General features: G+C 47.7%; 3 protein-coding genes, 1 long non-coding RNA gene and 1 pseudogene across 8 annotated transcripts; 2 read left to right on the forward strand and 3 right to left on the reverse strand.

Annotated features, from left to right (window-relative positions):
• Positions 1 to 2229: 2229 nt before the first annotated feature.
• Positions 2230 to 11686, reverse strand: LOC120102331 (uncharacterized). The gene is made up of 4 exons (XR_005503703.2): positions 11553 to 11686; positions 3924 to 4130; positions 3708 to 3805; positions 2230 to 2687 (listed from the first exon to the last, which is right to left on the reverse strand). It is a non-coding gene; the product is annotated as an uncharacterized LOC120102331 (long non-coding RNA).
• On the reverse strand, positions 7560 to 7910 carry LOC103692179 (60S ribosomal protein L34 pseudogene; annotated as a pseudogene).
• Positions 11627 to 37802, forward strand: Copg1 (COPI coat complex subunit gamma 1). 2 transcript variants are annotated; one of them, XM_008763066.4, is made up of 25 exons: positions 11627 to 12087; positions 13102 to 13154; positions 13492 to 13572; positions 13780 to 13851; positions 14004 to 14083; positions 16440 to 16515; positions 16695 to 16787; positions 17108 to 17194; positions 18268 to 18425; positions 18512 to 18645; positions 20411 to 20478; positions 20642 to 20830; positions 22959 to 23054; positions 27146 to 27389; positions 28354 to 28429; positions 28997 to 29100; positions 29745 to 29870; positions 30141 to 30209; positions 32009 to 32151; positions 32410 to 32581; positions 33152 to 33249; positions 34293 to 34431; positions 34694 to 34792; positions 35808 to 35848; positions 36358 to 36714. In XM_008763066.4, exons 1-25 carry the CDS (start codon positions 12051 to 12053, stop codon positions 36418 to 36420), a joined length of 2598 nt encoding a protein of 865 aa, XP_008761288.2. In that variant the 5' UTR covers positions 11627 to 12050; the 3' UTR covers positions 36421 to 36714. The 2 variants fall into 2 exon arrangements, with proteins under 2 accessions (XP_008761288.2, NP_001026992.1); NM_001031822.4 differs by lacking the exon at positions 35808 to 35848 and having other exon boundaries at positions 11945 to 12087; positions 36358 to 37802.
• A 309-nt stretch (positions 37803 to 38111) lies between these two features.
• On the forward strand, positions 38112 to 60920 carry Hmces (5-hydroxymethylcytosine binding, ES cell specific). 4 transcript variants are annotated; one of them, XM_006236851.5, is made up of 7 exons: positions 38112 to 38228; positions 38823 to 39027; positions 42065 to 42208; positions 46104 to 46229; positions 50320 to 50498; positions 57456 to 57648; positions 60322 to 60920. In XM_006236851.5, the coding sequence occupies exons 2-7, from the start codon at positions 38845 to 38847 to the stop codon at positions 60556 to 60558; spliced, it is 1062 nt and encodes a 353-aa protein (XP_006236913.1). In that variant the 5' UTR covers positions 38112 to 38228; positions 38823 to 38844; the 3' UTR covers positions 60559 to 60920. The 4 variants fall into 4 exon arrangements, with proteins under 4 accessions (XP_006236913.1, XP_038964093.1, XP_063142607.1 ...); XM_039108165.2 differs by lacking the exon at positions 57456 to 57648 and having other exon boundaries at positions 38116 to 38228; NM_001025047.2 differs by lacking the exon at positions 38112 to 38228.
• A 24896-nt stretch (positions 60921 to 85816) lies between these two features.
• Positions 85817 to 86880, reverse strand: H1f10 (H1.10 linker histone). The gene has a single exon (NM_001399079.1). It carries the CDS (start codon positions 86748 to 86750, stop codon positions 86172 to 86174), a length of 579 nt encoding a protein of 192 aa, NP_001386008.1. The 5' UTR covers positions 86751 to 86880; the 3' UTR covers positions 85817 to 86171.
• Positions 86881 to 104904: the final 18024 nt, after the last annotated feature.

Below are 104904 nucleotides of genomic sequence, written 5' to 3' on the forward strand. Positions count from 1 at the left end.
CTCTGGCCAGAAACCAATAGGTCTCCAGCCTTTCAGAAGCCTATGTAGCAAAGGCTCAAGGCAGAGCCCAGCTGGCTGGATGTGTCTATATAAATCAAGTAGAGAACAAGCACCAATCAAGAGAGAGCCGTCAAACCTGCAGGGGTGAGGATGACTCAAGCCTGCTGAATGGTTCCCAACCAGGCCCTGGATTCTGTTCCCCTTCCTTCCAAGGCAGTGATGGAGAAAAAGATACTCAGTTCTCAAACCACCACAGCCTGCACTGGGCATCTGCACCACGACTGCTGGGGTGATCTTGGCTTGGGAATCTGCACCAGAACTACTGGATGATCTTGACTTCGAGTCATCCTGCTGCCATGGTGTTTCCAATAGACAATTGTCTTAAGTGGGCTGTCCAAGATCATGGTTGTGTGCAGTCAAGCGCAGTCTGTTTCTGTCTCCAATTGCAGCTGGGAGTTTTTCCTTTTTTTTATTCTTTGTTTCTGCATCCATGACGTGGGAACCCCTCCCATCCCATCATCAACCATGTGTCTTGGCATAGCCTAAAGTCTCTACACTCTACCATATCAGCTGCTGTATTTTAAAATATTAATCTCACTTCATTTTCTCTTCTTTCTCTTTTCTTCCTTCCTTCCTTTCTCTCTCTTTATTTATTTCTTGAGACAGGACCCCGCTATTTATCTTTGGGTAGCCTGGCGCTTGCAGTGTAGACCAGACTGGTCTTGAATTCACAAAGATCTGCTTTCCTCCACCTCTCAGCTCCTGGGATTAAAGTGTGTGCTCCCCCACCCCACAGCTTATCTTTTTAGTCTAATCAATCTATCGATCTATCCATCTAGTCTTCTTCCCTTTTCTAAAATGATGCTTATGTGTGTGGGTTTATGCACCTGAGTTCAGAGGCCCATAGAGACCAAGAGAGGACATCTGATCCTCTGCACCTGGAGTCCCATGGCTGTGAGCTGCCTGATACTGGTGCTGGGAACTGAGCTCAGGCCTCTGTAAGAGCAGCACTTTGCCTCTAACTCCTGAGGCATCTCTCCAGCTCACAACTCCTTTCCTAACTCTCCTGCGATCGAAGTTTAGCTGGGCATGGAATACCCCTCCAGCATAATTCTCTCAGTAATGTCTGTCCTTCACTCTCTTCCAGACCCTGGTATCCATGGAGACCCTAGCCAGTAGTAACCAAGTATCCTAATAGCTCATATAAGCTAGGCTATCAGGGACTGGTTTCCCTTGCATTGTCTCACATCATAAAACCCTAGAGAAGGCAGGACACAAGGAGGGGAGGGAGAAGAAGAGGGGAGGGGCAGGGGGAGGGAGATCACTAAAAGGTTCACAAATGCATCCCAGAAGCTCCAACCCCACGGGGTGAGGAATCTCCTCTTTTACTGCATTGTAGTCTTAAGGAAGGACCTAGTAAATTTGTAAATTAAAGGACCTAGTAAAATTACACACCTGTGTATTTGTGCACTAGCTGGCACACAAGCCATGGCTCATGTGTGGAGGTCAGAGGCCAACTTTCGAGAATCTGTTTTCTCTTTCTACCACACGGGTTCCAGAGTTCAAACTCAGGTCATCAGGTTTGACCTGTGGTCTCCAGTCTGGGGGAATGCTCATTTTTTTTGGTAGGCAAAGAGTGACAGAAAGGGACACCCAGTATCTTCTCCTGTTTCTGTGCATGCACAGATGTGTGCACACCCACACAGACATACCCCCACACCCCCACACACATACACACACATGTGGTACACTCACAAAGACACAAACATATACATACAAACACACAAATCTGCTACTGGGTAGCTATTCTTCTGAGTTAAGACAGTCTTTGCCTAAGCAAGGAAGGAGGCTCCAGTAGCTAATGTAAGCAGCCAGGGCTTACAAGTCTCAGGAGGCTCGGAACGTTACAGGGTTCCGGCTGGTGAGGGGCTCAATAGGTAAAGGCACTGGCCACCACATCTGGGGGCCTGCGAGTTGTCCTCTGCCCTCCACATATACCACCTTTGCTTGCTTAGTCTTTGAAGAAGAATCTCCCTAAACCTTAGCATTTTCTTGGCCAGGCTGAAGAGCAGGAAGGCCCAGTGTTTCCCTGTTTCTGCCTTCTTTGGAGCTGGGATCACTGCGTGAACAAGATGCCTGGCTTTACATGGGGATATTGGGAGTTCAACCCACACACCATAAACAAGCAGCCAGTGCTCTTAACTATCTCTCCAGCCTCTTGGTTTGCAGTTTACACAGCTATGCTCAAGGCGACTTTTACTTATTATGTCGTGAATAATGTCTAACTTCATTTGCTGTGTTCCAAGGAGAGAGTAGTTGTTGGTTTCAAATGCTGCTGAAAGGTAGAGCAAGAGAACTGACAAGAGTCCCACAGAATCTCCAGAGCCCATGACCTGTGGCAGAAGTGTCCCAGTGGAGAAGAGAGACAGGCACTGACAGAAGAGGAAGAGGCAGGGGCAGGGGATGAGGACCCCTTCTGAGGAGGGGACGCTACGTCATCTTCAAGGACTGTCTTAGGTTTGTTTGTTTTGTTCTTTTCCAAAACAGGGTTTTTCTGTGTAGCCCTGTCCGTCCTGGAACTCTGTAGAGCACACTGGCCTTGAACTCAGAGTTCTGCTTTCCTCTGCCTCCCAAGTGCTGGGATTAAAGGTGTGTGCCACCACTGTCAGGCTTGTCTTAGATTCTTCCTGTGAAAAGAGATACAAAGAATTAGGAGGTTCCTTTAAGCCGGTGTTGCAGACTAGCACAGACAAGATAGCAAGACCCCAACTCTTTGTTTGGTTTCAATTTTTTGAGACACAGTTTCTTTGTGTAACAGTCCTGGTTGTTCTGTAATTCACACTGTAGACCAGGGTGCACTTGAACTCATAGAGATCTGCCCGAGTCTGTCTCCGGAGTGCTGGGATTAAAGGCATGTGCCACAGCCCCTGGCACTCCCTACTCCTAAGAGAACAGAGACGAATATTGAAACCGCTCGTTCCTGTTTTGAATCCTGTAATGTTTCTGTACTGTCCACCTCAGAGAGAAGTGGGCACACAGAAGGATGAACAAACCAGGAAGAGTTATTCACATGGAGGTGACTGCTCACCAGGGAAGTGGAAGCTTTGAACTCTGTAGATGGTCTGAGGTAGGTGTTCCAGCTCTAAACTCACTGTGTGGACCCCCAAAGTTGAGAGTCTGTGAACATCAGGTTGCCAATGAAAGTGAAGGCAGTGGATGAGGCAGGGATCGGCTTCCTCACTATAAGCAGCAGGTGTCAGGCTGAGGTAGGGGTAACTTGCTCCTCCTCAGAATCTGTGGAAACTGACCACTCTGACTGGGGAGAGGCTGCACACCAGTTTATACAGACTTTCCTAGGTGAGCCCTGATTGGCTGCCTGCATTCAAGTACAGATGTGAAGAATAAGGACCAGTTGATAAAGAAAATGGCAAAACTAGGTGGGGGGGGTGTCCCCCTGTATAAATGAGCAAAGCCACATCAAGGACACTAATGCCTTGGACTCATGGCAATGGCAAGGTATGTTGACGAATGGTTGGCTTTTAAATAAAACCAGTATATGAAGAATGTACCAGCTCAGCATCCTCATCCCCATGACGACAGCCCGAGAATGCTCCTACAGAGATGAATCAACCCACCTCCTCGTTTCTATGTATATGAGAAACTTGCTGAGTTTCTGGGCTGGTGTCTCCCACCTGATCCAAGCTTACTTGGGTCTGTCATTGAGTCCAAAGGCCCTGCAGGTTGTGGCAGGGAACGTTCCCAGTCAGGGCTGCTCTTCTGTCCTCTCATCTCCCCTCCTTTGATGCTGGAAGAAAGTCAGGAACAAACCTTAAAGTTTCTCACCTTCGTTTCCAGCCAATCCATGTTCCCTGCTGCCACTCTGGTTTTGGGAGACCTCTCCCACCCCTCCCAAACATACATACCTGTTAGGGTTTCCTGGCTGTGAAGAGACACCATGACCAAGGCAACTTTTATAAGGGCAAATATTTAACTGGGGCTGGCTTACAGGTTCAGAGGTTCAGTCCATTATCATCGTGGAAGGAAGCATGGCAGCATCCAGGCAAACATGGTGCAAGAGGAGTTGAGAGTTCTACATTTTGATCCAAAGGTAGCCAGGAGGAAACTGTCTTCTGCAAGCAACCAGGAGAAGGGTATTCTCCACACTGGGCAGGACTTGAGCATAGGAACTCAAAGCGTACCCCAACACTGATGCACTTTCTCCAATAATGCCACACCTATTCCAACAAGGCCATATCTCCTAATAGTGTCACTTCCCATAGGTCTATTTAAACCAACACAATACCAGATATTGAGTTCCTCCATTCTTTGCAAAACAGGGCCTCACTGAGGCCAAGCTGGCCTCAGCCTCCTGAGCCTTGAAATCACAGGAATGTACCAGAAGGCCTAGTTTCATTATTTTATTTTCCTTTTCTTGATGATTTTTTTTAAAGATTTATTTATTTAATGTAAGTACACTGTAGCTGTCTTCAGACACACCAGAAGAGGGCATCAGATCTCATTACAGATGGTTGTGAGCCACCATGTGGTTGCTGGGAATTGAACTCAGGACCTCTGGAAGAGCAGTCCGTGCTCTTAACCACTGAGCCATCTCTCCAGCCCTTGATGATTATTTTTATGAGGGGTAAATAGTACTTATTTTTTCCCAATATATTCCCTCTTCCCTACGCCTTCTCTCCCTCTCTTCTAGTGCCCAGTTTGGCTCATATACAAACATACTTAGATTTTTGTCTCCTAGGCAGTTAGTGTCTCTCCGACCAACCCCATCAATTTATTTGGCTGTCTTTAGAACCAAGAATATCATGTAGGAGGCCTCTGATGGTGCTGGTGGTTGTAGTGATGTGCATGCGTGTGTGTATGTTTTGCCTGACTACATTTATGTGCACTATTTCTGTGCCCAGTGTCCTTGGAGGTCAGAGCATCCGCTGGAGCTGGAGTTACTGACAGCCGTGAGCTGCCATGTGGGTGTTGAGAATGGAGGTCCTTTGGAGAGCAGTAAATGCTCTTAACTGCTAAGCCGCTGCTTCAGCCTCTACCATCAGCACCCCTGAATATTCTTTTACTCAGAAAATAAAATTGCCTCAGAGACTGACCTTTTACAGTATGTCCCAGCCCAAGGCCCAGCACAAACATCAGTGCCTCCTCCCGGGGAGTTCATGGAACTGAGTCCTTTAAAATGAAAACGTGCTCTAGTTCTGTTCACATATTTCTGTGTAGAGCCCAGAGTATTGTGTGGGGTTTTTTTTTTGTTTTCCTTCTCTCTCTTTCTCTCTCTCTCTCTCTCTCTCTCTCTCTCTCTCTCTCTCTCTCTCTCTCTCTTTCTCTCTCTCTCTCTCTCTCTCTCTCTCCTCTTTTTTTTTTTCTTTTTAAGGTTGGGGACTATGGACTATGAAGGAAAAGACAGACTTGTTCCTGGGGTCTTTTAAGTATAAAACCCATAGGCTCAGGCACACCCCAGTGTTGAAAGTCCTCATGCATGGTGACCTTGTTGGGAGCCTGGCAGACATGGTTACTGCACAGTCTTTAGCTTTCTTGCACGTCCTTCTCGTTGCTGTGGGTGGAGATGTTCCAACCCTTTCTACTTCAATGTCACCAGCTCCTGGTGAATCACTAGGAGCCCTTCCTACACCACCCCTCCTGCAGGGTGGAGGGAGGAATCTTGCAGATGCTGCTTCTCCTCTGGTGGGTGCCATAGCAACAGGAAAGCAGCTCCCAGGAGCCTGCTCTGCTAACCAGAATATAGAGGATGATGGGGGTGAACTCAACTGCTGAAGATCTGCAAGCCCACAAAACAACCAATTCAGACCTTTTTTGATTTTACCACATGAAAGGAAATGCACCATTATAAAGACATTAATTTGATTTCTATGCATTTTCCCTCCATGAAACTTTAAGTGGCCAATGTGAGGGGATTTTTCTGCTCCTTTTCCTTTCTCCCCTCCCTCTCCTCCCTCTCGCCCCACTCCCTCCAGTCTTCCCCTCTCTCCTTCCTTCCTCCCTCTCCTTTTCTTCTTCCCTTCCCTTCTTTTTCCCTTTTCTTCTTCCAGAGCTCCATCCCCAGCCAGAAAGCAGGTCTTACTCATTTGCTTTCTTGCAGGGTTGTGATCAAACCCAGGGTTTTGCACATGCTAGGCAAACTCCCTACTGAGCTATCCCTCCAACCCGAAGGGATGTCTTGTTGCAAAAATAAATGGATATATAAACCCGGAGTTGTTCAGACCAGTGCTAGGATCTGGGTCTGTTATTTAACTACTATTTTTGGAACACTTACTTTTGTGCCAGGTACTAGATACAGCAAACACTCTGAGGGTGGAGAGATGATGGCTCGTGATCTTGGATGTCAACTTACCTCAAGTGCCAGATCTCTGGGCAAACATGATTGTGGGTGTTTCTGTCACAGTGGTTTGGGATGAGGTTGTTATTAACTCAGGATTCTGAGGAAAATGGGTTGGGCTTTCCCCAGTGTAAGTTGGCTTCATCTCATTAGTTCAGGGAAGTACCCTGGTTGCCCAACACACAGATGATTGATTTTTCACTCAGACTCCACTGCGATACTGTGTGTGTGTGTGTGTGTGTGTGTGTGTGTGTGTGTGTGTGTGTGTGTGTGTGCGCACGCGCGCGTGCATGGTTTTTGTTTTGTTTGAGAGTTTCATGTGTCCTATACTGGTTTTAAACTCACTACATGGCCAATGACGTCCTTGACCTCCCAGCCCTGCCGTTGCCTCCTGAGTACTGAGTTACAGTACGTGTCTTCATACACAGTTTATGTAATAATGGGGACCATTGCATGCTGAACAAGCATTGTCTTATGAGGCCGCTGCTCCTGAAGCAAGGGTGGCCCTGCGCCTCCTCATTACATTGAGTAGAATTCAGGCTCTTTCTGGGTCATTTCGGTGGACTGTTAGGGCCTAGTTTCCTATCTCATGTTCTGACTTCTGAAAAACAAAACTGAAAGAATTGGTGACACCAGAGGGAGACCTGAAATCCTACAAGACACTGTACATTTTCTTTTTAAGTTGGTGTTTATGGTGATAAAATAGTAAAACAATATCATCACTTTTTCAGATTTTATTTTTTATTTTGTGTCTGTCTATGTACATGTATGCGCATAAGTGTGTGTGTGGGTGCAATGGAGGGCAGAAGAGAGCGTTATATCCCCTGGAGCTAGAGTTACCACTGGTTGTAAGCCAAATGGTGCTGGTCTTCTGGAAGAGCAGCAAGTGCTTGCTCTTGACCACTGAGCCATCTCTACAGCCCCTCGTTTTTGGATTTTTTGACAATTTCATCCATGTATGCAATACTCCCCTCCCACTTCTCCCTGACTGCTCTTTCCAAAGTCCTGAGTTCAATTCCCAGCAACCACATGGTGGCTCACAACCATCTGTAATGGGATCTGATGCCCTCTTCTGGTGTGTCTGAAGACAGCGACAGTGTACTCAGATACATTAAATAAATGAATAAATAAATAAATGAATAACTAAATACATCTCTTTTTTTCGTAGACCAAGTCTTGATTTTTATTACTTAAAAAAGTTGCACATTTATTTTGCTTTCTGACTCTGTGCTTGTGCCTTCAACACTTACACAATGATTTCCTGCTCCTCAATAAGGAAAGCCCGCTTGATCCTGTCACACACACACACACTTGGCACACACGGAGCCACCATAGGCCTGTGCTTCTTTGCCTTAGACAATCTCGTAAGGACTTTGGGTCTCACAGCACGAACCCCTTGCAGTCTGCCTGGGCATACACCACATGAGGATTTAGATGCTTTCCCACCCTTCTTGGTGTAAAGGTGAACAATCCTGTTGCCAGGGGTTCGAGACAGCCTAGCTTTGTTAGAGGCTGTATTGTAGGAAAGCCTACGACGGTATGTCAATCACTGGACCATCCTGAGTGCCTCTAAGCACCGCCCAGAAGAGCATAAATAAATCTTTTTAAAAAATTAGTATTGGGGTTGGGGATTTAGCTCAGTGGTAGAGCGCTTGCCTAGGAAGCGCAAGGCCCTGGGTTTGGTCCCCAGCTCCGAAAAAAAGAACCAAAAAAAAAAAAAAATTAGTATTATGGCCTACTTAGCCACAAAAGATGTTAAAAAAATAATCAAAATGAATCAAAGTACTAGATGTAAGAGTCAAAAGTATGACTCTCTCTGGAGAGAAAGGGGTGAGAATGATCTTGGCTTAAGCCATGATTCTCAGAGATGACACCACGCACTCTGCAAGGAAAGAAGATAGAGAGCTCACAAGTTTCCTAACTTAAAACTTCTTTTTTGAGCTGGAGAGTTGGCTCAGCGGTTAAGAGCACTGACTGCTGCTCTTCCAGAGGTCCTGAGTTCAATTTCCAACAATTCATATACAATCAATCAATCAATAAATAAATAAATCTTTTTTAAAAAACCTTCTTTTTCAAGTTTAAACTTTATTAGAACTTTTAAAAAAAGATTTATTTCATGTATGTGAGTACCACTGTAGCTGTCAGTCACACCAGAAGAGGGCATCGGATTCCATTACAGATGGTTGTGAGTCACCATGTGGTTGCTGGGTTGAGAGAGAGATTCATTTCCTAAGTTCTGTGACTCTAGAGAACCCTGACTAATGTACTACTGTACAACCAAATGGCTGTTTTCACGGTTATGGACTCAGCAGGCAACTTTCCAGTTTCATCTGTATAGTTCTACCATATTAGCACTGGGAAACCTCACTAGGTGGTACAGCCATGCCCAGGACTGCTTTACACAGTTCCAGGAGAGCCACGCCGACTGCTGCGATCGCTGTCCTTCTATCTCTAACTTTTGGGTTTGGGTTTCTGCCTGTTGCATTCCTGGGGACTGTCGGCGTTGCGATTCATTTTATGTCTTTTCCCTAGAAAAATATGTCTAACTCTTTTAAGGAAAATCCTAAAATTAACTTTATTCGGAAGTCTTCATTATGCCCTGGAGACGATTAACCACAGATAAGTACATAGCTAGATGAGGCCATTACTCCAGGAGTCTGCTTGGGATAGCTGCCCCTGAGCAAACTCAAACAGTGTACTTCATGTAGGGCAAACAGAGACAATTGATGAGCTCTGGCCAGAACAGGTTACAGATTCCAGGTCTCTTTTTTATTATAGGCTTAGAGCTCTCTGAAAATGTAGTTTAAACAGAGCGGGTCAAACAGGGTATAATCCTTGGAGGAATAAACTCAGTAAACAATTTAGATTGTGTAAAATAAACTGTTCCTACTCTGTAGCATACATGACAAAACATATAATAAAAGAAGTTAGGTATTAGTCTTTGCAGCTTATAAGACCGGTTCAGATATTTCCTATTTGTCTGGAGTGCTTTAGAACTGCGGGCACTGCCAGCCTGAAGTGGGCTGCCATGTAGTAAGTGTGTTTATTTTGGAGGAGACACTCTTTAGATTCCTTACAGTGGTGTTATAGGGCTGATAATAAGAATAGACCTGTTCTGTTTATCTGATCTTGTAACCCTGGACATATAATGGTAAGTCAGACACATTCTGTACTACTTGGCTAATCATTAGTCTGTCTTTGTTCTGTGAAACTTGTATAACTAAAGAAGCACCTGGTTGTTAAGCAGTCAGAGCAGCAGAAGCCGCCTGATCCCTAATAAGTCAGAGTCACAGAAGCGGCCTGATTGCTAGCAAGTCAGAGCTGCTAAATTTCCCTCACTATGTGGCCTGGCCTGGCTCACCCTCTCCCCTAGCCTAATCCTTATCTCCTCTGTGAACCAACCAGTTAGCAAGGACTCTAGGCCTGGGACACAACACCCCACCCCTCTGAGCCCCACCCAGCCCCCTCACCAGGGCAGCTAGGCATTTGTGGGCTCAGATCCCCCCTCACCCACCCACCCCACCCTACCCAGCCCCACCTCCACCCCTCACACCCCCAGCCTCCCTCCACTAGCAACTAGGCATTTGCAGGTTCAGATCCCCCCTCCCCCTCCCCCACCTCCCCCACCTGCCACCAGCAACAGGGCATTTGTAGGCTCAGATCCCCATGTATGTGTATCACCCCCACTCTTTACAATGGTTTTATTTCAGGCATGGTGGCACACACCTCTAATCCAAGCACTCAGGAGGCAGCAGCAGAGGATCTTTATGAATTTGAGGCTAGAATGGTCTACAAAGTGAGCCCCAGGACAGGCAGGACTACAAAAAGAAGCCCTAAGTTTTTATTATTAAAAAGAATTCTTTTTTTTTTTAAACACAGGTTTTCTATGTGCAATCCTGGCTGGTGTGGAACTTGCTCTACAGACCAAGTTAGCTTCAAACTGAGAGACCTACCTGCCTCTGCCTGCCAAGTGCTGGGAGTAAAGTCATATGCCACCATGCCTGACTAAATAACCTTTTTCTTTACACACACACACACACACACACACACACACACACACACACACACACGCACACTCACACTAGGCACATGTATGGAGATCACTTGTGGAATCAGCTGTAAAGCAGGTTGTCTCCTACCTTTATGTGAGTTTGTTAGAAGTTAGGGGTTGCAGAGAGAGGAAAGAGGGGTGGGGGAGAAAGAAGGGGGAAGGTGGAGACCACCCCTCCTATTGTAGTATCCTCCCAGGCAAACATGACTTTTGATTAATAGGGTGTGCTTCCAAGAAGAAGCACGCAGACATGGGAACCACATTTTTATTCTAACTCAGGTGGTGACATTGTCTTTTAGTTTTAAAAGAATCCCAGTGGGGTTGGGGATTTAGCTCAGTGGTAGAGCACTTGCCTAGCAAGCGCAAGGCGCAAGGCGCAAGGCCCTGGGTTCGGTCCCCAGCTCCGAAAAAAAGAAAAAAGAAAAAAGGGAAAAAAAAAAAAAACCCAGCAAAGGAATTTAAAGGGGAAAAGGTCAGTCACATTAATCTGAGAGTAGCATGGCCTTTTTACAAAGTTAACAAAATTTTTACTGGGTGTGGGTATTTAAAATTTTGTATTAAAAGTCTTACAAGGCGGAGGAAGATAAACAATATTTGGATTCCTTGTCAAAACACAAGTTTTACAGTATTTAGTAGAAAAGACTCATTTCATAATTTTCACAATTGAACCAGGTCCTCAGGTTTGGCAGCAAGCACCTTTATTTACCAGCTGAGCCACCTCATTGGCTCTATTTTTTGAGGTGGAAGTCATGTAGCTTTGGTTGGTGCCGGAAGATGGCCTTGAACTCATCCTTTCTCTGCCTCATGAGTGCGGAAATTACAATGTCCAGTTATATCTCAATTTTTTTTTTTCCGGAGCTGGGGACCGAACCCAGGGCCTTGCGCTTGCTAGGCAAGCGCTCTACCACTGAGCTAAATCCCCAACCCCGTATATCTCAATTTTTAAAGCACAAGTGTACATAACTCTAATATTCATTGGCTTACAAAACTAGACTTTGATGGAATCGGTTCCTTGGCTAGCAACGGGTGCCCTTTTCCCCCTTCGCGCCCCGTCTCCCGCCTACGACGACCCCCCTGGCACAATCCTTGGGGACAGTGAACTTGTCCGAGAGCAGCTTCCCAATAAATTTGCCTTTAAAATATTCTAACCTGGCTTGTTGGCTCATTTCACCGGCGGCGTAAAAATAACCTATCAGTGAGACTTCCGGAAAATGACAATAAAGAGTAACAGAGAACGTTTATGGGGTCAGCGTGCTGCAACTCTCCCAATCAGAACGCCCTTTAAATTCAGCCGGCAGCAACTGCAAAGACATCAGCCACCGGAACACACGGGGGCGCAGAGGCGGAGCACCCGCAACAGCAGGTCTAAGGCCCCGCCCCATTGCTCAGCCACGCCCATTTTCCTGAGTCTCATTCCTAGCCTTCCGCTCTCCTCCACTCAGCTAGATTTTGACTGTCTCCGGGCAGGCAATGAAGGTGTAACGTGGAAGCAGTTGTGCGCAGGCGCAGACGATAGAGTGCGCAGGCGCAGTCCAAAGAGCAGTGCTCAGGGCGACGTGGCGGGCGGGAGTACGGAAGCCGCTGGGAGAAATTGATCTCACCGCTACCCTGAGCATCTTTCTATTGCGTGGAGCTACCGCTGGCACCATGTTGAAGAAATTCGACAAGAAGGACGAGGAGTCTGGTGAGGGACCCTTGAAAGTGTTGGGAAGGCCAGATCCACGCGGGGATTCACGCGACCTTTCTAGGCTTCCTTCTTCCGGGCCTCTGTCAGAACAAGATTCGAGGCCAGAGAGGGGCAGGGGCTTGTGCGCAGGTCCATAGCAATTCTTGGAGAAGACGTGCTGTTTGCACTCTCCAGTTCTGGTCAGAATTGATGCGTGACCTTGTGCGGGTCACGCACCTCTCTGGACCTCAGTTTCCCCATCTTGTCAGAGGAGGTTCCAAGGATGGGTGCTCCCTTGTATTCCACCCGACCTCTTGGTATTTGCCAAAGCTGCGTTGGTTCTTTGCCTATCTGGGTGCAACCAGTCCAGCAGTTAATAACCCTGACTGTTTCTTTCACTCATTCAATAAACTACATCAGGAACCTCACTGATCCTGATATTGCAGTACCTAAGGCAAGTGCGACACTAGATGCCTGCAATAGGAATGTTAGGATGGTCACATAATGGAGGAGCCAGACAGTAACCAGATAATCACATGCATAATTACTTAATGTAATATCTGCTGTCATCTCAGTCACAGGTCAGTTAGTGTTGGTTGTCCCTGGCACATAGACTCACTTAAGTTCTGGTTGTACGAGTCAATGCTAAATGTTATACCTTGAGAGTCACAGAAAGAATGCTAGGTGACTGTGAGAGGACCTTGACTGCCTCTGGAAGATGATATAGACTTCCTTCCCGTCCCCGTGTTTGGCAGAATCTTGAAATTTAGGGTCCCAGTTTGGGGCTGTAACAGTTGGTAGAGTGCTTGCCTAGCATGCATGAAGCCTTGTGTTTGATCCACAGCACTGCGTAAACCAGGAAGTAGAGGTAGGAAGATCGTCCTCTGCTAAAATTTGAGTTCAAGGCTAGCATGGAATACGTGAGACGCTGTCTCAAAAAAAAAAAAAAAAAAAAAAAAAAAGAAAAGAAAAAGAAGGAAAGAAATCTATCCAAGATCACAACCTGTAATCAGTCTTCTCTGTTCACTGTAGGTGGAGGTTCCAACCCCCTCCAGCACCTGGAGAAGAGTGCAGTACTCCAAGAGGCAAGTTCCATCATACCTGTGTCTGGTCAGGGATGCCTGCCAGCCCTGCTGTCAGACACTAACATACATAGAGTGCTGGTTTACAGAGCCTGGGCCCAGGAAGGTGGGACCTACTAATTATATTGCTAAGTGTGACTAGTACGAGGGCAGCACAAGCAGAGACTTGGGGTATTACCTAGTCATAACGTAGATCAGTTAAGAGAAATAGGCTCTCCCCACTTGAGAATACATTTGTGTGGACTGACACACCCCGTGGTTCTCTAGGCCCTTCATGAACTGAGGGGCAGCTGTGGAATGGAAGTGTACTAGGCTAGAGGTAATGGTTGCTTCTTCACAGGCTCGGGTCTTTAACGAAACTCCTATCAACCCCCGGAAATGTGCCCACATCCTCACCAAGATCCTTTACCTCATAAACCAGGTAACAAGATGGGGCTTGGCAGGGAGTACAAGGGGGACTGTGTAAGTGGGGATGTACCCTTAAGCTTTCGATTGACAGCTCTGTGATTGGAACCAACAGTCTAGCCCTGGGTCCTCTTAAGTTTCCAGCTCTCATTTGTTGCTTGTGCTCCAAAGGTCTAGCCTGCTGACCTCCTGTCCAAACCTGCGTCTTTTCTGATTACCACAGGGGGAGCACCTGGGGACCACAGAAGCAACTGAGGCTTTCTTTGCCATGACCAAGCTCTTTCAGTCCAATGATGTAAGTACGTCAATCTGCATGTCTGCAGATGTGACGCCTGTGACAGGGTAGCTGGCAGGAGGACAACTGCCTTCCACACAGTCAGGCTCCTCTTGAGTCAGGTCCTCTCCCACTGAGCAGGACTGATAGGGTCTTCTCCATGTCTTTTCCAGCCCACACTCCGCCGAATGTGCTACTTGACCATCAAGGAGATGTCCTGCATCGCTGAGGATGTCATCATTGTGACGAGCAGGCATGTCTTGGGCAGGGGTGGCTCCTCTGGTGGGACCCATTGACAGAGACAACTCGTACAGCCAAGGGACTCCTGACATCTGGCCTGTGCCCTGTCCTCCTAGGCCCACCCCCTGCCAGCCTCTAGAGTGGTCTGCTTCTTTCTCACTTCTCTGGCCTTGCTTCTCTTCCTCCTCCTTAGACGGCACAACCAGTGTGGAGCTTTCAGAGAGTCTTTAGTCAGTGCTAAGGAAAAGAAAAACAGATGCAAGAAATCCTTCAGAACTGGGAGTCAAAACTGGACATGGTGCTATACACTTGTACTTACAGCGTTTGGTAAAAACAGGAGGATAGCTGCCAGTTTGAACCTGCTTGGGCTACATAAGAAGATGTCACCAAGAAATAAAATAAAACAACACCCCCCCCCCCACACACACACACCTAGTTCTTTTATTTCTTATTGACATTGCTAGCCAAGGAGAGGGTCCATACAGCCAGTTTCAGGTACATTGATACTTACTGGGGCTGGAGAGATGGCTCAGTGGTTAGAGCACCAGTTGCTTTCCTAGAACCCACATCAGGAGGCTTAAGAGCATCTGTTACTCCAGCTACAAAGGACTCTGATGTGTCAGAGGGCACCATACTCAGGTATACATACTCACATGCAGACAGATACTTACATTGCTAAAAATAATAAAAATAAATTTAAAAATTTTTTGGAAAGATGATACTGAATGGTCTTATCAGTCCATTGAATGGTTTTGGGAGTATATGAGCAAACAAGAAAGCCATGGTGTTGCGTGACAAAACTCTTCCTGGGGAGACAAAACACATACATTTACTCACCCCAAATAGGGAACCCGTGACAGACCAAAGTACGGGTACCACTGCGGTCTAGTTTGGTGAACCATGACTCTTTTTTTTTTTTTTTTTTTGGTTCTTTTTTTTTTTTGGAGCTGGGGACCGAACCCAGGGCCTTGCGCTTCCTAGGCAAGCGCTCTGCCACGAACCATGACTCTTGTTGGGGTTACTTACAGAAGTACGGGTGATGATTTACTTGTAGGAGCAGAAGTGACAAAGACAGCTGCATCATCAAAGCCCACCCTTAGTGTGGTGACAGCTCACCAAGCTGGGAACCTGGAGCACACTGCCCAGCCTGCAGGCAGATAGATCAGCAGGGTCCTTTCCAAGTGCCTCAGTTGATCCCAACCTCTTCCTGGCAGCTTGGCAGATTTCTCCTTCCAGGCACCTGGTCTGCTCTGAGATTCTCTGTGCAGCTTAGCTCTTGGTCTGAGAGAGACTCTCGGGTTTGTAGCTTACTCTGGTTAGAGCTGGTCAGTTTCAGGGACCCCTGGAATCTGTTTTTGAATTGTTCACCTTCCAGCTTAAGGCGCTTCCCCGCAGGGTGGAATGCTTCAGTCCTGGAGCAAACTGTTAGACAACTCCTAGCCTCTGCAGCCTCAGGATTTACCAGCAAACAACCAGGCAGCCGGGCTCTACCATGGCTTATAGCACTGTAATAGACTGAACGCAGAACAGAAGGACCCCTGGGACCTAATTCTGAGCTTGGGAATTTATTTGCCCCAGAGGCACAGAGGAGAGGGAATAAGAGGATGAGGGGGAAGGGGCAGGGCTAGTTGTCCTGGAATGGGACAAAGGACTGCCTCTGGATAGAGAGGGGGCAGACATGGCCCATAGGCAAATGGTAGTTTATAAATATAAAAGCAGAAACAGTGTTAGAATGAGGCATTTAACTTTAATTGGGAGTGTTAACTAGGTGATTGCTAGACTTTAACACTTTGATAGCTGGACCTCAGTAGTCAGCCTCATGAGGAGGAAGTGGCCAAATAAGGGAATGGGCCTTGGGGGCCAGCTTTAGGAATGTAATCAAATGGTTTTTAGCAAGGCAGAGGGAATTGGGGAGAAGGGCTGGGCCTGTCAGAGCTCACTATGCTTAGGCTGGTCAGAGTTCCTTCAGACAACAGCTTGACTTTGAACCAGAAAAGATCTCCAGAATGGTCTGGATTCAGAAGGAAAGGCCCAGGCTGAGCAATGGCAAGGGAAAAGGACAGCAGAGGAAAGCACAGCTCACCGAGAAGCTGCTCTCTTTGATGCTTACGAAGCCTTGAGCTCATGGTGATCCTCCTGCCTCTGCCTCTGCCTCCTGAGTGCTGGGACTGCAAGCGTGTGCCTCTATGCCTGGCTCTGTTTGGAGTTCTGTAAAACTCCTTGGAGCTGCTGTTTGGCTTGGAGGGATGAGCATAGAAGGGAGCAGTAGTTAGCAGACTGGTGTGGTAATCCAGGCAGGTTGTGTGGACTAGAGAAGAGGGGTGGCCTGTGACCCCTGCATGTCAACAGTACCTCCTTTTCCCCGACAGCCTGACAAAAGACATGACTGGGAAAGAGGATAATTACCGTGGTCCTGCTGTCCGTGCCCTCTGCCAGATCACTGATGTGAGTTCTTCCTCCCTCTGCCTGCTTCCCAAGCTCTCAAGCATACTCTAGGTTGTCTGCAGCTGTCTGAATCAAGTGGAGGAGCAGGGTGGGACTGTCTCAGTAGGAGCTTCTGAAAATGTTTGCTTTGCTCTGCACCCCATTGCTTCCACGTCTGAGCCTGCGTTCTCCCACCACAGAGCACCATGCTGCAGGCCGTTGAGCGCTACATGAAACAAGCGATTGTGGACAAGGTGCCCAGTGTCTCCAGCTCCGCCCTCGTGTCTTCCCTGGTACGTAGCTGGGCTGCGGCCTGTAAGGCTGGAGTAAAGGTAGAATAGAATGTCTGAGGGCATTGTCAGAGGGGAACCGGACACTCTGGGTCCATTGGGAAGAGCTGGGGTGAATGGCTTTGACCCACCCATTACACGGCAGATTGTCAGGACTAGCATCAGGCAGGATGTCTGCCAGGTGGGGAGAATGAGGGTGACAGCTGTGCTGTCTGTCCTTCCATGGTCTTGGTCTCAGGACAGTGAGGAGGGCCTGGCTGTATGTGAGAGACAGGGATGGGATAAGAAGGGCACCTTTCCTTAACAAGTTCCACTGCCCGCAGCACCTGCTGAAATGCAGCTTCGATGTGGTCAAGCGCTGGGTGAACGAGGCCCAGGAAGCGGCATCCAGTGATAACATCATGGTGCAGGTGAGAGGGATACTGAAAACAAGCACATTGTCATTGTCCACCCTCCACAAGTTCTCCTGGCCTCTGGCCAGGACAGGCTCTTATTCTTTGGTCACTGGGTGTTGGGGATGGGAACTAAGAAACAGCCAGGACAGCGCATGGGTGTTTAGGAAAGATTTTCTCACTGGGTGCTGCTGATATAACCAAGTATGTTGAAGGGTTGGGGAGAATATTTTGGAATAAGGCTGTTCTAACCCACCTGGCCCAGATAGGCCGGTGGCCATCACAGTCCAAATCATAGCTGAGCTGGTTTGAGAGATGTGGGGTTTTCATCTGAGAAACTTTCCTCTGTAACCTGAACCTGGTATACCTCCCTCTGAGCCTCACTTTCTTTGGAAAGTTGGGAGAGCAAGGGTTAAATGAGAAGACATACACCATGACGGATGGGAAAGGGAGTCTGTCCCTTTCCCTCAGTGATTGTTGTTCTCCTCACTCAGTGTGGATCATGCCTTTGGGGTCAGCAATTATGCTCTAGAATACACCTCTATGGGGCAGAGACACTTACACATGGAAAGAACATACACCTGCTGTACCTTGGCCCTCGCATGCCTTGACTAAGAATGAACAGAATGAATGGGAAGAGACCTTATAACTTATATTTCCAAAAGTGGTCTCCCTGGGCTTCTAGACCTCCAAAGCCAGCTTTGTCACAGTGGGACAAGCAGGCCAAGTCCTCTGGGTTGGAAGGGTTTGTGTCCTCTGTCCACAGGACCATGTTCAGATCTTGCTCTAGGTGTCTGCTGTAGCTCTTTCTGTTCTGGTGTCTTCTCCCACATAGTCAGGATACCTGCAGGGTCCTTGCCAAAACTCTGGTGCAAGCAAGAGCATCATGTGTGTGGCGTATTAAGCACTCCATTGGAGCTGGTTACACAGAGTGCTTGGGGAACTTGATTCAGCCCCTCTGCGTGGTGTGAGTGCTATGCTTTCCTTAAACAAGAAGGGCAAAGCTAGAGAGACAAGGTGCCCTTCCCCGGGCTGCACAGCCGCAGACCTGGCCCTATGTGTCTGTTTCCCATGCTGCCTCTGTCCTGTAGTACCATGCCCTGGGACTTCTGTACCATGTGCGGAAGAATGACCGCCTGGCTGTGAGTAAGATGATCAGTAAGTTCACCCGGCACGGCCTGAAGTCCCCCTTCGCCTACTGCATGATGATCCGAGTGGCCAGCAAGCAACTAGAAGAAGAAGACGGAAGGTGAGAATGCTGGTCTCTTCCCAGCTAGTGGTGCCTTCTGCATTGCTGGACTATCCCCAGCGTCTTGTTGCTATGTTCTTTTGTAGCCGTGACAGCCCGCTGTTTGACTTCATTGAGAGCTGCCTGCGTAACAAGCATGAGATGGTGGTGTATGAAGCTGCCTCAGCCATTGTCAACCTGCCAGGCTGCAGTGCCAAAGAGCTGGCTCCTGCCGTGTCAGGTCTCCACAACATCCCTTTCCCTGCTGCATAGTTTGCCTGCTGGGCACAGGCCCTGAGCCAGAGGTCTTCAGCTAGGCCGTGATGTAGGGCTGTCACAGGTGTTGCTCTTAAGGAGGGCTGCTTTTAGTTGCATCTCTGCTGGTGAGGCAGGAGTGTGGTCCATACTAACACTGCTAGGTCAGTTGGCTCCAGAGGAGTGGTGGGGTGGGGCCCATGACCTGTGAAGCTCAGTGTGCTTGCTCATGGGATGGCACTGGAGCTAACAGCTGGACTCACCGGAAATGCTCTGAGCAGGCAGGAAAGCCCCTGTCCTCTGACCTCCCTCTCCAGGCCTCACCTCCCTTCTGAAACACGAAGGACCCTCTTGGCTGTAGGTGGTAAAGGTGAGATCTGCACAAGCTACTCAGCCCAGAGTGACACACAAGTATGGATGCAGTCCATGTGTCACTAAAGAGAACCCAACAATTTTTCAGGTCTAGCCGTCAGTGCAGTGCCCTGTTTCCCTGCTGGCGTTGGGATAAGAGTAGAGAATATGCACCTGGGGGTTGAAAGGCTGAGGAGCTGGTGCAGAGCAGTAACTGTTGAAAGTTCGAAAAGGGTCTACATGGGGTTCCAAGAGTAAGAGAGAGGGATGAATATCTAACTCAGGACCAGCCCAGGGGCAAAGGAGATGAGCGAAGAGTTGTAATGATTGGACTGTTTTTCTAGAGGTCCCTACAAGTGGTGATACCAAACTGGTAGACAGATGGGTTCCATTGTGGAAGTAGTTTCCCTTCCTCCTTGGGGCTAAACAGTCCTGTGCATTCACTCACTGACTAGGGACTAACGTACTCCAGTGATAGCCCCTTATCTCCAGAAAATGAAAGACATGATGAAGTAGAAGCTTTAAAAGATACATCATCCTATTTTAAGAAAATGTTAGTTCCAGTAAATAAATAACAAGAGAGTAAAAGCCAAGCGATAAGGAAAGGGATTCAGATATTCCAGAATACAGTCCCATTCAAGATATACTTGACATAGACTTGAGCTGGGAGCTTAGTGAGGCAGCCTGAGGGAATAGTGTGGTCCCTGATATAGGCGTCATCTCTCTTTTTTTTTTTTTTTTTTTTTTTTTACGATTTTTTATATATACAGTGTTCTGCCTGCATGCTAGAAGAGGGCATCAGATCCCATTACAGATGGTTGTGAGCCACCATGTGGTTGCTGGGAATTGAACTCGACCTCTGGAAGAGCAGTCAGTGCTCTTAACCACTGAGCCATCTCTCCAGCCTAGAACACTGTTGCAGAGAGAAATAGACGTGCTCCGTGAGGAAAGACTTAGCTCCCTAGCCTGGTGCTGAGGTACGTTCCTGTGAACACGGAATGAGAGGTGGCTGAGTGTCTGGGCTGCAGATGTGGACAACCGTGGCTTAACCCTGCTTCTGTTGGGCAGCTGCCATTGGAAGTCACTTGAGGTACTTGAAAGTCACCTCAAGGTTCCTTAGGAGTTCAGAGAATCAGACAGGCAGGCAGGGCACCCACGCAGTGAGGGCCTAGCACGTGAGAGGTGCTTACTATATGACACCCATTGATGGGGCCCTCAGTGACAAGATTTGGGACAAGGCAGTACTGCTGGCCTCTACAAAGCAAAAGGCTCATGTGTGACTAGCCTGAGAGTTTATTCACCTTTGGTCCCATGCTGTTCCCTGGGGACCCCAGGTATTCCACTCACATTCCATTGCCTGCATCAGGGGCAGCCTGACACATGTGTCTGCCTCCCTGCAGTGCTCCAGCTTTTCTGTAGCTCTCCCAAGGCTGCTCTTCGCTATGCTGCTGTGCGCACTCTCAATAAGGTAAGAGTTGAGGGGAGGGGAGGGAGGTGGGCTGGTCTAGCTCCTGTCTCCTTCCTCCGAATGGACTGGGAAGTGGGTGGACATGGTCCTCAAAGGACCTCTGGCCAGGCCTACCCCATAGGTGAAATGACAGAATTGGGTACTATCTGTCCTTCCTCTGCAGGTGGCCATGAAGCACCCATCAGCCGTGACTGCCTGCAATCTAGATCTGGAAAACCTGGTCACAGACTCGAACCGTAGCATCGCCACTTTGGCCATCACCACACTCCTCAAGACAGGGAGCGAGAGCAGCATTGACCGCCTTATGAAGCAGATTTCTTCCTTCATGTCGGAGATCTCAGATGAGTTCAAGGTACCCAGTTACCCTCACAGCCTGAGACCCCAAGACGAGGGAGATGATGTGAGCTCGTTGTCCATGCTGTGGAGCGTCCAGTCCTGCCTCCTGGTCTTTGACCCTCTGTCCCTTTGAACCTTGAGAACAGTACCTTTTAGGCCAGGGGGAGGGTTGATGGTTATTATTTATTCGTTCTTGCAGTTTTTATTGAGTTCTTGCTGTCCCTTCTACAGTTTCAGAAGGGGGCAGCAGTGGATGGGCAGACAGACGCCTTCTGTTGGGAGAGTAAGCTTTAGCAAATGAGCAGACACGCAAGCGAGCAGGAGCCTGAGATGCAGGGGGGAGCTGGCCCTGCAGTAGCAGCTGCTGCGGGGGAAGGCAGTGTGAGCCAGGGAGAGAGGGCTGGAGCAGGGATTGGGAAAGTACCAAGGAGACGGCCAGCTGGGCATCGGGTGCTTCAGGGAAAGTAAACGTGATGGCGTCAGAACCGGCTGGGGCTGTTTGCTGACTTACAACTCATGATAAAGTTTACTTGTAAAAAAGTCGTTTGGAAAGGCAGCGGTTTGGAACTTATTTTTTTCTGTTTTTCAAATCAAGACAGGATCTCCCTATGTAGCTCATGCTGAACTTGAACTCAACATTCTCCTGCTTCAGCTCCTTCACTGCTAACTGGGATTACTGATGTGTATTGCCCTGCCTGGCTTTTGTTGTCCTTTTTCTTGTTTTGGTTTTTCTAAATTGGCCGACTTAGAACTCAACAGAATACAGAATAGAGTCAACCCCTTGGAGCAATCCGCCTCCTGTCTCCCAAAGGCCAGGATTATAGATGCGCGCCCCTGTATTTGGCTTGTTCTTTCTTTCTTTCTTTTTCTTTTTTTTAATGACAGGGTTACACTTTGTAGCCCTGACTGTCCTGGAACTCACTCTGTTGACTAGGCTGGTCTCAAAATCACAGAGATCCACAAGCCTCTGCCTCCTGAGTGCTGGGATTAAAGGTGTATACCACCACAACCCGACATACTTTTTAAACCTTTTTTTTTCTTTTCTTTTTTTCGGAGCTGGGGACTGAACCCAGGGCCTTGTGCTTGCTAGGCAAGCGCTCTACCACTGTGCTAATCCCCAACCCCACTTTTTAAATTTTACTTTAAAATAATTCACAGGAGCTTGCAAATACATATATACATACATACATACATACATACATACATACATACATACATACATACATACAATGGTCCTGGGCATTTCTCTCAACTCCAGTGCCCACATCCTGCATAGTTATAGTATAGTGTAAATGAAGAACCAGCGATTGTACAATCAAGAGAGCTTACTTTGATTTCATTGGTTACGAGATGCATGTGTGATGCCTTTCAGAATTGCTGCCACAGTCAGCCTTAGTGTCACTAGACAGCACTCAAGCACTCCCTTCCCAGCCCCTCACCCCTGGTTCTTGGCAGTCGCCAATCTACTCTTATTTGCATAGTAGATTACTTCATTATTATATAAATGGGGTCATAAAACGTGTCTGCAGAGTTTCTGTCAGAGCAGATAATGGTAGGAACAATTTTTAGTTCAGCAGGATAAATAGTAGAGTATGGATTGTACAAACTGGGCAGAAATGCACTCTGCCTGTGTTATATGAATTCATATGTTATATGAATGGTGACGTGGTAAGATTTGCATATGAGAATAACCCTCTGGGCAGTGGGGGACGAGTCTGAAAAGACTTGGATCTCAGAAGATGAACTGGCTTAGGAGCCTGCAAGAGGGGTGATGTGAGAGCCACAGGAGGACTTGAACCAGTTAAAGATAAGAGAGGATAGGGCAGAGGGAAGAAGTAAGAATGCTTAAGAGACTTCAGGAAGAGAGCGGAATGGAATGTCAGGTGAAAACAGGAAAGGCAGGGGAGAAGCAGGCCAGACAGAGCTTGGAGACGGAGACACTTGTGCTACTGAGACTGCCATGTTTCCCCTGCCTTAGGTGGGCTCAGGACCTGTGCTCCAGTATGGAGAAGTGTTCCTCCTAGCTTCATCCTCTTACGTTGGGTCCAGGGCATGTCTTGCCTAAGGAGGGACTCTGTGGCATTTAGGGAGCAAGTTCCCAGGACTGTCAGGGACTGCCACTCATGCAGGTCTCTCTCTCTCAGGTGGTGGTTGTCCAGGCCATCAGCGCCCTGTGCCAGAAGTATCCCCGAAAGCATGCTGTGCTCATGAACTTCCTGTTCACCATGCTACGGGAAGAGGTAAGGGCAGGCCCACTGGGATCCTGCAAATTCTGTTGGTGCAGAGTGACCTGTCTGCCAAAAACTGTCTTGTGGAGCTAAGCTCAGAACACTGTTAAACGGCCTGAGGCACTTTAGACTCCGCGCATGGATGAGGCAACAGCAGCAGCCGTCATAATTGCAGTGGTGATGTGTGACTCATCAGCATGGCAACAGGTCCAGCAGGTGCCCTGAGGCAGTGCCTATGCAGAATGAGGGGCGTGGCTTCTATTAGGAAGTCTGGCATAGGAGGCTGCAGTGCCAGTCAGGAACTCTTGGAAAATGAACTGAAAATACACATGGGTTCTAGGTTTTGTTGATTTTTTTTTTGTTTTGTTTTGTGGCAGGGTCTCTATGTAGATCTGGCTGTCCAGGAACTTACTATATAGACCAGGCTAGCCTTGAACTGGCAGAGATCCACTTGCCTCTGCCTCCAGAATTCATATCCATCAATAAGAAATAAACTTCTACTGGGCATAGCAGTGCCTGCCTTTAGTCCCAGCACTCTGGAGGATTACTAAACAAACCTAATAACTTGATTTTAATCTCTGGATTCCGTGGTGGAAGGAGAGAATCAACTACTAAAAGTTGACCTCCTCTCCATGCTTGTGACATGAGATGTATAGCCCTGTATTCACACACATTTATTAAACATACACACAAAATGATAATAAGTGTGTGAGTTTTTGTGTGTGTTATTTTTTTTTTTCTTAAAGGACTGGAGAAAGAGTTTAGGGGTACATACTATTCTTACAAAGAACCAAACTTTGGATTCATATTTAGTAGTGAATAACTCGAGCTTCAGGGAATTCGATACTGTTTCCTGGCCTCTCTGAGTACCTGTACTTAGGTGTACTTATGTGCACATAGTCACACACACACACACACACACACACACACACACACACACACACATTTAAAAAAAGAGCGAAAGGGGCTGGAGAGATGGCTCAGCGGTTAAGAGCACCCGACTGCTCTTCCAGAGGTCATGAGTTCAATTCCCAGCAACCACATGGTGGCTCACAACCATCTGTAAAGAGATCCGATACCCTTTTCTGGTGTATCTGAAGACAGCTACAGTGTACTTATATATATAATAAATAAATAAATCTTTAAAAAAAAAAAAAGAGCGAAAGGAAAAAGGATTCTGGGAGCCTTAGGTGTAGCTCAGTTGGTCGAATGCTTCCGGCACTGTATAAGCTGATACATACCTTACATACCTGCACTTCCTGTGCCTGTATTGTACATCCTCAATTGAGAAGTAGAAACAAGGTTCAGAGCTCAAGGTTATCCTCGGCTACATAGTGATTTTAAGGTTAGCCTGGGATATGCTAGACCCATCTTAAGAAAACAAACTGGAGCATGAGGCTTAGTGTGACTCGAGTGAGTGACCTGCCTCCCGGGTTATTCTGAACAAGCAGAACACTGTGGTGTCTGCGCTCAGGCGCCTCTGGCCCTAAAGCACATGTTCCTCTCACTGAAAAAGCCCAAGCTTTGTCTCACTGAGGGGCTCCGGCACTCAGACTTGAGAACTTGCCTTGCCCTGCCGACATCTGTCATGCAGTCAGGATGTGGCTGTCTCTAGCATTTGAGGGTTTGTAGCCTGGGACCTTATTCATTGCGGTCACACACCAAACACACAGCACCTTTTTCTCTTCCCTTGAGATTAGTTCTCCCTATGAGCTCCTGGCTGGCCTTGAATTTAGGATTGCCCTGCCTCTGTATCTTCAGTGCTGGAATTACAGGCATGCGCCATGCCTGGCCCAGATCCTACCTTATTTGTTCTTCAGAATAGCCTGTAAGGCAGGCACATGAATTATGAGTCCCTTAAAGGTGAAGTGCAGGGCCAGAGAGATGGTAAAAAGGAACTTGCCACCAGGGCCCCTGGTCCCTGAATCTGCAAGCAGAAAGAGGAGAGAGCTGACTGACGAGTCGTGCTCTGGCATCACATGCTCTGGTGCATGGTCATGAGCACCCGTGGGCTGGATGCCGTCCTCAGCAGCAGCCCAGCCAGCCCACTCCTGTGCTGTCACAGTCTAAAATCAAAGTTGGATGGAAAGAATGCCAGGGGTCAAATCCGGGCCTGTTCCACAGACCTGTACTCTACTGTAATCTGGGACCTTTTTCTTTTAAGATTTAATTTTCTTTCTATATGGGGATGTGGGGGTGTATGCGTGTGAGATGAAATTACAGGTGTGCCAGCTATGTCTAGCTCATCAAAACTTTCTAGTTTTTAAGGTTTTTGAGGTTTTTTTTATTTAAGTATGTGAGTACACTGGTACACTGTAGCTGTCTTCAGACACCAGAAGAGGGCATCGGATCCCATTACAGGTGGTTGTGAGCCACCATGTGGTTGCTGGGAATTGAACTCAGGACCTTTGGAAGAGCAGTCTGTATGTTTAACTCTTGAGCCATCTCTCCAGCCCTCACTTTTTAAGTTTTTAAAAAATTTTTATTTTGTGTTTTGATGTGTGCGCGCGCGTGTGTGTGTGTGTGTGTGTGTGTGTGTGTGTGTGTGCAGTGTCTGTGCAGGGTAGAGTGGGTGTTAGGTCCACTGGAGCTAGAGTCACTGGCATCTGTGAGTTGCCAGATGGAGGTGCTGGAGACTGAACTGCAGTCCTCTGGAAGAATGGCTGGTGCTCTTAACCACTAACTTGTCTCTCCAGCCCCCTTAAATGTTTTTCATTTGGATTTGTTTATTATATTTTATGTGTGAATGTTTTGGCTGCGTGTATGTGCACCATTTGCATACTTAGTGCCCTCAGAGGTCAGAGGGTGTGAGATCCCATGGAGCTGGAGTTATGGATAGTTGTGAGTCAGCCTGTGGGTGTTGGGAATCAAACCAGAGTCCTCTTTAGAACAAGAGCTTTTAACCACCAAGCCTCTCCTCCCCAACCTTTTAGTTTTTAGCAAAGACTCTGTACCTGTTACACACTGTCTCCCCATCTGCCTCTCCAGCCTCTCGCCCACAGTTCTACTCTATGTTTATGATCTGACTGCTGCAGTTACCTCAGTTGAGGAGAATCACGAGGTGTTCTTCTTTTTCTGTCTCCTCTATTTTGCTTATATCCTCAGGTTTCCTCTGTATCATAGCTTGTATCAGAATTTTCTGCTTTTTCAATGTTGAATAAATATTCCTTTAAAGAACAGACTACATTTGGGGACCAAGGTGCTGTCAGTCTTGTGACGGGTGCTTCTGCAATCTGTTCTGTTGCTGAAACCCAGAAATGGAGTTACTGGATCAGATAATTCTGTCCTTGGTGTTGTGAGGAACCACCATATTGTTTTCCCAGCCTTGCGTGCCACTCATCCTAGTTTTTCATGTCTCGGTGTCTGTGTGGAGAAAGATCTCACATAACCGGACTCTCTGTTTTGAGTGAGTGAGTCTGTTAGGTACATAGCAAACAGGAGTGATGGAAGACAGCAGTAGAACCTAAGAGCACACACAGCATCCCACAGGAGTGAGCGGGAAGCCTGGGGGAGAAGGAGACCCTTGTTGACAGACTGCTAGGTGAGACTTCCATTGGCCATTCCCACCACGTGTGCTTTTACACTGTGAGATAAGCTTTGGGAAGGTTCCTGGGAGTGATTTGCTTAGCTGTCTTCAGGGATACAGTGTTATTACTTATGTGATTTACTCTTCGGGCCCCAAAGGCGCCGTTTGCACTCTTGGACTGTATTGCTGTTGCTCTTATCAAGGGCAAATGACAAGCATCCCTGGACAAGGGGTCTTAGAAGATAAAACATGCTTGGGTCTGAGGCCAGGGTTAAGGAGCAGCCCTTCCCCCAGAGCCACCTTGCAAGGCACATGACAGTTCACTATGTAAAGTACCTTGCACTAGGCAGAAGAAATGGGATCTAAAATGTTTGCATTAATCTTTCTCCTTTTAGCATTAGGAGGCCCCAGTGAGCTGCCGGGCCACGCCTGTTGGTTTTATCCTACAAAGAGACAGAACCCTCGGCTCCTGCTTCCAGACTGTCCGTGGAGCATTGTCTCTGGGCCTGGCTAGATTCAGGAACTCAGCTGGTCTCCAGAGACCATGAGCTCTGCTCAGCTAGACCTTTCTCTCCAGGGTGGCTTTGAGTACAAGCGTGCCATCGTGGACTGCATCATCAGCATCATTGAGGAGAACTCAGAGAGCAAGGAGACAGGGTTGTCACACCTGTGCGAGTTCATCGAGGACTGCGAGTTCACTGTGCTGGCCACCCGCATCCTGCACCTGTTGGGCCAGGAGGGGCCCAAGACCAACAACCCCTCCAAGTACATTCGCTTTATCTACAACCGTGTGGTCTTGGAGCACGAAGAGGTTCGGGCAGGTAGGTTCGAGCTGGGGTGATCCTGGCCTCTTAGTTTCTTTTTGCAGTGAATTTGCCAGTGAAGGGACTGAAGCTCCCAGGAGGACGAGCATCCTGGGGACATGGCCTCATGAGCTGTTCTTTACATTGTCAGGAGTTTAGATGCCAACTGGATAAAAGATTTTCTACAATTTACTTTTTAAAAATTTCACTGTATATTTGTACATAGAGTTGTTTTTTGTTTTATGATTTATGAGATAGGGTCTCGTTCTTTCTATAGCCAAGCTGACTCACACTTGAACTCCTACTACTTCAGCCTTCTATGTACTGGGATCCTAAGTACCATTGTTCCTGGCCCTTTTTTAAAAAACTGGAGAGAGAACACACACCACAAAGTTAATCTTTTTTTATAAGTCCGTGATCTATCAGTCTACCATCTTGTTTTTAATTTCATCCTATTTTTCCTTTTTCCTTCTATGCCCCTTCTAGGCAATTTTTTTTCCTTTTGGCAGTTAATCAGTAAGTGATGGTTGACTCTCCCATGTTTTACTCTCAGGCTTAGCTACAAATGGAGCTGCTCAGAAGTAGCTGACAGGGGTTGGGGATTTAGCTCAGTGGTAGAGCGCTTGCCTAGGAAGCACAAGGCCCTGGGTTCGGTCCCCAGCTCCGAAAAAAAGAACCAAAAAAAAAAAGAAAGTAGCTGACAGCGTTGATCACGTTTTTTAGCCTTAATCATTAGAAAGTAGCCCCTAGTGCCTTAGAACAGGAGCCGCTAGTGTGTTACCCCTTTCTCCAGTGACTGGAAGAGGAACGTGAGGCCCGGGTAGCACCAAGATCCACTAGAGTTGCACAGAATCTGCTCTGTGATTGTATTAGCGGTGCCACCCACTTCTGCATGGTTCCCACCCCGAGCACTGGTGGGCGCCCTCAGCACTCTGGCGGGCGGCCGAGGGCGGCGGGTGAGGCATCTTTACCTTGGAACTAGGTGCAGTGAGTGCTCTGGCCAAGTTTGGAGCCCAGAACGAAGAGATGCTGCCCAGCATCTTGGTGTTGCTGAAGAGGTGAGTGTCAGCCCAGACGCCCCAGTGTGTAGCAGCGCTCCCCTGGGTCCAGTCCAGCTTTTATTCAAATGTATTCATTGAGGCAGGATTTCTCTATATCGCCCTGGCCTTCTGGAACTTGCTATGTAGACCATGATGGCCTCAGACTCACAGAGTTCCACCTACCTCTGACTCCCAAATGCTGGAATCAAAGGTGTGAGCCACCACATCCAACAAAGATTTAATTACGTGTATCTTATTTGTGTGGGTGTGGTGCCTGCATGTGTATTTGTGTACTGTGTGGTGCGTAGTACCTGCTGAGTCCAGAAGTTATCTCCTCTGAGCTCAAGGGTCCCTCTGTATTTTGTGGTTTGGTTTGCCTTATGGTGCTGAGTGAGATCTTTACCAGGGAGCTGTCTACCGCTGAACTGCGTCAGCCCTTGTGTTTTATACTGTCATTCAAGACCCATCACCCTTGCACTGAGCTTTAAGAGCTCTGCATTGCCCTGCCATCCCCATGCAGTCCTGCACGGTCCCTCTGACACCCTGGCTCGGCTCAGTCAGGAGTACCTTGTGTCCCGGCTGCAGGTGTGTGATGGACGACGACAATGAAGTGAGAGACAGAGCCACCTTCTATCTGAACGTTCTAGAGCAGAAGCAGAAGGCTCTCAATGCAGGTTACATCCTAAACGGTAAGTCCCTGGCCACCAGGACCTTCCTGGGGCTTTTGGCCCTTCCTGTGGCCTTAGAGTAGGTGTGCCGTCCCTGGGCCAAGATACCCCCAAGACTACTCATGATTCTCTGGACTAATATAGTAGTCTCTTGGATTGATATAACCTCAGAAGACCCAGGGTCACATGGCTTAAACCAGTCAATGGAAGTAGCCAAGTAAACTAAAGTGCTCCCTGTTACTCCAGTTTGAACCCAGGACTAGCACATGCTTGGCAACTCTCCACCACCATGCTGTATCCTCAGTCCAAGACTTCCGTTGTTGTTTTGAGGTGGTATCTCATTAATATAGCTTAAGCTTACCTGGAATTTATGACCATTCGCTCAGCTTAATATCCAGAGTGCAAAACACTCAGTAATAAAAACCTTTAAGCTTGGTATGTTGGCTTATGCCTTCGTACCAGCCTTAAACTTACTTCGTGTCTACTTACCTGCCAACCCTGTGGAAGGGAAGAAGAGGATAGGGAGTAAAGCCCAGAGGTTCCATGACTGTGTCAGCATCAGCGCATCTCACAGTCACAGTAGGGGTCCCCAGCCTCTGTCCTCCCTATGCATGCCATGCCTCTCTGTCGTGCCAGCTAGGCAGAATGTCTCTTACTGTCTTTAGGTCTGACCGTGTCCATCCCTGGACTGGAGAAAGCCCTACAGCAGTATACACTAGAACCATCAGAAAAGCCATTTGACCTCAAGTCTGTGCCTCTGGCCACCACACCTATGACAGAGCAGAGACCAGGTAAGGCCCTGCTTATTCCCAAGGCCCATCTGTTTCCCTTGACTGTAGAGTGGACAAGGACAGGCTGGTGAACTGCAAAGAGGGAGTAGCCCTTGCCACCTTGCCTCAGGCAGCAGGGACAGCCATGCTGACAGCTTGCTCTTTTCCTTGCATGCTTCTCTCTCAGGAGAGTTGGCATTTACAACATCTAAGTAATAAGACGGGCTCAGCAGCACCATGCTGCCTGTGACTGACTGAGGGTTACCACACCAGGTATGTTTGCTCTTGCAGAAAGCACCTCCACTGCAGCAGTCAAACAGCCAGAGAAGGTGGCAGCCACACGGCAGGAGATATTCCAGGGTGAGTAATGTCGGTATGGTCAGTAGTCGTGTGGCTTCAGAGCCTGCCAACTGCTGATCACGCATGCCTCAGTGGTAGATGCTGGCGTGCATGCTTGACGCCCTGCATTTCAGCCTAGCACCAAGGAGGTTTAAAAGGAGCAGGGACTTTAGGTTCCTCCTGAGCCAGGTGGTAGAGAACACCAGGGCTTCTTCACGTTTGACTCTGAGTGCTCATGGCCTGGGTTCAGAATGTCTGATGGAGCTTAGCTGGCATCAGAGACACTGTGCTGTGCTTTTGGTTCTCGTGTGTCCAGTCTGTGTTGCCTTCTAAGCTTTGTCTGCATTAAAACACTATATTTGAAACTTAAAGACTAGTGCCGAGGAGCTTGAGCTCAGCCCGTCTCTAAGCCTTGTTTTATATCTGTTCCTATTGCTGCTGTGACAGTTCCTCAGGCCGTGACTAACATAGCTGGCCAGTGACCACCAGGGAGAAATCTTGCCTAAATCAGGAAAGAGAGCATTGTCTGAAGCTGTTAGAGGCGGACATCTTTTACAGACACCTGACTTGTGGCTCTTCAACTGTATTCTGCTTTTGGCCTTTAGAATACCAGAGTTAGCCTGGTTCAGTCATGGTGACCCTGGGCTAGGACCTGGCATCATGCATAGTAAGGAGTCTTATCCACAGGCCACACTAAAGTTTTCCAAAAAAGACTTATTATTTATTTATTTACTTACTTATTTTTTGGTGCTACAATTTAACCTGGGGCCTCAGGCAGTGCAAGTCCTCCAGCACTGAGCTATAGCCCTTGTTGTTTTCGTTATGCTGAGACATCTGGTGTAGCTGTCTTCAGACACATCAGAAGAGGTCAGAAGAGGGCATCAGATCCCATTACAGATGGTTGTGAGCCACCATGTGGTTGCTGGGATTTGAACTCGGGACCTCTGGAAGAGCAGTCAGTGCTCTTAACCACTGAGCCATCTTTCCAGCCCATGCTGGGAGGACATCTTAATGAAGCACACAAGTAGCCTTGAATTGACTTTGTACCTTGAATTGGATCCTCTTGCTGTGGCCTCCTGAGTAGCTGGGGTTAAAAGTCTGCGCCACCATGTCTGGTGTTTCTGCACATTCCAAAGTAGCTCTTCATTGTGCATAATAGCACTCACTCGTGATCTCAAGACTCAGCAAGCTGAGGCAGAAGGATCACAAGATGGAGGGTAGCCTGGATGACAGAGTTAGGCCCTCCAGAGAAGAACAAGTAGCTCATCGTTCAGCTCTCTTCACTGGCCAGTGCACAGGGTGGATTTGTTCTTCCCCCGAGGCTGTGTTTCAAAGGCAGTACCTCACCCGTGCAGTCTTTTCTTAATTTCCACCGTCTTTTAAGAAACCTTGCTAGGGCAGCTCAGTGCACATGCTGCTCCTTCAAAGGACCCATACTCAGCTTCTAATACCTGTGCCAGACGGCTGACAGCCGTCCCCTCCAGTCTTGACAGAGGAGACAGACAGATAGACAGATAGATAGAGAGATAGAGAGAGTCAGTAATGAACTAAAGGTGAGGCTCTTCAGATGGATTAGGCCGTCCATCTGGTTTCCCACTTGGTGAATTGCTTCAGACGTCTTGCATAAGACACTGTGGGATGTACAGCTTGAACCGGAGCCTCGTGAGATGTATCGTGCTGATGGAGAGTGAGCAGCCAGTTGGACATGCTCATGTCTTCCTCTTGGGGAGGGTATGGGACCTGAGGGTTTTTTTACTAGTAACCAACACAAATTGGTTTGGAGATCCAGAAACCAAGTAAATATGGCCTGTGGCTTTCAGAGCAGTTAGCAGCGGTGCCAGAGTTCCAGGGGCTAGGGCCCCTCTTCAAGTCCTCTCCTGAGCCGGTGGCCCTCACCGAGTCAGAGACCGAGTATGTCATCCGTTGCACCAAACACACCTTCTCTGACCACTTGGTGTTCCAGGTAAGCAGAGCAGCCTGAAAGCCAACGGGTGCCCATGCCCAGGAGCAATCCCAGGTCTGATGAGCCCTGTAGGGCTTGCCATAGCGTTGGCTGGGGCCATAACTCGATATGTGTCTCACCCCTCCTCGTCCAGAACTTCTGTAGCCTATGAATGTTCAACCAGATAGAGGCCTGGGGTGGGGGCCTGGGGTGGGGGTTACGGGGATATCCTGACTCTTCCCATATAGCAGCATCTGAACCCTACTCCACCTTCTCCAGTTTGACTGCACAAACACCCTCAATGACCAGACTCTGGAGAATGTCACAGTGCAAATGGAACCCACTGAGGCATATGAAGTGCTCTCTTATGTGCCTGTGCGAAGCTTGCCCTACAACCAGCCTGGGACCTGCTACACACTAGTGGCTCTGCCCAAGGAAGACCCCACAGCTGGTGAGCTCTCTGTAGATACCATTCATCCTTCATGGGAATCCATGCATTAAAGATTGCACAGAAACTCTTTGATTTAGGGATAAGAATTCCAAGTTCTTTTCATATATGATCTTCTTTCTCACAGCAACTCTATGAGGATAAGTACTCCCTATTCGTGTTCATAGTTGAGGAAGCTGAGGCTCAGTTAGGTGGGCTGTGTTTAGAATCAAGGTCTGTTTGGTCTGCAGACAAGTAAGTACTATTTTACTATAGCATAGCATTCTTCAAAGACAGGCACAACCAACCAGACAGCTCAGATTCTCCAGTGATATGTCACCTGCTTTCGTTTTCCACCATGGACCGTGTCCTGCAGCTGTGGCATGCTTGGTCTCAGCCACACTGCATTGTCTGTTTCGTTGGTCCTTCCTTTGGGTCTGTGACTTGACCTTCCTGTTCAATAAGATGGTGCCTTCTTTGCCCAGCATGCTGGGGTCGATAGCATGTTAGGCATGATTAATGCTCCCTGAAGGGCAGGTCATGGTCACCTGACCAGGAAGGAGCTTGTCCTCATCCACCCCTTCTTCCCCACAGTGGCATGCACATTCAGCTGTGTGATGAAGTTCACTGTTAAGGACTGTGACCCCAACACTGGAGAAATCGATGAAGAAGGCTATGAGGATGAGTATGTGGTAAGAGGATTGTGTCTGGGACTGAGGCTATGGTTCAGCGGTTAAGGGGACGCAAGTTCAATTCCTAGCACCCACATACTAATGAACTGTCTGGAACTTCAGTTTTAGGGGATCTGATGCCCTTTTCAGGTCTCTGCAAGCACTGTATGATTGTGGCTCACAGACATGTACAGTTTTTTTTTTTTTTTTTTTTTTTTTTTGTGGACTGGGGAGGTTTTGAGACAGGATTTTTCTGTGTAACAGAACCCTGGCTGTCCTGGACTCACTTTGAAGACCTGGCTGGCCCTAAACTCACAGATCTGCCTGCCTTTGCCTCCCATGTTCTGGTATTAAAGGCATGTACTACCATGCCCAGCACATTTCTGACTATTTTCTTAGGATAATTCCTAAGGAAAGTAAGATTTTAAGACTTGAATTGCTCTTGTAATGTTGCTTTCTAGGTAACTGGGCCTCTTTGCTGTGCTGGGCCACAGTTCCTTAGTCACTAGCATGCATCGGACATTCACACTTGTGTAGTATAAGGACCAAAGGAGAAAATGGCCGTTCCAGAGCTGGAAAGAGCAGGGTTGGGAACTGCCGTAAGACCTCTCCTCCTGGGACCTATAGCTGGGGTGCTCCTTTCACTGCAGAGGTGGCTGTATGCACTGCAAAGTCCTGCAAGAACAGGTTTCTGTGAAGAACTGTTGGAAGAATGAACAAAGGAGCTGTTGTGTGGACACTGTCTTTCCAGGCAGAGTGGGAGGTTTATGTCAAGTTCACAGCTGAGATGACAATAGGATTCCGTCTATGTTGGGCCTAGAGGACACAGCTGAAGTACAGAATCTGCTGGAGAAATGATTGTTGCCAGTTGAGCCAGTGCCACTTTCATTGAGTGCTGTGGGCTTGCTCTGTGTCCTGAAGGCCACCATGTCCCCCATGGTGGCAGATACCTGCTAAGTGACCTGCAGGAAGGAAGGGCTAAGGAGATGAGTTCAGAGCAGAGGCCTGGGAATGTGGGACAGGAAGTCCCTCCCTAAAGTCTGACTGTACCTCCATTTCTCCAGCTGGAGGATCTAGAAGTTACTGTAGCTGATCACATCCAGAAAGTCATGAAAGTGAACTTTGAAGCAGCCTGGGATGAGGTGGGAGATGAGTTTGAGAAGGAGGAAACATTCACCCTGTCTACTATCAAAACACTTGAAGGTAAAATGCTGGTGACATCATCTATGGCTATACCTTAGCTGGCCAGTGTACCTCCCCGTTTTCCACCAAGATTCCAGGGCCATAAGGAATACCTAGGTTTGCACTGACTGGTTCTGTGTCGGGTGTGTGTGTGTGTGTGTGTGTGTGTGTGTGTGTGTGTGTGTATTTAATGTGTTAGGCCCAGACTTTGACTAGCACCCTACAAACACGCACAAATAATCATACACCTATGACTTAATATGGCCGGGATTTCTCCCTGCAGAGGCTGTGGGCAATATTGTGAAGTTTTTGGGAATGCATCCTTGTGAAAGGTCAGACAAAGTGCCAGAAAACAAGAACACTCACACGCTGCTGCTAGCTGGTAAGAAACGTCTGTGGCTGGAGGAACTTTACGGTGGGAATGCCACTGGGTTCCCCCACAGGAACGCCTGAGTGTTCTAATAGTCCTGGCAAGCCCTTGTCCTTTATCCTATGGGATTGGCTGCCGAGGGTGTGGCATGATGGCTCAGCATTCCTCTGTGGTGCTGGTCATCTGAAAGCAGCAGGTCTGTGATCGAATGCTGGGGATCCAAGTACCATTTCCCGAGTCCCCGATACAGTTTTAATGTAGTTTTTCCCGTTTCGAATGAAGTTAAGTGTCTTCTCTTCATATTTCTTTTTCAGTGACTTGTCCGATATTCCTTTAAGTATCGACTTTATTGGCTTTGTTGTTTTTGTTTGTTTGTTTTCTTAGTAAGAAGAGTGGGTGTGGGGCCTGGCCTGTAACTCACTCTGTAATTTCAGCGTTTGAGAGACAGAGACAGGAACTTCTGTGTAAGTTAAAGCCAAAGGCTACATATTGAGTCTCCAAAAAAAAAACCTAAGCAAAGCCAAATGAAATTCTCAGCACCGACATGACAGTTGACAACTGTCTGTAATTCCAGTTGCCCCAGATCCGACACTTTCATACGCACATATATGCATGCAAAACACCAACACACAAAACTTTTCAAAAAAAAAAAGTTAAAAAAAGGAAGGAATGGCTGTCCACATTTCATATTGGAACCTTCCCAACACACACAACATTAAATGGTGCATATAATGAACACTAACTGCTCTCCTCCTCACTGTCGGAGCACCTGCACCCACTCTCTTCCCTAGAGTATTTTCATGCCACTTACTTTGTAATTCATATGTAAATACTTGCTATCCTGTGTCTAGCTCCAGAATGGCCTTAGCCTAGACATTTGTGGAAATGGAGCTGAGAGTGAAACTCAGTGATTGAGGCTAGGCAGATTTCTGCAGCAGAATCTTCAAGTATATCCCAAGATTCCTTGAACTTGTAATTCTCCTGCCTCAGCCTTCTGTAAGCCACCACACCTTTTATCCTTCTCCAGTGCTGATGATCAGACCCGGGGCCTCTTTCCTCCCAGGCAAGGCAAGCAAGCAATCTATCATTGAGACACACCCAACCTTGAATGGGTTTTTGTGTGTGTGTGGGTGGTGGTGGTAGTTATTTTGGGGGTTGGGGGCAGGGTGTGTTTACAAACAGGGTTGGGAAGGTGTTCTGCTTCAGTGGGTGCCCACAGCTCACCATCACCAGGCTCACTTCTCTGGCCTTGATGAAGCAACTCAGTCCCTCGGGCCTGGCAAACACCTGCTTTGTGGTTTTCTTATTAGGGCCTGCCCCTCATCAGCACTCTCGGGTTCAGCCACTGTGAGCCTCTACTGTGAGGTATAAGCCTTACATACCGAGCGTTCAATGAGCCTGGCAGGGGCTCAGGTGATCTAAGTTACTGATATATACAGTGATTCCTAGTTGCTGTGCCACTCGGTCTGCAAGGGTTCCAGAGCTCAGCAGGGAGGCCTTGATCAGTTGCTGCACGTGTCGCTCTCTGCATAGCTTCCTTCAGCCTCCCAAAGCTCTGTCTGCCTCCTCTCTTCTAGGAGTGTTCCGGGGTGGTCATGACATCCTTGTGCGTTCCCGGCTTCTGCTTTTGGACACAGTGACAATGCAGGTGACAGCCAGAAGCTCAGAGGAGCTGCCAGTAGATATCATCTTGGCGTCTGTGGGCTAAAGTTCCGGCCTAAGCCCTACTGTCTTGCCCAACACTACGCTGATGCCACTTCTTCCCTGTGAAGCCGGTGGAAACCCTTCCCCAGACCTCTGTTTGGAAACAATCAAGAATCAATACAGATTTTTTTTTAAATTCCATCCTATCATTCAGGAATGCTAGGGTAGATTTTGTCACCTTGCCTTCAAGGAGACGTCACAAATGAATAAAATGTTCAGATTTTCTCGAATACTGATACCCAAAGAAGCCGTCTCATCCGTATAGTAAGACAGCATGTATTTCTCGAGTAATAGCTGCTTCTGCAGGCTCGCGCTTAGGGCCGTCACTTTTCCTGGAGGCCTCCTTCACCAAATGGAGTAGTGCAGTTCTCCTGGGGACTGTGTCAGTGCCAAGCTTAGGATGGGTCTAAAGGCTAGCCGAGTGACAATAGCTGGCAGGTCTGATAAGCCATTCATCCTCGGGCATTTATAGATGGATGGGTCTCCAAAGGGCTAAGGTCCTTCACCTGGGTGTTACCTGATCAGCTCTGGATTAGAGGGTGTCATGGCTTTCTGCTCTGGGTCTGTGAGTGGGAAGAACAGTATCTGCATTCCCTTTGGGAATCCTATGGTATGTCTCAGTGCTTGGGCTTTAAACTCAAATCAGGTGGTTTTAAACTGTTGGAAACACCTCAAGGACTGGACCCCTGATGGGGCTTCTGAGATGGGTCAGCAGGTAAAGGTACCTACCAAGATGGACTACCCACTCGGTAGGAGAGAACCGGTTTTCAGTAGTTGCCCCCTGACCTCGTGCACACCTGTATACTGTATGCCCATGCACATACACAGGTACGCGTTAGAACAGGGGACTGACCCCGGAGGCCGATTCCCATAACCTGAAGAGATGAGGCTACGCTTGAGCATAGTTAAGCTGTCTTTGCTAAGGCCCATTTCATGATTTATGGTCCTGGCTCCTCCATGTGCTTGGTCATGCCTGCTGTGTTGAACTAAGTCACGTGATATTAAATTTCCTAACAGGATATAAAGAGTCAGATTTTTCATTTGGGGAGTTTTCTCAGGTAGGTGACCTGAAGGCTGCTCCCTAAAGACATTTCTCTGCCCCCCACCTTCCATCCCTCTCCTGGGGTTTGGAACAGCTGCTCTTGCCTGGCCTCTCTCCCTCGTTCCTCTTTACAGGAAAAAGCCTGTCTGTCCTTCAAGGCCACATCCTGCTTAGACCTTCATGATTGTATTCTTTCTGCCTAATACCCCCCACTCTACTCCCAGGCCTGGTCATAGCCTGGAAGCCATTCCATTCAAATAAACTTCACTAAAAAAACTGAGTGTCAACCTCCTTTTGTGAAGATTACTGCCAGCTCTTGTTTTCTTTAAGGGTGTATGTACACCCCACACACAGATGTTAAAGAGGAAACAAGGTGGGGCTTCCTGACCCTTAGAGGGTTCTTGGTGGATAGCTAGAAAGTCTCAATTCTGGTGGCCTTACACATTTCCTGGTTTCAGAGACTGGCCTGAGGAGGAGGCCTGGAGTGCTTGTCTCAGGTGAGTGTATTTTGTCTTGCTTTAAGGTGGTGAATCAACGGAACTTGGTTTCCAGCTTGCTCCTCACCTAGCCACACCCCCACCTGTGGGGAGGAAACCCCATGGCGTCACGTCACGTCGGGGGCGGGGCGGGATTACCGAAGGGCGGGGCTAGTGCTCTTTAGGTCGACGCTTGAGCGCGGAGAGTGGACTGGACTATCTGGTGGTGAGGAGACGCGGACGCCTGGGGGACCGGCTCGCCGAGGGGCGTGGGGAGGGCCTCGCCCAGAGGACGCGGGCGGGCGGACGGGCGGAGAAGGGGGCTGCGCTAAGGGGACCCGGGCCGTCGGAGGATCCGGCTCCCCTGAGGGGGAAGGGAGCGGGCGGAAGAGAGGACCCAGGGGAGGGGGACGCAGACGGGCGGGCTGAAGAGAGGGCCCCGCCGAGGGGGATGCGGACAGGCGGGCTGAGGAGAGGGACGCGGCGGGCAGAGGACCGCCCACGTTCTTAGAGGGAGACTCCGCGCCGACCAGGCCCCGCCCCGGAGCAGAGCACGTCCACGCAGGGCAGTAGTACGGTCTCCGCGATCCTCGAGTGTTGTTGGTGTGAACGCAGAGAGCTCTCACCTTTCTCTGCTGAGTCCACCGAAGCCAACCTCGGAGGACCGGCCTTCTCGCCTAACGCCTGATGAAGGCCTGCTTCTGGACTGTGGGCCCCGCAGTGGCCAGGACCTAATGGAGCCTCCGTGGAAGATGTGGCTTCTCAGGGAGGATGCTGTGACCTAGGCGGTAAAACCTTACGGTTTTGTGACTTTTTGTAGGTCTGAGAGGCATTGCTGAAGTATGTGCGGGCGAACGTCCTGTCACTTGCCTAGAGATGCTCTCACTAGAGCCTGTGCCTATCTGGATCGGCAGGGCAGGCGTCAGCTCCCGCAGTGGAGGGACCCTGATAAGTACTGCCCCTCCTACAACAAGAGCCCGCAGTCTAGCAGCCCAGTGCTTCTCTCCAGACTGCACTTTGAAAAGGTAAGGAGTGTGGCGGCATCCTATGAGCTTCTGGCCCAGCATCCTAATGGCATCGACTCCTGATTCCTGTGATGTCTGCCCAGCCTCCGAAATGACCTTGAAAGCAGCCCTTACAGATACATTAAGGCCCTAGTCACCCTGGGCCTCAGCAAGGAATGAGTCCATATTCTTCAGGGTCAATTAAACTGTTTCAACGCATGCCCAAGCTATGTGAATCTCATATTTGAATACATTTAAAAATATTTTGAGATAGACTCTTAACTATGAATGTAACTCTAGCTGTCCTGGAACTCACCATATAGGCCAAGCTGAACTCAAATTTGCAGCAAACCTGCCTCTGTCTCCATACACACCTCTGTGTCACAGGTGTGTATGCTCTTGACAAGCTTGAATCTTTTTTTTTTTTTCTTTTTTCTTTTTTTCAGAGCTGGGGACCGAACCTAGGGCCTTGCGCTCGCTAGGCAAGCGCTCTACTGCTGAGCTAAATCCCCAACCCCGAATCTTTTTTTTTTTTTAAAGATACCTTTCAAATATTACTGACATGTCAGTGTCATTCATATATATGTGTGTGTGTGTGTGTGTGTGTGTGTGTGTGTATAATATATATATATATCTCACAAAAACCCAAGTGGGGTGGCACACACCTTTAATCCTAGCCAGGGGAAGGCAGATCTCTGAGTTGGAGGCCAGTCAAGGCTGTATAGTAAAACTGTGTCTCAAAAAACAAAACAGAACAAAAACTGATTGTGGAGCTTGCAGCATGGCTCTCTGGGAAAGAACACTTCCTGCAAAGTAGGAGAGAACCAGCTCCTGCAAGTTGTCCTCAGATTCCACACCCACTCTGTGTCATGCACGCAAGATAGTGGACACAAACACAGAATAAATGTAAAGAAAAATTAGTGTGATTGGAGCTGGTGATAATACTCAGAGATATAGAACATATTTCATATGCTCCCAGTCTTGGGTTCAGTCCTAGCACACAAAATATTTTTTATTTTTTTTTGTAAAAAATTTAAACAATTTTTATGTATACTAACGTTTTACCTGCATGTATGGATGTATGTATGTGTACCAGGTATTTGCCTGGTACCCTTGGAAGTCAGAGCTTCAGATCCTCTAGAACTGAAGTTACCAAAGGTACAATGTGAGTGCTTGGAATTGAACCCAGGTCCTCTGCAAGCGCAAAAAGTATCCTTAACCATTGAACAGACCATGGTCCCTATTTCAGTGGATGGATCTTGGGGAGCGGGAATGGGAAGGTGGAGTCCCTAGCAAGCATAGCCCTCCTTTGGGTCATTTGGGTCATTTGGGTTTGCCCATGTAGTGTTTGACTGCACATCGGTAATATGATTTGTTTAGATTGCTAGGGTTTCTTAATTCGGTAAATATTTGATACTTTATTTTTTCAAACCTACAAATTCTAACACAAAATTAGGAACATTTCAGTGGTTCAACTGCCAGCATGTAATTATAGCAATATTTGTATTTGAAACCGCTGATTTGCAAAGTACTTCCTCTTTTTTCCCCCCATCTACCACAGTGCCACCAGCTGTTCTATTGCAAAGTCAGACCCCGTGGAGGAAAAGATGACTCGTACTGAGCAATACTTTCAGTATCCTGGCTTCCCAGCCACTTCGTATGCATTGTCCTCGAGTTTGGGGACGCTTCGTGCAGGGATGAAAACACTCAAAAGTGACCAGTAGTAAGAACAGGATTTCTCAACCAAGATGTCACTGAAGTTTAAAAATATTTTCTATTTCTCTTTATGCGCATAGGTGTTTTGCCTGAATGAATGTCTCTGCACCGCATGTACACATGTACAGTGTCTGTAGATGCCAAAAGAAGGCACCATTGAGGTGCTTCCCCCACAACCTTACCTGCCTACAGCTTGCCTGGGAGGGCTGGGGTTTCGTGAGCTCTCTTCTGCCTGTGGTGGGAGCTGAATGTTGATGTGCCCATTCTTGAGTAGATCTTGTACACTATGCCCAGCTTAGTCTTCCACTTTTATATCCTTTTATTTAATTGTTGACAATGTCATGCATGGATCTAATGTACTGTGATCAGTCTAACAACACCCATTACTTCTCAGCCCCGTCTGCTGCTCTCTTCAACCTTCTACTACTTTCTTCCCTTTTCCAATGGTTACCTTTTTTTAATTCTGTCTTCCATGATGCTCCCTGTGCCTCACAGGGATGATATAGGTGTCCATTTGGAGCTGAACACTTCTTCTCATTCTTCTCAGTACTTTGACCAGCTGTGAGTCTCTGCAGTAATCTTTACCCTCTACATTCAGGAACTTCTCTGACCAGGGCAGAGAGCAGCACTGAACTCTGGGTATACTTGTAAATATTTAGCTTCACACCATATCCATTTATCAGAAAAGACGACTAATAGTATCATTCCTTGGGCCTATGACCTACTTTAGACAGTAAATCAGGTTAGTCTGAAATTCACAATACACCTGTATCATCTCCCAAGTATTGGGATTATGAATGTTTTCTACCCACTACTCTTGGTCGGCATCCTTACCCCCCCCCTTTTTTTTTTTGAGGCAGGCTGGCCTTGAATTCACAGAGACCCACCCACCTCATAGATGCTAGGTTTAAAATTAAAAGCATATACTACCATGCCCAGCTAATTTTTTCCCTCTTAATAACCTTGTATTCTTTGTATATAGTAATTATGGTCTTCCTGCTGTATCTGAGCCTGTTTAATTATATTTTTGTGTATTGTTCAGCCTTTCTTATTTTTAAATTTATATGTGTGCTCATGCACCTGTTTGGGTGTATGCCAGTGGGAACAGTTAGGTTGTAGCTATCAACATAGGTTCTAAGAACCTAACTCAGGTCCTCTACAAAAACAGTAAGTGTTCCTAAACACTATGTCTCTATGTAGTCTACGCTTGCCTGGACTTTCTATATAGCCCAAACTGGCCTTAAAGTAGCAGGAATCCTCCTGCCTCAGCCTTTTGAGTGCTAGGATTACAAGTGTATACCACCAATCCAGGTGCTAAACTTTAATCTTTTTTCTCTGGCAGGATGCAGATTCATCAGATCGGATAATTTTTCCCATGCGATGGGGCTTAGTCCCATCTTGGTTCAAAGAAAGTGATCCTTCCAAGCTGCAGTTCAACACTTCCAACTGCCGTAGTGATACCATAATGGAGAAGCAGTCGTTCAAGGTAAGTAGCATGTTAGGATACCTGAGAAACGTATTCCAAAGCATATTTCCAGTTCGTTATTTTTGTTTTGTTTTCTCAAGACAGGGTTTCTCTGTGTAGCCCAGGCTGTCCTCAAACTGAGAGATCTGTCTGCCTGTACCTCCCAAATTACAGGTGTGTACCACTACCACCCGGCCAGGATAGTCCCAGTTGTTAATATTGGGTCCTGTTCTGTTTATTGCTGTGTTCTAGACTAGCAATGGGCAAACTTATTGGTTATGGTGGTTTGAATGAGAATGGCTCCCGTAGGCTCATAATACTTGGTCCCCAGTTGGTGAAACTGTGTGAGAAGGATTAGGAAGTATTGCATTGTTGGAGGAAGTGTGTCGCTGTGGAGATAGCTTTCAAAACCCATGATACTCCTAGTTACCTCTCTCATTCTCTCTGATTGGTGATTCTGCCTCAAAATATACCAATCTCACAGCTACTACTCTATCACCCTGCCTGCCTACCTGCTGCCATGCTCCCTGCCGTAATGGTTTAAGACTCACCCTCTGAAACTGTAAGTTCCAATAACACTCTTCAAGTCGCTTGGGCCACGATGTCTTATCATAGTAATTGGAACGTAACAAAGACAGTTTTTAAAAGAAAACAGTTAACCCAGTGTGGTAGCACACACTTTTAATCCCAGCACTTGGGAGGCTGAGGCCAACAGATCTATGAGTTCAAGGTCAACTCGGTCTACAGAATGAGTTCCAGACCAAGCAGAGATATTCAGTGAGACCTCGATCTCAAGATGGGGGTAGAGGGAGCAGACGGTTTTCTAGGTAAAGTGCCTGCTGCCAAGGCTAATGCCTGACACTGACCCCAGGACACATACGTGGTAGAAAGAGGGCTCCAGCTCCTATTGCAGGTTGTCTTGCCCGCAGTGGCTTGATCAGATACTCCCCCCCCCCAAATGTAAATAAATAACAAAACTTTAAAGGCGAAAAAATTACCTCTCATATACTGTGGACTAAATGTGCTGCTCAGTGAGGCAGTTTTTACTGGGAATGTTTGCAGTTCTTACCTGGCAAAGGATAGATGTCTGTGGTAGTTGTGCTGATTAGTTTTTTGTCAAGTTGACACGGGCTGGGATCAGCTGGAAAGAAGGTACCTTAGTTGAGGAAAAACTCCCATCAGATTAGCCTGTGGGTTTGTGTATAGGGCATTTTCTTGATCAATGATTGGAAAGAGGACCCAGGTCGCTGGTCCTCGGTCAATGGGTACCACCCCTAGACAGGTGGTCCTGGGTTACATGGAAACAGAGCAAAACTGAGCAAGCCATGTAAAGAGGCCAGTGAAGAACATGGCCTCTGTTTCCATTCTTGTTGCTGCTGCTGTTGAGGCAGGGTCTGTAACGTGGCTTTCTAGGCCTGCCAGCTCCCACATAATGACATGGAGCCTTTTATATTACTTGTGAACGCTTTAGGCCTTAGCTTGTTCCGTTCCCAACTAGCTCTTATAAACTAATTCGCCCCTTTATTTTAATCTATGTTCTGCCACATGCCTTGATATCTCTACTCAGTTTCATACTGAATCTTGCTGACAAATCTGTCTCTCTCTGACAAATCTACCACCTCAGACTCTCCCAGAGTCCTACCTCTCCTGGAAGTCCCACCTATTCTTTCCTGCCTCGCTATAGGCTGTTCTGCAGTTTATTATAACAATCAGGAAGTAATGGAGAAGACATTTATAAAACACTAGCAGGCGGGGTTGGGGATTTAGCTCAGTGGTAGAGCGCTTGCCTAGCAAGCGCAAGGCCCTGGGTTCGGTCCTCAGCTCCAGAAAACAAAACAAAACAAAACACTAGCAGGCAACCTTTTCACACAGCACAAGAAGACCACCCCAACAAGGATCTCTATGTAGTCTTGGTTGTTCTGGAACTCGTTCTGTAAACCAGACTCCGAGAGTCTCAAACCCACAGAGATTCACCTGCCTCTGCCTCCCGAGAGCTGGAATTAAAGTCTACCACACTGGTCTCATCCACTTTAATTCTTGCCTTGAGTTTCTGTTCTGACTTCCCTTCATGATAAGTTATTAACAGAGATAAAACCCTTTCTCCCATGTTGCTTTTGGTCTTGGTATTTTCCTATAGCAACAGAAAGCAAACTAAGGGGGTTGGGGATTTAGCTCAGTGGTAGAGCGCTTGCCTAGGAAGCGCAAGGCCCTGGGTTCAGTCCCCAGCTCCGAAAAAAAGAACCAAAAAAAAAAAAAAAAAAGAAAGCAAACTAAGATGGCTTCTTTATGCATGGCTGATACTATAGCTGGTATGGCTAGAACTAGAAGCCTTTCTATGTTCCTAGCATGAGTGTATGTTAGCCAAACTTCTGATGTGGCACCTCATTTACTGCAGTGCTCATGATCCAGAACAGAAACTACATGAGTTCTGTGACCTTGTCTTGTCAGTCATACAGCATTGCTTATGCTGCGTTCTATTCAGAGCCAGCCTAATTAAGTCCGGGAAAGGATGGGATGGTGTGTGAGATAATGTGTGGTCCCCTTGGAGCAAACTGGAGACTAGCTGTTGTTGGCAAACTTTAACCGGGGAGATGCAATACATATATCCTGAAAGGAAAGGCCAATGTGGTGAACCAGAGAGTTTTTACTGGGTTTACTAAGAGGAGTATGGGTATGGGTTCACTTATAGAGCAGGGATGGCTTAAAAAGCAACTTCATCACTGAAGTCCACTCCAGCACTCAGAGGCTGCCACTCAGTTTTCTTCCCTAGGTGAGCAGTTGTTCATGCCTTTAAAGCTGGGGCAGGGCCTTCTAGAACCTTCTACTTCTCAGGCATGTTTTAATTACCTCCTGAGTTCCCCCTTCTTTCCTAGAGAAAACTGCCAAATAACACTATCTGCCACCAGTGGGAAAGTTTGGCCTTTTTGTATGTTTGTATGTTTGATTTTCAACATCTGTTTAGTTGAGTGGTGACTTTATAAGAAAAGCGATGTGGTGGTCTACTGGATGGCTCAGTAGGTAAAGGTTCTTGCATCAAACATGAAGATCGGAGTTTGATCTCTGGGACCCACATGGTGGAAGTAGAAAAGTGACTCCCACAAATTGCCCTTTTACTACAAACATGTACTGTCGCACATAGAAATAATTTAAAAAGCTAGGCAGCGGTGACAAATGCCTTTAATCCCAGCACTTGGGAGTCAGAAACAGGTGCAGCTCTGAATTCGAGGCCAGCCTGATCTACAGCCGAGATCCAGGTCAGCCAGGGCTACACAGAGAAACCCTGTCTCGAAAATGTCTAAAGCCAGGTATAATAGTGCATGTCTTTAATCCCAGCATTGGGGAGGCAGCTGTGGGCAGATCTCTGTGAGTTCAAGGCCAACCTGGCCTACAGACCTTGTCTTTTTAAATGAAAAAAAAAAAATGTCTAGGGGCTGGGGATTTAGCTCAGTGGTAGAGTGTTTACCTAGGAAGCTCAAGGCCCTGGGTTCGGTCCCCAGCTCCGAAAAAAAGAACCAAGAAAAAAAAAATGTCTTAAGATATTTGAAGTGCAGAAAAATGAACTCCTGGGTAGCTCAATGGTAAAATACTTCCCTGAGATCAGTTCTCATCCGGCACTTTAAAAAAGATAAAGGTGAACTTCTCCAGGGCCACATACATGTCTGAATGTTTTGGTGTCTCTCTCTCTCTCTCTCTCTCTCTCTCTCTCTCTCTCTCTCCCTCCCTCCCTCCCTCCCTCCCTCCCTCCCTCTCTCTCTCTCTCTCTCTCTCTCTCTCTCTCTCTCTCTCTCTGTGTGTGTGTGTGTGTGCGCGTGTGCGTGCGTTCGTGTGTGCACGCGCGTGCTAGGCAAGCCCTCTGCCACTACAGTACAGTGTTGAACACGAGAGTCACTATAGCCATATCTTCATTCTCTCTCAGGCTCCTCTGGGGAAAGGACGGCGGTGTGTTGTCTTAGCAGATGGATTCTACGAGTGGCAGCGATGTCAGGGAACAAACCAGAGGCAGCCGTACTTCATCTATTTTCCTCAAAGCAAAACAGAGAAGGTATGGCAGTTGTGTACACAGTATGTTTGGAAAAGACAGAGAAACAAATCAAGGTCATATAGCAATATTTCTGTAGACATTATAGGACACATATAATGTCAGTTCTACTTATTGATGTATAATCTAGAGTATGTTAAGCATACTCTCTGCTGTTAATACAACAGAACTGCTTAGTGTCACATTTCCCAGAAGTATCTCATCATTAATACAGATCTACAATTTATTTTTGAGATTATAATATGATTGCAATGTTTCTCCCTTTCTTCCCTCTAAACTCTCCCATATATCCCTTGATGCCCATGGCCTCTTCCTAAGTGTAACCTGCTCAGTCTGTATACTTTTGCTTATCTGTATGTTTTCAGTGCTGACCACCTGGCACCGGACACAAGCTGGTGTGCTCTTCCCTGGGAAGGTTATTTCTCCCACTGCTGGTATTCCTCAGTTGCTGTAGTGGTTTTGCAGGGTTGAGGCCTTGTGGGCCTTTCCCCCATCTACTTTGGCATGTCCATTGGTGTCCTTGTTCAGGTCACATTTGGGCATTCATGATGGTTATGAATTAGCTTCTGATATTATTAGGAAATACAATCTCACACAAGCTCCCTGATGCTCTGGCTCGTACAGCCTTCCCACCCTCTTTCTCAGTGTTCTCTGAGCCTCAGGTGCCGGAGTGTTTTATAGATATAGCCATTGAGATGGGCTTCACAACTCTTTGTCTTAATTGGCTATGGCTTTCTGTAATGGTCTCTGTTGCAAAGAGAAGTTTCTTTATGAGGGTGAGGATGTCTGTGCTATGCAGACAAATGCTTAGATTGTCGTTAGGGACTATGCTGGTTTAGTAAAGTAGTGGGAGCAGTGGTAGATCCTCCTGCACTTCACAAGCACTGAGTGACTGGCTTTAGTAATTAGTAAGCATTCCAGTAGCACGCACGGCTTCCCTCTTATCGAGTGGATCTTGAGTCCAATTAGTTATCACCATGAGATGTGAGTCATTACTGATTATAACTAGGTAGACCGTTGGTTGTCCCCCTCCTTTGGAAACTTGCATAATATGTTTGGTCCCATAAAAGCTAACCCTAAGGGAATGGGCATTTGAGTCTGTTCCAATTTAGGGATATTTGAGTCTTTTTTCTGAAGTGCATGGTGTCTTCAGCAATAGGGGATTTACTTTCTACCTTTGTCTCATTTTGTGACTCTGCCTGGACTGGAATTCAGCATGATGACCAGGCTTGCCTCAAACTCACAGAGATCTACTCACCTCTAGCTCTTAAGTGCTGGGGTTAATGTATGTACCAGCTAGACATGGTAGTGAATACCTTTAATCCCAGCACTTGGGAGGCAGAGAAGGGCAAATCTCAGCTGAAGGCCAGTCTGGCTTACAGAGCAAGTCCCAGGGCAGCTGATGCCATACAAAGAAATGCTGTCGTGAAAAAGAAAATACAAACACACCAGCCAAAGAAGTCACGTATCATCATGTCAGGCCAGTTGCTTTGTTTTAAAACCACCAAGTTTCCACCTCTTGTTGGACCGATGCTGCTGTGAACACCCACATGCGGGGAGGGCTTTGGGTGGGTGTATATTTACCACAATTGCTAAATCACATGGTAATTCTCTATATTTAATGTTTCTCTCATTGAGCTTGCATTGTAAGATACACAATATGATAGCTCACATCTTAACATTAGAAAGTTGAAAAAAGGGGTTGGGGATTTAGCTCAGTGGTAGAGCGCTTGCCTAGGAAGCGCAAGGCCCTGGGTTCGATCCCCAGCTCCGAAAAAAAGAACCAAAAAAAAAAAAAAAAGAAAGTTGAAAAAAGACATGTTAACATTATGTTCTCTTCTTAGTTAGATTTAGTGGTTTGCAACAGGTAAAATCTGTTTTACTAGGTAAATTCTAGAAGGCAAAAAAGGGCTAAAAAGCAAGAATGGGGAGAGTGCTGTTGGGTTCTAAGATAATGAGTGTTGATTGTTTACTTTTTTTGGAGCAGGGTTTCTTTCTGTAGTTCTGGTTATCATGGAATTCAGTATGGAGACGACCAGGCTGGGCTGGTCATGAACTCGCAGAGATTCAGCTGCCTTTGCCTCCTCTTCCTCAGCCTCAGTGCTGGGATTGAAGATGTTGGCCAGCACACCTAGCAAGGTAGTGTTAGCAGGTCAAAACGGAAGATTGGTTTTAGGGAGAGATTAGGATGCCTGGTAGATGGCTTTGTTTGTTTAATATAAACAAAGCTTTAACTATTTACTCCCTAGATATTTAGCCAGTTATTTCAAAACTAAATTGAACTGAATGCTTTCTCTTTCTTTCCTTCAAGTTTTTCTCTGCCACCAGTCGTACTATTTTTCTTTTTTCTTTGTTTGGGTTTTTTTTTTTTTAATTAAGCCTCTTTATTTATCTAGTCACTGATAAGCTTGAGTTTTTCTTTGTGAGTGTGTAATACTGCATTCTTCAATGTGTGCACATCTACTTGGGGTTCTTCAGTGGTGGCAAACTATCAAGCTATGAAAGGTAGAGCCATTTTCAGTTCTAGCATCCAGTCAGTTCCTTAGCCACATGTTGTTCCTCTTCCAAGGAAAGGAAAAAGGCTCCTCTATATCAAATAAGCCTCTACCGATGGAGACCTGAGATGCCGTTACACAGCTCCCCCTTGGCAGACAGGTCACCTCCTCCAAAGCTACTTCCTGCTTTCTTCCTCTTTTTTTTTTTTTTTTTTTTTTTTTTGAGACAGGGTTTCTCTCTGGAGCCCTGGCTGTCCTGAAAACTTGTTCTCAGACCAAGGTGGCCTCGAACTCAGCGATCCCGTGCCACTGTCTCCCAAGTGCTGGGATTAAAGGTGTGCTTCACCACTGCCCAGCAATTCTTGCTCTCTTAAGGGGCCACTAATGCAAGGTTTGCTCCTGGCATCCAGGTACACATGGCCATGTGTGCTCATGCAGGAGGAGGCCAGAGTTCGATGTTGCATGTCTTCCCAGTTGTCCTTCCCCTTATTTTTTTGAGACAGGGTCTCTTGTTGAACTGGAAGCTCACTGATTTGCCATGGTCAGCTGTCTAGCAAGCTCCCGAATGGTAGCAGGCACAGGCCACTATGTCCAACTTTTTATGTGGGTACTGGATATGAGAACTCAGGTCTTCATGTTTGTGTGGGAAGTGCTTTACTGACTTGAACCATCTCCATAGCTGCTTTTGAATTGATGGGGCTTTTAGTTTTTTTAGTTTTTCGGGGGGGTTCTTTTTTTTAATTTTTTTTCTTTTTCTTTTTTTTAAGATTTTGTTTATTTTATGTATATGAATACACTGCAGCTGTCTTCAGACACACCAGAAGAGGGCATCGGATCTCTGTTACAGATGGTTGTGAGCCACCATGTGGTTGCTAGGATTTGAACTCAGGACCTCTGGAAGAGCAGTCAGTGCTCTTAACTGCTGAGGCATCTCTACAGCCCTAAAGAGGAGTCTTTAACTAAGTCATCTGGGAAATGAAATCACGTCTTCAGTCTGGTTCCGATTTTTCTTGGCAGTAGAATCTTTATTTTTTTTCCTTTTTTTCTTTCTTTTTGTTTGGGGGGTGTGTGTGTGTGAGAGAGAGAGAGTGTGAGAGTGTGTTTCTTACAGTTTTGGTTGTTGTTAGATACAATATGTAGGGAAGAGACCAAAATAATAATTTCTGGGAATTTTTCTATTATGCTTTTAAATATGAGATCATTCACTCTCACAGGAATGGGAGTTTGCTGTTTTCAGCTTTGTTTTTTCGTTTTTTTTACACAGGCTTTTTTTCCCCTCTAGTATCTCCTTGTACTTTAGGTAAGCAGTGACATACCGGAGGGTTTCCTAGTTGCCAGGCTCGCTTTGAACCTTCCTGAGCTGATTTCAGAGTTGAAAGTCAAGTGAAGGCATTAAATTCTGAAAGTATTAAGAAGCCAGCATCTGGGGCTGGGGATTTAGCTCAGTGGTAGAGCGCTTACCTAGGAAGCGCAAGGCCCTGGGTTCGGTCCCCAGCTCCGAAAAAAAAGAACCAAAAAAAAAAAAAAAAAAAGAAGCCAGCATCTGCTGCTTCAGTGGACATTTGCCATGAAGCCTCTAATCAGCCTGCTGTTTCCAGTCAGGTGAGAACAGTGGTTCAGACAGCCTTAACAACAAGGAAGAGGTCTGGGACAACTGGAGGCTGCTGACAATGGCAGGGATCTTTGACTGTTGGGAACCCCCAAAGGGAGAGCGCCTGTATTCCTACAGCATCATCACTGTGGATTCCTGCAGAGGTCTGAGTGACATCCACAGCAGGCAAGTCACTGCTTTTTCCTGGGGAGAGTTTGCTCTGATTTTAGAGGATAGGAAACTAACTTACGCAAATTATAACCAGTTTTCCCGAAACATGATGTACATTCCCCAAAAGGTTACCAACATGCTTGCAAAATTATACAGTGAAATCCTTACGGAATAATTTTGATTTCCCAGACTTTAAAACTATTTTTAGGGACTGGTGGTATAGCTCATGGTTGAATGTGTCCCTTGCGTGACTATGGACTTACTAGGCCAGTGATTTATCATTGAGATTTACTCCCAACTCATTGGCTCAGTGGATAAGAGCTCTTGCTGCTCTTCCAAAGGACCAGGTTTGATTTCTCGGTAGCTCACAACTGTCTATACTTGTATTTCCTGGCAATCCATTCTCCTTTGGCTGCTACAGACACCTGCAGCCATGTGGATATTCCCACATGCGCGCGCGCGCACACACACACACACACACACACACACACACACACACAACTATAACTACAAATAAGAGAAATAAATCTTACAAAAAAAGTACATTGATTTGTTGAAGTCAAAGTTTTTGCCCTTTAGTATAAATGTTTGTATATTTGTAAAATCAGCTTTGCTAAACAACCAGTAAAGTGTGAGTTCGGGCTGTACAACTGTAAACTAAGGTCCTACTTTGCTTCCTATTGCTATGACAGACACCAAATAAAAGCCGAGGTGGAGAGGGTCTGTTTAATATTCATCCTAACCTCAGTCCATCATGAAGGTGAGCCAGGGAAAGAGCTCAAGCAGAGGCCATGGACACATACTGCTTACTGGTGGCCACCTGCTCAGGGGCAGTACTACTCACAGAGAGCTAGGCCTTTCCCATCAACCAGTAATCAAGAGAATGCCCCACAGATATGCCTACAGTCCAGTCTGATACAGGCGTTTTCTCAGTTTGCCTTTCATCTTCCCTAATGGCTCTAGCTTGTGTCGACTGGACAAAAAAATAACTAGCACAGGGGAAGTAAGGCTGAGAAGACAACACTGTCTGCCAGTTGTGGTGACACAGGCCTAAAATGTAATGCAACACTGGGAGGCAAAGGCAGGAAACCTCTCACAAGTTTAAGACCAACTAGTACTGCATAGCAAGACACGGTCTCAAGTAAGACACTGTCAGTGAAACATTGAAGAAAAACAGCATCTGGTGCTGGGCATAAGTAGAACATTTTATCAACTGACTCGTCACTGTGTCACTGCTACAACTCCTAGAGTGCCATATTCACCTGCATTTGTGGCTTTTTCATACTGCAGAAAGCTTTGGGAAATGTAGCTGTATTGAAACCACCAAACCAGTCAATACTAGCAGCAAAAGGAGCCGATTTCATGGTATTGAAGCTTGTTACATTAAATAAGTAAATTGTGCTTTCTCTTTGAGAAAATTTATAGCATTTTGTGACATTGCTCAGATAAGGAGTTTTATTTTTGCAGCATTGTCACCAGTGAGGTTTACTTCATTCTGTTGTCTTGGAGATAATCATGTTCTTTTTATTTCGAAATGCTTAACATTTCTAGTTTCTCAATATTTAAACTAGTTAGTTTCATTTGTATTCACAATCTAGCATGTTTGAGCCAGGAAACCTAGATATGTTTGAGATGTTAGATGAGTTTTTTCTTTATATATATTATACACACACATATATATATATCTTTTTAAAAGCATATTTACATTTTTAAATTTTTTTTGTGCATCAGTGTTTTGCTTTCATGTATGCCTGGGACTGGAGTTACAGACAGTTGTGAGCTTCCATATAAGTACTGGAAATTAAACTCAGGTCTTTTGGAAGAGTAGCCAGTGCTCAGAACTACTGAGCCATCTCTTGTGTCCCTGAATATTTCCAACTATATAAAAATTAAGAAATGCAAAACAGTAGCAGAAGACAGCTTGAATATGTGTCAGCCAAGATAACTGTGGGTGTCTGAGGTGGGCTATGTGCATGTTTCATATATTCCTGCAAGCTCAGCTACACTGTAGTTAGTTTTCTGTGTTTACCTGCTTTTCTTAGTTTTCTTTTTTGTGTTTTTTTATTTTAATGCATATATGAATTTTTTAAAGTCTCAAACACATTTTTATTAATCATATAGAAACCATTACAGTCAAAAAATTTTTGTCAATAAGAAATAAATGTGTGTATTTCTATAGTATAAAACTAAGCTTCAAGGCTTGACACACTTAGCATTTTCTGCATCTCTGATGTGGTAGTATTTTCCCTGCTAATGGTATGGTTATCAAGACACGTAGAGGTTGGTAAGAGATCAGGTGAGTAGATGGATAAGGCAGAACTTCCCAGCCTGTTTGTTTAGGCCCTGGTTAAAAAGCACTGGTTGTGGGCTGTTGTCATGGAGAAGCCTCTGTTTGCCGGTGCTGCCTTTTGGCTCTGTAGTTTCGGTGCATCTCAGCTGGCTGAGCACACCTCTCAGATGTAACTCTTTCTGTGATTCAGAAAGCCGTGGTAGAGGTTCTAAGTAGCAAACACCAGACAGTAACCAGGACCTTTTTTAAAATGCAAGTTTAGCTTCGGAAAGTGCTTTGGCGCTTCTCAGGCCAGCCATTGAGCTGGTCATAGCTGTCATATACAGCCGACTTTTTGTTCCATGTGACAACTCAGTCAAGAAGTGGCTGCTGTGCATGATAAAAGGCAGGGACTGTTCAGACAGATTTTTTTCCAGTTTTTAGTTATCTGATAGGATCTTCACTTACCAAACGTTTCTCGTTTTTACACTGTTACAAATGCCCATTGACACTTGAATAGTTCATGTTGAATTCTTGGCAACTTCTTGTGAAGTTGTAAGAGGATTAGCTTTGGTGATCAGCCATTGTTGACTTCTGATGGCTGACATTATGCTCATCTTCAAAGACCCTCTTGACCCATCTCTGCCTTCCTGGGTCAACACCTATTTAATGTTGTCATTTGTCAGTACTGCTTCATTACTTTATTAAAATTATAAATTCATTATTTTAATAAAGTGATAAAGCCATAGACTAGAGCCATATCAGTGGTGGCAATATCACCAAATAGAATGTAAGGCCAGCCTCCAAGCAAATGTGTGATAAGTCTTTCCTTCTAAATTAGCAAGCTATACACTGTGTGAGCTTTGTGATAATCTGATACATTCATTCCCTGCTCTAATTTGGCTCAGGATAATCACCTGGCTTCCATTGTGGGTCATTTTTACTTTTGTCACAAGGAACATCTCAGATAGACATTCTTGACATTGACATCTATGTTGTCCCCAGGAAGAACATCATTCAAAGCCTCAGGTGCATTTCAGTAGACTTTATACTTCAGTTGTGACATTGACTGTTAACAGCAAAGTTAACCTCCAAGTCATTCTCCACTTGGCCCACAACAATAGTACCAATGCCACCAAATTTAGAGACATAAAGGAGAGGCAAGTGGAAAGGCTGGACATTTGGACAAGTTGGTGATAGGGTACAGTGCACAGCTGCTAGCAGTGTGGTCCACTGGTGCTGCCGTCTCCATGAGTGACCCGAGCGATGTGAGCACTTGGCCTCAGCATATTTTCACCATTCCAGACAAATTACCACAAATGCATAGCAGGTTCATGGCCAGTTTCCTTAAAAAGTGTTTTTATATTTTGTGGATATTGGTGTTTGGGGTTCATGCATGTCTATGTACCATGTGCATGCCTGTTGCCCACGAAGGCCAGAAGGGAGCATTGGATTCCCTGGAACTGGAGTTAAGCACAGTTGTAAGCCACAATTTGGGTGCTAGGGATTGAACCCAAGTCCTTTGCAAGAGCAGTCAGTGCTTACTGTTGAGCATCTCCAGACTATCAGAGCCAATTTTCTTAACATGGATGATTTCCTTAACAGTTTCCTCATATCTCTTCTGGCTATAGGGTAGCTCCGGGGAATCCATTTTGTTGATACTTAGAATTAGCTGTTTTATAACTCATGTTTAAGCAAAAGGTCTGCTCATGGTTCTGCCATCTGCATTCTTCGGGAAGACATCTTCAAATTGAGCCACACCCACAGCAGCCATCAGGACAGCATGGTCAGCCCCAGATATACCTGTAAAGATCCTGTGTCCTGGGGCATTGCTAATAGGCATATGACAATTCCCTGGTCTCCAAGTCACAGTAATGGTGCTGTTCTGGGTTTTCAATTTGTCCAAAACCCATAATCTTAATGTGGAAGGACTCATTCCCATCTCAGCAACTGCCTTCTTGAATTTTTTCTTTTCTTTTTTTTTTAATTTATTTTATGTATGTGAGTACACTGTAGCTGTCCTCAGACACACCAGAAGAGGGCATCTGATCCCATTATGGATGGTTGTGAGCCACCATGTGGTTGCTGGGATTTGAACTCAGGATCTCTGGAAGAGCAGTCAGTGCTCATAACCTCTGAGCCATCGCTCCAGCCCTTGAATTTTTTCAATGACTCTTTTGTCTTTCTCACTACATTTATAGATCAGATGGCCAGTAGAGGTGGCCCTGCTCAGTACCTCTTCAGTAGCAATGATGATCATTCCCTTGCCAGTTTTGTCTTCAGTTCAGTGCTGGTTTTCATAGCACAGTGTCAGAGAGTTAGAGTTCATGGTAGTCAGACAAAGGCGTGGTGGCAGGGACACTGAGAGGTCACATTTTAATCTGAAAGTAGGGGGCAGAGAAAGTACTTATGAGCGTTTTGTCTTCGTGTGTGTTTGTGTACTACATGCATGCCATTTGTGTGTCTGCATGTGTGTCTGTGTACTACATGCATGTCATTTCCCTGCTGAAGTCAAAGGAAGTTGTCAAATCCCCTGGGACTGGAGTTGCAGAGCCAATATGTGGGTATTGTGAATCAGAGCTGGGTTCTCAGTAAAGTCAATAACCAATGAACTAACTCTCCAGTCCGCCCTGTATTTCTTTCATTTTATGGGTATGGGATGGGGTGGAGGTTGAAATAAAGTCTCTTTTATAGTCCTGACTGTCTTATAGCTCACCATGTAGACAAGACTTGCCTCAATCTCACAGAGACCCACCTGCCTCTGCTTCCAAGTGGACATCACCATGCCTCTTTCCATCCAGTATTTCTTGCAGATAAGATTTTGCATAAGCAAATGTAAATCTGATACATCAGATGCACTGGGAATGGATTTGCAATTTTAAAACAAGCACCAAGGTGAGCCAGATAGCTCAAGCTGTTACTCCTGCCATTAGAAAGGTAAAGCAGGAGGATCTTGAGTTCAAGTCTACCTTAGGCAACTTAACAAAACCTTGCATTAAGAAGAAAAATGAGGGGCTGGGGATTTAGCTCAGTGGTAGAGCGCTTACCTAGGAAGCACAAGGCCCTGGGTTCGGTCCCCAGCTCCGAAAAAAAAAAGAACCAAAAAAAAAAAAAGAAGAAAAATGAACTAAGTATTGTGGCTCACACCTTTTATCCAAGCACTCTAGAGGCACAGAAAGGCAGATCTCTTGAGTTTGAGGACAGTGAAGGTTTACAAATCAAGCTCCAGGATGGCCAGGGCTACACAGAGTAATAACCCTTTCTCAAAAATTTAAAAAAAAAAAAGAAAAAAGAAAAAAAAAGGTGGGATGTAGCTCAGTGGGAAACTACTTGTTTAGCATGCAAAAATCCCTAGGTTTAATAACCTAATTCTATAAAAATAAATTTAAAAATGAGCTAGTCATAGTGACATACCGGTAAGATATGCTGAAGAGGCAACAGCACGAGGCACACCTACACACAAATAAATAAATCAGTAGGGCTGGAGAGATGGCTCAGTGGTTGAGAAACTGATTGCTCTCCGAGGACTTAGGTTCAGTCTCCAGCACCTATTCTCTGTATGTAACTAGTCCCTGGGGAATCCAACACTGGGTGAGCCTCCTAAGGCACACAGGATGTGCCCAGGTGGACATGCAGGAAAATACCCACATGTGTGAAGTTCTAAAAATGTGTGTGTGTATATAGTGGAAAGAGTCACTGGCAGAAAAATGGTGTCTTTGCGTTACACCTCACAGTTACTGATTGCTCTGAGCACTCCAGGACGCAGTGCTACAGTGTTACTGGGGTCGCCTGCTGTTAGCCTTGTCCTAAGCTATATGTGTGCATGTACTTACATGTGGGAGATTAGTTCTGTTTTTTTGCCAAATCTTAAACTAAATTTGTATATTTCATCTAATCTATATTGTTTAAGGAAGTAATGTCTGTTATTTACAACTAAGATATAATACAGCACAAGAACCTTGAATGCATCCAGATTTCAGAGATTTTAAGGGTCTTTCGTTCTCTCTCAGTCACTCTTGTTTTTTGAGGCAAAGTCTCTCCACTGTGTAAATGCAGGCTGGCCTGAAACTCTTGGTAATCCTCCTGCCCCATTCTCCTGAGGGCAGGGATTACATATATGTTGCTACCTTGACTTTTTTTTTTTTTTTTAAGAGAAATGACTCACCTGGTGTCATAACACTCAGGGAGTAAAAGGAAAGGCAAGAGAATCAGGAGTTCAAGGCCAGATTAGGCTACAGCAAGAATTTGTCTAAAAATTAAAACAAAAGATTAGGTCTTGCTGTGTTGCCTCAATTAGCTTGAAATTCTGGGATCAAATAATCCACTCACCTCAGCATCCTGTGTAGCCGTGACTGCAGGCTCGCTTCAGTGTCTGGCCAGCCCTTTCTTACTGGAGGTCTCCACAGATGATGTGGGAAGGTGGTTAACAGACTTTTCCAGGATCTTATTCCTTTTTTAACTCTAGTCCAGGGCGCCCAGGGAAATTCACCAACTTTCTAGGGGGTGCGCTGGCACACACTGGATTCAGTCTTAGTGCCCTTGACTCCCTGTGCCATGAAATTCCACAGGTTAATGAGTGCCGACTCCAGCGCACTGTCAGATTGTTTCAGTAACTTGGGGCCACGTCCATGTGTGAAAGTGAGGACCAGCACTTTCTTTCCTTTCTCTACCCTCATCTATCTGTCCATCTGACCCCTGGCCAGGATGCCTGCCATACTGGATGGAGAAGAGGCGGTCTCCAAATGGCTTGACTTTGGTGAGGTCTCTACTCAGGAAGCTCTGAAGCTAATCCACCCCATAGATAACATCACCTTCCATCCAGTTTCTCCAGTGGTGAACAATTCCCGAAACAACACTCCTGAGTGTCTGGCTCCTGCTGACTTGCTGGTTAAGAAGGTAGGGACTGACTTGTCTATTCTGAGACCACTGTTGTTGAGAATATGCCCTTGTGCCATCAGAACTTTAATGTTTGTTTCATGTGATCTGAATTTTAGACTGGGTCTCACTATGCCTCCCTGGCTGTCCTAGAATTAGCTGTGTAAACCAGGCTGGCCTCAGATTCATAGAGCTCCATCTGCCATAGCCTCCTTATTGCTGGCATTAAAGGTATACATCACCATGCTTGGGGTTTTATTTTTTTTCTAAGATTTTTTTTTTAAGATTTATACATGAGTGCAATGGCTGCAAAATCTAGAAAAGGTCATCTGACCTCCTGGAGCTGGAGTTGCAGGTAGCTGTGAGCTGCCCAGTATGTGTGCCTAGAAATAAACCTGGATCTTCTTCGAGAACAGCAAAGTGTTCATAACCACTGAGCCAACTCTCTAACACCCACAGCTAGATTTTTGTTTTGTTTTGTTTTTTGTTTTGTTTTGTTTTGTTTTGAGACAGAGTCTCACTATGTGGCCTTGGCTGGACTAGAACATGCCAGGTAGCCTCAGGGATCTGCCTGCCTCTGCCACCCAAGTGCTGGGATTAAAGGCATACACCACCATGCCTGGGCAGAATTTTAATTCATTTTAAACTATCAAGAGCTCTCATACTCTTTGGAAGGTAAGCATAACAGTAATGTTCAGATCCTACTCTAACTTGACCCCTAACAGAAAACTCTTTCATAGTGATTGCTGGGCTGCGGTGCCACTCAGTGGTGGGTGCTTACTTGTCTACCATGTTAAGAGGCCCTGGGTTAAAGGATAAGAAGAGTTTCAGACAATTAAATGCTGGACCCTGTTCAAATATGTACAGTGAATATTCAATCAAAATTTGGCTTTCTGTGTCCTTAAGAATCTCTTTGATGGGGCCGGAGAGATGCTCAGTGGTTAAGAGCACTGACTGCTCTTCCAGAGGTCCTGAGTTCAAATCCCAGCAACCACATGGTGGCTCACAACCATCTGTAATGAGATCTGATGCCCTCTTCTGGTGTGTCTGAAGACAGCTACAGTGTACTCATATATAATAAATAAATAAATCTTAAAAAAAAATCTCTTTGATGAGTCTAGGATCCAATATATAGAGTAAATGTGAGAACGTTTTAAGTCTGTTTCCAGCTATGATTTTTTTTTATTTTGTGTGTTCATATCTTTTTGTGTACAGTGCTTATGTATATACACACTCATATGCACATGTAAGGTCAGAGGACAACCTCAGATACCATCTTCAGAACACTGAGTCCACTGGCCTGAAGCTTACCACTTAGGCTAGACTAACAGCTAGAGAGCCTTAGGGATCCTTGAATCCTCAGCTCTGGATTACAAGCGTGTGCCACATGCTGAGCATATTGATGCAGGTGCTAGGGACTGGACTCAGGTCCTCACACTTGCTTTGCAAGTGTTTTACTGACTGAGCTGTCTTTCCACCACCCAAACATGATTTTTTGATGTACTATTTTTACAAGTTGGAGGATCTCTAGTCCTCATTCTCTTTCAGAGCACTTGAGAGCATTATTGAAGTGCTCTGTAACTTCTCAGCGTTTAGCCAGGATCCAGGTGATTTGTTTTGAAAGAGCTTAAGTGGACAGATGCCTGCGGTGGGAAGGGAACCTCCACATCAGAAAACTGGCCCCGCTGACATACGGAAACAGCTCTCATCTCTCTGTGGCATGGAGGGACCGAGAGCAACATACTCTGTGGTACAGGACACTCAGAATGCTGGAGCAGGTGTCAGGACTGGAGGAACAGCTGGCCTCCTACGTTTCCCCTGAAGGTTCTTGTTTTCCTAACTGATGGTCACCCTCATTGCTTCTCTTTTTGTCTAATTTCTCTGAAATACTTTGCAATCCTGACACTGAATTTTTTTTCCTCTAAAAATCTCATTCTGGGGCCATCAAGAGAGCTCATCAGGTAAAGGCACTTGTCAAGCCTGAGTTCTGTCTGCAGAACCATATTTGATTCTCAATCCACTCCTGCAAGTTATCCTGTGGTCTCCATATGCAAACTACATACATAATAAATGTAAATGTAAAAAGTTTTAAATATAATTACATAATCTACTTTGGACTGGACAGCTACTCTTTTGTTTGTTTTTTAAGACAGGGTTTCTCTGTTGTATCTCTGGCTGTCTTAGAACTGGATTTGTAAAGTGGGCTAGCCTTGAACTCAGAGATCCACCTGCCTCTGACTCCTGAGTGCTGGGATTAATGCTACCACTACCCAGCGACAGTAATCTTTTACTATCATGGTCTGTACTCTTCGATGTTCCCTCCTAGAGAACTTCTCATTTCAGGATTAGGTGTGGCACACAGGCAGCAGAGGGAGTAGTAACAGTCCAGACATACTAAGCAGGGGGACCCATTGACTGGTGGCATCCTCCCATCAGCCATTTAGTCACTGAATTTCCCAGAAGACACTTCATTCTCTGCATTTTTGGAAGACTCTCCAGCCCCACACTGACTCTTGTCCTCTGATCTTTAAGTGTTTCTCCTACCCTGGGCTCTCAAAGCCATCGTTTATTTGTCCCCTTAGAAACGCTGTGCTAGCATAGACTTGGAGTGGGCCTGGCACATGCTTCTTCCTTCAGATTGGTACTCCCTCTGAAAATCAAACCTGGATGCTATGAGAATATTCTCTCTTCTAGGAGCCCAAGGCAAGTGGCAGTAGTCAAAGGATGATGCAATGGCTGGCTACAAAGTCACCCAAAAAGGAAGTCCCTGACTCACCCAAAAAGGATGCATCAGGTCTACCCCAGTGGTCCAGCCAGTTTCTACAGAAGAGCCCATTGCCGACTAAAAGAGGTGCCAGCAGCAGCCTCCTGGATCGATGGCTGAAGCAGGAGAAGGAGGATGAGCCTGTGGCCAAGAGGCCAAACAGCTAGTGACAGAGTCCTCCATACCAGGCCTCAGCCTGATACAGTATTACTGATGCCACCAGCTGCCCGGAATTGTATCCATTTACTTGGGAAGGTGGTGATTCTGTCAGCTGACCTTTATGGACCTAGAAGAACAAGTCTACTGTGAGACAGCCTAAGAGGGCTAGCTACCATGGCTCCCTATGGGCCCTGCTATCCCTGGCTCCTTGCTAGAAGCTTTCCTGTCCCTCCTGTTCCACAAAGGAGGCTCTTCAAAATCTCTGGGCTCTCCTTTAGAGTTAAGCTTTTTAAATGTATTTGTTCTAAATAAATTGCTTTTGATAAACCTTGGCTGGCAAGAGTTCTGGCTCTTGCCCAGTCCTCCCTGATACTTGTTTTAAAGTGTGGATTTTACCACAAAGGAGTGGGCTTCCTGTACCTTCAAACAGTTTGGTGGCTGCAGGCCCCTGTACTGCCTTCACTCTTAACACTTCAGAGCCCTCTGGGTTTAGTTTAAAACCAACTTGAGTGAAGTGGCGGCTGTACTCGTGAGTGATTTGGGGAAGAGTTGGGTACAGAGCTCTTCAAGACTCTTAGCACGGAGAGCGAAGGACCTAGGTGAGAAGGCCTGTAAAGCTGCAGCAACTCAGAGCGCTGGAGAAGTGGCGCCCACCTACCTCAGCCCTGAGTCAGAGCCCTTTGCTGTGGAGCCCCTTGCCTTTCCTTGGCACCAAATCCCTTCTTAATGAGTTGTTTGGGATGCTGTTTTCCTTGGCAGGGACTTTTTTCCACGTTTTCTCCTGTTAACAAAAAGTCAAAGTATTTGACCAGGTGCTGTTCGTTTAGTCATGTTAGTCCATTTTTAGCATAATTGCTGCGTGAGCGAGTGCAGGGGCAAGTATTTGTTGCATGCGATCCTGTGTACCTCCACACCAGCACACCATAAAATAAGTACGAGGGACAGGTGCTCCGAGGGCTGCCTCTGCTAAAAGGGCTGGTCGTCTCTGCGAGGCCTCTCGGCAAACCCCTTAGTGCAAAGAGATCAGGGCAGCTGGCGGGCATGGCTCCCAGGACCTCTCAGGTATGTATGGGGACATGAAAACCAGGGAACGGCCTCTTCTCGCAGAGGAAGCTGCAGCTGGGTGGGGTCCTGCGGTGCGGGCGAGCCAGCCTCGGGTTTATGCAAATTAGGGGTCGGGGTTTCCACCAATCCTGCACGGATCCCTTGTTGTGTGCGTGCGCCAGCAGCGTCCACCCAGTGCGGGCGGGTCCTTGGGGCGGAGCCAGGTGCGTGCAGGCCCACCACCCTGGCCTGCCCAGGCTGCCTCCTCTCAGGCTTTTTTTTTTGAACTTGCGCTGCCAAGGCGGTGGATTGACCCTTGCAAGTCAGGGTCCAGGCACCCTGTGCTTCTGCTGTGGCCTCTGGTTTAGGGAGTAATTTCATTTCTATGAGGTTTTTGTTTTGTTTTAAATTCAGATAACTTACTAGAACATTCACAGATTTACATATTGATATTTACATCGTGTAATGAATTTCCTTTGTTTTTATTACTCTCTCCCCACCTATATGGTTAAATTCCTCAGCAGGGTTTTTATATTTTAACATGAATACAGTGCATGGGTAACTTTTCATTCAAGTAGCACTTTCTTGTAAATAACACGCTATCCTGGTAGTACCCACTTGTTACCCCAGCACAGGGAAGATGGAGGCCGGGGTATAGGGAGTTCAAAGCCAACCTACATAAGACCCTAAATTTTATATCTGAGAACATAGTTTCATTGCTCGACATGTAAATGTGTTTGCCTCAGGGGGTTTTATTTAGCCTCCAGTTTTACTGCATTTGCTAAGTGCTTGTCATTTTTTTCACTTATTTCAGAGAACTATGACCTGATTTTCCCGCCTTCTTGATGTTTTTGATCCTGTCTATAGAACTCTGGAGCATCCTCTAGTGTGTGTGTGTGTGTGTGTGTGTGTGTGTGTGTGTGTGTGTGTGTGCGCGCGCGCGCGCGCGCTGAATCATGTGGATTCAGCTCAGTGGTAGGGCACTTGCCTAGCAAGTGTAAGACCCTGGGTTCAGTCCTCAGTTCCAGAAAAAGAGAGACAAAACAAAAATAACAAACTCATGTGTCACACAGCACACGTGGAAGGAGGTCAGAGGAAAGCTGCAGTCAGTTGGTTCCCTCATCTTCCTGGGTTTTAGGGGTGGAGTCTGGCTAGTAAAACGTCTGCAGCACACTCTACCCACTGAGCCATCTCAATAGCTAGGGAAATCTTCTGTTTTCCTTTGTGTTTTTTTCAAAAATTGAAAGCCCTTACTGATCCAGTTACAGGGGTGGGAATCAGAGTATCAGCCAAGAGATTCTGTCTAGAGAGAATTCCTTTCCCCAGCTCTTCCTTCCCCTGACTTCTGTTTTAGACCCAAAATCACAGATGAAGGCCATTTTACTAGTTACCTAGCTCTTTAAAAGATTAGAAGACAAGAAACGCCCAAGTGTTTAGTCAGCAATTGCTGTAACTGCCCAGAGCTTCACATCTATTTCTTTCTCAGATTTATTCCATTTTACAAAGAGAATCCAGGCCTGTTTGATCTGGCCTTCAAGTTCTATAGCAGACACAGGGAGGCCAGCTGTGATATGCCCTCCCTTCTGTAGCACCACCAAAGCCAGTTCTGAGATCCAATGGGAAACCTCAACCAAGCAGGGCAGGGTGGTCTGCCAGTCTGAGTGTGGTATGTGGCATTCTCCAGAGCAGGTAGGCACCAGTAGGATCTGGCTATCTGGGCCCACTGCTGGCCTCCCAGATTGTGCCCAACACACAAGCAACAACTAGGGGATGACAGCTTATCCTTAGGGGATTCCTTCCTTCACTCTAGCCTTGGGGGAAGCAGACTGCACAGGATGTCTGGGTTGTGACAGACACTGCGCCTCTGTCCTCTTTGCAGTCCATCTTGATTCAGTGTCTAAGGCAAAACTGCTTTGCATTAAGGCAAAAGTAGACTAAAGCAAGAAACATAGTCCCTAGCGCATGACTTAGCACAGGTAGACTGAGGAACAATCAGTGGGGCTCCTAGTGTGGGAGGAATGTTTCATCCTGGGGAACATGGAGATTTTGCTTATAGGTGGGAAGGTCGGGAAGGCAGGTGCTACGATGAGAACTGAACTCTCAGGCTTCTGACAGGCCTGAAAACGTTCAAGATAGGCCATTTCAAAGCGTATACTGTATAGCTCATAGGAAGTCCAAACTGTCAGAAAAGATGTCATCTGTCCCTTCCTACATGCAGAAAGAAAGGTTCTCTTAGGGGTATGTGCCCAGGCCTTGGTCACCAGAGCCTGAGGACTGGGGCTATAATGGCCTTGAATAAACACGTTTGTAAAGTAACCCTTGTCTCCTATGAATTTTGCACCTCTCCAACAGGTCTCTCTAGAATATCCCTGTAACTGACCTCTGCAGTCAAGGAGTCACAGGCTGCTGACAGTCACAGGCTCAGGCTGTGGTCTTCCGGAAAGGTGTAATACAAAAGTATGACAGCATCATACTTATGGTCAGACGTTACTGTTATAAAGGTCACTCTACATGTGCGAATGACTCAAATTAGGCTTTATTCTCCTTTTGTTGGGTTGGTTTTGTTGTCATGTTTTTGAGACTAGCTCTGGATGTCCTGAAACTCCATGTACAGCAATCTGGCTTGGGACACCTCACAGTGACCAGCTTCCTTCTGCCTCCGGCGTGCTGGGATGAAGAGTGGAGGCCACCAGCTGCTTGTCTCTCAACAGCTCTTACGCTGGGTTCCTCGATCCTGCCAAAAGGCTCGAGTTGTCAGGGATTGCTCTCTCCCCTCCAGCTTGCACATCCTCTCCTAATTCAGAGGATGAAGCAAAAGATGGAAATTCCCTGAACAATAACAACTTGGCCAGCACGCGTAGATAGCCTCTGCCAAGTCCTTTGCCCTCTAAGGACAAAGTTAGACCCCAGGAGCCATGGGAGAGTGGGGGGTACTCACAGCCAAAGCCTCAACACCCAAGAAGAGCAGGAGCCAGCTCCTGAGGTTCAGGACCTACCTTCAGAACGGCATGCCTGTTAGGAAGATGACCGAGGACTTCTTGCAGGCAGCAGAGAGGTAGGCCATGCTGCAGGCTGTGTGGACAATGCCCTCAGCAGGCAGCGGAAGCTGAAGGGCTGTTTGGAGGACCAAAAAGTGGGCCCTTAAACTGCAGAACAGGTCAGAAGTGCAGGGCAGTCCTGACAGGGCTGAAGTAAGCAGGAGTGTCTGGACTCATTCCTGCAGCATACTCTTGGGTCCTCAGGAGCATCCTATGAGGAGAAAGTATCATTGCATGACAAGTATCCAAGACCATAGCCTGAGTCCTCAGTGACTGTCAACAGCCCATGACACCCTCAGGACATCCCCGTGGGGCCTTCTTGGTTTAATTTTGAAATTGTGTATGTACATGAGCACGTGTGCACTCTGAGACATACCACAGGAGGCATGTGAACGAGGACAACCCAGGGAACTGCTTTATTCCTTCCATGATGCAGGACCTTACTCAGGTCATCCAGCTTTGCAACAAATACTTTACCCACTGAGCCACCCCACTGGTTTTGGAGAGGCCGGAAGAGAAAATCATAGATCAAGTTGAGAGACCTAGGAGTTTGAGAACTGCAGCTAGGTGAGTGGTCAAGACTTTAATCCCAGCACTCAGAAGGCAGAAAAACCAGCAAAACCCTGTCTTGAAAAACCAGAGAGAGAGGGAGAGGGAGAGAGGGAGAGAGAGAGGGAGAGAGAGAGAGAGGGAGAGAGAGAGAGAGAGAGAGAGAGAGAGAGAGAGAGAGAGAATCGAGAACTCCAAGACACATTCAGCTCACACTATATAACTATATACTTGGCCCACAGTGATTAATCTGTATGGATATTTTGCCTTCAAGTATGTGTGTCATGTGCATGCCTGGTGCCTGTAGAGACCAGAAAATGGCATTAGATTCCCTGGAACTGGAGTTCTAGGTGGTGGCCGGCTGCCCTCTTTGCTGGGAATCAAACCTGAGTCATCTAGAGCAGCAGCGGTGGTCTCAAGCTCTGAGCCATCTTTTCAGCTCCATAGTCTTTTTAGGTTGTGGTAAAATGCTGTGTCCTGCTTTTGCTTTCAGTTGCTGTGATAAATATAACCAAAAGCAACTTGGAGAGGAACGGGTTTATTTGGTTCACACTTCCACATCACAGTCCATCACTGAAGGAACCGGGACAGGAACTCAAGTAGGAAACTAAAGGCAGGAACTGAAGTAAAGATTATGGAGGAACACTTGTTAGCTCTCTCCCCTGGCTTACTCAATGCTCTGGCTAGTTTAATGGTAACTTGACACAAGCTACAGTCAACAGAGAAAGGCAACCTGCCTTCTTAAGATTGGTCTGTGGGCAAGACTGTAGGGCATTTAATTCGTGCTTAATGTGGGAGGGCCCAGGCCATCCTGGGACGTAGCACCCCTGTGCTGGTGGTCCTAGGCAGAAATCCCTGAAGGCCATCAAGGAGTAAGCCCTGTCCCCAGATTACTCTGGTACCCAAGTCCCTCCAATCCTAGACCACACTGGAAAGCTCCATCCCCCTCCCCCAGCCCCCAGCCTGCCTCCTGCTCAGTTCCCTGATGCTTCCCCCCTGGGCAGAGACAGCCATCCTCGTGTGCTTTTCCCTTCCAATAAATCTCATGTGAGATTTGTACAGTGTGACTTTGGCATTCCTTGGCTGCTGATGGCCAGGATATCTTTCCCCGCTGAGTTGTAATACTTTCATTGGTGCCAGGACTGGGATAGGCTCTCCTGGTGCCTTTGCTACCCCTCCCCCTCACCTCCAGCCCACCCACAACAGACTCACCTTTTACTCACCTATCACTCAGCACCCCACTCACTAGTGACAATTAGGTAAGTTTCTCCTTTGGTCGGTATAAATATTTCCCCAAGTCTGACCAAGTGACCACTGGGTGTCTGGCACCCCTCTGGTACTCTTGAAGGCAGAGGTGACCCCAGCCATGGTCTTTGAGGCTGTGGTTGGCCCTTCACCTGCTGCCACCCCACCACCCTTAGGTTGCAATCCTGTAGCTTCTTTAGGCCCCACCAGCCTGTTGTAGCCCTTCCTGCTCTCTTCTCCCGCCCTGACTTCAGAGCTGCCCTCTGCTCCTCTAGGCCCATGTAGCCTTTGAAACCTTATTCCCAACAGTGGCAGGCTATTTGATCACACTGTGAGCCCTCAAGATTGTGTTGCTTAGTGAAAAGCCCGTTTCTAGCTGTGGTGGGCCTCTCAGCCTTGGCACACAGCTCTAATCCCTCTGGTTAGAACAGTTAATCCCAAATAGCGAAGATAAAGTTAGCTTGTAGAGGAAGCAGCCATGTTTGGAAGCGATGATTGAATGGTAGACAAAGTGACGAATAGAGGAAGATTTTACAGAATAGGATATGTCCGCCTTTCACCAGAAGAGAAAAGAGAAACTACATGAGAGAGAGAGAAGGGTGGGGGTGGGGTTTACTGGAAGAGTTTTACAGAGGAAGAACTGTAGCAGTACCCAATTAAATACTTAAATTGATTCCAGTGATGGCAGCATTCCTCGATACCCACCTCAATGTCTCGGCTCTTGAATGAAAGACAGACACAAACACACATACCTTTATATTTTGATGTGCCTAAATGGCTGGGTTACTTCTTAACCTCCACATAGCCAATCTACCTCTCTCTGATATTCCCAAGTTATTACATACTAAAATCTTTTATCTTTGTTGTCCTGGACCCAGTGGTACTGTTTGGATTCTTCTCAACTAGATTCCAGTCACCTGGGAAAGAGATCATGGACCAGATCTGAATGGCGGCATCATATGACCAAATGACATGTGTGCTGATTAAGCAATACTTGGGACAGTGCGTGGATAGAACAATTGCCTTACCACAAGTTGCTTTTGAAATACTAACCTTCTTGACTGTGGAGAAGAGTCTCAAAAAAGCACACAGGTGACTGGTTTGAGTTTATGGGCACTCTTTGACATAATGATACCATCAAGCTTGCTCCAAGAGCTTTCCCAAGTCTGTCATCAGCAGCGCTTTTCTGGAGTAAGCATGAGAGTGCAACGATGATGGCATTCAAGGCACCTGTGGTCAAGCCTGGTTCAACCTTGACAGAGCCTTTGCTATGCCAGGCTTAAGAATATCAAATAATAAGATCAGGAATAGGCTGAGAAATGAGTCCTGAGCCAGACTGTTCTCAAGGTTGTTGGTGTTACTGGATTTGCCATGGAAAAGTGAGCCAGTGCTATTGGGGGGAGGGGGGAGGAAGGAAGGAAGGAGGGAAGGAAGGAAGGAAGGAAGAAGAAAGGACATTGGGCTGCTGATTGCACCTGTGGCCCCTCACAGCATGAGACATCAAAGCCAGGTCACCCTCAAACCAATATCCTAGGTCTGACCATGGAAAACTGAGAGGGCCTGGGCTCCCTTGGCTCAAGCATTGCCATCTTCAACAGGGAGGCTTGGGTAGTCATTACAGTCAGTGTCAGGGTGACCTGTCTTTCTTCTGGATACTGGGGCTACCTACTTAGTCCTAGAGTTTTGGGGACCTATCTTTCCTTGTTCCCTTATTGTCAGGATAAAGGGACAACCTTACCAGCCTTATTGAACCCCACCACTTATTAGGGGTGTTTACCTTACCTATTCCTTCCTATTGGTACCAACCTGTCCTGTCCCCTTGCTGGGAAGGGACCTCTTAGCCAAAGTGAGAGCCTCTACTTCTTTTGTCCCTCCCCCACTTGATTCCAGCCCCACCCTTGAATCCAGGCTCTCTGACCATTCCCTTCCTCCTCCTCCAGCAGAGAATGGTCTTCATCTCTTTCTCACTGAGGAATGTTGCTTCTATGTTAACCGATTGGGTATAGTAAAAGATAAGATCCAACAACTTCACACAGAGCTTCAAAAACATAAGAAACAGCTCGGATCATTAACAGTCCAGTACGAAATCGATACGACCCTTCCCAACCCCTTTCTCCTTTTCTTAATCCTACTAATTGCACCCTGTGTCATAAACTTTTTGTCTAGATTTCTTCAACAACAGATCCAACGACTGGCTCCTACCTATGGGAGCCAGAGGCCTGCAATTTACACTAGTGTAGAGGAATTTTAATCCAGCAACGTGGCTTTCTGATCACCTCGAAAGACCTTCCATGTCTGTGTGATCTGTCTGGAATGTAGACACAGCCTTAGTATTCACCTTTACTCCCTCTGGCTGGAAACCTTTAGTGTACGCCTCTAATTCCAAATAATGATGTCTAATTGAGGGGCAGACAAGGTGAAGAATCAGAGAAAGATCTGACAGAATGAGTCAGAGATAGGATACACCCAACTCTCAGGAGAACAGCTATTTAAGAGCAGTGAAGAGAGAGTTTAGTTGAGTCAGTGGGGAGGCAGTGCGGTGAGTGCAGGTCAGTGCAGGGCAACAGAAGCAGCTGAAGCCAGGAAATAAGAAGGAACCAGAGGTAGTTTGAGGCCAATCAGAGCAATTCAGTGAGAAGCTGAGAGAAGCTAGATTGAATCAGCCAGTTTGAAGAGGTATTTGAACTGAGTTGAACCCGATGACCAGAATTCAGAAAAAAATTCGAACGGCTCATTCAGAAGTAAGCCTCTGAGATGACAATTACATCTATCAAATAAAAGTTACTTTTGGGGGTCGGGGATTTAGCTCAGTGGTAGAGCGCTTGCCTAGCAAACGCAAGGCCCTGGGTTCGATCCCCAGCTCTGGAAAAAAAAAAAGTTACTTTTGCACACTAAGTTCCATAAGAAAGCAAGTTAAGCAAGCTATGAAGAACAAGAGAGCAAGTCAGTAAGCAGCACTCCTCCATGGCCTCTGCATCAGTCCATGCTTTCAAGTTTCTTCTTGACCTGACTTCCTCCAATGATGATGAGCAGTGATCCACAAGCACAAGGGAGGCAGTGCTAACTGGGAAACTGTGTGGGATTTTGAAACCTCAGAGCACACCCTCAGTGATACACCACTTTCAACTAGGCCAAACCCCTAATCCTTCCCAAATAAGAGTTCAGACATATGAACCTATGGTGGCCATTCAAACCACCTCAGGTGGCACTACCAGGTACATTTGGACTATAAGAAGAACTATCAAGAACCAGGGCCTAAGTCTTTATAGGCAAGGGCCTTCTCACAGGTAGAAAGAGAAAGAAATCAGGAAACTTTGGTAGCCAGGCCATTGTTCTTGACTTATCCTCTCCCTGGGACAGACTACACTACACTAACTGTTCCCCGTCATAGGCTGGAGCTGCTCCCCTACATAGGCTAGAAAGTTCTTAGTCATTGTTTTGTGGCTATGAAAAGACACTGAACCCAAGCATAACCAAGGGAGCGATGCAATAGCAAGAGGTTTAATGATCCACGTAGTGGGGTCGCTCATCCTCACAGGGAGAGGCGACCCCGAACCCAAAAAGCACACATCTTTTATTCTCTACAGAGGGCAGACTTCAGCAACAGGGTTAGCTGGCCTATTCTCACTGGTGGAACACAGGACAAAAGATCTGGTCAGGTATTGGCCGGCCTGCTCAAAGGCCTGTTCTTGGCTCAGTTGGTCACTTTCCACATCCAGCCCTGCATCTGGCCTTGGGGAATCACTGGGAAAGGGCTAAGTTGGCACTTCCCTTAGAAGGGGGGTGGGGGGGAAGGGATGGGTGGTCTGGCAGGGTCAGGATGACATCTTGTGGTTGTTCTCAGGATTTACCACAGGGAGGAGTAGGGGTTTTTTCTTTGCTTTGTCTTAGCTTAGCTTGCTCTTGGTCAGTGAGGCCTGGTCATTCTGATTACTAAAACTTTGTCATAACATTAGGCAACCTGACATTAGATGTATTTCTCAAAACCTTGTTTTTACAACTTTGTTTTTCACATCTATGAAACTTTAATTTCTTCACTTACAGTTTCAGAGGGTTAGCCCATGATCAAGGACGGAAGCAGGCAGGTATGGCACTGGAGCATCAACCAAAAAATAATACATCCTGATCTTCAGATGGCAGAGGAGGGAGGAAGGGAGGGAGAGAGAGAGAGGGAGGGAGAGAGAGAGAGAGAGAGAGAGAGAGAGAGAGAGAAAGAGAGAGAGAGAGAGAGAGAGAGACTAGGAAGTGTTTGAGCTTTTGAATCCTCAAAGCCCACTTCCAGTGACACATCTCCAATAAAGCCACACTTCTAAATCTTTTCAGAATAGCCCACCAACTGGGGGGGGGGGCAAGCATTTGCATATATGAGCCTATAGGGGTCATTCTCAATCAGGAATGCAGGTGAGAGAAGAGCAGCCCCCACCTAACATCTTTCCTTCATCTCCTTGCAGAACCCAACCAATTCCCACTGCAGTCATTACACTCATTCAGTTGCCTCCTGGGCAGGACTAGACCCACAAAGCCTTTTTTTTTTAATGGGACAGTGTTTCACTGTGTCGCCATAGCTGTCCTGGAACTCACTAAGTGGATTGGCTTTGAATCCAAAGATCTACCTGCCTTTGCCTGCAGAGTGCTGGGATTAAATGTATACACCACCATTGCCCAGTTGACCCCTAACTGTATGTGATCTTTTTCAGGCAAGAAGCTGGGTCTCAGTATTCCATGAAGGAGAGTGAGGATGGCCTCCCAGTAGGACCTCAATGATATGTTTTGCAACTAGATCTATTTTGCAAAATGAGAAGAAAAACAGTTAAAGGTGCGACATGCATAATTTTTCTCTCTGGGACTACCCTCAATTACTCAGGGAAGGCAACAGATGCATGTTATGCTGGATGTTGTCAGCAGGGCAAATCTCTTTTTCTTAAAGGTTAGGCATTCCTTCTCACCCTACCTATCTTTATTTCTCTTGTACTTCTGACTCCCTCCCTTATTCCAGAAGTCCCAAGATTCTATATCATACCTGGTTTCTTTGGAAAATCAGTTGTGTTGGATGGTGTTTTACTGGGGCAGATACATGAAGGAGCCTTTTCCTGAAGTAGACAGAGGTAAAAGGATGTTTTGTGTTAAATCAAACCTGTGAAAGGACTCGTGATGTTAAGGACCCCACAGTGGATGGATGACCCCAGATGGTACTGATATGCCTGCCATTGTTTGCCATAACTTCATAGAAAGAAACATACCAGACAACTCCTGGTGGTGTTCTGGCAGCTTCTTGCTGCTTCCAAGGACTTGGGCTGGTTCACAAAGAGTGTCAGCTGACACAGACTCACGTGGAGTTTTGATAAGACAAACTGGTGGTGTTTTGCTGAGGCAAGACCCATGTGACACGTGATGTTTGGAGGGAGTATAAACAGGACTCAACTGACATTGACAGTGGGCTTGCATAGAATAGCTAACTTTGCAGTGCACTGTTGGTCTCTCGTCTTTGCCGATCTTCACTTTGTTGAGAGGGGCATGGCAGATAACTTCTGGTGTCTGTTCTGGTCCCGGTCCCTCCTGTTGACTCCTGTCGATTATTAAAAAAAAATCTAAGCCTACAAAACTCTATTCATAGTACGTGTGTTAGGGTCCAAGAATCACTGAAGGAAGACACAAGACTCAAATAGTGTGCAAGGGCAAAGAATGTTTACTCTGCAGAAACGACCAATAAGCAGGGGTCAACCATTCTTCAAAATGGTGACCACCAGAGGAACTCACAGGCCCCCTTTAATGCAGGGTTAGAGGAATTTTCCAGAACTATGGGACCTCTAATATGATTGGAAGGCGGCAAAGCAGTGACAGTGCAGTTTTGATTGGCTGCTCCATGAGTTTCATTATACTCAGTGAGATCTTGAAGTTCAGAAACCAGATCAATTCTGACCTCATCTCCTCTGGCCAGGTGACCTAGGAGCGACTAAGCTCCAGAATGATCCTCCCTAAGTCAGGGCCATCACTCATCAAGGACCCACATCAGTGGCTTTCTCTGAGGAGCCCAAATTGCCTCTCAGAGAATTGAAGTTTTTTCCCCAAGGTTTTTATTTCTTAGTGGCCCTCTCATATGTAACCTTGAAGCTGGGTTCTGTGGTGTAAGGGCTTAGGATTCGATGTAGTCTCTGACTGACAGAGCATCGAGATCTGTAGCTTTAATTTTTTCTCAACCCTATTTTTTTTTTTCGTTTTTCTTTTCTTTTTTTTTTTTTTTTTTTGGAGCTGGGGACCGAACTCCGAACTCAGGGTCTTGCGCTTCCTAGGCAAACGCTCTACCACCGAGCTAAATCCCCAACCCCAGCCCTAATTTCTTAAAATGCTTTAACCGCCCTTCTAGCCCACCACCCACCAGAGGCAGTGGAACAGAAAGGTTATTAGGATACGGGAGAAGTGGACATACTTAGAAATTGTTCTCTGGAGCAACTCCCATCTGCATTGTCAGGAAATCAGCAAAGCATGATTCAGTTCACAGAAGTCAGCAGCAGCAGCAGCTCAATCCACTCACAAATACTTCACGAATTTACCAGCAACCTTGTTCAGTAGTGTCAGGCTAGCAATCACACACCAGAAGTGGTGGCACAACCTAACAGAAATGACCAGGCCAGAGCCGAATCAGCATGAGTCATTAGGAGGGATTAGGCCAGGAGAAGTTCTTTGCTGTGCTTCTCTCATGGAAGTGAAGATCATCGAAGACTCAAGACCAAGGAAGCACTGCAAGGCTAGCTATGCAAGCGAGCCTCCATGACTGTCGAGCCCTAGTTACACTCCCTCCAAACACCACATGCCCTCCAAGGGTCTTGCCTGTACATGTCTTGCCTCGGCATGTGAGTCCGTCTTAGCAAAACTCCTATGAGTCTATCAGCTGACACCATTCTTCCCAGTTGGCCTGAGTCCACAGAAGCAGCAAGAAGCCACAAGAACCTCATGAGAACAGTTTTGGTGCATTTCTTGTTGGGAATTAGTTCTAATGCTTTGTCTTAATTCGGCTCCCAAAGCAGCCCTTCCAGACCTGTGGGTCCCTTCCCCTAGCTGGCTTTGATTGATAATAAAGAACTGCAGTATGGCCCAGTCAATGGCTGAGCAGGGAAACAGAGGAGACTTTTAGATTTTTTTGAGTAAGGGATAGATGGAGAGAGGAAGGACAGGGAGAATCACCATGATGGGGGAGCAAGGAGAACAGACTTAAAAGGCCCACTGCCACATAAGAATCCAGGAAGGCGGCCCTAGGGGCCACTCCCCCAATTGTGTCTAGGGTAACAGAAATGAAAATATAGATTTTAAAAGATATTAACTTAAGAATACCGGAGGTGGGCATGTGCTAGCTGCTAGGAGGTTTAGAAGTGCCCAACCATTGAGCTAGTCAACACATATCAAAATTAGCTGGCATGCACATGTGTATGTGTGTGTCTGCATGTGCGTGCGTGCATTTTTTTTTCTTTCATTTATGAATCCAGAGAGCTCTTGGGCAGGTATAACACATGAAACCCACAGGGAGACAAATCTGTTTAACTAATTCACCACTACAGGTTCTCCCTATAGGATCACAGCAAAAGGAGCTCAACCACACAGTGTAAGGCGAATCAATACATGTGTTAGTGAAGAATCCTTCATGCATCCTTCATGTGCTTGCTTTAGCAAAACATCTTTTCACATGTGTATACTTCAGTGAAACATTCCTTAACATGTCTGCTTTAGTATCCTTTTACCTGTGTCTACTTCAGGAGAACACCTTTCACATGTTTGCCCCAGCAAAACATCATCTGTCTTTCCAGAAAAAACCCCAGAAGTTTCCACTTCAGAAGTCAGCAGGCTATAAAGTACATGAGAAATCTCCACCCAAGGATGGGTTCTGTTGACTGAGAATCAAAGTTAATGATAAAGGTCTAGGGAGGAAGAATCTGGGACAAACATTCTAGGGAATTTGGCTGAGGTCTGGCTCTACAGAGAGCAAAGGTCATCAGGTCATTAACAACATCCACTCCCACCCTTCTGGGTGGAAAACAGGTATTCATTTCCTCCTTTGAAGAACAACCCTGTGTGACTACACTTCTGCTTTCCCTGGTGATCTGTGAGTACAAGGATCTTTGTGCTCCCAGGAGAGAGGCAGAGGCCACATATCTCTAAGTTCAAGGCCAGCATGATCTGTATAGAGCTCCAGGCTAGCCAGGGCTACATGGAAGAGATCTGCTAACTAGTTTATGGCAACTTGACATGGGCTATAGTGATTTGAGAGATGGAAACTTCAATTAACAAAATGCTCTTGGGTTGTAGGAAACCTGTGTGGCATTTTCTTAATTAGTGGTTAATGTGGGAGGGCCCGGCCCATTCTGGCATGTGCTCCTAGATTCTATAAGAAAGCAGTTGAACAATCTATGAGAAGCAAGCCAGTAGACAGCACTCCTTCATGACCTCTGCATCAGTTCCTGCCTAAACTTCCTGCCTTGTTTGAGTTCCTGCACACACACACCCCACCCCCTGCCAATGGACACACATACACACACACAAACATGGTCAGAGTCTTGAGGGAATGATGTTCTAGCCCATAATACTCCCCTTTATGGGTAGTTCAGTAGAGGCCTAATTTACAAGGTTAGTACAATAAGGCTGTGTTTGCCTTTCTCCCCACACTCCTCAGATCCCAGAATAGTAAGTGAATAACTTATTATTCTCTCCTGTACTTGTAGGATACCTTCCTCTATGTTCCCTGCATCCTGGCAGACAGCCCTTATTTGCCTTGAAAGGCATTTGTAAGGCAGGATGAACCCCTTAGGCTGTCCTGCCCCAGGATTCAGAGCCAGCCTCTGTTTATTTGGATTGGCATTGGCCCAGGCTCTCATGAACCGGTCATACTCCAGTATGTTGATGACATTACTCTGTGTGGCATCTGAAGAGGAAAATTCCCAGGGAATTGAGTCCCTTCTCAACTTCTTAGCTCAAGCGGGTGATATAAGGTCTCAAGAAAATCAACAATACTCAAGTTACACAGTTGGGAATGTTAGGGAAAGTGTAGCTTCAGTTCGGAATGAATCCAGCTGTTAGTGTACCCCTTCCTCAGACTGTAAAGCAAGCGAGAGGTTTCCTCAGATGACTCAAGGAGCTGGGTTACTGGTTTGTACAACTTTTCTGACTTCATTTTTTTTAAAGATTTATTTATTTATTTTATGTATGTGAGTACACTGTAGCTGTCTTCAGACACACCAGAAGAGGGCATTGGATCCCATTACAGATGGTTGTGAGCCACCATGTGGTTGCTGGGAATTGAACTCAGGACCTCTGGAAGAGCAGCCAGTGCTCTTAACCTCTGAGCCATCTCTCCAGCCCCTACTTCATTTTTTTAAAGTACTTTTTTTTATTGTTTTATTTATTTACATTTCAAATGTTGCTCCCCTTCCCAGTTCCTCCTCCAAGAATTCTTCATCCCCTCCCTCCCCTTTGCCTCTGAGAGGGTGTTCCTTTCCCATCTTCCTCACCCACCAACCCACCCACCTCTCCCCTCTCCCCCTCCACACATACATCCCCTTTCCCTAGGCCATCAAGTCTCTGCAGGCTTAGGTGTATCCTCTTCCACTGAGCCCATAGGCAGTCCTCTGTTACGCAGGTTCTTGAGCTTGGGGCTTAACTCACTGCTGACCACAGTATTGTTCTGCTGAAGAAAAAGCCCCAAACACTCTTTGGGACAAGGTTTTACAGAAAATCACAAGCAAAGGGTAATTGTTTCTAGCCAAGCATCTAGTTGGGGGTGAGGGAAGGGGGCTACCATGGACTTTAGCATCATCGGCTGGTGCTGGGAGCCAAACCATAAACTTAACTTCTGCTTTCCTCCTGATTGGTGATTGTTAGGCAGGGGCAGGCTTGTGACCTTGGGGTGCAGATCTGCTGGGGAGATGCTGGATTTGTTGGGGGGATAACGTGGAAACACAGGCTCAGGCTTTATTGGGGGGTGACTGGAAACTGGAGCTAGGTACCAGCCTGATGGTTAACTTGAGTTCAAACTTAAGTCAGGTTCTCTTAAATGGAGTCCGAATCAAAAAACTTTGGCCTTTCAGATGCATGTCTCTATCTCATGTGCACTCAGTGCCTATAAAGGTCAGAAGGTGTCGTCTCAGTAACTGGAGTTCACAGATGGTTGTGAGCTGCCGTGTGGGTGTTAGGAATCAGACCCATGTCCCTCGGCAAGAACAGCCAGTGTTCCTAACTGATGAGCCGTCACTCAAGCCCCACCTAGCCTTTCCTTAAGGAGACTCACAAACTTCCTTCCCCCAGTCCCCATGGTATGGGAACCTGAGGACTGTCATTTTTTCCAGGACACTCAGTTGGGACTCCACCTTGGCGCTACCCCAGTATTTCCTTTATGTAACTCAAAAGAAAGGAATTTCTCTGGAGGTTCTAACCTAAACTGTAGGACCAATACCCCCGGCTGGTGGGACACTTCCGCAGAGAGCTAGCTCACTGGCTAAGAATTCACAGGGGTGTCTGAGAGCAACTACAGCAGTGGGACTTGCTCTTGAAGCCCATGGATGGACTCAGGAAAGCCCTGAGTGCATGCACCCCAAGGACAGCAAAGGGTGTCCTTGTGACTACCACGTGGAAGGATGATAAAATATCAGTCTCCTAATAGAAGGGCCTGAAGTGACACTTAAAGTCTTCCCCTCTTCTCAACCCTGCTACATACCTTCCTGACAGAGAATGCCATGACTCAGTCAAGAGGCCTTACTAGAAGCCTATGCTGCCAGACTTCCTGTGAAAGACCAATCCTTAGACTATCCAGATGGACGTCCATTTGGACGACAGAACTCAGAGGGATGGGTAATATGCAGTGACCACTGACATTTGTGACTGTCGGGTCTAGCCTCCTCCCAGTTGACACGTGCTCAACAGGCAAAGCTTGTTGCTCTAATAAGGGTTTCAACCCTTAGTACGAGAACCAGGTAAGTAATTATACAGACTCTGTGGTGGTTTGGATGAGAATGGCCCTTATAGGCACATATATTTTGATTTTTGGTTTCTAGCTTGCGAACTGTTTAGGAAGGAACAGAAAGGCGTGATCTTCTTGGAGGAAGCATGCAGTTGAGGGTGAGCATTGAAATTTTATTTTTATTTCATTTCATTAATATTGATTTTATTGAGACAGGGTTTCTCCGTGTAGCTTTAGGCCATCCTGGAACTCACTCTATAGACTGACCTGGCCTTGAACTCAGAGATCCACCTGCTCCTGCCCCATGTTGCTGGGCTCAAAGGTTTGTACCAGCACTGCCTGGCTGGTCTTGAGGTTTTAAAAAGCCCATGCCAAGCCCAGTCTATGATTTGGGCTTAGGGATCAGATGCCAGCTCTCATCTCCTGCTCTAGCACCATGCTTGCCTGCCACCATGTTCCCTCCCATATGATCATGGGCTGACCCTCTGAAACAGGAAGCAAGCCCCCAATTAAGTACTTTTTATTTTTCAGTTTCCCTGGTCATGGTATCTCTTCACAACAATAAAATAGTAACTAAATCTGCCTCCAAATATTCATACATGCTACCACATGGCCATCTGGAGGGGAAGGAACTGCTGACCACCTTGATGACACAGATAAAGACTCAGAAGAGCTCTTGCGCTCACTAGAGCTATCTCTGCTTCCCCAGGACGCTACATTCCTGCACTGTGGCAGTTTGAAAAGTAATGGCTCCCATAGGCTCAGATATTTGCATGCTTACGGAGGACCTGTATCACTGGGGATGGGCTTTGGGATTTCAAATGCTCAAGCCAGGCCCAGTGTCACTCTCTCTTTCTGCTGCCTGTAGATCTGGATGTCAAAGTCTCAGCTACCTCTCCAGCAGCGTATCTGCACATATGCCACCATGTTTCCCAGCATGATGACAGTGTACTAAACATCTCAGCTTGTAAGCCAGTCCCAATGAAATCTTTTTCTTTATAAGAGTTGCCATGGCCATGGTGTCTCTTCACAGCAACAGAACAGTGACTAGGACACATTGCTTAGGGGATTGGGTAGAAGAGGACCAAAGTATTGAGGAGCCACCTAGCAGACACTGCTGCTTAGGCTGTGGCCCTTAGAACAGGAGTGGTCACCCTTCTGTGGGACGCTTCTCTCTCTACCCCCTGAAAGGTTCCATTTTACTCCCTCCAGGGTAGAGGAGGCTGCAGGACAGAGGGTCATCTGGGTCATTGTGATGGTGGGTCACCTCTGGTTGTCTATGGCTGGCTCAGTGCTTAAACCCAACAACTTTAAACTCTGTGCTAAATGTACCACATAGGAATGGAAAACTCTTCAACTAGTTAATAGAGTGTTTGTCTGACATGGTGTTATATACCTTTAATACCAGCAGTTGAGAGGCAGAGGCAGGCAGCTCCCTGTGTGTTCAAGGCCAGTCTTGATCTGGTTTCTTTTCCTCTCTTGTAGGTTCCATCTGGTCTCATCTCCATGTCCCTTTGTCTCTCTGTCTCTGTCCCTTCTCTAAAACTCTCTGCCCACCTTTTTCCACTGCCCAATCACAGGCTCTAGCCTTATTTCTCACCTGCCCTCGCCTGCTTACAGACAGCAATCTACATGGTTGTTGTGTTGTTTAACTTGATTTTATTAAGACAGGGTCTCTCTACATAGAACTGGCTCTGTCCTGGAACTCACTATGTAAATCAAAGCAGCATCAAACTCAGAGATCTGCCTGTCCTTGCTTCTCAAATGCTGGGACTGAAGGTATGTGCCACTACACCCCATTGCTACTGTTTTTAGTCACATTTTTTGGTAGCATGATAATTACTCTAACAGTTTCTCTTTATATGTCACAGATGTCATCTCACCTGCATAGTACCTTGTCATCAGAAGGCTGTCCTACACCCCAAAGCTATAAAGCCAGCCGAGTTCTAGTGCACCCCTCTAGATCGGTCCAAGAGACCCTTCTGAGAACTCTTCTCTCCAGCCAATACCCTAAAAACACTGTCCCCATCTCAACAGGAAAAAGGTTATCACCCCATGACCCCATTCCCAATGGCAGTCAGTGCCTGTCTTTGAGAGGGGTGAAGAGAAGAGGTCAGGGGAATTAGACTGATCAGGAAAGCAGGGAAGAGGGATTGTTTCTCCATCCCCCTGGATGTTACAATTGGCCCGGTTGAAAGAACTGCCTACTTGTGGGAGGAAAGAGCCTACTCAAGAAGGATACCCCATGCCCAGGCAAAGGAGGAAGTGGAGGCAGGATTCTACAGAACAACCAGGAGTCCCCTGGTGGGCTCTTTGTTCTAATACAGTCTGCTGGCCTTCAAGGTCCTCTCCTCTCTGGGTGGTGCTTCTGTTTTCTGTCCCAGTGGCTGGCTCCACTGCCATTTTCACTTTCCCAGCCTCAGTTGCTGTCAAGTTCCTCTCCGGAGGTGGCTGATTTTGGTCATCAACTGGACTGCATCTGGAATTGACTGAAACCCAAGCTGCTGGGCACACTTCCAGATTGTTCTCCCTCAGGCTTAGTAGGAGCAAGAGGACACACCTGGAGTCTGGGCAGCTCCTGTGGATGCTCACAGAAGAGGACACAGAAGGTGACTGCATTTGCCTGAGGACCCTCACACACCAGCAAGTCTACCCTTCCTGCTCATGCTGTATTAGAACCATTCTGGGATTTGAACAGAAACTGAAGCCCAGCAGGTCTCTAGGGAACCCTCAGGCCTCCAGTGCCACACTGGGACCACTAAGACATGAACTGAACAACTACCAGATACTCAGCCTCTTCAGAGTGAAAAACGCCATTGCTGGATGCACTGGCTCAGTAGTTCTATGTTAATTTGACACAAGTAGGCACCATTTTGGAAGAAGGAATTAAGAAAATACCTACCATCAGATTGTCCTGTGGGAAACCCTGAGGAGTGTTTTCTTGACTGATGATTGATATGAGGAAGCCCAGTTTATCATGAGCAGGGCCACCCCTGGGTGCATGGCCCTGGGTGCTATAGTAAAGCAGGCTGGGAAAACCCTGAAGAATAAGCCAGTGAGCAATGCTCCTCCATGGTCTCTGTGTAGTTTCTGCCTTGACTTCCTGCCCTGACTTCCCTGGATGATGGACTGTTAAGTTTGAAGGTGAAATAAACCCTTTTCTTCCAAGTTGCTTTTCCATCGTGGATTTTACCACAGCAATAGAAACCCTAACAAGACATTGACTACCTGAACTGCATCTTGTAGCTAATCTAATACACCCAACGTATACGTATATGTACATACATTGTGTGTGTGTATGAGTGTGTTCTCTTCCTTTAGACAACCTTGACTAATGCACCATGTCTGCAGCTTGTGCAGTTATGGGGGCTCTGCCTCTGTTAACTTCTTTTTGGTACCTGCTGCTGCTGCTCCATTCACAGCTCAGCCTTCTGCCTTTCTTAGATATCCGATACTTTGTCCCATGGGATGACCTCATTAGACAACTGTCCCTTACCCCCAGGATCTCTGAAGAGAGGAAGATCAAGACCTTTTCAGAATGTTTCTAACATGCTTCTTCAAAAAATGGCCACAGCTATAATCCGAGCACTAAGGCTGAGACAGGAGGCTTGCTTCCAGTTTGAAGCCAACCTGGTCTACATGGCTTCTAGACAAGTCAGGGTTATATTGTGACACTGTGTCTAGGGGTTGGGTACAGCTCAGTATGATCTTGGGGAACTGGACTGTTACAGTGCCTCTAGCATAAGTCAAATGATTGCACTCTTTGGTCTACTGCCTGTGGAGACCGCCTCTGTGATGGCTGTTCTTGGTTGGCAACTTGACTACATTTGGAATTCACTAAAACCCAAATGGCTAGACACATCTATAAGGAGTTTTCTCTTCCTCCTCCTCTTCCTCCTCTTCCTCCTCTTTTTCCAGACAGGGTTTCTCTGTGTAACAACCTTGGATATCCTTGAACTTGCTACTTTGTAGACCAGGCTGGTCTCAAACTCAGAGATCCTCCTGCCTCTGTCTCATGAGTGCTGGGATTAAAGTTCTATGTCACCACCACCCATTGATGGATTTTTTTCCCTTAATTAAATCATTGAAGTGGGAATACCCATTTCTAATCTGGATTTTTGAGGTGGGAGGATCCTTCTTTAGTCTAAGCCACACCTTCTGCTGCAGCCTATGTAACAGATGTGACAGAAGGAAGCTCGCTCTCTGCCCGCTTGCTTTCTGCTGCACCTGCCTCAGAAAGCCCACTGTGGGATTGCAGCATTTACTGAGGATCGGCTAGGACATTGAACCTATTGGATCCTTGGACCTTCCCTTATAGACAACCATTGTTGGATTAGCCGAACCACAGCCTTTAAGCCATTCTAATAAATCCCATATATATGTGTATGTGTATATATACATGTATGGGATAGACATATATGCATACATACACATATGTACATATATACATATATGGGAAGGATATATGTGTGTATGAGATTAAGAGATTCATTCTATAAGTCTGTTCCTCTAGAGAACCCTGACTAATAATATACTCTCTCTCCTTTCATCCCATACCATTTTCAGTCCCCAGAACAACCTTGTTTGCCCATTTCCCGTGTGATGGGCTACTGGGCAGATTCCTGCCACCATTTGGAAGGAAGTAGCTGTGTCAATTGCATATCTGCTGATTTGCCTCAGGCCCAGAGCCTGGCACTGTTCTCCCAGCCTCTGATGCTAGGAGTGGTGAACCAGGTCTCCATTTCTAATGGACACTCTCATTGCCATGCCTGGAGGTAACAAGAGAAGACAGGTTTTAGTTTGTCCTGGCGAGCTGTCTCAGCTAGTAGGGTTCTTGCCTGCTGTGGCCTTAATTTCCGACTATCATAAAGACAATCTTACAGAGTGTGCACACACGTCAGACTCCTACATCGCACCCATGTCCCCTCAGCTTCTACCTCCCTCTTGGACTCTGGTTGACCCAGGAACTTGAGTTCTGTTGACTTTTGCTGCTGACCCCGACAGGCTGTCCCATTCCCCTGAAGCATCTTCCAGACATCAGGGCCTGTACTGGTCCCATCTCCAGGCTTCTCTGTCCTGTCCCCAGCCTGCCACTGTCCAGTAAGTGTTGACAGGTAGACTGCAGATGAGACTCTTGGCATGTGGCACCTTCTTCAGCTCCTCCACCAGTGCTGCAGCCTCCACCTTGAGTCCAGTAGGCCAAAACGGCTTTGCTGTTAAGAATAGAGCCATCTGTTGAGTATACAGGCAATGCAAACTGGGCTTGTGTGTGGTCTTCTTCTTCTTCTTCTTCTTCTTCTTCTTCTTCTTCTTCTTCTTCTTCTTCTTCTTCTTCTTCTTCTTCTTCTTCCTCCTCCTCCTCCTCCTCCTCCTCCTTTTTCCTCCTCCTCCTTTCCCTTCCTCCTCCTCTTCTTCCTTATCTTCCCCCGTCCTCCTCCCCCCTCCTCCTTCTCCTCCTCTTCCTTCTCCTCCTCTTCCTTCTCCTCCTCCTCCTTCATAGGGTAGAGGTGAAATGCCACTGACTCAGGAATATTGGCATAGCCAGAATGCCTATGTGTACTACCCTACATCATATAAAATCAGACATCCCAAGCAATGGTAAAGGTTCTCCAGCATCACCCCTTCCAAAGACCATGCTTGGCTCTGAGCTATACCTGGCAGAGGAACAAGTCCAGGTCAGGTTCTTGCAGTCATGGTGACCCCAGCATGTGGCCACTCTGGCCTCAGTGCTCAGGACACAGGCTTAGTAGTTTTTCCTAGGATGTCTGGAGGCTAGGAAGAAGGCAGACCTGGGTATTCCCCAAAGAAGACCTGATATCTGGGGGCCCACAAGGAGGTGGTAGCCTGTTTACAGGTGTGTAGTCACAAGTATAAGTGAGGAAGAAACTCTGGCTCAGAGAGAGAAATCTTGGTTCCCCAGTCAAAAGCCCCATGAAGCCAGGTTCACACCTTGGCCTTCAGCTTCCACCCGCCCTTCCCATTAGTGGCTGCAGAGCCAGCACCCAGGCCTGGACTGCTATGCAGGTAAGTCCTCAGCCTCTTGGCTGCATCAGGCTACCTCTCCCAAAAAACCTTTTCCTTAGCCAGATGGCATTTGTGTTTGACTGGAATCCAGGGCCATTGGGATCAAGACCAGGACATAGTGAGGAGATGGATCCAGAATATAAAGTCAGGAGGCACAAGGCTTCCAACCTGGCCATTGGCTGGCTGTGTCTCACCCTAGGGACTCAACAGTTGCATCAGTAAAGTAAACCTTTTGGACACATTCCTCTTGGAGTTGGAGGAGACCAAGGCTGTACAGTGCTCCTCCTAGCTCCTGGCCCAAGGGAAACAGGGTCATATAGCTTTAACTTAGGATGCTTCTCAGGCAGGTAAACTCACCAAGGAGGAAACAAAGTTAGCAAGCACCCCGAGGCATGAGTGCATCTGGTTGAGTAGGTAGGGGAGGGCATGGGGACCCTGGGCAAAAAGTTTAGACCAACCATTCAAAGAAATGACAAAGTCCAGGAATGTGGAAGAAGAAGGTAATTCAAGTTTGGAGGCCAGGATGCAGTTGACAGCAACCCAATTCAAGCAGGCTTGTCTACAGACAGCGCAGCCGCCTGAGGGTGGTCAGCCCCATGAGCTCCATTCAGAAGTCCATTTCCTGACTCCAATTCCCCAATATTGATTTCTTTTCAGGCAGCCTTTCCCACTAGTGACTCTGCCCTTATATTCCTACCATTTAGTGATCCTGAGGAAGGAATAGCAGTTTCTCAGTGGGTCACCTTAGAAGTTCTCCAATTGCTTGGCATTGAACACTCTGGCAGCAAGAACCAGTCTGTCTCGCTGAGCCATCTCTCCAGCCCCTCACTGAAGCTAAAATAACAATTGACTTAAGTACTCAATGACCAGGTCTTAGGTCACATAACCAGCCCTGGGCTGGAGAGGTTCAGTATTCTCCCTGTAACCTAACATTGGGGTGGACTGGGTCCCCAAAAGGACAATTACAATGGGCAGGGGTCTTGCCCACTGTGCTGGCTAGTTTTATGTCAACCTGATACAAGCTAGAGTCATCTGAGAGGAGGAAACCTCAAGAGAAAATGCCTCTTTAAGATCCTGCTGTGGTAGGAAAGTGGTGGCTAATGTTTTTAATCCGGGGAGACAGATCTCTTTGTTCAAGGCCAGCCTGGTGTACAGAATGAATTCCAGGACAGCCAGGGCTACATAGAGAAACCCTGTCTCCAAAAAGACAGTTTTAAGTTAGTGACTGACAGGGGAGGGTTTGCCCCTGCGCTGGTGGTCCTGGGTTCTATAAGAAAGTAGGCTAAGCAAGCCCTGAGGAGCAAGCCAGTAAGCAGTATCCCTCCATGACCTTTGTGTCAGCTCCTGCCTCCAGGTTCCTGCACTGGCTTCCCTCAGTGGACTGTGACTTAGGATATGAAAGTCAAATAAACCTTTCCCTCCCCACATTCCTTTAACCATGGTGTTTTATCACAGCCATAGAAATCCTAAATGAGACATCTATTGAGGAGTGCCCTGGGTCCTTTGATGTCTACAAGGGCCTAGGCCTGGGGTGGAAGCCAGAAGCCAATGGGCGGTGGGTGACAGGGAGGGATGAACCATAGAGCAGCATGTGAGGGTAAGTCACTGGAAGGCAGGTAGAATGTTGGGAATCATGGGATGACAAGGAATAGTGACAACCTGAAAGGCACCCAGGAGCTCATGAAATGTCTCCAGAGGTTAGTTAGCAGGGCAGGAATCAGGTTAGGGGTTTCACCAGCATGTGGAGAAGAGCCACAGAGTCAAAGCCAACCCTTAGCCTTCAGGAATCCTCAAAAACATACATGGAACAGGGCAAGGCTGTTTCCTAGTCCCAGTGTCATGACCCTGTGGACTGAGCCATCTGGAAGGCCATTGCCTCACTGACCACCTTGGGGATGGCCCAGCACAATTCAACATGATGCCTGGCTATGCTCTTTGCAGGTAACCTCCAGCCTGGTACAACTTCAAGAGGCCACTTTGGGTGGTACAGTCAGCTTCAAATTCACATTTCCCACCCTCAGCCACTGCCAAGGCCCGTCTCCATTTTTTTTTTTTTTAAAGTAATACAGGTAGAAAGCACCCTGTTAACCTCATCTAACCCTGGCTCCAACTCACCCCACCTTGTATGTGTACACACTGTACCAGAACCTTCTTGGTCTTCCATTTGGCAAAATTGTCCATTATGTTGCACTAGATCCTGAGATTTAATTCCCAACATGTAGAAACCTTTATGTGCTGCACACTACTGCGACCCAAGGCTGGGAGCCCACTTTACAAGAGTTTTCCACTGGGCAGCTGTCTTAGGGCACATCTATCCCACCTCTGCCAGCACCGCCTACTAGTTGTCTAGCTGCTATTAATGACCTTTGACTCCCCCACAGAGACCCCGAGCAGCCTCCAGTACCCACAAGACAACGACAATGGTCAAGGTTGGAACCGTTTATTGCGCCCCAGGAAGGCGGCGGGCGGACCAAGGCGCCGCGCAACCCAAGCGCGGGGTGGCCATCGGCGGGCACGGTAGGCAGGCGCCGCCAGGCCATTGGCGCCGCCGGGCCGGTAACCATGACGACGGCCGTTGCCAAGGGTGAGAGCCAATGGAGGCGTCGCCAGGGCCGTTTCAAAAACCTAAAGCAAACAGAACGCAGCATCGCTGGGGGAGGGGCGGGGAGGGGACAGGGATCAGGGACCTGGGCCAGGCGGAACCCTACGGAACCGGTACACCAGGGGGAGGGCAGATAGACGACGGAAAACTCCAAAATGTCGCCAGACTGTAGGGGCGTCACTTGCGGCCCTTGGGCACCTTGGGCACGCTGGGTTTGGCCGCCTTCTTCACCTTCTTCGTGCTGGCAGCAGCTGCCGCCGCCTTCTTGCTCTTTTGCGCGCGCCGCTCGGGCTGCGGCCTGGCTGGCGTTCTGTCCGCCGCCGCCGCCGCCGCCGTGCGCGCCTTGGGCGCGGGGCTACTGGCCGCCGAAGCTCCGCGCTTCTCCGCGCTGCCCTCCAGCTTCTTGCGGTTCAGCTTGAAGGATCCGTTGGCGCCGGTGCCCTTCACCTGCAGCAGCGTGTCGTTCTGCACCAGCGCCCGGATAGAGTACTTGAGGTAGGTGCGCCCGTTCTGCTGGTCGAACCATGCCACCTTCCTGGCCTCGGCGTAGATGCGCGCCAGAGACGAGCCACCGCGCTCACCCAGCTTACGGATCGTCTCCACCACCAGCTGGCTGTACTTGCCTGGCTGGTTCTTTTTGCGGTTCTTCCTTCTCTTGGGCTGCGTGGGCGCCGCAGAGCCGCTGGCCTTGGCCGTCTTGCGGGCCGTCCCGTCGGCGCTCGTCGGCGGCAGGGCCTCCTCAAGCTCCACCGACATGGTGGCCAGTGGGTTGGTAGCAGGCGGCGCGCGGTAGCCGGGAGGCCGCGCCGGGAAGAGGAAGGCGAGGGGCCGCGGCGGCACCGCCGGTGGACTGGGGGCGCGCGGCGGCTCCAGGCGGGAGCGGCCGCGGCCGGGCCTGGGACCGGGCGGCAGGGCTGAGGTGCGGGCGGGGGCCGGGCCGGCCGCGGCGGGGTTAGGGGTTGGGACGCGGAGAGCCTGCGGGGAGCGCGGCAGGGCTGCGCCGGCTCCGAAACTCTGGGCGTGCGCGCTGCGCTCTGGCGGAGAACGCTCTCTGCTCCGCTTTTATTTCCCCGTGGCGGACCACGTTGAGAACAACAACAGCCTGGGCCCAGGCCAGCGCCAACTTGTGCTTCTTCGAGCGCCTTCCGCGGCCACTGGCTCCTCCGCCCGCGACTCCCGGATGCGGATGCACCTTCAGCAGTGTGCCCTGGACAGGGTCCGAGCCCGCTGCGCTGTGCAGAGGCGGCCTGCGCCTAGGAAGGGCTCAGCGGAGGGGCACAGAGGTGTGTACCCCAGGCTACAGGAGCGTGGAGGAGGGGGGCGCTCAGTTTGGAAAGGATTAGCGCGGGCCCCGGGCGAGACCCCAAGGCCCAAAACTTTGCAGGCGGCAGACTAGAGTGCTCCTCAGGCACCTGAGTTAGTTCTGGGCCCAGGGGACCACAGTTCTACCCGCAGGAAGGGCATTAATTTGTTCCAACTAACACAGGGTACGCCCTCACGCGGCCGACAGGAGCAACGCGAAAACAGAGAGGGTACTAGGGCGGGGGTCTCCTCAGGATCCTAAAAGGGGAACAACAGAAGGGAATTACCCTGAGCTTGCACGTCTGGAATCTCGGGCTTTGGACGCTTGGCATCGCAAGGATGAGTCAGTGCAGGCACAACCACAGGGGCCTCTCCCCAGACACTTCCTCACCACACTCGTCTCAAGTACCCCATTTTGTGATGCATCAGGAGCTGTCCCTGGTCTCCTAAGAATTAGATAGGGGCTCCAGGATGGACAAGTGTAAGGTAAATCCCTGAGGCACCTCCCTAAGGGGTTGTGGTAGGGAACCGGCTTTGGGGGATCGAATACTGCAACACTTGGTGAGGGAGGGGTCGAAGGAGGTGGTGGTACAGGGAAGGACCCAAAAGCCTGGAAGTAAGGCCAACGGTGGAGAAAGGGCTGCTCAGGCGGTGGCCAGCCTTTGCAAGACATAGTAGATACCACTTAAGCTTCCAGGCCAGCTTTTCCGATGTGTCAAGCAGTTCCCGGCCTCTTGGGTGAAGAGAGCGAGCGAGCGATTGGCAGTAGATCAGGAAGGCCCAGATTATTGGCCATCAGAGATGCTTTTCAAATTCAGTACTCCTGGGTACCTGCCCCTCCACCCCCATCCCATGTCCCAGTGCCCATCGAAGGATCATCAGGAAGTGGTCAGGATTTAGAGACCAGAGCCCCAGTCATCCCTTCGTGACCCTATAGTCCTCAGGAGAAGGGCCTATGGGCCTGTTGAGCATTGAGGAACAGCGGGGTAGGGTGCAGGCTCTCCTGGACTCACTACCCTCTCTTTAAACGCCATCCATGGGCTGATGACACCCACTGCTATCTCCGACTGCTTCCTTCCCTGTGCGCTAGGATGCTGCTCACCAGGGCTCAGGTGGGGCTTCAGTCAGAAGGACTGATGTCTATTGGTCCTGTCAGTCTGAGGTAAGATAGACAAAACAACATGAGAAGAGTCCCTCGTTCTTGTATCTAGTTTGACTTTCTCGCTAAGAGTCAGGAAACGTCAATAAAATCGATAAACCCAAAATTGCCCACAGAAATACCGTTTTTTTTCCTCCTAAGGCATCTAAACATCAAATGAACTGTAATTAGGCAAGAATGCTTAGAACATCGAGTTGTTTACCTTATTAGCACTTCTCTAATCCCTGACATTTAAGATGTCACAATCCTTATTTCATTTACAAAAGGAAAATTATTTTAAGATTTTAAAAAGTGAGCTAGCTCATATTCTTACTAAACTTTTAAACTTTGCTTGCATTTTAATGAAGCAGAAACTTAAAAGAGTTCTTTGGAAAGTTGGTTGGATGGTGTTTTGCTGGGGCAAACATGTGAAGGAGTGTTTAGCTGAAATGGATACAGGTGAGAAGCTAAGGCAGACTCCTAAGGAATGTTTAGCTGAAGCAGACACAGAAGGATGTTCTGCTAAAGCAAGCCCCCAAAAGGTCATGATTCTTTGCTAAAACACCCATATATATAGTAGTCAGCGTTACATTGTGTGGTTGAGCTGCATTTGTTGGGACTCCATAGAAATGCACCCGAAAACTCCTGGTGGTGTACTGCATTTTCTTGCCACTTCCGAGGACTCGGGCTGATTGGCAGAGTGATGTCAGCTGACTCAGACTCCTGCATGAGATGTGATGTTAGGAGGTAGGTAGAAATAGAATATACATAGGACTTAACGGACAGTGATGGACTTGATCTTCGCTTCCCTGAGAGGCACAGCCGAGAACTTCCTGGCCATTTCTCCCTCCTGCTGACTGGAGCCAAGGCTGAGGCCTGGCTGTCTCTGCTAGATCGTGCCACTGCTGCTGATTCGTGGTAGCTATCCCCACTCTACCGAACTGGACTGCTGGTGCATCCGTGAAGTGTCTGTGAGTGGGCTGAGCTGCTGCTGCTGACCTGTGAGCTGAGCTGCCGATTTCCAGACAACACAGACGGGAGTTGCTCCAAAGAACCTTTCTAAACAGATCCTCTCCTCCCTACCCTCTTCCCCATATCCTTTCTTTCTCACTACCTCTGGTGGGTGGTGGCCTACAAGGGAGGTTAAAGCATTTAAGAACCATCATTAAAAATAGGTGTTTGGAAAAAATTAAAGTTATACTTTAAGCTTTGCTTAATCTTTAATCTGTATTGTAAATTCTGTATTGTAAATTATATTCTCTGAGGAATATAACTTGGAAAGTCATTGTAAAGATGTAAAGAGTGTGGTGTGTGTGTGTGTGTGTGTGTGTGTGTGTGTGTGTGGCATATAGAGAGAGCAGTTGTTGCCATGGGGCTTGGGTGTTTTTCTCAGTCACTCTGCACCTTATTTCCCCAGGTCGAGTCTCCCACTGAACCTGCAGCTCCCCAATTCTGCTGGCCTCGATGGCCAGCAAGCCCCAGGAATCTGCTTGTGTCTGCCTTGGTGGTGCTAGAGTTATGGATATGCATAGAGCAGCCCGGCTGGGAGCCAGGGACTGGTACTCACACACTCCTGCTCGAGCACTGGGCACCTCCCCCCACTGCTGTCAGCCCCCCCCACCCCCCCACCCCATTCCCTCTCCCTTTTTCCCCTCCCCATCTTTTTCCCTCTTCCCTCCTTCTCTCTCCTTCCTCTATTCTTCCCCACACATGCCCATGCCTTGGGACTATGTATTATCCTTTTGTCAGTGGTGAAGGGACACAGATACAGCTCCACACTGTCACACTCAGAGTTCCCATAGTTTTTTAGGGACCTCCATTCAGGCATAACTAATTTGCTCTGATGCAGAAAAGAGTTTCAGGACTAGTCAGTATGGAGCGGAGCAGGAAGTTTTGTTACGAAGATGCTCGAGAGAATGAAAGCACACACAGGACCCTGAATGTGGGCTTCTGTAATGGAGTTGAGCTCTCAGCCATGTATACCATTTGGTGGTTCTCAAGTTACATCTCCAAAGAGTGCTAAGAAGCCCTCTCCTTCCTTCCTCCCTGCGTAAAGGTGTGAGGCACCTCCAGTGGTGTCTGTACAGAGGAAGCAATGGGGTGCCTTCCTCTCCCCTCTTCACCTTAGTTTTCAAAGACATTTTATTTTGTGGGTATGAGTGTTTTGCCTGCATGTATGTCTGTGCACCAAGAGTGTGCAGGGGTCGGAAGAAAACATTGCATCTCCAGGAACTGGAGTTACAGATGGTTGTGAGCCACCATGTTTTGTTTACCAGGAACTGAATTTGGGTTCTCTGCAAGAACTTAACTGAGTTCTTTTAACCACTGAGCCATCTCTCCAGTCCCAGCCCCTTGTGTTTTGAGACAGGGTTTCTCACTGAACCTAGAGCTATTGTGCTAGACTGGCTGGCCACACTGATACCCCAGGTTCCCACTCCCCTTATTGGGATTTTAGAGTCTTGCTGGGCTTTTATGTGGGTGCTGGGAATTTGGACTCAAATCCTCATGTTTTTCATATCAAGAAGCTCTTTGCCCACTGGGCCGTCTTTTCGATGTGTGAGATTATTGGGTGACCCAGAAATGTCTTGGATAGAGTCATCTGATTAGCCAAAACCAGGCACTGCTAGGCCTGCAGAAGGGGTGCAGTGAGATCCTTTCCCCAGGAATGGGGTTTCTGGTGCGATTGCAAGAAAATTGCAGGCCTATGGCTAGGGAAAGAGACGCCCTTAATCAGTAAGGGGTTGGAATTCTGGCTTCTCTGCTGGTGAGAGGCTTCAACCAGATTCCTGGGGAAGGGGCCTCCTCTCCTGTTCATTCTTTCCATCTGTCTCTTCTGCCTCACTTTACTGAATGTAAACTCACCAGGCTCTGCTTCACTCTGACTCATCTTGAAATGATTTCTGAGAAGCAGGCAAGGACCTTACTTCACCAAAGTGGAGACCCCTAAAGACAAAGGGACCCCTTTAGGTTGCTGGTAGCTATGTGTGCCGCTGCCGCTGCCAAGTCTTCCCCCAAACTAAGCGTCCCCACATCTGTCCAAGCCTCCACCCTCATCAGACTAGAGTGAGCTCGCTCTGCAGCAGCTAGGGCAGGCAGGCCCTGCCTCAGCACACCAGCCTTTTTCCTCCTCATGCTTCACTGAAGGTTCCTGCCTCACAAGGCCTGCACACCTCAGTCTTTGGGCCTGTGGTGCTGCGACTGGTTTCCCTTGGGTCCACAGTACTATGGCTAGTTTCCCTTGGGCTTGCGGAACTGTGGTCAGCAGGCTGCCTCCCAGTATTATTTCCCTCATAGCACTTTCCATCATCAGGGGCTGCTGCCGCCTTTTACCCATGGGCGTGGCTCCAGCTTCTATTTTCTGTTGTTTTTGTGTCTTTTTTTTTTTTTTTTTTTTTGGTTCTTTTTTTTCGGAGCTGGGGACTGAACCCAGGGCCTTGCGCTTCCTAGGCAAGCGCTCTACCACTGAGCCAAATCCCCAACCCCGTGTCTTTTTTTTTTTAAAGATTTATTTGTTTATTATATATGAGTACACTGTAGCTGTCTTCAGACACACCAGAAGAGGGCATCAGATCCCATTACAGATGGTTGTGAGCCACCATGTGGTTGCTGGGATTTGAACTCAGAACCTCTGGATGAGCAGTCAGTGCTCTTAATTTCTGAGCCATCTCTCCAGCCCCTGTTCTTTTTTCTAGACAGGAACTTGCTTTTTTTTTTTTTTTTTTTTTTTAAATTACATTTAGTGAGGTGGGAAGGGAGAACCACCATGCCACTACATGTGTGTTTGGTCAAAGACAACCAGTGAGAGCCAGTTCTTTCTTTCTACTATGTGTGTCATAGGGATCAAACTATTGGCAGCCTTGGGCAGCCCCAAGTCTTGGTGTTTTGCTTGATGTGAGCTCTTAAGAGCAGAGCTGGGGGGCTGGGGATTTAGCTCAGTGGTAGAGCGCTTACCTAGGAAGCGCAAGGCCCTGGGTTCGGTCCCCAGCTCCGAAAAAAAGAACCAAAAAAAAAAAAAAAAAAAAAAAAAGAGCAGAGCTGGGTCTGTGGTACCCCGCACACCCAGTCAGTTGGCACCCGAGGGTAGCAACCCTTCTCCTTGGCAGTCAACTGAAAGGTTTTGGGGACTAGGTTCAGGGGAGACCCTAAGGCAGACTACCATTTGGTAGAGAATTTATTTGTTATTAAAGTCATGGAAAAAGCATGGTGGAGACTCTGGGGAGAGAGCCCAGGTCCCTGAGGCAGAATGGGAGTCCCTTCTTAGTGCTTTCAGAAGAAGGGGAAGCTTTCTACCTCACAGTTGAGTAGACACAGCACTGGCTTGCTTGCACTCCAGGGGAAGGAATGTGTGAATGCAACTGTGTAGGGGACGGATGGCTGTCTAGTTGGGTCGAGCCCATTAAAACAGAGCACTCTCGTGGAGTCTGGTAGTCTGAGGTCTGTAAGCTTCCTTCAGGAAATGCTGTGCCTGCCATTCTCTTGGAAAATGGCAGCTGAGGCTGTCAGAGGTCCACAGATAGGCAGACTCTTGGAGAGGGTTTACTGTTTCCCTCACAGCAGTGGTGAGGAGGAGGCCGCCCCAGGTGAGCGCATCCCGATTAACTCCTCATCAGAAACCTAATATTGACCTGGCAAGAATGAAGATGCTCTCACCCTTCCGAAAGCTGTGACTTTAACACAGCTCCTCATGTCGTGGTGACCTCCCAACCATACAATTCTTTTTGTGGCTACTTCATAACTGTAATTTTGCTGTTATGAATCGTAATGTAAATATCTGTTTTCCGATGGTGACCCCTGTGAAAGGGTCATTCATTCTGCCTTCCTGAAAAGGTGTGGCGCCCCCCAGGTTGAGAGCTGCTGTTCTATTTCTATGTCTCTCCTGTTGGCTTTCAACACATTTCAGCACACTGGATGAGTGTTCCTAAGAATCTCCTGTGAGGGAAAGGAAAGGGCTGAGGGCAGGGCGGGAGCTCATTTCCTGAACAGAGATTTCACTGGGTTCTGACAACTTGTCCGACCACCTTGCTGGAGGAGGCAGGCAGGACACTGTTGGAGGTATTGCTGGACCTCTGTTCCTCTTGCTTATTTAATAGACCCGTTGAGGATGGCTAGCCAAATCTGGGCTACTGCTAGGCAGGGCCCAGTCCCTGCTCCTAACTGCACCAGTCTCAATACTCATGTGGAGAAGGTAGCTTCAGGAAATGGTTGATGGGAACCAAGGTGCAGCCTAGCTGAAGTGACACACAGACTCGGGGGAGGAGGACCAGGACTAAGCAGCTGCACCCTGCAAGCTGAAAGGTCTTGAATGGTGGGGCTCAAAGGGGACACTGAGATGGATTGTGGGAGCAAGGAGTTTATTAGAAGAGTTATTAATGCCATGGACAGACAGCAACATGGCTGGGGCTCTTGAGGACAGGCCGTCTGCAGATATCTGGGTTCCTTACAGCACCCCCGGTGGGAGTGGGTTCACATCCAGGCTCTCTCATCCCGCAGCAGGGAAAGGGAGAGGACTGGGGTGTGTGGCCACAGTAGCCATAGCTACTTCTCCAAGTAAGAAATCTGGGCACCTGAAGTCTATTAGCTAGAGATTTACAGGCAGAGCCCTCAGTGGGTGCCTGTCAGGACCTGAGACAGGAAGGGCCCTGCAGGTGTGCTGGCTGAGCAGCAGTCTGGTTTGGAGTCTATCCTAGGCCTCCAGCCAGGTGCCCTACAGGGCCTAAGAATGGAGGGCCTGTGGTGTCCTGAAGCCATGGGCCAGAGCCTGAAGGCTGTGCCCTTACCTTCTGGAGTGGGGTGAGGGAGGGATGTTCTCCCTTTAGGAACATTGAGCGGCTTTAAGCCTGGAAGGGAGCACAGAGAAAGTCTCAGTCACCTTTAAGATGGAATGAGTATTGTGAAGCCAGAATAGGGTGTTGCTATTTGACTGGGACCTGTTTTTAGCCCTACCCTCCCTTTGAGGGAAGCTACCAGGGGGCCTTGTTGGTTAATGGAACCTGGAGTACCCAGGCCAGAGTGAAGTGTCCGCTGTGGTTAGCAGAGGGGCTTCAGTGGGCTCCAGATTGTTGCAGGCCCTAATTGCAGACCATCTTGGCTTTGCCTGGGACCTAGCAGAGGGCTTCGGTGTTTTGAGCAAGCATGTCCTAAGGAGGCCCCTGTGGGAGGGAGTGTGAGCCAGCAGGCCAGGGCTTCACCCTGGAGATCTTGAACCCTAGGTGTGCAGAGTTCTCAATAGAGGATTCTGGGCCTGAGAAGCCTGCAGCATTGATCAGGGCCATCCCAGAGCCACTGCTCCCGCCAGGAGGTGGCCCCACCCCCTGGCCAGCACAGAAGCTGTGGAGGACCATGCAGAGATTCAAGGATGGAGGCCCTGGCTCGCTGTGCATGGTCGTAGCACTGGCCTAGCCCAGGTCTCAGATTCCCTTCTCATCACCTTCTGGTTTGCCTATGTGCCTTGAGCCCCACTTCTGTCTCTGTTGCTGTAGTAAGCAACAGATCTGAATTTGGAAGGCACCTGTTCAGATTTCCAGGGTTTCTCATGTGTTTTGACATGTGAACTGGGCCTACAGAATAGAGAGGGAGAGACTGAAGAGTTAGAACACGCAGACGTAACAGCAGATGGATCGGATTCTGGAATCAAGTTTGGTGGGCGGTGAAGGCCAGCGGGATCGATTGCGTACCCAACTTCAGAGAGTAGGATCAGCGGTTTGGTTTGTGGAGGCCGAGTCCCTGAGGAGGGAGCTTGGTTACGCCACTCCTGGGCTTCAGCACCAGATGAATGAAAAAATGAAATAAAAGGAGGAGGACATGACTAAGTAAGAAGACAGTTATTGTAGATACAAGGGAAGAAGCAGGCAGAGGAAGGAGGCAGGGCTGGGGCATGACCGGCAGATGATACGGGACCATGCGAACAGCGAAGGGAAGGGACAGCAAGAGAGGTGGCCAAGACCAGGAGACCAGGAGATAGATGTGGCCAAAATGGCTGAGTTATAAGGCACCAGAGCTGGGGGGAAGGGGAGGGAGGAGCTTAGGGCAGGGGCGGGGCAAGGAGTGCGGAGAGAAACTCCAGGTTCTGAGTCTCTGGGGGAGCTGGCCAGCATCGGCTTTGATCTGTTAATAGGTACCTTGGCCACTCGTCCGTATTTGAGACCTAACAAGAGACACACACATAGTGATAGAAACAGGGGCAGTTTATTAAGAAAGAAAAGGGCACTCCTGGGGGTGGAAATAGGCCAGTAAGCCGGGAGAAAGCTGCTGGCACCACAGATTTTGAACTTTTTATACGTTAACATAGCAACTGCCTTCTTGCACTGTATATTGTGGGCTTGTCCTTAGCATGCCCAGGTATGGGTTTCCAGTTTTCTTTGCTAACTGACTTCTATATATGTTCCTTCCTACTTTTCTGGTACAGCATCATAGTTTGCCAGCCTCCTCGGGCTTTTGGGAAAGACCAGCCTATTGGCCACTGCTGCTGACCACCCCATGACCCATGTAAATTCATTTTCTGTTTATATTATATTCCCACCAGAAGCCCTGGTTTCTTGCCTGTTCCCGCCTTGCGTGCCTATTATCTCCCCTGGGCCCTGCTACCTGCCCCATGAGCCTTAGTTTGGAATTGGTTTCTGGTTCAAAAAGGATTGGTCTAGGACATGTTTAATAAATACCCACTCCTGGGCCTCACCCTAGATGGTCCACACTCTGTGCTAGAGCCAGAGCCTCCCGCGTTTGGGGCATCCAGTTGCTTTGGGGACAAGGGTCTCTCTTTACCTGGCACCTATTAGCCTCCATGGGGGCCTGTGGGTTCTGCTTCAACTCTTGCAATGAACTCTGTTCCCCTCCAATCACATCTTGTTTCTGTCCCTGAAGGACTGGTCCCTATAGAGTTGGGACGAGATGAGAGGCCACTGTGGATGGGGCCTAGGTAACAGAACAACACAAGACCTGTCCGCTAGGCTCCCATCTTGCTGGGTCACCGATCTCACTTGAGTAAGGGGAAGGAGGCAAAAACCTCCTGGCAGGTCCTGGCAGGGGATGAGAGCAGCATCAGGTATCTGGGAGAGACTGGCTAGTGTCTGATAGCAAATCTTTACTGTTGGATCCATTTAAGCTGCCTTCTCACATGCCCACCACTTTCTGGGATCCTGTCATTAGAGAAAGACCCTGTAGTTCACTGCTACATAGCCCGGCACATAGTAGGCCCTCAATAAATATTTGTTGAATAAATGAGATGGGATTCAAAACCAAGAATAGGTTTTGGGTGTCTGAATCTTTCCATGTCATCCTCTCCACTGGGGACCCAGCTCCAAGAGCTTCATGGGGTCTAGGCCACCAGTCAGGGCAGGTGTGAACCTCACCTCAAACCCTAGTACAAAGCCACTGTGTCTCTGTAAGGGGCATAGAACTTCCTTTTAATACAGGAGGTTCTTTGTCAGATTTTGGGGATCCTGAGCTTCCCAACTCAGGAGCCAATCAGCAACTGCCGGAGCCCCTCCATCACTGCAATTACAGACACAGACACAGGTTCCTGGATCCTGGCCCCTGCTGACCTCTTCTACTGTCTCCTGGCCCCACACCCCTCCTTGGCCATCCCTTAGCAGATCCCTTTTCAGACTAAATTACCTTTTACTGATCACAATATCAATCTCCTTGTCAGAGACTTGGTTTTGACAACACTGAGTGATAGAAATCTAGAAACGATAATCTACCTTAGGACTTACATATATTAAAGTTAATACCTCCCCACCCTCCCCACCCCAAAAAAACCCAGCCTATCATCTAACACCTGCTGGGCGTGCCCTTGGAAGAGGCCTTGTTCTTTACAAGGTCGGCAGGGCCCTTAACACACCCGTGCCTTGTCCCAGCCTCTATCTTACATGAAGAAGCTGAGGTGGGCCCCGGAGGCGTGTCCGGAATATAGTCCAAGCACACTTCCCAGCTCCTGCTCTCGTCCTTGTGACTGTCCAGCTAGCAGGGGTCACAGAGGCACCTGGCCAGTCACATCATTAGGGATGAGAAGCCACAAGGTTGGGCAGGGAATGCAGAATGAGTTCACTCAGCCTCCTGGGACTCTGCTCAAAGACAACCATCAGGTGTACCAAGAAGCTCTGCATATGTGTCACTGGCAGCAGCCCCAGAAATGGACTCCAGCCTCAGACGCCTCCCCGGGGAAGGGAGTAACTGCGATTTGTTGCTTAAGCAGCTTCCTGGCCCCCAACTTCTTTGTGCTGCCTGCACTGTGAACGTTAATAAGGCTGAAACCCCCATGCTCATTATTGACATAACAGAAGAAACAAATTAATTTTTCTGATAATTCTAGACTCTGGGTCTTCTCTCTCTAAGGTCAACTCCTATGTAGACATTGCCCCAATAAAACCCAGCAAGTATTTGAGACATTTCCCCCATGAGAAGCAAAAAGGCCGTTTCTGTCCTTTTCTCAGTGCGTGCTACAGAAGGAATAAGCGACATTTGGTGAGAAATGTTCATTTTTCAAAAGTTTGAATTCCTCTGTGTCCCCCCGCGCCCCCCCCGCTCCCCAAGAAGTTTTAGGCCCTGCCCTAGACAAAGAAATTTTCAGTTCTGTAACCTAGCTATACTTTTTACTCTACAACTGAATTTTATACTCTTTCCTCAAAGGAGGCTGAGAGGACTCAGCACTGGTCACTTGCCTAGTAGTCCTGAAGGCCTAAGTTCCATCCTGCCACCAAAAAGAGAAAAAGTTTACCATTCTTTATCAGCACCATAATTAGCAGACTTAGTTTTCAAATTAGATTTAAGTGAATTCTGTTTTAAAGTCAGGAAAAGAAAGGCCTTCATGAAGAGCAGCCACCAACTAACCACACTGGCCAGAACCATGTTGGCTGTGGAGCAACCTAGTCCCTTAGTCCAGCTGAGACCGACCAGACCAGGGCACGGCCCAGCCCAGCCAAGAGCCTGCAGGTTCCCTGTCTGTCTGTGCACGTGGCTGTGGTTTCAGAGTAGCGTTAGCTATTCATCTGGAAGCAGGGTCAAAGTTCTTCCCTGGGGGAAATCGCACAGAGAGTAGCGATTCCCCAGACTTTTAGGCAGTACAGGACATGCTTGTCACTGTTACACACACCCGTCAGTCCTGCTTCCTCACTCCTAGCCTTAAATAAAGAGGTGATTTTGGTTTTGTCGCTTTTTAATGTTCCTATCCCATAGCTAAGGTAGAAGGGCATCAGGGCACAGAAAGGCAGGGACTTCGGGTTCTGGGTGGTGGTTCCTTTCATTACTGGGGGGCCCAGGCAAGGATCGACACCATGGGCCAGGGCTTTGGACACTTGTAAGCCTGCCCGATAAAACTTCAAGAATTGGGACACATGCCTTTAGTCTCAGCATTGAGGAGGCAGAGGCAGGAGGATCTCTGAGTTAGAGAGATCCTGGTCTATATAGTGAGTTCCAGGATAGCCAGGACTATGCAGAGACCCTATTCCAAAAAAGCACCCCAAAAAGGAAGGATAATTAGATTCCTGGGAATCTAGGTCCACAGAAGCATTAATCTAAGGAGTTTCTGTCCTTGCCCATCCAGGTTGGTCTTCTATTACTAAATACCTGGGGTTTGTTATTTTATTTTGAAGCTTCCATTAATCCTGCCCCATCTGAATCCAGTGTCTCCAGTAGCCTGGGGCCATGTCAGGTCCAGCCTGGCTTGAACACCCTTTTCTACCTGGGGGCCCTTCTGTGATTTCGGCTTTACACTAATGTCCCCAAACACTTCGTGCCCAGTTCCCCTCCACAGAAAGACCCTCTCCAAACACCCCATCTGAAGCAGGGTTACCCAGTGCCATTCCTGTCTTTCCTCCTGGGCACTTCAAGTTCTGTGCTAGCTAGTCTCTTCTGGTCCTATCAGTCAGTCTTTGTAGCCAAGTCCCGTGTAACTGGCACTCATGCTCGCAAATGTTCATTTGCTTAAGTGATGGAGGAAGGGTCTCAGGCCTGGTGCTGGGTACAGGGTAGCCAGCCCGATCCAGAGTGCCTCAGGCGACCCACAAGGCTGTTGTCCAGCTACATTAACAGGAATGAAGAAAGACTTTGTTGCTGACGCGGTCTTGGGCCACGGAGGATGGTCCAGCTCCTAGGAAGATAGAGCTGCCTCCCTGGTTCTCAGGGCCCCGCTGGCCCTGCTACTGGAGGTGACAGCATCTTCTGATCCACTGCCTTTCAGCTCAGCAGTTGGCCGTTGGGTAAGCGTTGGGAGCGCCCATCCCCCGCCTCCCCATCCTATCTCCATGGAGATCCACACTTTCCCCGCCCACCAGTCACAGAGGCAGAGGCGGGGCAGGGAGGGGGCAGCGCCGCCTCTGCGCTGCAGTCACAATGCTTTCTCACAGACCCTTCTCCTGCGAAACAGCCAGTAGAACTAGGAAGGGCGTGGGGTCTTGATGTGTTTGGTGCCCAGGGCTGCCCCGCACTAGTGTTTGCTGCAGCCACACCCTTCTATAGATCTGGTGACGGGTTTCCCAGCAGAAGCCAGAGAGGGAGGGCCCAAGGGGTTTCCCCAAGGACCGTATTCCAGGTAATCTGAGGTCATTGCTTTCGCCCTTCCAACACATTAGGTTAAGGCGCCTCCACTTTATTACTTAGGAAGCTGAAAGAACATTCCACAGGACCTCATCCTCTATCCCAGACTAGGTCAGGGTGTGAAACACACACACACACACACACACACACACACACACAGAGAGAGAGAGAGAGAGAGAGACAGAGACAGAGACAGACAGAGACACAGAGACAGAGACACAGACACAGAGAGAGAGACTGAGAGAGACAGAGACAGAGAGAGAGACACAGAGAGAGACTGAGAGACCCCCCAGCATAAGATCCAAAGGGTCACGGCATCTTTGTGCTGAGGCTGACCAACCTTCGAGCAGACCTCTGGGGTGCCAGCCACCTGAGACCGCCTGGCAGGTCTGGCTGCTCCAGTGACCACAGGATGAAGGTCCTATTCCTGTGTTTTCCAGGCCTGAGCAGCAAGCACCTTATAGCTCATTATCTCAAACCCAGAGCCCTGGTCCCTGCAGTGTCAGGGACATATAAACAGCCACATTCAACACACTGATGACTTCTCTTTGTCCTTTTACTTATTTAATTTCCTTTTGTTCCGGGAAATAAAAAAACAAGACAACAAACCAAAAAAAAAAAAAAAAAAAAAAAAAGAACAGAACACAGAGCACTGGGCAAATCCCTCTCAGGGTTGCTCAGACTTGGACCAGGGAGAAAGTACAGGTGAACCAAGCACTTCATGGGGGTTAGAACCGGAGGGGCCGAGACCTGCTGTGTCAAGCCTGGTGTGGATCTCAGGACACATGGCACACTGAGTAGTCCTTTGTGTGTGGTTTTATCGTCTTTGGCTTTTGTTTCTTTTTGTGTGTGTGTATGCATGCGTGCATGCGTGTGTGTGTGTGTGTGTGTGTGTGTTTTGTGTGTTAAAAGTCATATCTTACTGGGAGAAGGGCAGGCCAGAAGAGGGCACTAGGTTGCCTGGAGCCGGAGTTCTAGGCTGTTGAAAGCAGCCAGTGCGATCACACTCTTCTTAAAAACACTGGTTTTCACCCAGCCTGATAGTATTTGGTTGTTGTCATCCCAGCACTTAGGACACTAGGGCCCTGTCTCCAAACAAACCCCTCAGAGTAAAGCAAACTGAAGACAGCTCTGTGGTTGCACAGATGGGACCACAGCTGTGACTCCAGCTATTCCCAGCTGAGGCATGGAGAGCTAAGGCAGGCTTCCTGCTCCCAGGTCAGAGGGCATCTAGCCAACAAGGGACAGGGGAGGGCCCAGGAGCCCTAAAAAATACTCAAGGTGGTGTCAATGTAACAAACGGCTTCCAGCCAACTCTGGCTGTTCAAAGGTGCTCCTTTTCTCAGAGTCTCTTCTGTCTCCCAGTTCAATTCTGTTTATGCCAGAATGAATTCAGCAATCGTCTAGACTGGCATCTTCACCCATTACATTTCTTGGGGGTTTACCAGGATTTGGGAAATTGTTACGCAGATTTAAAAGACTCAAAGGTGGCTGTGACCCATCCAGTACTCTGAGGGCCCCCTCTGAGCAAAGGGGACACACTGATTACAGCTCCCATGGTGAGAGCCCTGTAAGCCCTCACCTCCACTAGGAGGAGAGTAGGGCTCCGGCTCTGATGTATGCATGTGTATTCTGAACTTCTATGGCAGGAAGGAGATTGCTCCCTGAAGAACCAGCCATTTTTAAGAGACTGTGCAAACTGGACCTCAAGAAACAGACAGCAAGGAACAGATAGTTTTCCAAGGAAGAAGGTGGGAAGAAGTAGAGAAAGGTTCACAGGGAAGGGGAGGATCCATGCTCTGCCAGCTAGAGCTGCCTTACATCATCCTGGCTCCTGGGCCCTTCAGTTGAATAAGAGCTAAGTGGAGAAGCTAGGGGGAGTCTGGCTGTGGCTTCTTGTGCCTCCTCTGCAGGCAAAAGTTGGAATTGTCTTCTTCCGACCTGAGAAAGTGACGCCAACATTGCTCTGAGTTCAAGGTAGGAAGTCTGGGATTCCAAAGCTGCTGAGAGAAGCAGGACGGAAAGCTTCGTCTCCAAGTAAGGAATCATCACTGGATGCTGCCGATGCCGAAGGGCGTCATCTGCCTGCAACCTCCTAGATGCTTGGCGTGGTCTTGTAGCTCTCAAGGGGTAAGAATGTCCCATCTGTGAAGTCTGACGCGGGGGCTATGGTGGCAGGAACAGGGTCAGCCTTAGCTAGACTGCGCGTGTATAAAGTGCTCTCTCCACACACATCCCTTCCTCTAACCCAGGCCTCCCCAATGTCTGTAGTGTGTGGCCTTGCAGTAGACACCGTGTTGGCTGTCAGGCCCTGTGGGAGAAGGCTCGCTTAAACACACAAGAGGCCTGGTTCCTATCCTCAGCACTTGACCGAGTCAGTCAGTGAGGAAAAGAGAAAGGAACCTTCCATCATGGGTTTCCAGGTGCCAGTAGCTAGTGGCAACAAGGGATCAGCCTGTTGGGGTGGGAGTTTGGAGATAAGGGCTCCGCTGGCTCCTGACTCCTCTGTGTCCACACCTCCCAGCCTCTTCCCGCCTGCCTGCTTTTGCTCTCTCCCTTCGTGCTCTGGGGCCTGCCTGCTTTTGCTCTCTCCCTTTGTGCTCTGGGACCCACCCTTTCATTGCTACTTTCCAGTCACTGCGACACGAACAAGCTGAGGAAAAATGCTCTCTAGATGGCAGGTTATCTCCTCTCAGTGCTCATCATACCTGCTTACGAATTTGAGGAGAGAGTACATTTATTTACTCTAGAGTTTTTCTTGAATGTTAGGTCCTATAAGAAGGAATTCACTAAGCCCAAGGGGCATTTAAAAGGTCATATGCAGCAAATATTCTGGAAGCTAAGGAGGAGAGGATAGACACCATGATTTAAGGATTCTCTGCAGGAGACAAGGATCTGGACGATGTTCCAGTTTATCTTTTGCCTTATAGATGGGTAATCCTCTGGCCCACAGCCTGTGTGTCCCTGGTTCTCCTTACCCGCTGAGATCGCAAGATCCATGGGCCTAAGAAGGGAACACTGGTTAACAAGGTCTGCACAGCTCTGCGCAGACTCTGGTTTGAGAGGTCAGACTGGCTTCTTACAGGGGAAGCATCAGATGCGAATTCCTGTGTTCCCTAAGTGTGGCAAAGTTTTTTCCTGAGTGCCCTTCACTAAGGGAAGTACCTTCAGCAGAGCCCCCAGAAGCAGCAGTTTCACTAGGAGTAGCAGCAGAAGCCCCTCACTGCTGCAGGGTCAGAAGAGCAAGGGGTTAAACTCGAGGACCCTGAAGGCAGAGTGGCGTGTTCTCAGAACCTGGGGTATGGCTTGCCATAAGCGGAGGGGGGAGAGGTAGCGTCTAGTTCCACTTCAGACGTTACCTCCCTTTGGCCTGGCCACTACGGCAGGGACCTTAGGAGGTCAGAAGACAGTGTCATCCTAGTGGCCAGGAGTGTCTTTGCATTCTTGGGACCATGAATACCCAACTAGGTGGGACCTTTAGACCAGCCCATTGAGAATTCCCCTCTGTGAGGATGAGGACACTGTCACAGATGCTCCTTGTTACAACCTTGAGTCCTGATGGTTGTGGCATGAGATCCAAGCAGAAGATGGATATGAATAGCCAGTTTCTCTTGAAAAACGGGCAGACTAGTTGGCAAATAGGCCCAGCGAGTGTCTGAAAGGACCCGTGAGCTGCATGTAACCAGTTTCAGTTGAACGCCATTAGTCTTAGAGACAGGTCATGAATTTGAGGAATCATTACCTGAGGACTAGATTGGAGAATGATGGATCTTAGAGGCAAAACCATGAGCTGTCAGCCATGGCTGATAATGGGTCTGCTTGTGAAGGTTCAGAGGGAAATTTGTCCCTTAAAGAGCCTTGTCAGGGCTGTTCATGTGATGATGGTTTCTGGTCAGCTAATAAGAGACCAGTGTCGTCCAGGTTCATCTGGGAAGAAGTTATTCAGGGTCAGCACACACAGGCTGTGGTCCAGAGGAACCAAGGCTGTATCCCATGCTGGCAGCCAAACTTGGTACCATGTGAATAGTCTTGCACATGGCCCTGGTTTAGTGGCAGAAGTGCCAAGACTGGATGAGCACCCAGCATAGCAGTAGATCCTGTGAGACAAGCTGTGTGTGCTGGAGAAGTCAGAACCAGAGAGAAGGGCCTGGCCCTGTGGAGCCCAGATTATGAGTAAGTCTAGATACTGGAGATGGCATTCTGGTTCTAATTGTACCCTTTTTCTTCCTTTGGAATTAGGAGAGTATATATTTGTTCTATTTGGGTTTTTGGGGGGTTGGGGATTTCTGCAACTGACTGCATTGGTAGATGTTTGGGTCCCAGAACAAGCAGATCTTGGGCTTCCCTGAGTATATGAATAGGCTAATGAGCTGGAGCCGACCTGCCTCCTCTCCTGGCTCTGCCTCCAGCTGTGAAGCACCCATCACATAGGCAAATAGGGTTTCTGGGTCCTTCCAGAGCTTGTGTAGTCTACTGAAGGCAGACAGTGGAGATGGGGAGGGTCTGAGCCATGGGCAAGGCATAGAAAGCCTATGACTTAGTCTGCTCTTCCTGCGACAGACTAGACCTCACTAGCTGCTCTCTGCTGACAGACTGGGGAGGCTGCCACTCTGACCCAGGACTTCTCTCCTGTCTCACTGCAGACAGAACAATCTGTTCCAAGAAAGGTACTGTCAGCTGTGCCTCAAACACCAGGCAGAATTAGATCTTCAGAAACTCAACTCTCTCCTTTTCCTTTTGTCAGGAGGCTTGGTCCCAGAATCCCGTTCCTTTGCAGAAATTCAGACCCACTTATATTCACAGAGCCTTCTTGTTAGCAGAGTCTAAAGACACCAGAGGTTATTATAGACTTTCAGTTACTTGGTCACCGGGGTCTATCCAAAGTACAGTGTAGACATTGGTAAAGACAGATGCTACGTCAGTGTGATCCTTTGTGAC

Source organism: Rattus norvegicus, chromosome 4, assembly GCF_036323735.1.
Source record: "Rattus norvegicus strain BN/NHsdMcwi chromosome 4, GRCr8, whole genome shotgun sequence".
NCBI lineage: Eukaryota > Metazoa > Chordata > Mammalia > Rodentia > Muridae > Rattus > Rattus norvegicus.

Coding starts and splice junctions, on each gene's coding strand:
- H1f10 (NM_001399079.1), bottom strand. CDS start 86,750: ATGTCGGTGGAGCTTGAGGAGGCCCTGCCGCCGACGAGCGCCGACGGG.
- Hmces (XM_006236851.5), top strand. CDS start 38,845: ATGTGCGGGCGAACGTCCTGTCACTTGCCTAGAGATGCTCTCACTAGA. Junction 42,209..46,103: donor TGGAGAAGCAGTCGTTCAAG/GTAAGTAGCATG, acceptor ATTCTCTCTCAG/GCTCCTCTGGGGAAAGGACG. Junction 57,649..60,321: donor CTGACTTGCTGGTTAAGAAG/GTAGGGACTGAC, acceptor TCTCTCTTCTAG/GAGCCCAAGGCAAGTGGCAG.
- Copg1 (NM_001031822.4), top strand. CDS start 12,051: ATGTTGAAGAAATTCGACAAGAAGGACGAGGAGTCTG. Junction 28,430..28,996: donor ATCTTGGTGTTGCTGAAGAG/GTGAGTGTCAGC, acceptor TCCCGGCTGCAG/GTGTGTGATGGACGACGACA. Junction 34,793..36,357: donor TCACACGCTGCTGCTAGCTG/GTAAGAAACGTC, acceptor CCTCTCTTCTAG/GAGTGTTCCGGGGTGGTCAT.